This window comes from Ambystoma mexicanum, chromosome 9 (genome assembly GCF_040938575.1).
Source record: "Ambystoma mexicanum isolate Mex_15411 chromosome 9, UKY_AmexF1_1, whole genome shotgun sequence".
NCBI lineage: Eukaryota > Metazoa > Chordata > Amphibia > Caudata > Ambystomatidae > Ambystoma > Ambystoma mexicanum.
The window spans coordinates 1222176079-1222320257 of NC_090931.1; the positions used below are offsets into that span (position 1 = coordinate 1222176079).

Below are 144179 nucleotides of genomic sequence, written 5' to 3' on the forward strand. Positions count from 1 at the left end.
CCAAAGTCCTTTCCACATCTGCAGCAGTGTCAAACGGTAGGAATGCTTTCCCACAGTCACAGATTCCAAATATGGCCATGTGTTACCAAGGAAGAAAGAGCAACCACCTGGAGCTGTACCGCTGGGGAAGGCCCTTAAAGACAGAGGAAAGTTAGTTCCTGCAGGATTATTTTCTCCAACAGATGCGTAGAGTGGGAGAAACCACGTCATGCCATTTCAGGGTCATGCCCCAGGTTTTCAGTGGGGGTGAGCACTTGAGATGAAGAATCCCAGATCTCAGTCCAAAAAAGGCAGCATGGAGGATTCTGCCACTGGAGGTGGGGTTGAGATGCAGGCTGTTAGGAGGTCGAAATGATATTCCAGTGGCTGGCCAGATGTAACTGCAACCTTAGCCAGAGTCTAACCAAAGAACCCCCACATTCATGAGACCCAAGAACCTCTGGAATAAGAAAGTAGGCATCACCCAACTGGACAGCAAAATCTTACTGAAGGGAGGGGCGGAGGTATGGGGAGAGAAGCTTGATAAGTATTAGAGAGGACAAGCTGCAGTCAAGAAAAAGGCTCACTAGAGATTCATTTGTATTTTATTGTTTATATAGCGCTTTACTCCAAAGCGCTTTACAGTTTAACAACAAGAAAAACATCAAACATAGAAGCAATCAAATATACACGATTCAAACCAGAAAAACAGCATGTGGAACAATTTGCATTTGGGAAGGAAGAGGAGATGTATGGGAAGGAGAAAAGGGAAAGGGGAAAGGGAGTAGAGTAATAGGGACGGTGGAGATCACAGGGGAGACAGGGAAAGATAAAGGAACAGGAAGATGGAGTGGGGAGGAGAAAGAAGAGGAAGTCGGGGATGGGGGTGAAGGAGTAATTTTAAGGAGGAACGGAAGGAGGAATAGGTGGACTTGGAGCGGATAGTGAAAGGAAGGGAATTCCAATGTAGGGGGGCAAGGAGCTGGAAGGAGCGGAAACGAGAAGAGGCACAAGGAGGTAGGGGAACAGTAAAAATATCAGCAGAGCGTAGGGAGCGAGAGGGGGCATGTATCAGTTTTATGCTTAATACCCTCAACCTAGTGAGACCCTCAGCACTTTTGCAAGACTTCTGTACCTTTTTCTTTCTACCCTGAATAGGGGGAGCCTCCCCTGCCTCTCATGCATTCTTATTTGCTCTGACTTTTCTGTTCTGTATTTTACCTGCTCTATGTGGTCTGCTTTTCACCATATCAGACATCTGGGTTTAATTTTTGCAGTACACAGCACCCCATGTGCAGTGTTGCTGGGAACCCTTTGGGTTCTCCTTTGAGTTTTTTTTACTATCCTTAAAAACTACTGTTCACAAGGATAGTGTGTTACTTTGCATTCTCCCTAAAACTTACACGAGATTAGCACACCACCTTATGTTTAGTGCTAAGGGGATACATAGTATCCCCTTCTCTATGGTCCTGTGACTTTCTAATCAGTGAAAACTCTACAGACAATTGTTGGCACAGCAGACTATTCACATTCTCAATTATGCACAATAGGGTCACCTATGTTCCAAAATGGTGGCTCCCTTCTTTTTTCACCATTTCTCGTGTGGATGTTCTTTGTTAGCCCTTCTACCATTCTGGGAGGGAGAGGTCTGTGGGTGTTTTGCCTTTGGCGGGATCCCTTTGTTGTCCTTGCCTAGCCTCCAGTCTATCTGTGAAAGCAGGAAGCAGGGGAGGAGTTTTACACTCCCCTGTCCTTTTTCTGACAGAGTGCCTGAATGGAACCAGTTCCCACTGGGGGGCTGGCTGTCCTGATTGGACAGCCACTCGTCCACTTCTGTAAAATGCTGTGTCAGTTTGCAGAGGCATGAGTGGGAAATCAATGTGAGGTTCCTGAGGTAGAAGGCAAGTCGACCACTTGAACAGAATATCCAAAGCCGACCAGAGAGACCTGCAGACCCTACCAGTAACTGTGAAACAACCACTGTTGTCCCCGACTCCGCTTTATCGACAGGAGTTCCAAAGAGGACTCCTGCCCTTTGGCTGGTGGGACCAACTAGCCCAAGACAAATTGAGCCATCTTCTGAGGTACTGTGACTTTGCAGGGCAGCAAACAGCAAAATACCAGGAGACCTCCGCCCCACTTATAGTCGACCTAAGTGCAACCTCTTGACATGGACGAATCCCCCAAGAACTTTGGTGAGCTCCAAATTGGAACTCCAGAGCCACGATCCCACTCATCCAAGACCCCTCACCAGAGTGCAGGACCGAAGAAGCGAGGTAGATCGACCGGGCAATAACTACTTTGTTGGAGCTGATGGTGCCAAAACCGCAGACCAGCAAGAGAGACCGAAGAAATACAAGGTGAGGGTTCTTTCTCACGACTGCTGCAGTGACATCGAATTCAGAGTCCTTCCCTTTCATCACCAGATTGAGGAATCAGGATACCGGGTCTGTCACTGCTGCACAGGAGAATCCAGCTGCATGTGCTTCTTCTAACGTAAGGTACTGTGGGGCTAAAGGTAGAACTTAACTTAAGCTGAAGAGTTGCTCCAGTGTGACTGGAGTGTGTTACAAGGTGTTGGAGGCCCCATACCTCTGGCCCAGGTTTGTATCCTTTTAGGGAGTCCTTTGCAGGGTCCCTACACTGTTATCTTGCTAGGCATTTTGATTCTAGTGACTGGATGAACTTGGCCTTTCCTGCTGCTACATAAGACTTTGTTTTACTCCGACACTGCTTTCGAAATCAGCGTTCGAAGGCTTGAAAAGTGGTGTTAAAAAGTCTAATACAACATTGTGTGAATAATCATACTTTTCCTTCCTACAGACTTTGTCAAATATGATTACTGTTTATCTATAAATCTATGCAAGTGCGCAGTAGTACTGATAATACGGTAGAACTGTCAGCATCATTCCATGACGAATTGTAAACGTGAGCAACTACAAATTAAGCAGTCACCTTTAAAAAATATTGTGAATAATTTCTATGTATCTAAAAGTGTATTTAATTACCTGCCTTGTGTATTTATAATAAATCTATATTTTATATAACCTCAGCGTTTGAGTTTCTTTGCTGGGTTCAGTGTACTTACCTACTACTCACATCCTCCTCCTAAGAAACCCGACTGCTCTGCCAGGTCCTTTGGATAGCACAAACTTATAGTTATTTGGGGACCCGTATACCAAGGGACAGTTTATAGAGTGTTACTTCAAGTGGACCTTAGGAAAACTCCCCTAACACTAGCAAGTTCTCTTAAGATAAATATGGATCTCAGGTCTCCATCTTAAATGAACTTATAAAGCGCACATCCGCCCGAAGGCATGGTACATTCATGAAGCCGGGTCCTTACTAGATTCAATCCAGCAAAAAGAAAGTCTTCAAAGAACGACCAAAGGTTAAATGGTCAGCCGGTGCAGAAGATGTAATGGGAGCGAGTTCCACAACCTTGTGGCAACAACGGAGGCGGCACGTCCACCAACCCGACGAAAGCACCTGCGGAACTGAAATATCGCGAAGTGGGCGATTGGGTCCGTAGGGGCGACGTACTGCAAATACTCAGCCACTAGGTCATAAATAAAAGGCCCGGTGCACAATGCACATTGATTTAAACGGAATCCTCGAGGCAACAGGGAGCCAATGCAACTGTCGTAAGCAGATGAAATAGACATAGGCTAAGGAGTGAGCGCCACCAGTCTAGCTGCCGCATTTTGCAAAGCTTGGAGGCGATGAACTAAATAAGAGTGGCTCAGCCAAATACAAATAGTTACAATAGTCTAGCACACTAAGCACCAGTGCAGCAACCACTGCAGCATGAAACTGTGCAAGAAGAAAGCCCAGTACCCTTCACAGCACTTTAGTGCCTAGACTGGCATACAGCAGCCTCCTCGCCCTCCTAAGTACAAAGAGAAGGAGAGCTCAACTCCCAGATCCTTCATCATAGAAACCAGAATTGGAAACAAAGCAAGAGGCGGACAAAAATAAGGAGTCCAAAGAGAAGCAGCAGAAGGGGGGCCTACCAACGGGACCAGAGTCTTGCCCCTGTTCAATTTAAGCCAGTTGTAGTCCATCCAACAACCCACGTCCTCCTAGCACCTCTGTAGCTGAGATGCCAAATCTGATTGGGATAGATCAAGTCGCATAATAATCAGCATAGGAGTAGCATTGGAGGCTGTGGGAGTGGATGACCTTAACAAGAGGCTGGATGTACACATTGAGCAGCGTAGGGGACAAGGCTGAACTCTGGGGGAGCCCACAAGCCACAGAAACAGCAACAGAACAAAAAGGAGGAAGAGTTTGTGTACGATCACCCAGAAAAGCTTGAAACCAAGATAATACCGGTCCAGTCATCCCCGCCCCAGCAAGCAGGATGGAGTTGTTGACAGTGTGTTAAGCAGCCGATGGATCTAAGAATATCAGAGCTCCCAGACTAGCACGCTCTCTGTGCCCTGGGCAATGCGGAAACCGGATTGGAAAGGAGCAAAGAAACTGGAAGATTCAAGATAAGAACTAAAGAGGCAATAAACCAGCAATGTCATCATCATGCTTAAGACACAATTGTACAAAAAAAATATTAAAGAAAAACATCAAGCGGATAAAGAAAAAAAGCACATGAAGGGCACACAAGTGAAATTCATAAATTGAAACAAAAATATCGGAATTGGCTTTTCTTGCATAGAAAGACAATGCTAAATCAAGACGCAGAGCTAATGTTCTCTAACATCAGGGGGAAAAACACGGCAGGAATATGGGCAACAATCAATGTAATGTAAGCTCCGCAAGACTCTCTAATACCCATAACAGGGAGTACATGATGTGAGCATTACAAGAAAGGACGCAACACATTCTGCAGAGGACGAAATTGGGGGATTACAAAGAAGACTTATTAGACATTGACAGACACAATCGAAGGGATCATTAAGAAGTTGAATAATTCAAGAGTACTGGGCCCAGACGGGCTAACGAACGAAATGATGAAGAGCAATCCATCAGAATGGGCAAAATGTCTACATCAGATCTTCAAATACATCCTAAAAACAGAGAAAATACCAGCTTCTTGGAAGGAAGAGATTGTCGCCCCAATTTCCAAAAAAGGGCTTTGGACGAATCCAGAAAACTATCGGCCCATAGCCCTGTTAGATGTGGTGGGCAAGATCTTCGCCACCACACTAATAAAATCTCTAACAGCATGGAGGACACAGAGACCCTTGGAAATCTGGACTACCCCCCCACCCCACCCCCCATAAATATCTTCCTCATAAATCTGCTAAAAGTTAGAACTATAAGAGAAAAAGAATTGAATATTTTTGTCGCCTTTATCAATCTATCAATCAAAAGCGGTCGATACTGTAAGACGACCGGATTTTAAGCTAACAGACTGAAAATACCCGGAGATGGTGATAGAAAACATTAAAGATCTATACACAGACATCCTAATTAGAGGAAGGCTGGACAAAACGGGCCTGTTATCTGACATCATAGAAATTATCAGGCTGAAACAGGGATGCCCATTGTCACCAAAACTTTATCTCTTATTTCAGATGTTGAAACAGTACAGGAAATTAGAGCTTTCCGCCCCAAGATCGCAGGTATAACTGTGGGGAGGCTGCTGTATGCAGACGACATCGTCTTGATCTATCAGGCCCCCATAGGACTGAAGCACCAACTGGAAGCCCTACAAGAGTACGCAGACAAGAACAATTTTATCATCAATCCAGACAAATCACACATCTTGAGAATGTGCGTAATGAACAGACACAGGAAAAACAAGTTTGTGTAGGCTCTCAAAGGAACACTTGGGTGTCTGAACAGCAGCAGAAGTGAGGCACCTAGAATTGTGGTCTTGAGGAGAAAGGTAAAAAATATGTCAGGGCAAGCAAAGATCTTGTTAAGAAGATACTACCGATTTACTTTGATCCCATTAGTCACCTTTTATAGGACGAAGGTGGTTCTGATTCTGCGGTATGGGGCAGAAACACCATTCCTCCGTACAACCAAACAAAACTATTGCCAATCCTGGAAGGAATATTCTGGAGGTCAGTGCTCCAACTACCAAGATCACTCCTGGTACAGAGTATAAGGAAAGAACTAGCTTACACCTCTCTGAAAGCAATAGCAGAGTGGAAAGGGATTGACTTCTATCGCAAATGCCTCGAGGAAATATCAATGGGAGGGTTTCAAGCACTTAAAAAGGCAATTGATGAACACGCAGACTCAATCCTGACAGAATGGCTAATATTAGACCTGAATGAATCAGAAGTGTCACTAATGAATAATCCTAAAAAAAATAATTATTCAGGAGAGACTGGATAGAGATGCAAGAGGAAATTTACAAGTAGAAGGACCATGAAGATTTTTGGTTTGGCTCGCGGAAACTAAATATGCTACCAATGTACTTGAAACTATTTCCTAATTGGTTTCTTCGAGCCACCTACATGAAGTTTCGAATATATTGCCTATAAGAGATAAATGTAATAAGAGAGACCAAAATGGAGCCACAACCTTCAAACTGTGCAAACAGACTAACTCAAAGGAAACCCTGAAACATCTGCCACCGATGTACCTAGAACTGAGATGAGAAAGAGCACTGTTTCTGGGAGAAATTGTGAAAGAATATAACGGAGAGGTGGAAGATTGGTGGCAGATTTTTGTGGAAGGGCAGAAAATCCACATCAACCTAGCATTGATCAAACTATTGATGGCCACCATCAAGTAAATTGATGAAACATTGTTGGAAGTAACAGACCATATAAAATGGAACGGGTGACATAATAAAAATTCAGCAGAAGCTGTAGGCAGACCAATATATACTAGATCTCCATGTATTAATGCAATCATTATGTCATGACTGGCTGGGTTAGTAACAGGAAGAGTAACAAGATTAACATTGTGCCTTCAGAGCTGGCTGGGTTAGTTGTGCTGTCAGGACTGGCTGGGTTAGTAACAGGAAGAGTTTGTACATAGAATTAACATTGTGCTTGTCCAAGTTAAGATGGAGCGAAAGAAACTTAATTTGATTGGTTAAAGGAACAATGATATGTTTGGTTTGCCTGATTGGTGGAGAGGACAATGGGTTTGATTTTTGGGAGGTGAGCAAGATTCTAAACCGCCTTTCATCCAGAGAAATTCAGTGGCTGGTTGTACATTAGTTAAGCTCCTTAAGTAAGGCCTTTTCAGAGCTCAGAAAATCTACCAAAGAAGTAAGAATATCGTTTGCTGATCCAGTTTGAACAAGAAGTCATCAGGTGGGATTGTTCCTTTAAAGATTTTAAGATTGTCACAGTGAACTTTCATTTTCTTTAGAAGAAAACTTAGAGTTAAATTTCAAAGTCATTTGAGAAAAGAGACATTTACAGTTAAAGTTATTATAAGGAAGACAAGCTGAAGATAGTGCGTAGGAGTTTAAAGTTAATTAACTCTGTGTAATGTTCTTAAAGACTGTTTAATGTGTGCGCGAGCTCGCAAGTCGTTTACGTGTTTTTGAAAGCACGCGGGTATTCAGAGCGATAGAGCGCGTGCCCAAATGAATTGAGCGAGCGAATTTTAGCGCGTGTACATTTTTTACGTGAAAGACTTTCATGAGAAAGCGCGTGTTTTGCGATTGAGCGCGAGTCCAGTGGCTTGAACTATATGCACAACACAAGATATATTTACAAGATATTCCACACACATTAATAGCCTCTAAGTCTTTTACTGAGGTTTAAGAGGTAAAGAGTTGAGTTTATGTAGAATAATTTTAGAAAAGAGGTTTTTCTTATCATATAAGTAACCAGGTGTATTTGTTTACCACAGATACCAGAGCCTACCAGACGGTTGCAGGGCTGCAGTGTCTCCGTTGTTATTTTCTCCAAATTCCCCTTTCCCTTTCTTAGGGTTTTCAGCTCAGCTTATATTTAAGGGTTGAGAGGTGAACTCCTGGTGAGGGTCTGTGGGTCCAGCATCAGCTCCTATGGAATTCAGTCAAGCCGGACCCCGACACATTAAGAGTCGTTGCTTTTCATGTTTAATTGATTGTTTTTAATGAAATTTTAAGAATATTAGAAATTTCTTTGTAAAATGAAATGAAACAGCTAAAAGGTTTTCGATTTTGTAAACCAAGTAGAGCTGTATAAATAAAAAAAAAAGAGCCTCATTAACTTTATTATGAGGTAATAAGGACAATTGGAAATTGGCAGGAAAAGACTCAGTGAAGTTTTTTTTTTGTTAAGAGGGATCACGAGTATATGTTTCAAATGTGAATGGATAAGCCCCGACCTACGGGGCAATAGTAGGCATAATGCCCTTGCACACAGCAAATGGGACAGAATCCAAGGCAGAGGCAGATTTAAGCATAAGGGTTACCCTTATTATAGCTTCCAAAGAAAAAGAGGGGAATGAAGACCACACTAAGTGGGACACGGCGAGGCATGATTGGAGCATATCCATCGGGCCCCAAACCCAATGGCGCCATCGTATTAGCTGAGATGCCACTGCCATCAGTTACGTAAACACCCTTTGACTGCGCAGAGGCCAAAATGGAAGAACCTTTACTGATCCTACCCATATGCTATGAAGAACCGCAGAAAACATGAGTTATCAAAACTGGGTAAGGCAGGTTAAGTAGCCTGATTGTACACAACCAATGCTCTTACAAGCGAGTACTAGATAGGCACTGGCAAAATCTTAAAAACTCTAAAGTCCATGACAAACGGTCCCCTCTCGACTGTGTCCAATGAGATCCAAAGCAGTTTGGGGTTTACTTGTAGCCTTGTGTAGAAGGGATGTGACCTAGTTTGGGCTGAATGTCGCTTTTGAGGTTGGAACAAGCCCAATTCGCATATGGTTTTTACCCCTTCTACAACGACATGGCACACTGAAAAAAAGGTGGCCTGGAGCTTGGTCCAGCAGTGCCAGAGATAAGCGGGACCGGGGAACCAACCCCATATTGAACAGCATCATCTTGGTACCAAAATGAGTCTGCTGACTCCAGAGCTATCCTACCGGCTTTGCAGAATGGAGGAAAACAGGACCTTAAATGTATATACTGCTAAGTGGTCAGAGGTTTGCCACAATTCAAATTTTCTCCAATACCTTTCTGATGGTCAACAAAATCTGTTTACTTTTAAACTAGGTTTCGATATTTGACTGCATTTAGTGGTTCACATTTTAGACTGGTTGAGAAGATGTCTTCAGAAAAAGTCTGGAACTGAGCCCAAGTTGCCAAGATGATCGGTATACGTGGTTCCCCCCTCCCCAATCAAGAACCCGTCCAATTCAGGAGGGCACGCTTTAATCCCAGTTGAGTTAAGAACTTGTTAATTGAAAATAAAAATCATCAGAGGGCTAAAAGTTCCCTGCAAAAAAACCTGCCATAAAGAATGACACGTAAAAGGTTTGAAAGTATTGCAAATAAAGCAAAAGTAGAAGTTTTAATGGCTCCCATTCCACATACATGACAGCCTACACAATTGCATTTGGGTGTGCTCTATTTTTGACTTAAACATGACCAACACATTCATGATCTTAATTAACGTTGAGAAAGTATATGAATTGAACAGGCAGCCATGTTATAAGTGGAGGAGGTAACTGGTATGGTAATGCATCTTTTTAGACCACCATTTAATAACAGAATATTATTTGCCCATGGTCTACTCGTGGAAAACCATTGCATTTTCACTAACATACCCTATCAAAGCATAAAATACTCCTTTATGGATTCTAACCAAGTAAACTTTGTTGGTACATGTAGCTGTTGTGTAACATTAATTTACAAAATAACCACCCACTTCATGCTCGGAAATTTACATAAATTAAGGTCAGGACAGACTGCATTCACATGTTTAATACAATCCATAGCCAATCAACCAATTTCACCCAGAACCTCGTTCTTAATTAGAAATATATGTAGACTAGATTGTTAAAAGTTAAAACTCTATTCAGACTAAAAGGTATAATTGATCGGCTCTAGATACCACTAATCTAGTTTGGCTTAACAAGCAGTGAATCACAACCAAATATCAATGGATAAAGGAAAATGCTGATGCAAAATTAAATGGGCAAGAGACGAGTTCAACATTTTAAAACCATTCATAAAGCCCAAGTATAAATACATGTTGGCTTACTTTGTATTTTGTGCACTGCCATCAAACATCTAGAACTTTAGTATTTGATAATTGAGTGCTACACTGCGATAATGCCATCTCCAGCTCAAAACGAGCCTTTGGTCATAAGCACAAATTTGCAAACAATTGTACTTCAGAATGTAATAATGCCATGCCAAATACTTACCACTTAAGTATTAAATAGGACAGCCATCTTTAGCTTCACGTGCACAATGACAACAGGTTTGTGAAATTCAACTGATGAGAAATTCTGCATTGTGATCCAACATAACACTGAAATTAGGTTGCTGGATGGTGGCGGTGTGTTCAGTCATATGCCATGCTCTCCAAGCAGCCTGAAAGGGACATTCGCACATGGCTTCCTCATTGCTAAAGCCATGGACAGGTTTGGAAAATTGTCATGATGAAAGTTCCCATATCAGACATCGCCCACCACGCCCCTACCTCCCACCCCCGCCCATCCTTCCCCCCACCTACTGCTCAATGTGTTATACCACAGCAATCAATCCGATAACATAACATTTACCCATTGGCAGCTCAATCTGTTGGATCAGCAGCATGAAATGGACTAGACCAGTCCCTAAACTTCACCTGGTCAAACAGAAATCCTTACCGACTGTTCCAACTCAAAAATAGCTCAATAAGCTTGCAATCAACAGACACACATAGCCGAGTTTCTTATGTGAAGCTTTGCAAAGGGAACAGGTGACTAACATCCGTTAATGTGCAACAACCTACCTTATGGCCTTTGTGCACTGTAGTCTAAAACATTATGTAATGTTTTCAAACGCCAAGAACAGAAGGCTCACAGTAACTGGTATGGTATAAGTCTACAGTACCCGATCTTAAAATGAGCAAGAATCTAATTTGGTAACGGTACATTATATGCAACTGACAGGAATACAATCAAATAGATATATTGGAGTTAGACAAATATAATCATGTTTTAAAGGACAATTATGAGTATGCTTTTTGCACAGAAATCCTGCCCAATTTCCAAATTGAACCATGTTCTAACTACGGTCTGTCACATTTGTTTTTCACCCAAATATGTTGAAGCTGCTTCGAAGGTCTTTTTTGGCCTTCGCCAGTCTGTCTGCATGACACATGCAGGGCACCAAATTATATCAACACGTGTAAAACAGGGCCTGACACTCAAGTTGCCAAATCAATATCTGAATAAAATATATTTTTTTTTAAAACTATCCAGTGATTCAATTCGGTTTTACACAGCAATAGATTAAAAAGGTCTGAAAAGGTAATCTTCTAGGATTTGTGCAGTATAATGTAAATGGTCCACTTTTATTACAGCTCTAGCCCCTAGCATTGTCATTTCCCCTTCGTGTCAGTTTGAGGTTCGTGTTTAGATGCATGTAGCACTGCTACCATCAACTGAAGTAGGAGATTTAAACATAACTCTCCTAGATCCAAGCCCTCTTGTGGATGAGGCAAGGACAGCGACTTGACAAACATGGAGGCCACACCTGTTGGTCACTCACTGTCATGGGAGTTGCCCTTTTGGAGAGGAAAAAAAAAGCTGTGCATGCCAGAATTTCAGCCTAGTTTAGTTTAATTCACTAGATGGGGTTAATTTTAAGTAAACCGTATATTATCTAAATGTATGTTGTACAAGGGAAGCATCCAGACAAGGAGGCCAAGATTCGACAATCCAGATTAAAAAGGGATTTAAACAATGGCATAACATTGTTGGTCCATTTTAAACTAGTTTCATTGGCCTTTACAAGCACAGGTTGTATTTACATTATCGATTTCCCATCAACCAACCATTTAGCCAATGACCCAGACCCCGACACATTTTTGTTAAATACCCCCACCTTCCCAAGCTGTGCTCGTTAACACCACTTAGCAGATTCCTCTGGCAGCAGGGCACCATCACACCCTGGGTGGTGATGGAAATTGAAGAGGCACACTGCAGCCATTTTAAGGGAGTTTGTGACTTTAAGAGAATGCAACCAGCTCATTCATATAGATTGCTATCAGCACTCTGCAGTTAAAAACACAGGGTGCTAATGGCAATAATGCCTGAGCCAGTGGGTTGCTTCAGGCGGTAAAGGCACCAGGGCCCATTGTTAAGGCCAGAGTGCACCACTCGATTCAGCCCACTGCCCCAATTTGGCGCACTGGCTCAGCTATTATTGCTAGAGGGGAAAGTACCAAATTAGGTGTGCAATGCAGATTAGTTTGTACTTCAAAGTAACTCCTAGAATAGCTCAGACAAACTAAAGTGATGCAAAACGTATACAACAGCATCAGCCTTTTTTGCGATGGGTCAAGTGCTACGAAAAGCATTTTTTTCTCACGGCGACAAAGTTTTAGGGAAGAACACAGGCAACACAAATGCTTGTTGAGGTGGAATTCCCATGGAACCTTTGGCATGAAGGAGGGGTACCTCCGCAGCACCACCCTAGAGTTGAGAGAAGTCCGATACGGCTGTTTGCAGGATAGGGCCCAGATCTCACCCACCGTCAGGGCAGATGTGATAGGCACGAGCAAAGACGTTTTCCTTGACAGACACCTGAGAGAGCCTCGTCACTACCACATTGAGTTCCCCCGCCAGGGCAGGCACCGTCACTGGTGGGAACTTTCGAAGCAGTCCTTTGAGCAACTCCTTGATGAGACTGTGGGACCAAAGAGAAGACCGTCCTGGTGTAGCGAGAGATAGCCGCCAGCTGCACCGTAATAGGAGGCGTGCGCCAGCCCCGCTTTGGCCAAGGACAGTAGGTATGGAAGAATCTGCGTGGCATGACCTTACGAGGATTGATCTTCTGCACCTGGCACCCACTTAGAGAAACACTTTGACTTGTGTCCATAGCACTTAAAGAGTCGATGATGCCCTGTCAAGGACCTCGCTGCAGTCTGTTGGCAACTCGTACCCTCCGAACTCGAAGGCTGCAGGAGCAAAGCCTTCAGTTTCAGCAATCCTGGGTCGTGATGCAGGATTGCACCTCCTTCCTGGTGAGCACATCCCAGACCACTGGAGGCGACATCGACAGGCTGAGAACCAAATCTGCCTCGGTCACGAGGATCATCCTGCATCGGCACCGTATGAGTTGATTGTTGACTTGCAGAGGCAATGGAGGGAACGCGTATAGGAACAGAACTTCCCACGGGAAAGAGAAGGCGTCGCCTATGCTCCTCGGCTGGTGGAACCTGCTGGCGAATATGTGGCATTTGGAGTTTGTCATCTTTGCAAACAGATTGATCTGATCTGGGGGTCTTCCCCAATTGCAGAAGAGGCGGTCCACTTGATCCTGTCGAAGTTCCCACCTGTGCAGGAGCTCAGTTTCCCTGCTAAGGGAGTCAGCAATGGTGTTCTTAACTCCCGCCAGGTGAAAAGGGATGAGGAACATCTCTTGGGCGACAGCCCGGTGCCACAAAGCCTGCACCTCTGTAGAGAGTGCCGGGGATCTGGTGTCCCCCTGATGTTGAACATTGTGGTGTTGTCCGTGAAAACCCTCACCGCTTTGCTCTTTAGGGCCCAACACACTGCCCGCAGCTCCAGGATGTTGATGTGGGGATCACTCTCCTCCGGCAGCCACAGTTCTGGCACAGACATCTGGTGTTGGCTCCTCAGCCCTCCAGGCAACCGGCCATGGTGACCGTCTTATGGTATGGGGGGCAATGAAAACATGCGCCCCCGGTGACATTGGGGCATATGCCCCACCACCTTATCGCTCGATGGAACGCCTTGTCTAGAGCAATCTTGTCTGCAAAGCTTCCGGACACCTGGATCCAGCGAGCATCTTGCCCAGCAAGGCCGCTAACTTTCTCCGAGGGAGCCGCCAGGCAAGAGACTGTTCAGTCAGGCCCCCATGAACAGCGCGTTCTGCAATGGTATTAAGTAGGCCTTTGGATAGGTGATGGAGAAGCCTAGAACCATCAAGAGTGTCCAGCACCCATTGGTCGGTGAAGATCATCCACTCGGCCTCCAACCTGGGTGCATGGGTTGGGGCAAGAAATCTTGGCCGGTTCAATCCTGCTTCGGGGCCTACGTGCCGCCTTCGTAGCGACGTCAGTCACCTCCAACAAAAGTCTTGTAACGGCCTGGTCGTGGACCGTGAGGGTTGGCAGTACGAAAAGGACCCTCAGCCAAAACCTTTCGATGATCTGCCGGACTTCCTACCTGAGGCACGAAAGGAAGGCAGGTGTTGTTAAGAGTGTCTCCATGTCAGTCTTAATGGCCTGCAATGACTCGTCAACGGCCTTCCCAAAGAGGTTGCCATCCAGCACCCTCGCCTGGACCGCCTGACGAAGTTGGTAGCTTTCAGCCAGCCACGACAAATGCAGACAGCGCTCCCCATCTGCCAGAAATCCGTGTCCGCAACGTCCAGGGCCACACTGATGTCATGGTCCGATGTCACCCTCCCCCCACCTCCTGGAGGATGGAAAGTGCCTCAACCCACTTGTCGGGTAGAAATTCCAGCAGCGGGCCATCTTATATTCCCCAGTTACCCATCGATTGCAAGCGTGTTAGCCGCCTTGACTGTTGATGCCGCAGAGTAGTTAACCTTTCTTCCCATGGCATCCAACTTCTTCCCTTCGATATCTGGTGTAACAGAGGATGAAGGAGAACGGTTTGGCTGCCGCCATCAGAGTCCAGGAAAGGCTGCAAACGTAGGCAGTTGGGTGCAGACTCCAGCACCCAGTATTTTTTCTCCAGCCTATCCCTCTTGGTCGGGGCGCGGCAGGATTTTTCAAAGCCAGGCCCTCGTCCTATACATCGTCGAGGAGAGGCACTGCCAAAATGTACTTCCTCTTGGCATTGCGCCGTTGGTATAGGAAACCTTCCTTCTTGGTCTCTTCTGGCTTCAGTTGGAAAAGCTTGGACACTCTGGCAACCATGGCATGGAATGACCCCACCTGGCCATGTCGTCTGTGGCCAGTGGGGTCATCTGCATTCTTTATTGAATATCCGATACCAGGGTGTGCAGGGTCGAAAGGAAGTCCAGCGATACATCCCTTGGAAGGGTCGGAGCGGTAGGCCTACTGGGCACTGCGCCATCAGCATTTCCGCTGTCATCCCCTATGCCGTTTCCGCCATCGTTCCCCACGTCCTCCTGGACCGTGTGAACTGACACCTGGTCCTCCTCGTCCGAGGAAGACGTATCCGTGCCCTGGAGTACGCTTGAGGCCTCCTCAGGGGGCGGCTCTGGGACGGCATCCTCTTCTATGGTGTCTTCTCCACCGGCTTGGCCGAGACCTCCCACCTTGCGGGCAGGGTTCCTCTGGCCACCGCTGGGGCTACCTAGACCAGGCCAGCCCCTTTGGCCTTTGAGAGGTCGGCCGCCACTAACTCAATAGTCATCACTTGGGCCTTCTGGGGCAAGTCGGACACCTTCACCTGCGCCTTAGTCTTCTCTGGATTTTCCCGCAGCTTCGCCGATGGCTGGAGATGGTGAAAATGAGCGTGCCCTGCACGTCGCACCACACGCTTGAGCGGTGACCCAGATGGAAACGGACTTGCAGTGCTTGGCGTTGCCTTGGGACCCCCACAGATGGAGTGCCCTCAAAAGACTTCGGACCGGCCGTTCTTCAGTGAGACATGCACCCGCTTGCTGCATGTGGCAGAGCCCTTGGCACCGAGCTACGCCGCCAGCCTACTGCGACGATCCTTCACGGTTCGCTTGGAGAACCCGAGGCAGATTTCACAATCTGCTTCCCTGTGATCCGGATGGAGAAGGAAGAGGCACTGGAGGTGTTTGTCTTCTACGAACAGCCCACAGCTGGAGCAAAGCTTGAAAAGGGAGCTTGCCGCTCTTATCCCCCGACATGGTCTGGAGTGCAGAGTACGCCCAATGGCCTTCTGGAATCTATGAAACTTCGATTCTTGCTTTTGAGGGGCATTGAACTTCACTGACAAACGGATCCCTCGCTTGTCAGCCAAAGGAGTGAAATAGCACACAGGCTCTATTTGACAAAAATAAAACTTTTATTGGAAAAAGCGCAACAAAGTAGAATAGCTCTGAGCAAAACATAAGGACTACCAACACTTGAACATGCGGTAAAAATCTGAAGATGGCTGCCAAAGGAGCATCTTATGGAGAGGGCAGTCATTGGCCTGGGGCAGTATGACCCAGAGTTCAGGGATTGGTTTAGAGGAGAAATACAGTTTGTAAGTGAAAGTGAGACTTTTTTCTTTTACTGAGGATTCCCGGCTTGACAACGGGGAATATTCATGAGCATGTGAATCCATGCCAGAACCTATGCTGGAGAACAATGGTTATAAATGCAGTGCGTCAGGGATGGGCTTTTAGCAGTGGATATTTGCATACCGTTTTTTTCACTTGTGCACTTTTGCATTTTACTGCATCATTTCATTATACATCTACTCTGTCTGCCATGAGATTTTCACCTGTTTTTTGGCCTTCTTCCTGCCCTCTCTGGTCCGCAATTGCCATTTAAAGTATACCCTTCCACTGGGAAAGCTTCTGCATTTTCACGCAAAGTGGCAGTCTGTGTATGTTGTCGGACGTGGGGGGGCATAATGTCTGTTGCCAGGAAGAGTGTGTGGCCAGTGGCTATCCATGTGTGGATACTCGCTGCAAGTTTGAATGGTTCAGATCCTTACTATTTGTGGACCTGGGGGAGCTTCCAATCCAGCTCTTGGATAATAGGCAGACTCCTGCAGCCATTCGCCAGATCGTTTCAGTCAAGACCCATACGAAGTGCAGCTCGCTTCAGACTAGAGGACGACTGTTGCAGCTAACCAGCATATACTCCAGTTCAGTCCCTAGGAAACACTGCTTTTCTATCCTGATCTGAAGGGTGTCAGTTCTTAGAACACTGGACAGGTGGGAACAAGCAGTGTTAAATGGAGAGCTGCTTGCTTTAACTTTGCAGAACACTGAATCGCAGCCACTGGCATCATCCAATCACATAGTAAATTTACCTGAAAAGTAGATCTTTTGGAACGGACGACTTTAGGGCACTAGGCCCCAATCCACCTAAAGGGCAGCACACTTAAGTAACAAGGAACTATTCTACTGTTGCCCTTACATGTTTTTATTGTGTGTTCTGCACCTTGCTACTTACCTTTATGGCACTGGTTTTGAATCTAATGCTTTTCTCACAAGAGAACATTTATATTATAGTATTGTGACAATACTTACACCTTGGAGTTAATTGCTTATTGTTTATTATAAAAGCCCAATAAATTATTGCCTATTTGTGTACTTACCTGTCCAGCAAGTTATTTGGAGCGCTCTGTGCGTCTCATTGTAGCCCAGTCACACCCCCCCCTGAGTAAGCCATGCCGCTCTACCTAACTTGATTGAGTTTGGCTGGACTTCAGTGTCATTCCTGTCCACCATAACAGGGTGGCCTCCCAAAATCCAGACTTTCGTTATATTTTGAAAATGTATCTGCTAAGGTGTTTAATTTCCGTGTTAGTTTTGTTCACATTTCCTACTCATGATTTACATTTACAACCTACTGAACATCGGTGGTAAGCGCCTAGACAAACTAAGGCAAGCATGGTCTCCCCAAATGGAACATAGGCTATGAAGATCCAATTTAACCGTGGCATTTCATACCTAAGAAACTCTAAGCCACAACAGCATGGCTATTCCAAATCCTAAATGAGCACAAAAGAATGACAAGATAAGTAAATGAAACTTAAAAAGCATGACTTTTTATGATGCACTAATATGGAGATACAATTGATGTAAAAAATGCCCATATAAACATTCAGGCCGCAATTTGCACACGGCACTAGTGTCAGAATCTTGGCGATAAAGAAATGGTGTGCTGTGCATGTAGAGTATTAAGGGGGTCGAGTGGCCGTCTAGTAACTTGCAACTTGACATTTTTACCCATGTACACTGCAGGATTGCAATTATATTAATCGGAGAATCAAACTAGTTAGGGTAACTAACATTAGCCTGGTAGCGTATTGTTGGATGCTAAAGCTCGACCAATACAGCGGCATTACATAAAAGTGAAACACAAATTGGCTTGCAGTTACATTTAACCTCTTAAAACCCTTTGGTCAACTAAAAACGACAACGGCAAAACCAACCGCTTCTCTGATAGCCCTACCGGGCTCCCTCCTCCTGCACTAGCCTTTCTGCCCGGCACTCTCTTCCCCCGGGCTCTGTCCACCTGGGCACTCTTAATCTGCTGGCACCCCCCACCACCACCCCCATTACCTGCATGATACGAGTCACAAGGCCTAGTAGGACCGTTTCCTTTTTGTCATCCTTATCCCCCACCCTCGTCTTGCAAAACATTGTGTATAGGATCATTACAAAAACCCAATAAATAAATGTGGTGATCATAATCGAACTTCTAGGGTCAGCCCAATTGTTTAAGGTTTAGTGTGCAATTTCACATTTTATGCATGAACTGGGGTGAATTAACTCAACGTGGACAATTTGACTGCAGATTATTTTTTTAAGGTGAGCCAAGTGCCTATATATCTGGCGAGTCAGGTGAAGCCCAAGCTGAATTTCGCATGCAGCAGACATACTCCTGGGTTGAGTGAGTTGCGGTAAAGACTAAAGTTAAGAAATATAAAATATTGGACAAAGCACCCAGTTAGAAGCAAAGCAATTCCGTATTACCGTAATAGGACAAAATGACCACTTTCAAAATGAACAGGTTGCACTGCTGGGCCAAGTGACAAGGGTATAAACATATTTGTGTGGTGTACATTTGACCTTTATCCATGGCTTTAGAAATTATCAAGTGTTCTTGGTATTCAGCATCAACATAAGTTTTGTTTGTACTGAAACCAGAGCACTCTACAACTTAAAGCAAGGGAATGAAGGCCCAGTAGAAAAATACTATGAAAGCAAGCAACAATTTATTGAAATTTTTAAAAAGTTGCAAATAAACTTTAAAAACATCCTTTTTACATTAAATATAGGTCTACTCCATGGAATATTGCCATTTCACAAGGCAAACTTTTGTACAAGAGGAACTATTCAGTCAAAATGACTGAATGATTTATACAATTTCACAAATCAAAAAACAGACTTCGAGGGTTTGCTACCAACACAGGGTACAATCAAACTAAGTAATATAGAATTATAGATAATTCGCAATTTTTGGATAGCCAGGCAAGTAACAGACATTTGAAACAAAGTAAGCCACTTGTTTTCGATATCTGTATACAACCAATATTAAGACACCTTCAGACAGACATAAAATGTACACTAGTGGTTTAATAGTTTACTGATTTTTCTGAACTTGTGAAACACAAAACTGTAAACTCTTGATTTCATAACCTAGAATCACAAGTACAATGCACATATCATTGATAACTATTTTTATTGTTGGAATAAGGAAATGGTTATTTTGAAGACTGCATTCACCTAGAAAAAGTAATATGGCATTACACAGTACATTTTTTTGTTTTTCCATTTTTTTTAACCTTCAGAACTCAGACATTCTGAAATTGTAATGGAAACAGTGATCCCCGTTTACTATTAAAAATAACTTGGTGTTAACTTAAAAAAAACAACTTACTAATTAAACTAAGTTTTCTTTTTACAAATGTCAATTTAGATCACGTATTAATCTATATAACCATTATTGGTAGCTTCTAAGTTACTGCATCAAGCCAATACACATTTAAATGCACTTCACAGCAACAGATTATGTAAACTTATTTTTTATTCCTTTTTTTACTTCTGGAATGGGGACAAGGTAGTAGCCACTACAGATAGCCAATGCAAAGAATCCTACCACCTAGATTCGATGTGCTGTAAATAACCTTAAATGGCCCTGATGTAATCTGCAGTGGCGTCCCTTTCAATGGTTCCCAATAAGGCCTACACAGTCGAGATAAACATGACAAAACCACCATTGCTTAGGTTAGCGTTGGACTCAAATATAAAATAAAGTTACTTTGTATATGTATAGTTTGTTACTTACGAGCAGCTCCAAACCTGAGTATTTTATGGTATAGTTTAAACATACAAAAACGTATGTACATTTTTCTCCACTTTCTTGTAAACAGTTGTCAGTATATTCTGTTTTATCCCTTTATCAGTGAAACATGCAAATCATACATACAGTATAAATACACAAAAACAATCATTCATAGGCTAAGCAACAAAACGTTTGTGCTTGCACTACTCAAAATTATAAATAATCAATGCTTGAGCATCCTATACACCTAGAAGCAGCCGTGTAGTATTACGGTTTCAGCTGCAATGGCAGAAATACTGAGTTATTTCGCACCTTTCATGCTATTACAGTATTTTAATACTATCAAATGTGGAGATTAAGACTTATTTACTATAACCTCTCGAGAGTGAAGGATAAAGCAGCACTTACGTGTGAACAATGGCGCAGCTATTGCCATGACCATTGCTCCAAAAAGTATCCCATACTTACAATTCTTAAATTAAAAAGGAAAAATAACCCAACAACTGATCACATGTTCATTCCTTGGGCATTTAACAGCGAATCCAGCATGTCGAATGTGTCTTTGTAGTCCATATGCTGGCTGTTTGCACTGTACTCATGATTGCCATCAGGGCCGTTGGTCTCCACTGGCTTCTTGTCCAGTTTCACGAGGGTGCTGAGATGTCCGTAGCCCACCTGGTATGTGACAGGGGGAGGAGGGGGTAAGGGAAGGTTAAGAACAGAGTTGTGAGATGATATATACTGCTTAACAGAGGAAGAACTAGATGAACTACCTGTACTTTTGGAACTTTTGCTCATTTTGGAGTGGTGGTTGTGAGATGCGTCATTGCTATGCAACCTCTTTCTCGAACTGGAACTTGATGAAATGCCATCGTTAATCAGGCCAACAGGACTCCTTAAAACCGTTGAAGGTATTCCATCCATACCATATTTGCTGCTACTTCCACCGCCATGCGAATGGGAATGCTTGTGGCTGCTACTGTGGTGGCGGTTTGAAGAATGTTCCCTGTGCTTATCTTTCAGTTCTTTGCCAAAATGTGGACTAGAGTGTTTGCTTTTTCCACTTCCTTCATCAGACGAGCTATGCCTTTCAGAGGAAGAAACTTTTATTTTCATTTTTAATTCATCTTTACTACTGTTCTTTTCATTTGGTATAATTGGTATACGCAGTTTCAGCGACTCAGATTTATCTTTTTTGTCAGCTATATGCCTGTCAGTCTTTTCAGTATTTGGAAGAGGGATTTTCATTTTAATAGGTGAAGATGAAGACCCGCTACAGGCTGACTGAGCCAGGCTGTGTTTCCTGTGCTGCTGTTCCACATGACCAGTTACATGGTGTTCCCGGACATCATCAACCGTTTCTTGTTTTCGTTTTTCTCTATATTTGTCCAAGGACATTTTATGAGGAATGGCTGAAGGAGCAGTCAATTGTACGTGGTGTTTGCCATTTCCAGTCTTGTGTGGATGTTCCTGCTTCACAGAGTGCTCAGACCCCTTGTCAGGTCGAAGCTGTATACCAGGATGCAACTGCACAGACGGTACTTGTGAAAAGTTTATATTATATTGATTTCCAGATGATGTATTTTCGTGTTTCATAGAATAAATCTGATCTGTCCTCGTTTGTTCTTTATGTTGAGGCCACTCCTGATGGGAGGATACATTATAGGAGGTATTGGGCATTCCTGTAGCCAATAATGCCAAATGTTCAGGCGTTCGACTAGGCTGTACGGGAATACTTCCAGAGTTCAGGGATACCGGTGCAGGGAATGATGTAGATGCTTTCTGAAAACTTGAGTTCGCGGACACACCACCAACAGTATCGATCAAAATTGAATTCTGGGTCATGGATGGCCCAAGAAGCGAATTGTCAACCACTTGTCCGTCTCCTTTCGGCTTCTTTGCAGCCTGACTAGCCTAGAAATGCAAGAAAAATATTAAGACAGCATGTTCCAAATAATGCTATAAAAATAAGAACTAGGTTAAGTGGCGCCATTATAAAATACTAACTTTTTGAAATAATTTCAAATGCATGAGCTGTTCTACTCTACAAATATTAAAACCATGTTTATCCCATAACGAATTGTCAGTACAAATGTTAAACCGAATCTGCAGTACATGTTGTATAGGATGGCATATCACTATTCTGCCAAATGTGCATTTGTCGAACGGTTGTGGGGAACTGGACAATGTTGGCAGGCAAATACATTTTCAAGACATACTTTCTTTCCATCACTACTATGATCAGTTACACTAATATACTTTGGGAATCTTTACTCGATCGCTAGCGTTTGTTTTTTTTATACTAATTCTCTACTTTGCCTATCCATCTTTGCCTAAAATTGTTTATTTTTTTACTTTTCTGAAGTTTAGTTTATTATTTGATAATGCGCTCAAAACCCTGGGGTAGCTGGGCGCAGCGGTTACAAGAATATTTAAGCTTGGTTACATACAGTGAATGCATTACATGTTATTACAGTCTTAACAGTACAAGTATACGAGCTGAGTACATCAGATCACACTAGTCTAGTTTCAAGGTAGTCCAGCTTTCAAATTATTTACATGCAGAAATCCAGTGTCTAGTGCCGGGGAACAATTTGGTGTCTTTAGACCAGAGCCAAGTTTTCACTTTACATCTGAATCTAGAGTAGGGCTGGTCATCTCTTAGTGCAGAAGGGAGTGCGTTCCAGGTACAGGCAGCTCTAACCGGGAAACTAGCACCGCCCGATTTTGTGAGTCTGAATCTGTGGGTCTCGCAGAAGATGGTTAGAGGCTCTGGTGTGGTGGCTGGTAGATTTTCTGGTCAGTCTAGCCGAGATATATGGTGGCGCGGTATTGTTCAGTCCTTTGTAGGTGATAGAGAGCGTCTCGAGTATTCTGTCACAAATTTTTAGCCAGTGGTGGTCTTTCCCGATGTTAGATATATGCTCTCTTCGGGGTATGTCCAAGGCAGCTCTAAGAGCATTGTTCTGTAGTATTTGCATTTTGTTTATGATGATTTTATTGGCGCCTGCATATAGGGCGTTGCAATCTAATTTAGACATTATTAAGGCGTTGGCTAGCGTGATAGTTTTGGAAAGGTAGGGTCTACAGGCCCTGATCACTTTGCAGGTGTAGGCTGTGGATGAGGCCAGAGAGTTGACTTGTTTTTTGAGAGAAAGTGGGGAATCAAGTTAGAAACCTGGTTACCACCTTGATTATGTTGCCATCTATATTAAAGGCTGTGTAGCTAGGGCTGAGTTTTTTGAGGTTGGAGTCGGAGCCCAGGATCAGTATCTGTTTTGTCGTCATTCAGGCATAGGCCATGGGAGGCCATCCATGCCTGAATGAGAAGGTAAATCTTTTTCACTCGAGTGGAGTCTGTGACAAAGTTGCCAGATAGTGGTATGAGGATCTGCGTGCCGTCCTCGTAATTTGTATAAGTTACCCCCAATCTGTCAAGTTTGTCAAAGAGTGGATATTGTACATTGTGGGAGACACATGAACCTTGTGGAACGCCACAGGTGATATGTATTGGGTCCGCTGAAGCTAAGGGGAGAACACTCATCGCACGGTTGGCTAGGAAGGATTGTACCCAGGCTATAGTTTTCCTTGAGAAATGGGCGGCAGAAGCTAGATGCTTACATAACACTGCATGGTCAACGAGGTCGAAGGCCGCCGATAAATCGAGGAGGAAACATCACCCATGAACATTTCATCCATTAGGGTGCATTCAGGAGGACTAGCATTTGCCGTACTTGGCTAATCTTCACCCTATATCCGCATTTCACTTGGACAACAATTTTTTCTCAACTTGGCCATTCCTGGACTCCATGACCGACTACCATTATTGCAAATCATGTGTGTGTTTGGTCTAAAAAATTAAACCTGTTCCCTTACAAAAAAAATACTCCACACTTCATGGACATATATTGGACATATATTGGTTCAATCACACAGCCACATAAGAACACTATTTGTGCATCTTCTTAACTGCCTTCAAGTGAATAATCGCACCTCTTACAGACACCACTGAATTTACTCTGCATTTCTTTCAACTGTCGATCCAGAATACATGTTTGGCAGAATGAACATGCTCAATCCTCACATCTTTGTTTAAAACCGCACCGCACTTCTGCTGCACTCCCTGTTTGCATCATTTTACCTCTACTATCCTCCCTTCACTACAGACTACTACTGTGTGGATACCCCAGCGAGGGCACAATACTTCACTAAAGACAGACCGAAAATATTTTACCTAATGGAGAAGTGACCAAATTTATTTTACTGAAAATCGAAATGAACTTTATCCTTTTTTTTTTAATGCTGGGAGGGACCACCCATAGCGCCCCCTCCCCCTCCGTTACCACTCCCGATCCCTGACTTTTACACTTACCCCCATCTAGTATGCACTACACATCACTTTACCTACCATTGTTGGACAAATAAATTCGGTCACTTCTCACTGGGTAACAGTTCATTCAGTTAAATCTACGGTATCAGCTTTGCCCGTTACATAGGTGATTTGGCATGGACACAACTTTCATATATTGAAGTGAAAAACACTAAACAAACGACAGTCATTCAAATGTAAAACAATCAATGCTGGTACAGCGACATTGAAATGCAAGCATTCTGGGAACTAAACTGAGCCATATGCAGTTAAATGTTATAAATTAATGTTGACTTCATGGATATAACAAAGTACTTAATATTGTAACCTAGTGTTTAATGCAATTCACTGGGAGCGCAAGTGTTTCAAATAATTCATCCCTCAGCCACAAGTATAAAGTAAGAATTTTAAAAGCACTCATTTGGTTTTAAAAGCACACTCATTTGGTTTATTTGGTTTTAATACGATGCCGTAATCGCCAGCTTTATCTAGAACAGGATTGTAAAAAGATGCTAAATAGGCCATTTTACAAATGTGTAAAATAGGAAATGGTGGCCGTTTCGAAATATTTAATAATGCCCTTGACAACATTATTTTAACTCAATTGCAATAATAAAAACACTAACATTGACTTATTTACAAGTAGTAAATGTTGCAAGTCTTAACGGTTACATTACATGGTCTCTTTGGTTTACAGTGAGGTGGGATAGCTCAGGGGCAATGAGTTTGTCTTGCAAGCAAGACAACACAGGTTCTAATCCCGATCCTGCGCCTCGAAAATAATCTCTGGTATTAAGCGCATTATAAAAGAAATATAACGTCTCTTCCTTTTTATCTATTGTAATCCAGCCATCCCTTTTCTTCCTAGCGATTTATCCATCACACTCACTTTCCTTTAATCAATCTTTAAGCACTAGGTGCGCATGCAACTTAAAATATTTTTACAAATGGGAAATATCCAACAGCCAAGCTTATTTATGCAATAGTTCATAAGGCAGAGGGGGAATGCAGTTTGATTTATCATTTCCACTATTTAACGACCAAAGAAACCGAAACCTATTTTGGGGGGTTTTCCATATGTGTTTTAAGAGGAATTTACAAATCGTTTTTTCTGCTGCAGTACCTGTCCATTGTCGGTAGTTTCCCCGGCTTGCAGTTAGTAATGCATGGGCATCCTGTACAGCAAGCACCTGGTAATACGTTTGCAGTATGTTTAGGTCTTTAAGGTAACCTGTTTTGTGGCTTTTACAAAGCGTTTTTTCCTGCTGGTTCAACTTCTGGAGAGGACTGCCTTGGGGGTGTAGTCCTGAATTATTTCCGTTTCTTTTTCCTCTCTCCTCACATGTTGATAGCAACTGGCTGAGTGAGTTAGGGGTGCCTGTCCATAGTAGTTTCCCTGGCTTGCAGTTAGTAATCCATAGACCCCAGCCTGCTTTTCACTCCCTCCGATTGGCCTGTGTCCTTTGTCACATGACCAGCAACAACTCTTCACCAGCCCTCCCAGGGCAGCTCTCGAAGAAGCAGCTCCACTTCGTGTTTGCTCATGTTCGCCGGGGACACCCGACGCAGACAACCTACAGCGACGGAGAAGGTAAATGTGGAGTGGGTGAGGAATACAGCCATTACTCTACCACTGAAAACCCCCACCACTCTTGGTTATCTAGTCTAATTGCATAACGTAGCCATTTGGCACTCGGTCCAAGTGTGTGAAATCGCTATACTCTAGATGGAGCCTAAATTACGCACGTTGGCCATACTTCACACCCATGTAGGTATAGCTGTATATTCACCTGCTGCGTTGAGATATAACTGCGCTGCACCCCATATTTAGCCATTGTGTTCCGAACCAGCTATTTTGTGTTAAACGTTTCCATAACTAGCCATCGTAAGGGAATACGGGTGGGAAGCACAACCATTACTGTTCTCCAGAAACCCAGCCCAATGACTGGCTGGACCGAGTGGGGCTTGAGTCAGCCCTTTTTGGCCAAGGCGACTAAGTCCTTCTGCATCGGGATCCCTGATCTCACTGCGGGACGTAGTGCGAGGACTTCGGCGTGGACCCCCTCTGATGGTTGCTCGACCCAAGTACTCTGCCAGCCCTGCAAGAGTTCATGGAAAGCCTTGGCTGATGACGGTGTGTCGGGTCCTCCAACTCATCTGTGTTCACCTGAGGGTCCAGTACCGGTGGAGAGGTGCTAGGAGCCGAAGGCTGCGGTGTGGAGACCGGAGCCTGAAGCAGAGGCTGGTACGGAACCACCTGCACAATCGGTAGGGCCGAAGTGAGCATCAGAGGCTGAACAGGGGTGCCTGAACTGGGGCACCAGAGCCATTGGCGGAAGCACGTCCCTGAGGATGACCCCCATCCGAGGAGTTTTCATGAGCCCGAGGAACCTTTCAAATAATCTGTCCTCACTGACTGGGTAGCGGGCTGCCGCTGGAGCCGTTGCGTACCCTGCCAATATAGATGCAGCGGAAACCTGCTTTGCGCAAAGGACGGGTAGGCTGAAGGCCACATACCTGGTTCATAAGTCCCACCTTGACACACGTTCCTCCACCTGCTCCCTGTCGTGGTGCGGTTATCGGGCAGATGTCAGAAATTTCTGGCACGACTGCCATTTTGTTGAGCTTGAGGCCTGCCCCTGTTCCTCCGGACGAGGCATTTCACCCTCTGCCGGTAGAACTGCGTAAAAGGTGCCCCCCCTCGGACATGTTCCCGGCATTAGGGCGTGGCCCCTCGGGTAACAACGATGTAAGGAACAAGTAATTGTTCTCCAGCATGAGTCTGGCATCGATTCACATGCTCATGAATATTCCCTATCAGGCTGGGAATCCCTGGGAAAAGAAAAAATCAGTTTAACTTCTGAACTGTATCACTGGACTCTGGGTCATACTGCCCGCAGCCAATGAGTGCCCTCTACCTAAGCCCCTCCTGTGGCAGCCAGCTTCAGATTTGGTAGCATGTAAAGTGGCAGTAGGATCAAGAGACGAGCCGCAGAGGGGTAGGCGGGAGGGTTTGCATGCTAGACCCTTGCTAGAGAACAACAGTTACAGGTAAGTAACTGTTCCTTCTCCAGCATGGGGGGTCTGGCATGGATTCACATGCTCATGAATAAAGAATACACAGCAGTACACACATGCACAACCACGGGAGGTGGCAAAGCTCAACATTAAGCATCTCAACATGAAGCATCTCTTAGCTCCTCACCAGGCTCGCCTTCAAGCAAACAGGTTGCGCAGCACTGCTTGGCCGACTTGTGACAGTGTGCATCGACCTCCAGGTAGCAGCCCTGCAGATATCAAGCAGAGGCACGTCAGACGGGAACGCCGTCGTTGCAGCAATCTCTCTGATCGAGTGGGCTCGGACGGCCAGGCAATGGTCGGTTTGCCAACCAGTGACAATGGGTGATGCAGCCGAGAGCCACCTGGAATTGGAAGCCTTGGAGAGGACCTTTGCATGGTTCACAGGGCCGAAGTTCACAAAAAGTTGTGACGTCTTCCGGAAGCTCTTCGTCCGGTCCACAGAACTCCAAAGCTCTAGCCACATCCAGTGAGTGCAAAGTCCTCTCGGCCGGCGACGAAGGTGTTGGGAAGAATACAGGTAACAACAAGCGCTTAATTAGATGGAAGTCCGACGGCACCTTGGGCATGAAGGAGGGGTGCACCCATAGCACCACCCTCGTCTCGTAGAATGTCAAATAAGGTGGTTTACAAGAGAGGGTCCGGATCTTTCCCACTCGTGCGGAAGTGATGGGCACAAGAAAAGCTGTTTTCCACGGCAAAAGTTTCTGTGGTGCCGAATGCATTTGCTCAAACGGAGGACCCATGCACCTAGTCAGCACCACATTGACCTCCCAGGCCGGGGCCTTCACCGACGGAGCGAGCAAATTAGTCCTTTGACTCCTTGACCAATCGATGCAACCATAAGGATGATCGTCCAGGAGATCTGGTGTAGCGGGAGATAGCCGCCAGATGACCTTTGATGGAAGCATGGCCAGACCTGCCTTGGCCAAAGATAACAAATACGGAAGCACCTGCGGAGCAGTGACTCAGAGGGTCGATCTTCTGAGTACGGCACCAAACAGCAAACCTCTTCCACTTGTCCCATAGCATATGAGAGTAGACAAAGCTCTGACCGCCAAACACTAGTGCTGCAGGAGCCAGGCCTTCAGGTTCAGCGATCCTGGGTCGTGGTGCAGAATCGTGCCTCCTTCCCTCGCGAGAAGATCTGCGACTGCCGGGAGGACGCCGACATGTCCAGAAGGTCCGGGTACCATATATGCCTCGGCCACGCCGGTGCAACGAGGATCAGCCTGCACCATAGTCGAAGCAGCAACGGAAATGGAGGGAACGCATACAGTAACAGGCCGTCCCAGGGGGAAAGAGAATGCATTCCCCCCATGCTCCCCGGCAGAGGAAGCCTGCCGGCAAACCACGGCACTTGTTTGTCGCTGGCGCAAACAAATCTATCTGGAGATTACCCCATCTGCGGAACAGGTGATCCACTTGGTCCTGCCGAAGTTCCCACTTGCCGAAGTTCCCACTTGTGGCACGAGCGCAGCTCCCTGCTGAGAGTCGAGGAAGGTGTTCTTTACTCCTGCCATATGAAAAGGGATGAGGAACATCCCCTTGGCTAGGCCCTTTGCCATAGGATCTGCCCCTCTTTGGAGAGCGCCTGGGATCTGGTTCCTCCCCTGCATCCGGATGTAGATCATCACAGTGGTGTTATCCTTGAAGACCTGTACCACCTTGCCCTGTAGGGACGGGAGAAAAGACTTGAGGGTCCAAAACACTGCGCGTAGCTCCAACACGATGTGCAATGTCTTCTATGGTAGCCAGACGCCTCTTGCATGAACATTTCAGGTGTGCGATCCCCATCCTTCCAGGGAGGCGTCTGTCGTGACTGTCTCCTGATGAGGTGGGGTCTGGAAATCCACGCCTGCGGACAGATGTGTGCGCACTCCCCACCACCGTATCGCTCAATGGCAACTCTTGTCGAGTGATCTTGTCCTCGAAGCTTCCAGACACTTGTATCCAACGGGCGTCGAGGAACTCCTGCAGCGGACGTGACCATAACCTGCACAGCCGAACGAGGTGTATGCATGACGACATCATGCGGAGTAGCGACTTGATGGACCTTACCCATGCGACCTTCAGGGCCAACAGCCGTCATACCTTGCCCAAGATGGCTGCTATCCTCTTGTCCGACAGACGCCAGGCACGGCACTGTGTTGAGTCGGGATCCCAGAAATCGTGTCCTGCAATGTAATCAAGCAGGACTTTGCATAGTTCACCGAGAACCCCAGATCCGTCAGGAGTTGGACAGTCTTCGCTGTGTTTTCGACGGCGATGTCCTTTGGGCTTGCCCGAATGAGCAAGTCAAGCAGGTAAGGGTGCACGTGGATCCCTCTTAAGCGCAGCTGCGCCGCCACCAGCGCTAGGCACTTGGTGAACACTCTTGGCACTGACTTTAGTCCGAAGGGAAGGGCCTTGAACTGGTAGTGATGTCCTTGAACCACGAAGCGCAGATACTTGCGGTGGCCCTTGTTTATGGGGGATGTGAAAATAGGCATCTTCCAAGTCCAGCGACGACAGAAAATCCCCCTCGTCCAGCTGTCCTAGCACGTGCTGAAGAGTCACCATCTGAAACTTTTGAGACTTGATGTACTTGTTAAGGCGGTGGAGGTCCAGGATGGGCCTCCAACCGCCAGTCTTTTTGACAAGGAAGTTACAAGAGTACACTCCAGAGCCCCGGAGCCTCTTTGGGATGAGCTATTGCACCCATTCTTAGCATGGCCCGCTTCTCCAGCAGCAGCTGACGGATGTTATTTTCCTGACGGGCCACCAGTGGCCTACAGGGACACTTGGGTGTGTCCGTGGGCGAGAGCGTCCAGCACCCAACGGTCGGTGAGATGGTCTTCCACACGCTCATGAAGTTCACCAGCCGGCATCTCACTGGGGTGCACAGGTGGGGGCCGACGTCACGGCCGACAACGTCCTCCTCTGAAAGCCTTGGACGAATGGGGAGACTTGCCTCCCAAGGACCGAAAGGACAGCTGTTGCTGCTGAAGCATGCCCAGGGCACGTGCCTTGATGGCTTGCAGAGACTCCTACAGCCTTCCCAAATAGATTGTTCAAAACCCTCGTCGACACCCTATCGAAAATTGGTGGCCTTGAGCCAGCCATGATGTCGGCAAAGGCTGTGGGCCACCTGGCAGAACCCCACATCAGCGATGTCCATGGCCACCGTGATGGCGTGGTCCAACGCCACCTCACCTTCTTGCAGAATTTCCAACACCCCTGAAGTCATGTCGTCAGGGTGGAAGTCCAGGATGGGAGCGATTTTGAACCACAGTTCCCGGTTGTAACGCGCTACGATAGCAAGGGCATTGGCGGCCTTGATGGTCATCGCTGCAAAGTAGATGACACATCGTCATATGGCATCCAACTTCTTCCCCTCGCTGTCCGGTGGGGTGGACGTTGCTGTGGAAGAAGCGCCCGATCACTTCTTTTGGACCGCTGCTGAGACCACAGAGTCCGGCGACAGTTGGGGCTTCAAGCACTTGGGCACAGAGTCCGGAACCCTGTACTACTTCTCAAGGCGATCCCTCTTCACTGGGGTCGTAGAAGAGTTCTTCATGAGGGACAGGCCCTTGATCCAATATCATCCAAGAGTGGGAACGAAAGGATGATCTTTCTGTTCGCCTCGATGATACAAGAAGACCTCCTCCTCCTCAGGTTCGAGCTGGAAGAACTCCGAAAGTCTGGAGATCAACACGTGGAAAAAGCCCATCTTGTCTGGCTGGGAGGATCTGTGAGGCAGCGATGGTAGGTCCCCCCTTGCCAGGGGTGGCAAGGAGGCAGTGGGTGCCTCTTCCTCTTCTTGGCCGAGGGTTCCCCCCATCGCCAGAGGGTCGGCCGTCACAGGCACTGCGGGAGGGACTGCTGGCGCAATAGGCATCCTCATCGTTATCTTGGAGACCAGAGTATGCAGCGTAGGCAGAATATCCCCAGAGAGGTCTCTAGGCGGCAGCCGAGGTGGCATAGGAAGCTGGGGCGCAGGCAGAGGGCCCAGGCCCTCGTTGGCCTAAGGCTCTCCGTCGCCTCCCTCGATGGTATCCTGTTCGACACCCTTGCTGTAGGGGCCGATCCAGACGTTCTCCTCAAAAGGAAAGATCAGTGTCCTGGAGGACCTTCACGCCCCTCCTTCACGTCCAAACGGGACAGTCTTTGGGAGATGACCGGCATGTTCTTCTCCAGGGTCTTCTCTATGGGCCAAAAGGAAGAGGGACATTATTGCCCGATGGGGTGCGCCCTACAGATCTGCCTCTGGCCTTCGCGAGGGACACCACCACCACCTCGATGGATGTACCTGGCCTTCATGGTCAGGACTGGTCCCTTGTCCTGCTCTGCCTTCTCCTTAGGGCGAGGGTCCGAGCCTCGGTCCCCCTCGGCCTTCTCTGGGAGGTTGGCTCGGACTTCTTCATTGCCTCTGGGGCCATCTTGAGTTTGCCCGGATGGTACGACTTCCTCTTGGAGGACTATCCGGAGCGCTGACTGGTGACTTCCCGGGCCACCGAGACCGCTGCAACGGCACTCCCGGTTGACAGTGGACTTGCGGTGCTTAGCCCTTTGTTGGACTCCAGCGGAAGGGGAACCCTCAAAGCACGCTCAGCATTCCCGGATCTGGGGGAGGCATGCTCCTGGGAACCCCCCCCCCCCCAGTGCAGAGGCCTTGGCCTGTAGTCATTCCCTCAGCCGCCTACGCCGATCCTTCATCGTGCGAGTCGAGAGCTCACGGCAAAACACAATCATCCTCCTTCTGTGTCGGGTACAGGCAGTAAAGGCATTGGGAATCTTTATCGTCCATATAAACATTTTGCAGACAGTACAGAGCTTGAAAAGAGGGGGAATCATTCTCGTCTGCCATGATCCACGCGGCGTAGGCCTTGAAGAATCTTCTGGGGGCCTTGCCAAAAACTGTTCCAAAAAGCGAAAAACGCAGTAAAAGCTCGAGAGCGAAGCACAAGGACTCCAACACTTGAACGTGCTGTACAAATCTGAAGATGGCTGTCAGAGGGGCTTAGGTAGAGGGCAGTCATTGGCTGGGGGCAGCATGAACCAGAGCTCAGTGATTGGTTGTAAGGAGTAAGTTCAGAATGACTGATTATTTCTTCGAGGATTCCCAGCCTGACTAGGAATAGTCCTGAGAATGTGAATCCATGCCAGACCCGATGCTGGAGAAGGCCTGGATCTCACCTACCCTCCTGGCAGAGGTTATGGCCAGGAGAAAAGCAGTTTTTTCAAACAGAGGGGCATGATGCATAGGCTCAAAGCCACCCCCCCACCCCCGTGAGCCTCACCAGTACCACTTTTGAGTTCCTACACAGTGCGGGTGCCTTTACAGGCGGGAACAATTGAAACAGTCCATTGAGGAACTCCTTGACGAGACCGTGGGACCAAAGTGAAGACCGTCCTGGAGACCTGGTGTAGTGGGAGATCGCCGCCAGATACACCCAAGGCGTGCGCCAGCCCCGCTTTGGCCAAGAGGACAGCAAGTACAGAAGAATCTGTGGGGCTGTGACCCGCGGAGGGTTGATCTTTTGCAACCAGCACCACGTAGCAGAACGCTTCAACTTGTGCCCGTAGTCGACACTCTGGCCCTGGCAAGGACCCCCCCCCCCCTCCCTGCAGTTCACCAGCAACTCATAGCCTTCGAACTCTAAGGCTGCAGGAGCCAAGCTTCAGGTTCGGCGATCCTGGTTCGTAATGCAGGATTGCACCTCCTTCTCTGGTGAGCAGATCCACTACCACTGGCAGCTTGATTGGAGGTGACGTTGACAGGCTGAGGAGGTCCGGGTACCAAATCTGCCTCGGCCACGCCAGGGCGTCGAGGATCATCCTGCATTGGTACCGTTTGAGTTGATTGATGACTCGCAGCAGGCGAAACGCATAAGGGAACGGGCCTTCCCACGGGAAAACTCGTCCCCCATGCTCCGCAGTTGGTGGAACCTGCTGGCGAAATCCTGGCATTTGGAATTTGTCGCCGTTGAAAACAGATCGATCTGGGGTCTGCCCCATTTCACAAAGAGGCTGTCCACTTGATCCTGTCGAAGCTCACTCGTGGCAAAAGTGCAGCAGTGTTCTTGACCCCCGCCAGGTGGAAAGGAATTAGGAACATTTCCTGGGCGATGGCCCAATGCCACAAGTCATGCGCCTCTCTGCAGAGCGCTGGGGATCCAATTCCTACCTGCTTCCTGATGTAGAACATCGTGGTGGTATTTTCCGTGAAGACCCTCACCACCTTGCCCTTGAGGGACGGAAGGAACGACTTGAGGGCCCAGAACACTGCATGCAGCTCCAGGCCATAGATGTGGATATCCCTCTCCTCCGGCAGTCACAGGCCTCTGGCGTGGAGACGTCCGGTGTGGGCTCCTCAGCCTTCCAGGGAAGCGCCTGTGGTCACCGTCTCCTGTTAAAGGAGGGGAGGGGGGCCTCTGGAAATCTGTACCGCTGGAAATGTTGGAGCACACGCCCTACCATTGTATTGCTCGATGGAAATCCTCGGCGAGAATAATCTTGTCTGCAAAGCTTCTGTAAACCTGAATCCACCACGCATCCAGGAATTCCTGAAAGGGTGGCAGATAACGTAAATGAACGACGACGTCATGCAGAGTAGCGACTTGATGGGCCACACCATGGCGGTCTTCAGTGTCAACAGCCGTTGGACCTTGGCTAGCAGAGCTGCCATGCGCTTGTCCAAGGGAGCCACCAGGCAGGAGACTGTTGAGTCTGGCCCTCAGGAACAGTGTGCTCTGCGATAGTATCAAGCATGGCCGATAGTTGACGGGGGAAGCCCAGATCCGCCAGCAGCCTGACAGTCCTATCCATGTAATTGAAGGCCAGTTCCCTTGACCTGCCCCGGATGAGCCAGTCGTCGAGGTACAGGTACACGCGTATACTCTGTAGATGCAGATGGGCCGCCACTGGTGCCAGGCACTTTGTAAACACCCTGGGCGCCGACTTTACACCAAAGGGGAGGGCCTTGAATTGATAGTGCTTTCCCTGCACTATGAAGCGCAGGAATTTCCGATGTTTTCCCTGAATGGGGACATGGAAGTAAGCATTCCCAAGATTCAGCGACGCCAGGAAGTCTTCCTCCAGTTGGCCGAGCATGTGCTGCAACATGACCACCCTGAATTTCTGGGACGAGGTGATTGTTGTGGCGCTGCATGTCTAGAATGGGCCTCCACTCGCTGACTAAGTCTGCCAGCCGACCTCCCACCTGGGTGCAAGGGTGGGGGCCAGACTTCCTAGCAGGTTCAATCTGGCTTCGAGGCCTGCATGCTGCCTTCAGAGCGACGACTGCCACCTCCCACCAAAGCCTTGGAACTGAACCTATAGGCCTCCTGTGTCATGGATCGAGAGGGCTGGTGGTACGAAGAGGATCCCCAGCTGAAGCTCTACAAAGACTTGCCATATTTTACTCCTGAGGCTTAAAAGGAAGGACAATGTTGCTGAAGAATGCCCAGTGCACGGGCCGTCTTTCGGTATTAATGGCCTGCAACGATTCTTTGATGGCCTCCCCAAAGCGGTTGTCCCTGAAAGGCATGTCCAGCTCCATTGTCTGGTCCTCCTGACGGAAGTTGGTGGCTTTCAATCAGCCACGACGACGGAGGCAGACCCTGTTCACCATCTGCCAGAACCCTGTGTCCGCGCTGTCCAGGGACACAGTGATGGCATGGACCGATGTCACCTTGCCCTCCGAGGATCTCCAGCGACTCGACCCGCTTGTCATTGGGCAGAAACTCAAGCGGCCGGGCCATTTTATACCACAGCTCCCAGTCGTATCTGGCCAGGATTGCAAGCGTGTTAGCTGCCTTGTGTCGTTGCCACAGAGTATATCACTTTCCTACCCATGACATATATCTTCATCCCTTTGCAGTCTGGAGGAACGGAGACTGAAGATGAGGGGTTAGAAGACTCATTTCTTGCTGCCACCGAGTCCGGAGAAGGCTGAGAATGTAGGCACTGCACTTGGGTGCGGACGCCGACACCCAGTACTTTATCTCCAGCCTATCCCTCTTCAATGAGGCCGGATTTCTCATCAATGCCAGGACTTCGTCTCAAACGTCGTCCAGGAGGTCTTCCTCTTGGCCTCAAACCGTTGGTAAAGGAAACCCTCCTTCTTGGTCTCTACTGGCGTCAGCTGGAAGAGCTCAGACACTCTGGCTACCATAGCATGGAACAACCCCTTTGTCCGGGGGACAAGCCCTCGGCGGCGGAAAAACACTGCTGTCATTTGTGTGCGTGGTCTCCATGTCTGTCCCCCGTATCCCTAAAGGAGTGGGCGACTGGAGGGCATGTGCAGAGGTTGATGCGGTGTAGGGTACTGTCTCCTCTTCGTCAGGGGCTGCCACAGTGTCGTCGGACAGAGGCATCGGCATCCTCTCGAGTTTCTGACCATGGGTGTGGAGGGTCAAAAGGATGTCCAGCGATACGTCCCTCCAAGGTGTTGGAGGAGCAGGCTTGTTGGGCCCAGCACTATCATCAACAGCATTTCTGCCGTCGTCGTTCCACGTCCTCCGGGCCCGTAACTGACACTAGGTCCTCCTCATCCGAGGAAGAAATATCTGTGCCCTGGAACACGATTGAGGCCTCCCTCTCCCCCTTTTTTTGCAGCCTGAGGGGTCGATCTTGGGCTTAGGGATGGCATCTTCTCTAGAGTCTTCTCCACCCGCCATGGGGGCAGGGACACTCTAGGCACCGCCGGGGCCGCCTGGACGGGGTCAGTCCCTTTTGCCTTCGAGAGGGCGGCTGACACCAGCTCCATCATCAAGGATGACTTCGCCTGGGCCTTCAGGGGCAGGAGGGCCACAGATCCCTGCGCCTTGGTCCTCTCCGGCTTCTCCCGCAGCTTCCCTGGGTCAGCAGATTTCCTGTTCGAGGAGGAGCTGAAGCGATGACTGGAGATGGAGGAAGGCAGTGAAGATGAGCGTGCCCTAAACATCGCGGGACCCACTTGCGCGGCGACCCTGACGGAAATTGACTTGCAGTGCTTGACCGTTTCTTGGGCCTCCACAGATGGAATGCCCTCTAAAGACTTAGAAGCCCCCTTCTCGGACCCGCCGGTCCTGGGTGAGGCATGGCCCTGCTTGCCTCACAGGGTAGAGGCCTTGGCATTCAGCCACGCCGCTAACCTATTGTGACTATCCTTGATGGTGTGCAACCAAAAAAACCAAGGCAGATTTCACGATCCAAGACAGAGGCACTGGAGGTGTTGGTTTACTACAAACACGTTTCTCAAACCACAGCTGGTGCAGAGCTTGAAGAGGGAACCTCCCCCACTCCTCTGACACGGTCCAGCGTGCAGTGTAGGCCCAATGGCCTTCTGGAATATTAGATGATTTTTGCCCTTGAGGGGCATTGAAAGACGTCTACAAACGGATCACCAATTGCCGTAAACGTAGAAATGCTCACGAAGAAAAACACGACTCCCAACACTTGAACGTGCAGTCAAAATCTGAAGATGGCTGCCAGAGGAGGGGCTTGGGAGAGAGTAGTGAATGCTGGGAGCAGTATGACCGAGAGATCAGTGATTGGTTTAGAGGAAAAAGATTGTAAACGAAAATGAAACTTTCTTTTACTGAGGAAACCCGGCCTGACAACGGGGACTATTCATGAGCATGTGAATCCATGCCAGTGCATCAAACCTCTAGAATAGCTATGGTGAGCTCAGCAGGCAATGGAAGGTAATCTGAAACAGGGGTCTCTCCAATATGCAGACACTTGCAAATATTGATCTGCTCACTCTCGCTATTACACCAAACAGATTGCAGCTATATCACACAAAGTAAATCGGCCTAGCTGCCCACAATCCCAAACTGCAACGGCCTTGCTGCACACATTCTGACCTCACACAACCACTGCACCATGTCTAGCATTAGAAACAGCTACAGAACACAAACCCCCCTGGGTGCACACACACCGAGAGCACCCAAACACTATTTACTACTACTCTATCTCTCCATTGACCTGGACTACTGTCCCCAAGGGCGTTCAACCCTCATCACTTTGAGATCATACCAATGGTATATAAGGAGCTATACAAATGCACAATAACATGTCAGGTTTCATAGAAAATGTAGGTTTGTCAAGAACAAAAAAGTAGTAAATCCTCTTACCCTCCAATTGCGAATCCTCTTCAATCGACTCGGAGTTTTTTCCAAGATTTGTAGGAATTCATGTGTTAACTCTGCAAAGGTGAGGCAAAAAATAACTTTAAAACTAACATTGCATCAGCGGATTCTGCGATATAAACATCTGTTGAGCAAAATGACTTAACAGTGCAGTACTGGCAGTATAGAGGTAGGAGAGCCAGGTGAGGCTCGAGCCAGTTCAGGCTTTGTGGCTGACACAAACTACGAGTCAATGGTCCCTGGGGCCTGAGCAGTGACCTGCCTGCTCGCCACACCAGCTATCTGCACAATGAGTAAATGAAATAAACGGGGAAAAGAAAATTCTCTTGGTCTGGGGCAGGAGGCGTCTGTCGACGCCCTTGCCTCAAGCAGGGATTCTCTCAGGGGGCTGCAGCCAGGCTGTGTAGCCTCCCCCATGCTCACCTGTGGACACCAATGCAGGCAAGGCATTACTCCGAGGCCTCTATGAACCGCTCTGGGATTGGTCCCCATATCAAGGTGGCCTGGCAGGACCCTGCTTTTAGTACCTCATGGTTATTCGGCTAAGCAAGGGAAACATCTTCCAGGACACTTTCATATGTAGAGGAAACGCCCTCTTTCATATGTAGAGGAAAAGGGCACGTTCCTCCCCAGCTCATATCTTTATCTGAGGTTTCTGTCCCTCCAAACTAATCAGGCTTCCCTCTTCATATGAATTTACTCATTTCACAGGTTGGTGTATAATCTGAAACTGATTTTTTCTTTACCGAGGAGTCCTAGCCTGAATATTCATGAGCATGTGAATCCATGCTGGAAACAGTCACATGTAAGTAACTTGTTCCTTTCCCAGAGCAGTAAAGTGAAATTAACTTTACTTACCTTTGTAACTTTCTAGACCCAGCACACACCATCTTACAATAGGGTGCTGGAGGGGTTACTTGATAACTTGCGTGGCACCTTGGGAGAGACGTCAGCCACCTCCGAAAGCCTTTGAGCAACCCCTGTAGGCCTCCTGGGTCATGGAACAGGAGGGCTAGCAGTAAGAGGATGATCCCACAGATATTTCTCATCAGCGCCAGGCCCTCATCCCAAACGCCGCCCAGGAGAGGCACCGCCCGAATAGACTTCCTCTTGGCCTCAAGGCGTTGGTAAAGGAAACCTTCCTTCTTGGTCTCGTCTGGCGTCAGCTGGAAGATCTCACAATGCGCGGGGTACCATGGCGTGGAACGACCCCACTTCGTCCGGGGGAAATGCTGTTTTCCGTAGTCGCTGTTTGTGTCCACATTTCCTTTGGTGGGGGAGGGGGGTCTGAGGGGATGTGTAGTGGTTGATGAGGCAGCGCAGGGTGCTGTTTTCTCTTTATCAGTGGGCCGGTGGTTCGGGAACTCCGACACCAGCGTGTGTAGAGTTGAAAGGATGTCCATTGGTACGTCCCTGGGAGGTGTTGAGGGGGCGTAGGCTTGCTGGGCGTGTGCCTGCGTCGCTCTCGTTGGCATTTCTACCATTGGCGTTTCCGCCAACTCTCCCCCCGCCCATACTGTGGGACCGTGTGAACGGACACCAGGTCCTCTTCGTCTGATGAAGAAATACACGCAAGGCCGCCACCCCCCGCCTCGCCTCTCCTCTCCCCCAGACACCCCACCTTTTTGCATCCTGAGGGGTAGTCTCATGCTCTGGGATGGCACCTGGGCCTTCAGGGGCAGGTCGGACACCTTACCCTGCACCTTGGTCTTCTCCAGCTTCTCCCGTAGCTTCCCTGGGTTAACAGATTTCCTCTTCCAGGAGGAGCTGGAGAGATAACTGGAGATGGAGGCAGACAGTGAAGATGAGCGCGCCCTGAACATCGCGGGACCCACTTGCGCGGCGACCCCGACGGAAATTGACTTGTGGTGCTTGGCCTTTTCTTGGGCCTCCACAGATGGAGTGCCTTCTAACGACTGAAGCCCCCTTCTCGGACCTGCCGGTCCTGGGTGCGGCATGGCCCTGCTTGCCTCACAGGGTAAAGGCCTTGGCGTTGAGCCACGCCGCTAACCTATTGCGACTATCCTTGATGGTGTGCATCCAAAAACCAAGGCATATTTCACAATCCCCTTACCTGTGGTCCAGAAAAGAAACAGTAGAGGCACTGGGACTGTGTCATCCACAAACACGTTCCTCAATTCGCAGATGGGGGAAGAGCTTCAAGAGGGAACCTCCGTGCCCCCCGACATAGTCCGGCGCGTGCAGTGTAGGCCCGATGGCCTTCCGGAATCTTCGATGAAACTCTCGATGTTTCTTGCCCTTGAGGGGCATTGAAAGACTGACAAACTGATACCTGCTTGCTGGGCAAAGGAGTGAAACAGGCTCTATTTGACAAAAATAGGAACTTTTCATATTAAAAGTACGAAAACCTATAAAAGCTAGGAGCAAAACATGAGATCTCCCAACAATTGACGCGCGGTAAAAATCTGAAGATGGCTGCCAGAGGGGCTTAGGGAGAGGGCAGTATGACCCAGAGCTCAGTGATTAGTTTATAGGAGAAAGACAGTTTGTAAGTGAAAGTGAAACTTTTCTTTCACCGAGGATTCCCAGCCCGATGGGGAATATTCATGAGCATGTGAATCCATGCCATACCCCATGCTGGAGAAAGCGAACACAACAAAAAAAAGTATGTCTAACCAAAGCTCTATAAACATGGGCGATTGTACACTACAAATCCAAACAATAATCAAAAACACTAACCCACCAATGTAAGAGAAGACCAAGAACGTGCAAACTAAGATTGAAATATGGGTCGGAAGTTAAGGGGGTGACCGACATTGCACTGAAGGCGCTATGCGTCACCAAACAAAAAGTAGATGCCTATTGAGTTTGTCAGACTACAAAAACAAAGGAAACAATCCAAATCATGTCAAAGCACATGAGAGTGAGAAAAAGGTCCCACTCACTGCAGGGTAAGCATTTTAAAGAGATGGGGGTCTCTAAGGTTGAAGTGAATTAGCACAGAAATTAGACTTCTTCCCAACAGCCGAAGTCTGTGCCCGGTTTGGACCCAGGGGTCTTTGCAAGGTTGGCATGGCTACTAATTCGAAAACGTGAAGAGCATGTTCCTGAAGTGAACAGACTGCGCAGAGTAACAGCGGTCACAGCGTCTCAATATATAGGGTGGCGACTGCATGCCCGCAGCAGGGAGCATAGAGGCATCTGGGGGCGGAAAATCTTCCAACTACCAGCTGTGCTGTAGATGGGATTGTCAGGTGAGGAATACGTGGGAGGGTGGAATCAATTAGAAAGGATATCTACAGCTTGGAATTCTCCAATCTCTTCAGTGTCCATGTCGCACACCACCATGTCAATTTGCATTGAGAGCTAGATGAGCAGAGCCACAAAGAGGGTAGTTTCAGATATCTTTACTTCCCGGTTGGAAGTAATCTACTTAAGGCCACGGTGGTAACAGAGCAAGCTAGTTTTCTGCTCGTCTAAGGGCACAACTTAGGCTTGACCACTGAAATAGCCTCTTTCTAAATGTGCCTGCTTCTTCTCTCCGCCCTCTGCAACTCATCCAGAACAGGAATGCGAGACCTGTCCTTGGCCTGAAGCCAGGGATCGTATCTCTCCAGCAGTGAAATCTCTTCATTGGCTGCCAGTGGCTGTGAGGATTAAGTTGAAGATCTGCTACATTGTCCGCGAGGCCTTCCGGGGCCTGGGTCCTCAATACCTCCAGCTCTCTCTTCGTAAATACCTTCCTGCCTGTCAGTCGCTTCTCCAAGCAACGAGTTGGTGGTAGATATCTCTTCGGCTGGGACCTCCCTGGAACAGCCCCACTGCCGCTTGAAACTTGAGAAGCATTTTCGGTTCCGGAAGCACCTTCCTCTTTGCTTCCACCTTCTCTCTTCCTCTCCCTTGCTGATCTCTGGCTGCTTCTGTTCTGGGCATCTGGCTACTCCCTGATTTCGGGCCCAGATCCCTGTCCACCCAGCTGCAAACCTGCACTGCCCCCTTGTATTTGGGTCTGTATCTGCAACCCTACAGTCCCCTTACCTGCACTTATTTATACCTGCTGTTCGTGCTTAATTCATCCATTTACTGGTCGGACTACCGTTTTTGTGTTCAGCACTTTCCACTCCCCCCTACCCCTTGCATTTTCTCCCTTCTCTCCCCCGATGCACTTGCGCGTTCCCAATGTCACTGGGCCTAGTAAGATGGTTGTTTCTGTCCTCCCTTGCACCCATCCCTTGCCTCATCGCATCATATCATAACTGAGGTTTATGCTATCCTTTTATTAAGGATGCAAATGCCCCCACGGATTGCCCTTCAAGCACACTGCATCAAAGTTTTGTGCTTACACATATACTTGTATTTGTCGGGCACTCAGTTAAAAGAAATCTACAGTGCTGTGTCCAACCTGCGTGCAACTTTGTTGCCATGATCCATATCACAACGACTTTGCCTCGTTTATGCACCCTAAAGACATTTTTGCTAACGTTTCTGCTGTTCAAAAGTGCTGTTGAAAACAGGCATTGAGCATCTTTTGGTACATGCATTTTTACTACACCTGAAAATGGACCACAAAACGTGAAGCGGACATGAATAGATAACCAAGATCTCCACAGTATTTAACTCACTGTACCCTCTTAACAGCTAAGGCTTTTCAAGTACAAGGAGGAGAAGGTAACTTGGCTATATAAGCGCTTTCCTCAAAGATGGTGCCAGCCTGCTGTTTGCAATCCTGGCAGAGCAAACTTGTTAATCCAGCCAACTAAATGGAGCACTTATTCATTTTGATACCACCTACTACAGTATTTAGAAGCAGGAGGTATCAAATATATGCGTTATAACACCTGGTTTAGCATAGGTTTGTGTCACTCGAGCCTCAGCCATCCATATTGCTCATAAGAGTAGAATGCTGTAGCTTATTTTAGTTTTGAGCAAATGCCACAAAAGGCAGAAGGTTCGAGATATTTTTTTCATTTTAAGGGCGAACACAAACAAATTAGTTCAGCTGACACTGCGTGGCCTTTAAAACACTGAAATAGAACATTCTGAACCCGCCCCCCCCCCCCCCCACTGCCCAAACCCTCCCTTTAATCCTCCGCCGACCCCTTACCAGCCGAACTCATTCCCCCTCACTCACAGGCACATTGAGAACCGCACCCACTGAAAACATTTGCCTTACTCCTACGACTTAATTCGCTTTACTGCCCCATTCAGCCCCTGCAAGCACTTGTGTGCATGTCAAGGGGCCGACAGTGCAGGGCGGTCTTTCTAAATCGGTCTTTAATTTGAGAACATTTTAAGAGTTTTACTTAATACCCCAATTTGACATTGAATTACGTAAGGGCATTATTTAAAATTGTTTGTGTACAACCTTCTGGAAGAATGAACACTTTAAAACTAAAAACCATTTAAAAAAGCAACTTTCATAGTTCATGAATGCAAGCGTTTTGAGATGCCTGGCAAGACCAGGATGCTCATCTCAGGTTAAAGATCAAGTCAAAAGCTCAATAAGACATATAAAAGCATAACATGGCCTAAAATAGACGTAAACACTGATTTGTAAAGCGGGAAAGCTATTTGAACTAGTAGTACCCTAGATATCCATGCATCCCATAACTCTGCCTCAATCAACCTCTATTCACAACAAGTCAGAGAAGGCAGCACATTTAGCAGAAGAGAGACGCCTGGTTGTACTGCAATGAGTGGACTGGTATTTAAAAAAAAAAACCTCTTGCTACAGACCTACAGTTCAGCAATCATATTACAGCATTGGATGCACTGTCATTGTGTGCTTTGAACTGTTTAAAAAAAAGTAAGGTGGAGAAGAACAGACTGTCCCCCCATCACAAATAGATAGGTCCCCCTCTGCCACTATTTTGTTCACTAGCCATTACAAATTAAGCATGGATAGACTTAAGTTATCACCACTTACCATCAAGCAGCTCCAGAGTAACTGAAGGATCGACGTATTCCCACCAATGCTTCCCATCAGTTGATACAGGAATTTCCCAATTAGACCATTTGCAAGCCAAATGAATGCACACACAGGCTATCACGGTTGGCTTGTATTGCAGACAAAAGGTAGTGAGGTGCAGACTATTTCAAGAGTTGCCAGAGTCCAAACATGTAAAGAAAAAACAAAACAAAAAGCACATTCGGTCAAGATTAACAACTGGTTAGAAGCAAATGTTTATTGCAGACTTTATAAACACGTCAGTTAACATTTATTATTTCACCCCTGCACCCTTCCACCTGTGATTCTCAACTGATATTTTCACTATGTAAACTTCTGGGAATTTAGGATTTCCCCCCTCGCTCATCAAACCCCAAAATCCAAACTAACATGTTTTAAGCTAGGTCTAAACATGGACAGTTTATCTTGGTATCTTGTGATTCTTGGTACTTTTTTACAAATGCAGAGCACAATTAATTCTGTCTAGTAAGTACTAGGTTTCTCGTCACTGGTACTGGTATTTAGCATAGTGTAGGAGATCATTCTGCAAACTACACTAACAAACCAAGAGGTACGCATCACATCTGTTTGGCCCGCCATCAACCTCATTTCATAAATGAAACGGGAATTACGCAGAGTACAATCAATTCCTAAAAAGAACAGAAATTAGGCAAACTTTTCAAGATTCACACAAACTTGCATATAATTAACTATTAAGACAATATACTTAAATGTAACCAAAATCAGGCAGTATTCTGAAATATTTAGTAAAAGACAGCAGAAGTTTAAAGATAACTTTCTTAGCTCAAGATTCTGAGATTGTTCATTAAGCTTTCTAGGTTAACTAGAACAATTTGGCTGTCTATGTACCAAATGGACTTCAGATAACTATATTAAATTGATGCAAGATATTTAAAATTATTAATTCTGCTTAATTTTTTATACTATTTTACATCACTAAATTTGAGCTAGAAGTAAAATGCTTTTAACAGAAAAATGATTTTAATTGCAAAAAAGTTCAATTCTTTAAAGTACAAATTTGCCATAACTATAAGTGTTAACTAGAAATATCATTGTACTTACCAATGTGCTCGAAATTCTAGGTTAAGTTTATCGCTTTAGATGCTATTCAGGCTACCAATTTTAGATTTATGCACTCAGAATCGAGAAGATCAGAAAGCACCACTACACTTCTCAATGTGCATTTAACCCCTTTGTGCCCACATGGCCCTTGTACTATACACCGCACTGCACACAAGAAGGTGCCACCACATCAGATGGCCCAATCTCTTGGTGCAACAAGGGTAATATGACACATGAAGGGTGCCCTGCAGTACAGGAAGCTAGTGTGCTACAACAGTGCAACAAAGAGGGCAGGATAACCACCTGTTGGTAGCCATGAAATAGGAAGTCTGTGCCAAGTCCTTGCTTGCTGTAAAAAAAGATGAAACTAGATTACATATTGGCAAGCCGCTTCTAATGCTAAGAATTAACATTTAGTAGGCATACTACATCAAAGCATTTTGAATGTCAAACAAATAAGCAATAATGTCAACAAAACCATGGTCATTGAGAAAAGGTGAAACAGTCATAACACATTTGAAGGAACTCAAAATGTAAGAAATCCTAGTGAATTGAAAATGTACCATAGGAGACATCCCAAGGAAACTCAACCTATGCTCAATGGCCATGTGATAAAATGTTTATTGTATATTCTCGAAATAATCAATGTTGGAAAGCAAACAAAAATGAATACTTGCGGGAGGGGTGGGGGCTGCTGGGGGAAAGCAGGCAACAAAGAAAAAAAAAATCAAGAATATTCTGCACCAAGAAAAATCAGATTTATTCAAAGAGGCACTGGCTGAAAAAAAGGACTCCAGGCGAAATGTTGGCATCTTCAGTGATTGAAACAAAACAGCCAATTTCCTAAATGGCTAGCTTAATCGCACAAGTTGGTTTCAGCCAGCACCTTTTTCAGATCTACGCAAATGGAAAGCATTTTAAACTACAGATTTGCCAAACAACTGATTATACATTGAGATAGTTCTGTCCCGCAATGTCCTCTATTTGAACATATATCAAATATGGATGATCTAGCCATTACACTTTCCTTATCCTTTCAGCCAAGAATCATTTGTCCGGACAATCTCAAAATGGCCTACAAGCCATTAACATCCCCAACCAATGGAGGAATTTACCTTCCTTTCATCTCAGAATTATAGATTCTAGTTAATAATTTAAAAAGGGGGGTGCCAAACAAAAATAGCGTAGGATTGTACGACTATATGAAGGTAATAAGTTAAACTAACATTGCTGTAATTTACAACCAGCCCTAAGGTACAAACAGAATGCAGTTGTAAGTATCAAGTGACTAACAACCAGTTGGCCGGATAAAGATTTTCTCAATGGCGTTTTATGAAATTTACCATGTTTTAATGCATGAAATTCAAAGACTCGGCCAAATCTATCAAGTAAAATGATAAACCACAAATGTACAATAGAAAAACATTTTACCCAGGTCTTCAGATGAAGACCTGGACATTCTCATGCACGTTAAAAAGGCATACCTTTTGACCTGCATGGGGGTAGGAAGTCCTGACAATCAAGAGATTGGGCTGCAACTTGGTAGACTTGACTACGTGTGGGGTTCTGGGCCAACTGAAAGAGGACTACAGTTTACATTTAATACGCTGAATTGTCTGATAATTCCAAAGCCACAGCTGCCCTCTTAAAAGTCACTACCACAGTCTTGCAATGAATGACAGTTTCACAATTGTTTTTGTCATCAAAGCAAAGAAACTATTCATGCTTCGTGAAAGCCAAATTAAGCCACATCTATACACTGCAACTCCAGTCTGCTTTGAAATTCAGCGACAGCCTTGTGTCAGATATAATCTTCAGCCTCTTTGAGAAAGCAGACAGTCCACATCTGCCCACCTCAAACAACACTAGTGGAGGCTCTCCAATTAAGTACTTAAAGCTGTACCCCATCCAGTTAAGCGACAGAGTGTGGGGGGACAAGGACTGAAAGACAGACTTGATTCTTATTATGGAGCGAGGGACTTGCAAACATTTGCCATAAAATTACACTAGGTGAGTGAATTTGCAATTTATCTAAACAGGTCTAATCTTTTGTAAAGGCCCCCCCCCCCCACTTCCATGCAGTGTTGAGGATGGGTAAACTGCTTGGGGCATCAAAAGCTCACAAGTCCAAGCATGAGCTGTAAAATGCAGAAAATTAACACATTTGAAAAAAATGTGGGAAGGGATGGGTAAATTCTCCATATACTCTTACGGCCAAATACATACTCCCTCTGTATTTAGCTCTAAAGTGGGGTTTCTGTGTAACCAGTTGTTAGGAGGTGGTTACATTTACTTCATTGAGTTTACAATCACATCAATTCAGCTGCTGCCATGTAACCTAGTTACCAAGGAACCTTTGTTGTTATGATTAAGCAAAGGTTCCACATTCTAGCAGCAGAGAGAGGATTGAGAGCAGGAGGACAGCCACAGCTGGGGGCCTTTCTCTTGGATGAACTAAAGAAATAAAGCCTCTCTATAAAGAAAAGCATCAGCGTGAAGCGTGGTCATTTACATATTAACACCAGTCTTTTCTTTTACATAGGTCTGAGGATAGGATCTTCTCATGTCATGATTTTCATCATACACTCAAAGCCCAACTGTTAGGTAAGAATTGATGTAGTAACACTGAGACTACACAGCGCGTATCTGCTTGGTATTAGGTAACCCACTTTTTGGACTAGGCCTGTACTAAAGTTGGTAGTGTGACTGAGCAGCCAGTCTCATCTCAAGAGGGGCAAATGTGAGCTGTAGCAATGAAATTCGCAAATACAGGTAGCCAAGTAACACTACACTCAAGGTTTCAGTTATAAATAGTTATTCAACATCAATTTTTAAATAAGAGTTCTTCAAAAAGGGCAAGATATGTAACAATCAAATATTTAAAATACTTTTTCAGAGTCAGCACAAGTTAGTGGATACTCCTTGGATATGCTTTTTACACACTTCCACCACCCGGAGAAGACTTCATTCACAAGGACAGTAATGGCATTTATCACTACATATAGTTTGCAGATTTCCGAGGTTGCAGAAAGGAAAGGTTCAAGGAAGGAAAAAGCTTAAAAAACAGGTTCTCAGTATAGGTGCGGACAATTAATCTTCCAATGAGATCTAGACAAGCCTTTCCCAGCATTAACAGTCTTAAACAAGTTACCACATATGAGGGACAGAAATATCAAGTCAATGGAGAAGAAGAGTCTGCAGGGAGCCAGGACAGCCAAAGTCAATTGGAGCACAGGCTATGCACAAAGTTTGAGTTTTGTAGAAATCACTTGTAGGGTCACAAGCTGTTAAGCCTGATACAAGCACAGTTGGAATCAACTCTAACAAAAGAAGCTAATGCAAGTCTCAAATGAGAAGAGCACAGCTAAAGACACGGAGTGAAGTACCCCAAGTCTAAACAGTACCTCTGGTTTGAAGAAGCGTGGTCCAGCTGTATTCTGTCCTGTTGCAGATCCTGGGTTTCTGAGCCTCTGTCGTGGGGACAAGAGAGGATTACTGCAGCAGCAAATTGTAGGTTGTCGGCTACGGGCTCTTTTCATGTCAGCTGCACTTCGTGGTTTCAGCGTGCGCTAAACAGAAACACTGCAGATCTCGGATATCGGTTCGCCCCAAGTCCTGCACTCTGGTCGACCTGCTTCTAGAGGGTCCCTAGGAGACTCCTGGAGCTTCTGGCCGTATCGCAGACGCTGCACTCTACTACGGATTTCTCAACCCCTGGCACTCGGTTCTTGCAGCAGCGAAGAAGTACAGTCAATCATGGAAGATGGTCCAGTGGAGTTTGTCTCGGCGTGATTTGGTTCCACTAAATGAAGGGAAGAAGTCCTCCCTTCCTAAGCTTCTCTTGTCAATCAGAAAGAGGAGTTTCAGCACAGCAGTAGGGCTTCATCGGGCAATTCAAAGGTCCAGGAGGATACAGCAAGCTTCGTTCACTGTTTCTTCGTCGTCAGGCGTTTCTCCCAGTGGTCGACTCCGACTCTAGTCCCAAAACCTTTGCCTTTTAAGTAGGTTTCTCCCATTCATGCACAGTCTAGGCTGTCAGTCAAACAGCAGGGTGGCTGTCCAAGAAGGACAGCCAGACAGCCAATCAGGACTGGTTGCATTCATGCACTCCTAGAGACAAATGACAGGGGAGTTTCGGGAACCTCCCTCACATCCTGCCTTTTCAGACACACTGGAGCCAGAGGCGGGTTTCAGGACTGAAGCTCGCCAAAGGCAAAACGAACCAAGGGCTCAAACCTGGCTTGGCGCACAGAGTAAATCACAAGAAAGACCTCCCAAACCGAAAAGGGCGAAAAAAAGAAGACCGGGCCATTTTGGGAAAATGGTCACCCCATGGGTACTGCAGCTGAGGATTCAGCCTACAGTAGAAATGTACAAAGGTAGGAAGATTAAACCATTGCCACCAGCCATTCAAAGTAATGAGGGTAACAAAAAATGTTCCATGAGGATGTAGGATAAGGGGCTACTAGATAACCCCCCAGCACTCCACATTGAGTGTGCTGGACCCAAAGAGAAAAGCTGGACCCAAAGAGAAAAGCTAAGTAAAGTCAATTTCACTTTGCTTGGGAACAGTAGTTCACACAAGAAAAGGTATTCAACTTCATGAGAAATCTAAAGGATTTCTCAGTGACACTGCAATGAAGTTGCAGTGTGTCACCATACAAAAAGTAAATTCCTATGGAGTTTGTCAGATTCCAAAAACAAAGTGAACACACAATACAAATCAGGTCAAAACACACAAGAGTGATAAAAGGGTCCCACACACTCCAGGGTAAAAATTCAAAAGTCTTAAAGTCCAGCAAGAGAGCTGGGGGTCTCAAAGGTTGAAGAGAATTAGCACAGAAATGAGAATTCTCCCCAACACCAACCACCCTAGAGGTCAAAATACCCATTTGGGACTATGGTAGGTTTGGCAGCAGAAAATACTATACTTATCTCAAGGATCGGACGATTTAGTGCAAGAGAAACCCTTTCCCTGATCACCCAACAGGATTAACTACTGGACAGCAATATTGTTGTCAACCTACTCGTACAGCATGTAGTAACCAATTCTGATTAACCCTGTGTAAATGACTAACTGAAATAATCAGCTTCCCTGCAGCTTTATTAAAACACACATTTACAGCTGCTGCAATATAATGGCCATTTGGGGTTCTTTTTAGTGCATATCTGGGTCCAGTTATACAGGCCTTGAAACTGCCGGGTAGGAGCAGAGGGATTTGGCATGCGCTTTGCCTAGCGCTTAAATGGTTTCTCCCCCATGCTCTACAGATAAAGGTCATGCTAACAAGGCCTACAAAATAATCAACTCTGCCCCAAAATACATACAGCTGCATACAATTTAGAATGTGGAAAAATTTGCAAAATGCCAAATTTAGGCCCTAAAAGCCATTTCCTTTGATATAGTAAAATGCCTTTACAACAGTTGCTCTGTAATACAGCCCAGTCATCCCACAGGAATTCTGACCAATGGTTACTTCATGAACCCAGTGACTCCTCTTGTTTGGAGGACTCTTATAGTGAAGTCTGCTAATCTAATCCCCACTTATTTCTTAGCAGCCAATGCTGAGCTGGGGAGGTCTATTTTTGTATTTATTTATAAACAGGAGGAACAACATGCTTTTGCTCCCAAAAGAGCATACAATAGATAAGAAATCAGATTTGATAGGAAGCAGTGAGTTTCTTACAATTAGGTGAGTTTGGGACATTCTGACCAGGTTGCGGAGGGGAATAAATGGAACCGTCACCAGGGACAATACATAGAGCTGAGACTATGAGGAGGCTTGTAGAGTTGGATAGAGAAGGATACAGTGGTGCCTTACCGTATATAGATTTGTGAACCAGAAGAAGAAATTAAAATCTGGCCCTGTTTTGCATCGTCAGCCATCCAGCCTGATGAAAGTAGGAGAAATAGGTGTGAAGTGAGGAAGTTCGAAGAGTCCTGGTAGCGAAGTTCATGATCTTGTAGAGGGGACAGAAAGTCTAGTTCGGGAGACCAAAAGGATGCTGGCACAGTAGTCTATTAAGAGAAGGGTGGTTAAGAGATCCTTGGCAGTGTTGAAAGGAAGGAGGTGCCTGATTTTCCTAATATTTAGGAGGTTGAGGCAAGTTGCTATTCCAGTTGTGGAGATTAGAGAAGGTGTGAGATGGGTCAACAATGACGCTGAGGTTTCTAGGTGAATAGAGTAGGGGGAGAGTCAACTGGATAGTGAGATGAGAGGGAGCTGTTGGCAGGGACAAAGAGCACCTCTGTTTTGGTACAGTTTAACCGAGTACAAAGCCATCCAATACTTAATGGCAGAGACACATTTGGACATTTTGAGTGATATCAGAGTTCAGGAAAATGGTTTATGATTTGGGTGTCACCCACAAAGTCGGTACAAGAATGCAAAAGAGATTCGTGCCCCAAGAGCAGAGGTGTAGCGAGTAAAGATGAGCAGACCCAAGACAGAGCCTTGAGAGAGGTGTTGTTGCTACAGGAGACAGAATTGGTGAGGTGCAAGGTAGGATTCAATCCAGGCAAGGGTGTGATCGCAAATCCCAAGAAGAAAGTATTAAAAAAATGAGAGTGTTCAACAGTGTCAAAGGCAGCAGACAGGCCAAGGATAATTAGGATAGGAAGTGTTTAGCTGAGGCGACAAATTTGAAAGTCGGTCTTAATCTAAGTCTGGATCTTTAGACTAGACTTTCCCACTGCCTTTCAAGAATAGATGAATCATTGTGATGTCATCTAAGTTGTCTTATACCGTGCACCGTTACCACTGGCATAGTCTGCAGGCGCCCATGTGGCTCTGTAAGAATGAGGAAAGGGTGGATTAGTGTAGGATAGACGGAAGTTGTGTTCTTCTGTTGATAATTGGGGAACCAGAAGAAACTGAGTCAGTTTTCTAAGCGTTTTGATTGTGTGAACTGGCTTGTATCCAGAGGGTTGAGGCCCAGTGTCAAGGATTGTTTACCAATTTCAAAGGTTTACGTTGGATAGCTGTTTCACGTGTAAATTCACACGACTATCCTGTGTGCGAAGAAAAGTGGTCATGTTTGGTCACGGGATGCCTGCATCTCACAAATGGAGGCTGCAGTCACCTGGCATATGCAGAAGCATATCTGGTATAGTGTGGATTCCTCCAGTTTGTTTGAGCCCTTCCCCGGGTGTTCTTGGCAGGATAGCTGCCTGATAAAGTGACTACCGCTCTGAAGGAGCAGCCAAAACGGCCTACTCAGCACCATACTACTAAACCAGCAGTGTTCCTAGTCATACGGATAAAACGGCACAGCCCGAAATGTTTACCCCCTTCGCCTTATGGGGCAGCGGAGGCTAAGGTAGGCTATAGCTCCAGGAAGCGTGCAAGCAGTCAACAGGAGAATCCCCAACAGCAATAGTACAAAGACTCAAAAATAAAGTAATGTCCAAACAAGGTTCACGTAAAACACTTAAATAAAATGCAAGCAATTAACACTAGCAATACCTAACCCTCCCTTTGTTTCCCCTCCCTTGCCTCGTCGCGCCTTGAAACACTTAAGTATGTAGGCACGTTATAAATGTCATAGATCAGAGTACCTTCATTCTTTGCCTTGATTGCTTGATAGCGTAGAGCTGGGTTTCATCATGCTTTCCCGTGGTTGATGGGTGTTGACAGAGCAGAATCGTACCGATTCAGCTGTAAGTCTGAGTAATCAACCTCAAACAGGGCGCTCTGTGGATTACAGTGCTCAAGAAAATGAGTTGGTGGGCCACAACAAGCCACTGGTCGAGCGGCGTTAAAACAATGCTTCTGCTGGGTCAAATATCTGTAAGAATAGGTCAAGTTTTGTCGCGACGGTACCCTGAATGGCGAGTCGGATACTTCCACAGCGGCCAGCTGGCACTCTATTCGGGACATCAGCGCTCTTCACTGGTGCACAACTATGTTGAGATAGCCGAATAGGCAGGTAATCAGTTTGAAGTCCATAGAGTGCTGTTAAGGCAATTTTGTACCACCCTTTGAGGGCGCTACAACCACTAACTATAAAGGGGAGGCTAACATCTGAAACGTAATGGAAGGTAGTTAACATGGAGAGAGCCACGTGGCTCAAATCTCGTGGAGGTAGTGGGCAGAAAAGGTACATTAGTCCACACACATCTCTAGAAAGTAAACCTGACTGATTAACTGAGGACACAATATTCTATGACATCAATATTAGAACTTCGGGAATAATACAGAGTATTGAAAATCCCAGTAATGAAAACAGCAATGTCTCTAAGGGACTCTAACCCAAATGTCTATGCGTGGGCCCACTAACCGGGGCAGGCACGCAACATAAACAGGGGCGTGGGGGTGCAGAAGAGTTGAGAGTAAGGGGAGCACAAATCCTAAAAACAGAGCACACGTTGGGGCATGCAGTGCCCTAAAGAGACATACCAACCCTGGTATAACGTGGCGAGGCCACAGACCTGGTGGCCAGCTGGAAAACAGGGTTTGAATTGGCCAGGAGCTCCTGCTTGTAACCCAACAATCCTGATTAGCTTGCCAAAGGCTACTTCTGTCTCTTCAGGTCAACTAGTGCTATAGAAATGTAGCCATACGACATCAACTATCTGTTTGGGAATGCGTCTGAAGGGACACCAGGACACATCTAGAAATAGGGCACATTTAATGGACAGAAGGTTATATGTTTGCCTCGAATTTGTGAAAGTTAAGATTGGTGGCCAGCTATTCTGTTCCCCAGAGGTTGTACCTTCTTACTGGGTGAGGCCAGATACGCAGGAACTGCTTTTACTTGCTGCTCAACAAACCCTTATTTCAATCCCTGTAACACACGTAGAGTGGGTATGGAGAAAAAGGGAAACCAATTATTTGACCAGTGAGGAAAAGGAACGTTACTTACCTGTAACTTGTTCTCCAGAATGGGTCTGGCATGGATTCACATGCTCATGAATATTCCCTGTCAGGCTGGGAATCCTCGGTAAAGAAAAAAAATCAGTTTCAATTTCGTTTCTGAACTGTCTTTCTAATAAAAACCAATCACTGGTCTCTGGGTCATAAGCCCATCCTCTGGCAGCCATCTTCGGATTTGGTAGCACGTAAAGTGGCAGTAGGACCAAGTGAAGAGCCGCAGAGGGGTAGGAGGGAGGATTTGCATGTGAATCCATGCAGACCCATGCTGGAGAACAACAGTTACAGGTAAGTACCTTGTTCCTTCTCCAGCATGGGGTCTGGCATGGATTCACATGCTCATGAATACAAGAATACATAGCACTACACACATGCACAACCACGGGAGGTGGCAAGGCTCAACATTAAGCATTTCAACAACTTAACATTAAGCATCCTTACCTCCTCACCAGGCCCACCTTCAGGCGAACAGGTTACACAGCACTGCTTGGCCGACTCTGGACTCCTCCCTGGAATCCCGGTCGACGCAGTAGAATCTCATGAAGGTGTGCGTCAACCTCCATGTAGCAGCCCTGCAGATGTCCAGAAGGGGCACACCAGATAGGAACGCTGTGGTAGCAGCAATCGCCCTGGTCGAATGGGCTCTCAGACGGCCGGGCAACGGTCGATTTACCAACCGGTGACAGTGCATGATGCAGCCGGAGAGCCATCGGGAAATTGAAGCCTTTTGAGAGGGCCTTCCCTTGGGTCACAGGACCAAAGTTCACAAACAGCTATGATGTCTTACAAAAACTCTTCGTACAGTCCACATAGAACTTCAGCGCTCTAGCTACATCCAGCGAGTGCAAAGTCCTCTTGGTCGGCAACGAAGGCGATGGGAAGAAAACGGGCAACACCAAGAGCTTGTTGAGATGGAAGTCCGATGGCACCTTGGGCATGGAGGGGTGCGTCCTCAACACCACCCCCGTCTCGTGGAAAGTCAGGTATGGGCGCTTGCAAGAGAGGGCCTGGTTCTCACCCACTCATCGTGCGGACGTGATGGCCACAAGAAACCCTGTTTTCCACCGCAGGAACTTCAATGGTGCCGAATGCAGAGGGTCGAATGGCGGCCCCATGAGCCTGGTCAGCACCACGTTGAGCTCCCACGCCGGGGCCGGAGCCTTCACCGGCGGGAAGGATCGGAACAGTCCCTTCATGAACTCCTTCACCAGGTGATGTGACCACAGGGATAAGCGCACCGGAGTTCTGGTGTAGCGGGAGATAGCCGCCAGATGGATCTTGATGGAGGCATGGGCCAGCCCCCCCCCCCTTGGGCAAGTACGGCAGCACTTGAGGGGCCGTAATCCGCAGAGGGTTAACCTTCTCTGCCCGGAACCAGACAGAAAACCTCTTCCATTTGTGTCCATAGCACTTGAGAGTTGAGGACGCCCTGGGCTTTGAAAGCACCTCCTTGCAGTCCGCCGGGATATTGTACCTGCAAGTTCAGCAACCCCGGGTCGTGGTGGAGGTTGGCGCCTCCTCTGGAGAGGAGATCCGCGTCTGTCGGCAGTTTGACTGGGGGGGGACGCTGACATGTCCAGAAGGTCCGGGAACCAGATCTGTCTCGCCCACGCGACAAGGATCATCCTGCACTGGGACCGTCTGAGTTGGTTGATGAGTCGCAGCAGCAATGGCAACAGCGGGAAAAAAGAGGAACAGGCCGTCCCAGGGGAATGAGAAGGCATTGCCCATGCTCCCTGACAGGGGAAACCTGCTGGCGAAACTCCGGCACTTGGCGTTCGTCGCCATTGCGAATAAGTCGATCTGGGGATTGCCCCATCGGTGGAATAACAGATCCACTTGATCCAGTCGCAGTTCCCACTCATGGAACGAGCGTAGCTCCCTGCTGAGTGAGTCGGCGATGATGTTCTTTATTCCTGCCAGGTGGAAGGGTACCAGAAACATCCCTTGGGCGACGGCCCAGTGCCACAGATCCTGGGCCTCCTTGGATAGGGCTGGGGATCTGGTGCCTCCCTACTTCCGGATGTAGAACATTGTGGTAGAGTTGTCGGTGAAGATCCTCAACACCTTGCCCTTGAGGGACGGGAGGAACGACCTCAGGGCCCAGAACACTGCTCGGAGCTCCAGGACGTTGATGTGTAGTGACCTCTCCTCCGGGAGCCAAAGGCCTCTTGTGTGGAGATCTCTAGTGTGCGCTCCCCATCCCTCCAGGGAGGCATCCGTTGTCACCGTCTCCTGATGTGCCGGGGTCTGGAAGTCCATACCCGCCGCGAGATGCGCGCGGGTGCCCTACCACCGGATCGCTTGGTGGAAGGTCTCATTGAGCGAGATCCTGTCTTCGAAGCGGCCCAACGCTTGCATCCAACGGGCGTCGAGGAACTCTTGCAGTGGACGCATCCGCAGCCTACACAGGCGCACGAGGACATCATGCAGAGAAGGGACTTGATGGACCTCACCCTGGCCACGTCCATGGTCGACAGCCGTTGCACCTTGCCCAGGATGGCCTTTGTCCTTTCCTCCGACGGCAAGGCCAATCGTGCAACTGTGTCGAGCCTGGCTCCCAGGAACAGTGCGACTTGCGACGAAACCAAGTGGGATTTCGCAAAGTTGATGGAAAATCCCAGATGCGTGAGCAGCTGGACTGTCTTCGTTGTGTGCTTGACAGCGGGTTCTCTTGTGCTTGCTCGGATGAGCCAATCGTCCAGGTAGGGGTAGACGTGGATCCCCTGCAGGCGCATCCACTGGTGCTAGGCACTTGGTGAATACCCTGGGCGCCAACTTCAATCCAAAGGGGAGGGCCTTTAACTGGTAGTGCCATCCTTGGACTACGAATCTGAGAAACGTTTGGTGTCCTTTTAGAATGGGGATGTGGAAGTAGGCATCCTCCAAGTCCAGCGACGACAGGAAGTTGCCCTCCCCCGGCTGCCCCAGTACTGGAGAGTGACCACCCGGAACTTCTGGGACTTGATATACTTATTTAAACAATGAAGGTCCAGGATGGGTCGCCAGCCGCCAGTCTTCTTTCTTACGAGGAAGTATCATGAGTACACTCCAGAGCCCAGGAGCCTCTTTGGGACAAGCTTGATGGCTCCTTTCTTCAGCATCGCCCTTACTTCCAGCAGCAGTTGAGGGACGTGGTTTTCCTTCCTGGCCACGGGTGGAATGCGGGGGCACTTCTTTAGAAACTAGAGTGTGCCCGCGAGCCAGGGCATCCAGCACCCATCGGTCAGTGGAGATGGACTCCCACACGCTGACGAACTTCGCCAGCCGGCCTCCCACCGGGGTGCTCAGGTGAGGGCATGACGCTACGGCCGGGTCAATCCTGCTTGGTAGCGGTCTTGCCGCCTAGGCCTCCTTGACGACGAGATCCTCCTGTCTTGCCGTGTCCTCTGTAGGCCTCCTGCGACGAGGAGCGTGCCGCCTGGCGGTACGTCGAGGAGCCGCCGCCGAATCCTTTGGAGGCACCTTGCTTGCCTCCGGAGTTCCGAAAGGGCAGCCGCCGTCGCTGCAAAACTCCCAAGGCCCGCGCCGTCTCTGTGTCGGCCTTGATGGCCTGCAGTGACTCGTCCACGGTCTTGCCAAATAGGTTGTTCCCGTCGAAAGACATGTCCAAAACTCTGGTTTGCACGTTCTGGCGGAAATCGGTTGCCTTCAGCCAACCACGCCGGCAAAGGCAAACACTGTTGCCCATCTAGCAGAAACCGTTGTCAGCAATGTCCGTGGCCGTTATGGCGTGGTTAGACGCCACCTCGCCTTCCTGCAGAATCTCCAGGGCCTCAGCCCTCTTGTTGTCCGGGAGGAAGTCCAGCAGGGGAGCGATCTTAAACCACAGCTCCCGGTCATAGCGGGCCACAATCGCGAGGGCGTTGGTCTGCTTTAATCGTCGTCGCCGACGACATGACGACTCCATCGCCCCATGGTGTCCAGTTTCTTCCCTTCGCCGTCCGGCGGGGAGGTCGAAATTGAAGCCGTCGCCCCCGCCGCTTTCTTCTTGGCCGCCGCTGAGACGACCGAATCCGGGGTCGGCTGCGCCCTAAGGCACATGGGGGTGGAATCCGGGACCCAGTACTTCTCGTACTGGTCTCTCTTGGCAGGGGTCGTGGACGGGTTCTTCAGGAGCGCCAGCCCCTCGCCCCAGATGTCGTCCATTAATGGGACCGAGAGGACCATCTTCCTCTTGGCCTCATGCCGTTGATATAGGAAACCTTCCTTCTTCTGTTCTTCGGGGCAGAGCTGGAAGACCTCGGATGCCCTGGTGATCATGGCGTGGAAGGAGCCAATTTCGTCGGGCGGGGAGGCCTGAGGAGGTGGTGATGCAATGCCCATCCCGTCGTCACCACCGTCGTCATCCGTCCCCGTCGTGGCCGTCTCCGTTCCCGTGTCATCCCTCGGATCCGGGGAAGGAGATGAAGGGTGTGATAGCCGTGCCGGCTGAAAGGGCAGTGGGGGACGAGTTCTGCTCCGCTTGCTTGGAGGGCTTCCCGACGGTCCAGGCTCCGCTGGGTCGTCCGCTGGGGGTAAGGGCAACCTTGTCCTCATCTCTGTACACAAGGCCTGGATCGCCATCAAGATTGCCCTCGAGTTGTCCTGTGGCCCAGGTACCGGCTGCGACGAGCGCATCGGTTGGAGAGTGGAAACCTCCGCCTCCACGGGAACCTCGTCAGCACCACCGTCGATTTCTTCTAACGCCTCATCGGGATCCCTCCCGTGGGACTGGACCTTGTTCAGGATCTTCATGACTCCAGCCAGCTCCTCTTCAGAGGCTGTATCCATGTCCGTGATGGCCACTGCCCCCCCCCCCTTTTTTCCACCGGGGTTCTCACGGGGGTCTTATTGATGGGTTGAAAAGAGGATTCCCTCTGCGGTGGCAGGGAAACTCTGGGCCCCTGAGGTCGCCTCCACTGGGATAGCCTCCACAGGCTTCGCCAGGGCCACCACGACTCCCTCGATAGAGGCCTTAGCCGGGTGAATCAAGGCCATCACAACTTTGGACGTGCTTGAGGACTTCACCTTGAGGGGGTGGGGGGTCACTGCCTCACTCCCCCTCGGCTGTCTCCGTCGGGATCGACCGGGACTTCTCCCGAAGCTTACCCGGGTTCTCAGACTTCCTCTTCCGCGAGCCAGAGCGTTTGCTCGTGGTTGATGGCGTCAACGAAAGTGCGCCCTGCCTGGCAGCTGAGGAGCCCGATCGTTCGGCGCTCCTGGTGCCCGCTGACTCGCAGTGCTTTGCCTTTTGTTGGGCCCCGTCGCCAGATCACCCTCAAAAGTCTTAGAAGACCGCTCAGACCTCTTCGCACCTGAGAAGTTGGTGAGGCGGATCCGCCGATCCTTCAAGGTTCGCTCCGACATGTTCTTGCAAAACGCAGTGTCCTTCTCCATGCGCGTTTTGTCTTCTAGAAAGGCAGTAGAGGCGTCCTCCTTGAAGACATTCTGCAATCCACATCCAGGGCAGCTCCAGAACAGCTTGGATCTGGGCGTCGTGCTCCCTTTGTCCTAGGACATGTCCACGCGGGGGTAGGCCTCAAAGATCTTCTGGAATCCTCCAAGGAGCGGAACCCGACAAAAACTCCGCGTAGAAAATGCCGAAACGGGTCACCGTTGATTGGAAGTAGAAACGGTGGAGTTTGAGGCTCGATTGACCGAAAAAATGAGATTAAACTCTTTGAAAAAAAAAATGAAAAAAATAATAAATAATCGCAAAACGCAGTAAAAGCTTGGGAGCTATAGCACGAGGACTCCCAACACTTAAACATGCGGTAAAAATCTGAAGATGGCTGCCAGAGGAGGGGCTTAGGTAGAGGGCAGTATGACCCAGAGACCAGTGATTGGTTATTAGGGGAAAGACAGTTCAGAAACGAAACTGAAACTGATTTTTTTCTTTACCAAGGATTCCCAGCCTGACGGGGAATATTCATGAGCATGTGAATCCATGCCAGACCCCATGCTGGAGAACTATGCTAAAAATCCTAACGCCTAGAACAATACTCCACATTCATGGAACCCCTTTACCCCAAGGTGCAATATTAAGATAAATGCAAAAGCACACATTATCATACATCTAAGCCTTAGAGGGTAGGAAACAATTTTAAACCAAAGTCAAAGGCTTTCAAGATCAACATGTTTATACATTTAAAGGAAACATTTACAATTACCAAAGAAAGCCACAATGTGTAGAATCCAGTCCATTTACAGTGGTTTCTTTGTCAATGTACCATTCGCTTTAGTGCAGGTTAAGTCAGTTTAACTCCACAGGTATGGATTCCGCTATTAACCCCAGGGAAGGCCCCAAAGAAGTGTCTGAGGTCTAAAGATGGACGCAGATGCAAGAGCACCCCCCACCAATAGAAGTCAATAGGGAAATGTGATAAAGACCCGACCAGCAAAGAATCTCTACTGAGACCCGAGGGACACTAAAGGGTGACACAAATAATTACCCCCCCCAGGATCCAAAGGTAGCCACTCATCAGTGGTCGAGGACGAGGAAAGCTTCTCCAGCACGACCAACAAAAAAAACTAAGTAAAGGGCACTTTTCCAAGTGTGCAGTTTTCAAAATTCTGTTCCACGGGACTTGCACCCAAAGCCAGAGACTATTCCAGCAACCCAAGAAAAGAACATAAGCTCTTCTGAAAGCGCTGACCCTGAAGCCAGAAGTGGAAAACTGAGGGAGATCTGGGAACCTACAGCAGCCGGGTGGACAGAAGATTAAGGCTGCACAGAAGCAAATGATCTCAGGGCATGGACAACAGCTTGGGGCACCCCAAGACGTATTAGGCTAAATAATTGGCGGAGTGGTGCAGTCTCAGCGGTGACCCAGAACCAATCAAATGGGATTGGGCGCTTGATCAGAAAACCAATACACAAGAAAAATAAGGAAATGGTTGAGGGGACCTAAAATATGGTCCCTAGAATCCCTAAAGAACACAATTCTGACTAAACAAATGCTAAAAGCTGCATTGTGGGTTGTGTCACTAGAAGGGTTTAAGTGCGGTCCAAGCGGCTCAGAGTCCCAATTCCCTTAACACACTTGTTTGTGCCTACTCCAACGTCTCTTCAACCACCCTCCATAACTTCTGACTTTCAAAGGTACTCCAGTGCTCAGCAACTTGGTGTAAAAAAAAGTGGGCTTGTCAGTTCATTGCTGCCATTGAAGCACTTGTTCTAAAATTGGTTTTGGGAGAGGGTAGGAGGAGGGGTGGTGAAGAGTTACTATTCCCTGTGAAAACGTGTTACCAAGGCCTCCAGATAAGGGTCGTCCAAGGCCTTTTCACGCATTAAAAGACTGCAAATATCACTCTTTATTTTAAACAATAGTTGAGAGCATAAAGGTACGGTCACTTGAGACACACCAGTAAAACTTGATTTTTATCTGCCTGGATGAAATTGCATGCAATAGAGAAGCATTCCGAAAACAAGACATTTGCTCGCTGATCTGTATGCATTTAGACTTTCAGAATGTAACAGCACACAGCGTGATAATAAAAGCTTTCTTCTGCTGTGTTTTGTGTACACAGATGCATGGAGAGGAGCATTATGCATGCATATTTCCTAACATGTTATGGTCTTATCAGTAATAAGATGGAAAACTTAGTCACCACTGGAAAGTATCCTTTATAACAAATTATGCTTTAAGTGAATGCATGGTTGCATTACACCAAAGTATTTTTGAAGTTCCTGCATTGTGTGCATTTACATTCAAGATGAATATATGTAGTGTGTTCTTTTATATTAATGTGTAGGAGAAGATTTTCTACAAATTTAATGTATTGTTTGAAGCCAGATCTATTTGGGATCTAGCTTGTAGCTTGGAGGCACCGCCTTCTACCACTTAGCCGCAAAAACCTGGAACATCCCAAAAGAAATAAGAAACACTAAAGATCACCTAAAATTCAGAAGATGACTAAAAACCTGGCTCTTAGAACCTCCCACCACAACAAGACAGGCAACGTCAAGTCAAATACAACACAAGTGACACCTATTAAGACAGAAACCACCCCCCCCAGCCAATTCGAGCCAACTTCCTCATTTAACCATAATTGCTACCAAGTTCCACACTGTCAGAGTTCCTTGGCAATCACCACATTCAAACTGAGTTGTGGACTTTAGCAGGTACAATGGCCATATGAGTGGAAAAGGATGCCAGGTAAGGTTCAGGTTCACGTTTATGAAGGAAGTTGATGGAAAGGAAGGTCAGTTATGAATAGGAGAGTGTGAATACCGGACAAGCCCAGACCAGAACAGAGGCGCAGAAATGCCCCCACACCCCACCTAGGGCGATTATGCAAGCCCAGCGCCTCACTTCGAGACAGAAATGCCAACTAACCAATCCACTAACAATTTCCCCCTCCGCTTACACCCCTCAAACTCCAAACCAAACAACCACAAACCGACAGCACAATCAAACCACACAAACTTCACTACATTGCAACAACAAAACAAAAACACAGACTTGCACAGCAGTACACGAAGACTACCGGCCCAGCCAACGGACCCACCGGGCTGAGGCTGCCAACAGCACATCACTGCTCTCTTGCACTTGTCGAGCTTCCTCCCACTAACTCACCCTCCCTTTCCCCTCTTTCAGAGCCTCCAGAGCACCAGGCGACCACTCTGGTGGTGATAGGGTGTGGTACAAATGTCCTTAACATTAACATAACCTTTTTTTGCAAAAAAGAATAGGGAACAAGGGAGCAAACAAACATTGAAAATTGACAATGAATAAAAGAGGGGGGTGCCAGGAGGTGCCTGTTGGACGGCAGCAGGTAACCTGGGTATCGCCGATCAGGCTCTGGCCTGGCTGACCTTTCCTCTGATCGACCCTCCCAGGTCCAATTTGGGTCCTTCCCATCATTTTTCTTCTTGTCCACCTCTGGTGTTCCCCAAGGGTCTAACCATTTGCCCCGGCAACTCTTTCTGCTCAAACTTCCAATGCTATGCAGACAACACAACTCATTTTCAGGCTGCCCTCAGCCACCTGCTCTACTTCTCTCATCTCCGATTGCCTAACTGCCATTCAAGATTGGAGTGTTGTTAACTATCTTTGTCTGAATGCCAGCAAGACTGAGATCCTCCTCATAGGCACACCATCACCATCCTTTCCCCTCACTCTCTGGCCGGCCTGCCTTGGCCTTCCTCCTATCCACACCCGTGATGCTAAGAACCTCTGGGTCACCTTTGATTCCACATTTCCTTCTCCGCCCACATCGCAGATGTCTCAAAAAAGTCAAACTTCTTACTGCACCTCCTCAAATGTACTCTGCCTTTTCTCTCCGTTATGCAGAATTGCATGCAGTACCTTCTGGGACCACTACACACAATTAGGACTACAGGTGTTAGCCAAACCAACCTTTGGTATAAGTCTACCACACAGGTTTTGGCAGCGAGCTGAGCAGCCAGGCTTATCTGAAGAGTGAATGTGAGCAGTACAAGTACAATTACACTGATGACTTTCAATCACAGTAGTTCAAGTAGACACTTATAATCAAGGTTGCTTGGTAAAAACACTTATTAATTTACTACACAATCATTTAGAAAACCTTTCACTAGGAGGAGGCATTTTATTATATACAAATAAACTTCAATACAAAATAAGATTGACAGTTTGAGCTCCCCTGAAATAGGAGCATAATGACAGTTCAGTTACTTAGAAGTGATCAAAAGTAACAGGGCAAGTAAATTAGATGCCATATACTTGTTAACAGTACTAATAGTTTCAGTTCACCAGAAGAGTTAGATCCAAGTCAATAGGCCAGGCCAAAGTCAATGGGCTAGCGTTCTGAATAGGAAAGAGCAGTTCTGGTAACAAACGGTGAAGTCTTTGCAAAAGTTCTCAGAAGTAGTTTAGGCTAAAAAGAATCAAATGTCAGGTCACAAGCGGATTAGGCCTGCAAGTTAAGAACGTGTCACAAACTTTCACCACAAGACTGGAGTTCTCTCAATCGGGTTGGCACAGTACCTTAGTATAAAGAAACAAATGCAGCTGAAGTTGTTGGTTCCTGGAAGTTATTGCAGATCTCCCTGTTCCTGAGCCTCAGTCGTGGGGACAAGAAGGCGGACTCCTGCACTGTACAGGATCGTCAAAAAACCAAACAAGATGGAGTCACTTCAGTAGCTGTAGCTTCAAGCGCACAAGCTCGTATCCCTAACCAGCCTTGAGAAAGGGGTCAGGTGGCTTACGGGTTGATTGGTACCACCAACTCAAAGGGAGAAGTCGTCCTTGAAGGGGCTCATCTGTCAAGACGAACTTGGCAATTCGGACCTGCAGCAGGGCTTCTCCGCGCAAACCAATGGTCCAGGAGTTGCAGCAGCCATCCTCTTCCAGTTCTTCTGTTCCTTCGTTCCAGTGGTCAACTCTGCATTCCAGTCCAATACAGTTCTCTCCCTTTCATTCCAGCCTAGCTGTCACTCACCCAGCAGGGTGGCTGTCCTTGCCGGACAGTCAGCCAGCCAATCATGCCAGAGTGCATTTGGGTCTCCTAGGAGACTAAGCACAGGGAGTTTCTGGCACCTCCCTCACTTCCTGCCCACCCCAGACACTCAGACGGCAGAGGCGGTCGTCAGTCCTGAAGCCAGACAAAGGCATACGAACAAAGGGAGCAAACCTGGTTTGGCTCGCAGACAAACACTAGAAGGACCTTTCCAAAAAGAAATGGCGAGAAAAGAAGAGTAGGAGCGGTTTAAACAAAGGGGCTTAAGGCGCAATCTTGAAAAACATGGCTCCCGTGATTTTTAGCTATCGGTGTTCGGGGTCGGGAAAAATCATGGTAGTTCATTGTAAAACCACTGCCACCAGCCTTTTCAATAGGAATGGGTAGCATTTGACTGCTACATGAGTATTTAAACGGAGGGATACTATGTAACCCCTTCAGCACTCCATTGTAAGATGGGTGGGATGGGTCTATGAATTTGGAAAGACTAGTAAAGTCAATTTCACTTTACATTCTCTAGCAAACAGTTTATCACAGAGAAGGCATCTAAACCTTTGGGAAGATATCCCTGTCTCACTGCACTGAGGGTGCTGGTGCTGTGTAACACATGAAAAGATACCCATAAAACTCCATAATGAAACACGTATAAAACATACATCAAAATACATGAAAGAGTGGGGAAGAGAGGCTCACACTCTTTCCAGGTACAAAAAAAGTCCTCAAAAATCCAGTAAAGTTGCTGGGGGTCTCTAAGGTGAAGGGAATCAGCAAATTTGTGAGAATTCTCCCTAACACTCTCCTTCCCCATGAAGCTCACTGTCTCCCAAGCTCTGGTTCCCTCTAGGTTGGACTATTGCAACAGCCTCTTTCTAAATCTACCTTCCTCTACTCTCCACCCTTTGCAACTTATCCAGAACAGGACTGCGAGACTTGTCCTTGGCTTCAAGCCCTGGGATTGCATCTCTCCAGCTCCGCAATCGCTCCATTGGCTCCCTATGGATGCAAGGATTACATTCAAAACCCTCCGCATTGTCCACAAGGTTTTCTGGGGCCTGGGTCCAACATACCTTCAGCTATCCCTCTGCAAATACCTCGCCCCTCAAGCTCTTCGCTCCTCTACCTCCAACTCCCTCAGGGTCAGTCGTTTTTCAAAGAAACAAGCTGGGGGTAGATCTTCGGCTGGGGCCTCCCTCTGGAATAGCCTCCCTGCCACGCAAAAATTCGAGGAGAACCATCTCTGGTTCCGGAAGCACCTAGGACCTTCCTCTTTGCTTCTGCCTTCGCCACCCCTCTCCTCTGTTGATTTTTTTTCTCCTTCGGTACGGTGCACCTGGCCACCCTCTGTCCTCTGGGCCCAGGTACCTGCTCACCATGCCATCCTTGTGTAATGCCTCCGGGCCACCCCTTGCACTGGGGTCTGTATCTGTACCCATACAGCCCCCCCCTTTCTTTTCCTCCTGCACTATCAGACCTACTCAGTCTGCTGCCTTAACCCAGCACTTGCTGTCTGCACTCTCATTGTGTTGCCTTATTAGTTATCAATTCATTATGTATCCATTTCTCCTTGCTCTGCACTCTTTCTCCCCTTCCTTGAACTTTTCCCGCTCCCTTCGCACTTGTGCGTTCAATGTCAATGGGCCTAGTAAGATCAGAGTTTTGTGGTCCCCAGTTCCCTTTGCCTGGTCACGCTCTGAAACTATTGCGTATGAGCGCAAAATAAATAAAATACATCATAAGTGCATGGGCGGAGACGTTTCAGGTGAAAGAGGCAAATCATCACCCAAGAGGTAGGTACAGGTCGAAGGCAAACCCCCCCCCACCAAGCTGGTGTGGGCCCGGAGGGCAGTGCAAGGGGCGGTGGCAGTAAGCCAGGATCCTATTGGACTCTTGAGGGATTAGGGCACCAATTTCAGCAACAGGGGATGGTTAGCGCAGAAGGGGGAGAGGGAAGAAGGAAGAAAAGGTATGGAGTTGTTTGTGGAACTTGAGGTGGTCCAGTTCAAGACCGAGAGGGAGACTGTTCCATAGGAGGGAGACAGCTGAGGAGAGGGATCTGCCCCCTGCTCATTGCTTGTAGAAGCGTTTGACTAGCAGAGATTGAGCAAAAAAGTACAAAAAAAATAATATCGAAGGGATCTGGAAGAAGAGTATTTAGGAACAGAAAGCTGCAGGGAGTGTGGTGCCAGGGCCCAGACAGCCTTGTGAATGATGCAAAGGGTGAATAGGATCCTTGCAGCCAGTGGAGAGATTTTAGGCCTGGAGAGAGACAGTCCTTGGGCTTGAGTCCAAGGATAATTCTTGCAGCCCTAGTCTGGATTAGTTGCAGCGGTCGGAGTGAAGAAAGAGAGAAGATGAGGAGGAGGCTGTTACATACAGTAATCCAGCCTGGAGAGGACCAGAGCTCGAGACATTGAGCTTCTGGGGGAAGGTGAGGAAAGGGAGGATGCCTTTAAGGGGGTCAAGTTGAAAGTGGAGCTTCTTAGCAAGGTCCAAGATGTGAGGAGTAAAAGAGAAAGGCGTTGCAGATGACCCCATGGTTTCTGGCTTCAGTAGTAGAAGAGGGAGGCGAGCCCATAGAGGGCGGCCAGAGTGCAGCAGTGTCCCGATAGGTTGAATCTCGGTATTACTGGGATTGGGATTAAGACAGAGATCATTGGATGCACACTAAGACTGAATAGCAGACAGGCAGTCACGGATGATAAGAGGAGGAAGATGGGAGCTTGAATATGTGCGTCATCTGGAAATGAAGCGAGAAGGCAGAGCAGTTTTTAACACCAATTCTAAAAAGGGTTCATAGCCTCTTCCAATCTTAAAGACTACAATTCTGACATTCAAAACCGACACTCCAGCCAGTACAAGCGTTTTACAGAACAAAACTGAAATAGAAACTAAGAAAGACGTATCCCGTAGTGGTCATCCAGATAAATATATGTAGTGGTTCATGCAGACTTCCTTCAACTTCCAAGCACTGCAATTGTTATTGCCTCATTCAATAACGTACTGACTTGTGAAGAATGACCCAGTTCGTGAACGTATGCACCTATTCTCTGAAAGAAATAGTGACGCCAACAGCATTACTTTTGGGAACGAGGCACAACCAATTCACAGCCGAGTAAATTAACTTCATATACTTTTCCAAATAGCACAATGCACATTCAAGAGAAGCAAGAACTTTTTTAACGGTCCGCTCTCAGTGTTGCAGTTACCAACTAACTCTTTCACAAGTAAGCACTTGTGAAAGATTGTTATTCTTTTCAAGACATAATCCTTTACTTATCCAGTCCTTCCCTAGTCTATTGCATGACTTCACTCCGAGGCAGAAGAGGGTCCCCTTAGTGGTCTAAGAGCCAGCTGTAGGAAGACTGAACAAGTAAGTAGTTCACTTCCAAGTTAGTTAGGGTGCTGGGACTTCTGAGAAGACACCCTAGGAGGACTCCAGCAGTGAGGCTGGGTGAACTGGACGGCTCCCAATCACAGAAAACACCCCACATTTTTTACAGAAATAACAGGTGTAAGTAAATAACCCAGCCAACACAGTATCTCAACACAAAGAGTTGCAGCAGGAAGACTTTAGGATCTGCAGCCAAAAATCCAGCCGATGGATTCCTGTGTCAAGAAGACGGGAGGAAGTACTTTTGCAGCAGGGTTCACAGGAGAAAGCTACAGGCAACAGTTTCCTCACGGCTGGATGCAGTTCTGAGCCAGAAGACTGAATAACGCTGGTTGGAGTCTCGTTGTTTGCAAGGTCCAGCACTCTGATACGGGGACCTTGAATTGTGTCTCTGGAGTTCCAGCAGGATGCCACCAAAGTTTCAGCTCAATTCAGAACTGGGAAGACTGCAACGCACAATGGCCAAATGTCCCTGGGTATTGCAGCCCCGCAAGGTCGAATTATGAGGTAGGATGGCTCAAAATGCAGTCTTGTTGAGTCTAGTGGATCTCACCAGGCTCTGTGTTGGGGTTGTCAGTTTTGGGATCCCAATGTCGATTGGCAGGAATGGTTACAGCAGGCTCTGGTTACACAGCAGGCTCTCCGTCTTCCTCTTCAGTTCCAGTGGTCGACTTGTCAACAGCTTCCAGGTTCACAGTTTTTATCAGGAACTACCGCACAACTACAGCACAACATATGCATTCTCTCCCTGCATTCTACAACAAGGCGGGGGTCTGCCTGTCCAATCGGACATCCACCCCGCCCTCCGCCCCCGGAGTAGTTTCTTTTCAGGCAAGGTGGAAGACAAAGGGCTGCAGAGTTTTGGAATCCTCCTTCGCTTCCTACATTTCTAGACACTCTGGAGCCTGGTCAGGGAATCCACAGGATTCCTGCCGAAGACAAAACAGTCACTGAGGTAGTTCCCACCAAGAATGGCAGGGGAAGACCTCAGAAACCGCAAGCACACAAGAAATGGCTAAAAAGAAGGAGCACACCGTTTTAGAAAAATGGTAGCCCTTCTGTGCATCGCAGAGGCTAAATTAACAGCCTGCGAGTGATAAAGACCAAAACGTCATCATAAAAGTAGTTTAACTGCCACCAGCCATTCAGGAAAACTTAATTCTAACAAAATGTTACAGGTAAGGTGGGGGTGTGCAGGCTCACTATATAAAATGTAAAGGGGGATAGAAATCCCCCTTTGCTATTTGGGAACTGTAGTTCACCCAAGTACACGAAAGTGAAATTAACAGTGGAGCCCATAGGAGAAGCCCAGCCCTGTTGTAGGAAACTACAACTTCAACCACACAATAGAAGGTCACCCATAAAAAAGTAAAAGACTAGATGAGAGGGGCAAGGTACAATAGGGGCTTGTGTGGTGAAAATGTTTAAGTCCCCCAGGAGACACTAACCGGGTCAGATGAAGTGTCGTACTCAGTCCTCCTGTATGAAGAAAAGGGGGCTTTTCAGACGTGCCACTTAACTGGAGCAATTATGTTGCTGTGTGGAGTAGACAACCTTCTGCAATGAAAGCAGTGTGGGCCACAAAGAGAAACAATCGTAACAGAGGCGCGATTAACCACTTGGATATGTGGGGGAGGGGGGGTGGGACAACTGAAAATATGCTTCCTATTGCTCGGTTCGAGCTTCCAACAGGCCAGCATCTGTCTTTGATAGTATGTACTAGAATATCTTGCTTCCTGTTATCAAAGATAACTGGCTTCCTGTTCAGTCTGATGCCAGCTCAGGTTTTCTTCTACATAATTGGGCACTGCTTGGATATAACGCCAAAAATTGATTGATGCATTCAGGTGCCAATTACACAGAGGGAAAACTGAGCTGATATCCCCTTTGGAGATTTTCCCCCCCACACCTCCTCCCCTCCTGATCATTAGCAGGCACAACCAGGGGTGATCAGAAAGTTAACTTCAGTGGACCAGACAATACCCCAAAAGCAGAACCAAATGATCATTAGTAGGGTTCGAAATTAAAGGAAGCTGGAAGTTGAGCTCCCCCTAGTTGAGCCTGGTTAGCTTGAAACCAATAGCTACCAGGAGCCACTTTTGGCTCCTATGGCCAACTGGTGCCTTCCAAACATGTACATGTGACATTAACGTTGAGCATTTGCAAATGTTAAAGAAGTAGAACACATCCAATACACATTTAAACGATTCTTACAAAATGGACAGAGTTAAATGAGCATCTCTGGTAGCTCCTGCAGATGCCAACACCCAGCAGCTGGTTTTAGCTCCTGCTCATCAAATCTCAAATTCGAACCCTGCATTCGGAATCCTATACACAACAATAGTAATTAAACTGAGAATGCCTTATGGAGAGATTCTGTCCCAGTGCAAATGATAGTGGCCCTGTGGTTAGGCAGGGACTACTTCGCCCAGTAACTCAACCGAGGGCTGCCTTCAACCAAGTTTCTGAATTAGACATTGGCTCATGTCCCAATAGATAGAATGGGACTAGTGCTCTGTGAGGTCGAATATGGTGGGTGTACGATGCAAGTGAGATACCCCCAGACACATTCACAGGTTGGGAAAGCAGTAGCCAAGAGACTCGACAGTGTAGTTGTCAAAATGAAAGTATCAAAGTAGGGCTTCATCATTCAGTGATAGAAATAATCCTCCCCACCCAAACCAATCAAAGTGCTATTAGCATGCAAGAGCATTTGACTGCTCTCCTGCATTGCTTCAAACTCCATGGCCAAACTAATGTGACCCTCATCTGCTCAAGAACATACCCATGGCCCCAACTAAAATCCTACTTAACCACCATTAAATAGTTAACATCCCAATGCTTTGCTTCTAGAGATGACAAGTCTAGAAATTATATACACAGAGCATTTAGAGCAGACAAGCATTTCAATAATCAAACAGTCTATCAAATAAAAACTAACCATCACATTTTTTAACAATAAACTGACCTCTCACTAATTGGGTACATTTTACCACGTCCGTGTGAGGATGCTCAATGGTGATCTCAAAACCTGTAGGGAAAAAAGGTTATATCAGAGCACAATCATAAATTAACAGACCAAGCATGGGCTCTTCATGAGTTACATCATTATGCTAGAAAAGAGATTTAACAATTGTCGGACCCCCAGCAAGTCCTTGGTTCTGAATTCCAAACAAGAGACCTGGGGCTTATCAGGAAGCGTTTGCAAGGCTTTTTTCATTCATTGCTGTTGGCCCCTTCCAAGAGGCTTGTGGGCCAGTGAATTTTACATGGGGTGCCTTTGACTCAGGCCGTCTAAGTATGTGGCATGAGATTTGATGGAGCCTACTCTGTCCATTGCATTACTGAGTTTTTCTTAAAAGAACAGAATTTAGATCTCACAAACTGATTGCAAAAAATAAAACTAGGGCTGCTGTGCTTTCATCTTGTGCGAAACCCAGGCTATGCCTTGTGAACATCAAGGCATTTTGACGAGATTGGCATGAGCTGCAGTCAAGGATACAGGAAGATTGGACCTGTGCGCTTCGGTCCACGACAGGATTCCAAGGTAGTGTTCTGAAGTCAGGAGGTGGACGCTGCCATGAGCCGATGCAGGCACGGGCGGTGAAATTGAAGGCAGGCCAGCAGAGCTGGGTCAAATAGAGTTTAAAGTCCAGTGAAGTAAGTATAACTAGGGATCACCAAAGAATTGTTTTTGGAATTTCTTGCAAGGAACTCTTGATTTGCCCAGGTCAAACTGGCCTAGAAGAGAATTGCTTTTTTTCCACTGTACCCGAAAAAGGGAATAGTTTCTTACCTGTAACTCCATTTCTCCAGCATTGGTATCTTTCATGGATTCACATGCTTAGAATATTCCCCGTTGTCAGACCGGGACCCCTCGGTACACATATATAGCCTTTTTCAAAGGAAAAACTTTCGACACTTTTGTGTCCTTCTAGGACCCGCCTACGCATGCTCCGCAGGCCGTGCTAGTATAAGAGGCCCGCCCCCGCGGCTCCCCTTCAGATTTCGGCCCCTCCAAAGTAGGAAGGGTTACATTTATCACATACATTACATACGGGGAGGTTGGCGGGCGCATGTGAATCCATGAAAGATACCAATGCTGGAGAAATGGAGTTACAGGTAAGAAACTATTCCCTTCTCCAGCATTGAATCTTTCATGGATTCACATGCTTAGAATAGATTGTATAGCAGTAACGCTTGAGACGGTGGTGAGAATGTAATTTAACAATATATATCCTCACCCTACTACACAATGCATATCTCCCGTAGGGATAAGTTAAGTCATATAACAGTGCCCACATAAAGTATATCGCCCTTAAGAGGGTAGATAACCGAATCTCCACAGGGAAGAGCTTACCTTACTGAAACAAATGGCGCAGGACAGCTCTTCCCATCTGCACCTCGTCTGCATGCTGCCTGGCAAGGCAGTAGTGGCGGGTAAACGTGTGGGGCACTGACCATGCCGCCGCTTGGCATATGTCCGTCAGCGGAATCCCAGCCCATAACGCTGTTGAGGAGGACATCGACCTTGTAGAATGAGCTCTAGGATGTCCATGCAGTGGCCTTCCGGCCTTAGAGTGACAAAAAGCAATCGTCGACGAGACCCATCTAGCCAGTCCCTGTTTAGAGATTGCTTTTCCTCTCGTCGACGAACAGTTGCCGAGTAGCCCTGATGTCTTGTGTACGATGTAGGTACAATTTCAGGGCCCTCGTAACGTCCAGGCTATGAAGAGTTTTTTCTGCTGCCGATGATGGAGTGGTGAAGAAAGTAGGCAGAACCACGGATGAGTGTTTGTGGTATACTGTCGGAACCTTCGGGACGAACATAGGGTTAGTTGCCAGGACTACCTTGTCCTTAAAGAATCTTAGGTAGGGCGGGTCCACGACCAGCGCTTGTAGTTACGAGATACGTCTGGCTGATGTGATAGCTATCAGGAATGCCAACCTCCACGAAATTAATTTTATGTCGGACGTGGCCATAGGCTCGAAAGGCGGTTTCATCAAGCCTGCCAACACTGTGTTGAGGCTCCACGTCGGGGGAAAACGTTTCACCGGGGGAAAGGCTCGAAATAAACCCCGCATGAAGTGTTTTACCAGTCTGTCACTGAATAGAGGAGACGACTGCCTCTTTCTTGTGAACCTCGAGATGGCTGCCAGGTGTACCTTTATCGACGAGGGGGACAATCCCTTTTCTGCCAAGAGGAGCAGGTAAGGTAGAACTTGTTCCGGCGTCACCAACAATGGTTGTAGGCCCCGTTGTCCTCTACACCATTCACAGAATCTCCGCCACTTATAGGAGTAAGATTTGTTAGAAGGGGCTCTAGCCGCCTGTAGAATTTTTTGGCAATCCTCTGAAATGTCTAAGGCGCCGAACTCCAAGAAGTCAGGAGCCAGGACGTAAGGTTGAGACTGTCCGGGTCGTGATGCCACACTGTGCCTCTGTCCCGGGATAGAAGGTACGGGACTTTCGGAAACGCTATGGGATGTTCCAGCGATAGATGGAGGAGGCCTGAGAACCACGGTTGCCTCGGCCAGTATGGTGTCACTAGAATCACCCGGCAATTGTATCTGCGTATCCACTGTATTGTTTTCCGTATGAGGGGAAACGGGGGGAAAGCATAGAGGAACATGTCCGTCCATGGGAAGGAGAACGCCTCCCCCACCGATCCCTCTTGGGGCCATCTGCTTGCAAATTGCTCGCATTTCTTGTTGTCTTTGGTCGCGAAGGCGTCCAGAGGGGGGTGACCCCATTTCTCGAACACTTTCCTCAAGTGACCCGTGTCCACTTCCCACTCGTGTATCTGGGCCATGCTTCTGCTGAGGGAGTCGGCTTGGCCGTTCCTCACTCCTGGAAGGTGATGAGCCACGAGGGAAATTTTGTGTTTCGATGCCCAATGCCATGTTTTCTGGGCTTCTATGGAAAGAGTCCTCGATCGTGTCCCTCCTTGTTTCCTCAGATAAAACATGGCTGTTGTATTGTCGGTCAGTATTCGCACTCGCGAACTCTTGATGTGTGGTAGGAACGCCTTCAAAGCCCATCGTACCGCTCTGAGTTCCAGTACGTTTATGTGTAGGAGTGACTCCGTTGGAGACCAGCGACCTTGCGTTTGGAGAGCACCCATGTGCGCTCCCCATCCAGTTAAGAACGCATCCGTAACTATGGTGATCTGAAACTCCGGCTCCTGTAGGGGCACACCGTTGCTCAGATTGTGGGAACTCTGCCACCACTGGAGGGTCCGACGTAGCTTGTCGTCGTCGACGGTTATCCTGTCCGACCACGATCCCTGAGCCTGTGTCCATCGGTCCGCGAGGAATTCTTGGACTGGCCTCATGAATAGTCGACAGTTTCTCACCAGATGGATGCAGGATGCCATGGCCCCCAGGACCGAAACATACTTTCTCACTGAGATCCTGGTGTTTCGCCGTAGCTGGGCCGCTTGTTGAATGAGTCTTGAGGTCCTGTCGAGGGAAAGTTTCACCAGCTCTAACAGTCTCGCACTGTGCCCCCAAGAATACCAGCGTTCTCGATGGCCGCAGAGAGGATTTCTCGAAGTTTATGGCGAATCCTAGTCGTTGTAGAAGCGGCCTGGTGGCTTGCAGACTTGTGTTGGTCGACTCTGGGGAGGATCCCCTTACCAGCCAGTCGTCGAGGTATGGGTAAACATGGTGGCTTTGCTTCCTTTGCCAGGCAGCCACTGGAGCCAGGCATTTTGTGAACGTTCTGGGGGAGGTCTTGAGCCCGAAAGGAAGAACCGTGAATTGGTAGTGAGTTCGCCCTATTACAAAACGTAGGAATTTCCTGTGTTTCCGACACATTGGAATATGGAAATACGCGTCCTGTAAATCCAGGGACGCCAGGAAATCTCCCATTTGAACTGCGCGGATCACTTCCTGCAGAGTGAGCATCTTGAATTTTAGGCTCTTTAAGGACTTGTTGAGATCACGTAAGTCTAGAATGGGACGCCATTTGCCGTTCGGCTTTTTTACGACGAAGTATCTTGAGTAGACTCCTTGACCTCTCTGTGATGTTGGAACTAATTCTATCACGCCCTTCGCTAACATGAGTGTAACCTCTTGTTGCAGTACCTTCATATGGGACTGAGCGGTGAACGCAGGTGGAATTTGCGGAGGGTTGTGTTTGAATTGCAGAGTGTCCGTTTCTTGTTGTGTCTAACACCCATTGGTCCGTCGTTATCCTTTCCCATTAGTCGACATATGCTGAGACTCTTCCCCCCCAGAACGGTGCGTGGTATGTCACTGCTGATCTTTATTTTGCTCGTCTCTCGACGACGATGGGTATGATGGTCGTTTTCTGGAAGACTGGAAGTTTCGTCGACGGTTAGCCGATTGTGAGGCACGTCGGTATCCCTGGGAGGGGTAAGCCGATCTGGCAAAGGATCTGTCTCCAGAAGAGAATCTTGAATTACCTGAAGCCCCTCTAAAGGGACGAAAAGTCTTGTAATTTCTGCCACTCTGGAGGGCACCCAATGAACGTGCCGTGTCCGAATCTTCTTTCATCCCTTTTAGGGCCTCGTCCACCTTCTTGCCGAAAAGAAGGTCTCCCTCAAAGGGCATATCTAAGACCTTGTATTGCACCTCTGGCCTGAAGTAGGTACACTTAAGCCATGACTGTCGACGCAATACCACCCCATTGTTGACTTGCTTGAGGCAAATTATTGCGTGATTTGAGGCTTCCTCACCCTCTCGGACCAGTAGCATTGCCGCCTTCCTTTGTTCTTCTGGAAGATGATCAAGCAGCGGAGCTAATCTGTGCCACATCTCCCCATCGTATCTGGCCACAATTGCCAGAGAGTTTGCGGCCTTTACTGTGGTCGCTCCCACGGAGAGCGCTTTCTTGCCAAAGGCATCCTGGCTTCTCGCCTCGTTCTCAGGAGGAGTCGTGCACTTGTGCTGTGCCTTTGCCTTCCTCGCTGCTGCCGCCGACACCACCAAGTCCGGTGTTGGTTGGGAGGATAAACACTTGGGGGTAGACTCTGGAGCCTTAAACTTTTTTTCTAGGCGTCCTTTCACTGCTGGTTCTGAAAATGGGTGTCTCATTGTCTGCAACCCCTCTTTCCATACATGGTCCAGTATTGGTATCGAGAACACCGACCTTCTCTTGCCCATGTGGTCGAACAAAAAACAATCCTTTTTCTGTTCTTCTTGGGACAGACCAAATTCTTTGCATGCCTTCTCCATCATAGAATGGAATGACGCGATGTCGTTCGGAGGGGACGGGTGAACTGGGCTTCTGGGGTTTTCCAACTCCGCCTCTGACTCCCAGGTAGGATCCCTGGAGGGGGATAATGAGATATCCAACATGGCCCCCCCTGTCGGACTCCGAATCTGGCAGCTCACCTTCCTCCTGTGCCAGTGTTGAGATTGGCGTGCGTGGATGCGTCGGTTGACGGGACGGGCCCGGCTCGTCAACGAGTGACTGTGGCAGGCTTGCCTGGGGTAGTCGCTGGTCCAACGACTGCAACAAGGACTGAAGCGTGGACAGAATATCCAACGACAAAACCGATTGAGGATTGAGGAGAGGGGCAGATACCGGTGTAACGGAGGCCCTCGTCGACGACTTGTCAGCCGCTCGTAGCCCTAGGTCTGCTGTGCCAGCAACTCTCTCGTTCTCGTCCTCTGAGGACAGCAACATAGCCTGTTCTTGTAGCAAAGGCTCCGGGGGGGGGGGGGGGGGGGAGAGGCGGGGGGGTCGGGTCAAAGACTTCAGGCCTCCTGTAGGATCCCCGTCGACAAGGCCCTCGTCGACGGGACGGTGGATGCCCCCTGTGCAAGTGGTAGGGAGGCGGTCGATGACTGGACCGCCTTCGACGACGAAGACTTTGCAGGTGGTTTTGGCGGTCCCGCCTTCTCCACACTGTGCCCGCTTTTACTCGACTCGTGGTCGATCTGTGATGATCGCCAGAGGAGGATTTCCTTTCCTTCTCATGCTTTTTTGGTGAGGATGATTTCTTTGCCGAGAAGTCTCTAGTGGAGTGACTTCCAGACAACTTTTTTTCCGACGGTCTAGATTTCTTCGCCGGCGGTTCCGACGAGGCCGCTCGGCGCGATGTTTTCGCCGACTGTGTGGAGCCCACCTCCGAGGGGGGGGGGGGGGGGGGGGGTATGCCCCCGCTCCATCATTCAGCCATGCCACCAGGCGTCTGTTCCGGTCTTTGAGGGTTTTTTGAGAAAACCCCTTGCATATGTCGCAGGTATCCGCCGAATGGTGAGGGTGGAGGCAATATATGCAGTCCATATGTCCGTCCCCCTCATAAACCTTTTTTAAGCCGCACGTCGCGCATGGACGGAACAGCGCTTTACCTGACACAGAGGACATTACTCGAAATCCAATGACGCAACCTAGTACAAAACAGTAGGACAACACGAGGAGATCCCACTACTTTGGAGACGGTTGAAATCTGAAGAGGAGCCGCGGGGGTGGGCCTCTTATACTAGCACGGCCTGCGGAGCATGCCTAGGCGGGTCCTAGAAGGACGTAGATAGGACACAAAAGTGTCGAAAGTTTTTCCTTTGAAAAAGGCTATATATGTGTACCGAGGGGTCCCGGTCTGACGACGGGGAATATTCTAAGCATGTGAATCCATGAAAGATCCAATGCTGGAGAACATAGAAGCTTTCTTAATCTAAATTGGTTGTGAGGAATAATTATGTTTTCAAGAGATTTCTAATATCTGACTAACTTGACATTTGTCTAAAGGGTCGAGGGGTAGACAGTAGGTGGGACTGATTCCTAAAGGGTGACTGCTGTTATTATAACCACTGGCCTGCATGCCAAGGAGTGTCCCAATTCCACCCTCAATCTACTAATAGGTTACAGGGGAGAAGTGGTAAGGGGTGGTAGTCATGGTACATGCATCTTCTGAATCAGTTTCCTTTGGCTTCTAAAGGATATCAGTGTAAAATTGCATTTTAATTTTCTTTAATAACATGCATGGCTGAATCTAATGATTTGTTTTGACCTTAGCCGAGGACAGGGGGTGTGTGGGTGGGGGGTATAAACATGACTTGAGGTTGGATCTCCTATATTGGCCATGGGGATTTGAGGTTGTGCTGTACTACAAACAGTATTTGTTTTTCTTCCAATGTAAAGTGTTGTTCCTGTTAATTGCATATGTTAATTTGTTATTGTAATAATTTACTAACGCGCTTAATAGCGAGTGGTTTCTAAGAGCGGGATCGGGATTTGAACCGGTGCTGTGCTGCGTCGTCTTGCTTCCAAGACAAACATGTTTTCTTCTTCTGCTGAAGGAGTATAAACGTGGCCGATGCCCTTGGGCATATGTGCGCTGTATAAATACATTAAACATAACATAGCCATGGATCCCGGAATAAAAGTGTAGACAAACTTATTTCTTACAGGGAGAGAGGGATAGGATAGTGTGTGTTCTATCTATTGATGCGTGCAGAACCCAGAGAAACTGGCATCCGTGCGTGTTCGCCTTCTACGATTGCTTTGCTATACACTTGTTGTGGATAAGGATAACAGTGTTGTGAGTGGTTTGTGGTCTGCTGGTATTGGGGTTTTAGTATGATTTGAGAGGGTATTTCAAGTTTCAGGTGTGCTGTTCAACTAGCCTTCTGGGTAGGGAAAAAGGAAGGGAGTGGTTAGTTGGTTTTCGGGACATATCTGGCTGTTGAGTAGTTTGATTTTTGGTTCTTTATTGTCCTGTGATTTTGTTGGTCCTGGTGCATGCATTGTGGAGGTGCGCATCTAAACGACATCTACTGCACAATGTGTACAGACCGACGGGTATATACCAACTCATAGCATTACGTAATTATTATTAACGATGAACTTATGGACAAAATTTTTTTTATATCATACATAACCAATGAAAATCAGTGTATAAAAAGTTACCTTCATTTGTTAAAAAGTACATGAACTCAATCTCTAACAATTGATTAGACCATTAAACACACAACTATGAGCCATTCTGTACCTCATACAACCACATTCATAGTCCACTCGTACTGTGCAAGATACGCAAAGTAAACAATTTATAGAAAAACCAAAGGGTCTTACAACTCGACCCCACAGTGCAAAGTGCTATTTTCACATTCAATGCACTACTTCAGTACAATATAGGCACATATCAATTGTCTAGTTTTGACATGTACATTCTCTTTTGTAATCCGGTGGAACTTTGGGAAAAATAGTGTCTAAACGAAATCTAAACTACTAAAGCAGTACAAATCCTAGTGTGGCTAAAAGCAAAAGCGGTGTTACCCAATTCATTACAATTTTAGTAACCAAGTGCACAAAACACCACTTCTAGCAACAAGAATTTGACACCACCCGCGTGGGGATTGGGAATGGACATGTGCATTTATCAGCCCTTCTGGTATGGACAGAGGACCACGTTACACTGATAAAGCTCCAATATATCACAAAGTGACAGTACACCGATGCATTTTAAATATTAACTACACACATTCAGTAAATCCTTCTCGTAGGAACAAACTACTCTTTAAAATTATGGTGCAAGCTAAGCACAGCAAGCAAGGGAAAAACAATTGCGCTACAGTGAACAAGGTGACACTATGGGCATGCAGAGTAAGAATGACCAACACACAACAAGGAAGTAAGGCAGACAGTAATCAGCATTTATCCCAAAGCAATATTTAGGACATCATAGTCCATTCCCAACGCCAAGGTAGTGGAAGACAATTTCTGCACCCATCCCATCATCCACTTGGACAGAAGGGAATTGTGATCTGGGGCGGGGTGCAACCTCATGCCTTCCCACAATGCTGCATGTGGCACCTGCAGGTAAGGTCATACTAAGCTACCAATAAAAAGTCAGTGCGCACCGACTAGGTCTTAGTGATCAACTGTGCGCTTTGAAATGCCACTTGCTTAGCAAAAATATTATCAGGGTTATCTAAAGAGATTTTAGGGGTGACATGCTCTGCTCGTCGGACCTGGGTGTTTAGTACTCTGGAAGTGGCTCTGACTTAAAATAGTGAACCCAATGATCAATGTAATTTCAGAATGTGCAAAGTGATACTAGACTAGCCCCACGTGTAAACGTTTATACAGTGCTCGTTTTAAGTCTAAAAGCAACTTACCTAAAGATTGGAGCATTATTGTTTCAAGTATGACCAGTTCCTGTGCCTGCTGCAGATATCCCTAAAGAAAGAAAATTGTGTTTTTAAACAGCTCAAGTCGAAGAATCTACACCATCAACGCCACACTCACTTTTTTTACTGTGATATTGGTTTACAGAGTTAACACAATAACAAATATAATAAAACCACAAACGTTGAATTCAATAACGCAATAATATTCTTCATTTTGAAAATGTTTAAATCATAAGCACCACAACAAAGGTGGTCACTGAATCACCATCTAACTTTCACCATCCCCACATGGTGCAATAATGTAATAACAGCAATGCTTAAAATGTTTTCATCACTGCTAGACAGTCTTGGGAATAAATCATCCAAATTTGTTACTGCAACATTGTGAGAGTGTTTATACGAGCTTAAGAATTAATTTTGGGAACACGACGCGTGTGCGCTTGATCAGACTGAGCATATCCGCGTCGCGTTAGTCGGCTCTCTGGAGTTGCGGCCGTGACGGGGCTGGTGCATCGGCGGCCGCAGCTCCTCAGACCCGACGCAGAGGGCACTGCGACACAGAAGAGAGCGCGAGGGGACCGCATAGTTCGGGCGCTCTCTCTACCATTTCGGCATTCAAGTTTCTCGAGAACGGAGCGAGTGATACGAACGTTGGTGCAGACTGATTCTTGCGATCGAAAGATCCATTATTACCAGAACTTTACATTGTGCCTCAGCACGCATCGTTCTTTTAGAGTGTAGCGTCCCGTCAGGAACTCGACAGCGCCCCTGCAGGCCATCTCAGGTACCGCACGATAATACGGGCACAGTCACAGGTAAAACCTGTCAATTGGAAATATATAATTACAAACCAGGTGATCTATATATTACATAGATACAGATGTATTGAATCTCTTTAGAGAGAGGTTATAAAGCACAAAAACCCTGATATATATATATATATATATATATATATATATATATATATACACAGACACTTTTATTCCCCAGAGGCCGCGAACCATGAGCTCCTCCAGTGATGAGGGGAAGGCTAGTATTAGCCAAAAGAGGAGCCACTCGGAAATGACTGATGTCCGCCATAAAGCCCTGGGGGCTTCACTGGGACGTGGACCTCAGCAAATAGCGCGGACTGGCTCAGATTCTCGCAGGGCCCGGAGGAAATCAAGGGCCTTAAGGCACAGAAAAAGTCAAAAGGGGGCAGTAAAGCAGCCCACAGGGAGGAAGAAGCCCACACCCCCCGGGCACACCACCGAAGAAGGGTGGTAAAAGGAAGAGAAAAGGAAAAGCGGGGCCTAGCAGGGGACGAGAAGGGGCCTCAAACACCTCAGATGAGAGGAGGAATACTCTGAAGGAGGAAGTTTAGTTTATTCATTTGTATTGCGCACCAGACCCGAGGGTATGAGGGCGCATGAGCAGCAAGGTGATTCAAATCTATGTTCTATCTATATCCTCTTCAGAGGGTGAAGGCCACAAAGCGCCGAAGAAAAGGAAGAATGAAGAAACAGAGGATGGTGCAGAGGACGAGGATTTCGATCCAGAAGCACCGATTCATCCCAGATCATCTGAATGGGAACCGCCCAAAACAATAGCGGCATATTTAAAGAAACGCCTGAGAGCACCACTAGCCAAAGAAGCTAGGAGCAAGATGAGGGCAGAATGCCCCAGACCTCACCTCCCAGAGGGTGCTGCGGATACACCCACCATAGACGCGAAGATGATAACCTTCATGGGCAAATACACAAAAGATGTGAGGAAGGGTCTGGATAGATCCTGGTGATCATGCCAGGATAAGATGCTAGCTATGACGGGACCCCTCACAAAGATTCTCCAGATGGGAGAGGAAGCCAAAGTCAGAGGAGAGCCAATAGACCCGTCAATTCTAATCGGGTGGGCCCAGGGGGCGATATGCATGTTGGGGAACGCCAATCATGCTATTACCACGGAAAGGAGGAGATCTTTGTTGGTGAAGATCGACCCCAAATTAAGTGAACTGGCCTCCTCGGAATCTGCCTCATCGGCAAAAGGAAAACTGTTTAGGGACTCCTTTATCAAGGAGCTAACCAAATTTGTCAACTCCTACGCAGCCTTGGACAAGGCTCAAGCCTCGATCAAGAGTGTGTTCGGGAGGCAAATTTTTGGACGGGCTAGCAGAGGCAGGGGTCGTTCGGCTGGTCGGTTCCAATACAATCGATCCTATCAGGACAGAGCTCATTGGAGAGAACAGGAGGAGCGCAGACAGACAACTTTCTTTCCCTCGAGAGGTAGAGGAAGAGGGAGAAACTGGCGAGGGGGACGTCAGCAGAATAACCCAGGTGAGAATAACATCCCCACGTCTAAATACCCCAGTAGTAGGTGGGAGGACGGCTCAATTTTTAAGAAATTGGTTGAACATATCGGGGGATTCCTGGGTGATACAAACCGCTCAAGGCTTTTATATAGATTTTCTAGATACACCACATCCACATCAGGAGAAACCACCAAGAGGGATAGTAATGAACAGGGAAGACAAGGTCTTACTGGAAAGAGACTTGAGAGGGCTGGAAAGCAAAAGAGCTATACGACCCGCATCAGGTCAGACAGGAGGTTACATAAGCAATATGTTCCCAGTAAAAGGGAAACACAAGACAAGACCAATCATAAATCTGAGAGGCCTAAACGGATATGTGGTGTACAGACACTTCAAAATGGAAGGGATGCACCTGTTAAGAGATACCCTAATTCAGGGAGACTGGCTAGCCAGCCAGGATAGATCTGAAAGATGCATACCTGACTATTCCCATAGCAGAGGAACACTGCAGATTTCTGAGATTCATCTGGGGGGGGGGGAAGCGACATGAGTTTCGATACCTACCTTTTGGCCTGGCATCGGCACCATGGTGTTTCACCAAGATGATGAAACCAGTTGTATCACACCTCAGAGCTCAAGGGATAAGACTTATAATATATCTAGACGATATATGTCTGATGTGCCAAGAGAAGGAGACATTGATAGAACAAGTACAGATAACAATAGATTTGTTAGAAAGTCTGGGTTTTATAATAAATTGGGAGAAATCCAGTTTAGTACCAATGCAGACAATGGAATTCCTGGGTTTCATAGTGGATTCAATTCAGGGAACGCTCAGTCTACCCATTCACAAGGTGAACGATATCAAGAAACAGCTGAGACACACACTAGCGAAGGGAGAACTTTCGTTGAGGGACATTGCGAGATTAATGGGGCGCCTAGCAGCATCATTCCAAGCGATTTTCCCAGGACCTCTACATTACAGTGCACTCCAGAGGTTGAAGATCTATCACCTCAGGAAGGGCGCTTCATACGAATCAAAGGTGACTATTTCACAAGAAGTGAGGGAAGAGTTAGAATGGAGGCTCATTCATATGGATGCATGGAACGGGAGAGTGATATTTGGTTCATCCCCGGACCTGATAATCGAATCCGACGCCAGCAGATGGGGCTGGGGAGCCCGATGCGGAAACCTGTCGACAGGGGGGTAGGTGGTCGGATCAAGAGACAAGTCTCCACATCAACTGCCTGGAATTACTGGCAGGGTCCTTTGCAGTGAAATGCTGGACCCAGGAGTGGGTTCAATGTTGCGTTCTGCTAAAAATGGACAATGTCTCGGCATTCAGGTACATCAACAGACTGGGAGAGACAAGATCCAGGTTACTAGCAGAACTGGCAAAGGATTTCTGGGAACTCTGTCTGGAGAGAAGAGTCTCAGTGATGGCGGAATATCTGCCGGGCCAGCAGAACGAAGAGACACCAGCGATTGGAAGCTGGACGAGGTGGTGTTTCAAAAACTCGATGGGGTCCATGCCAGATCGACCTATTTTTTTTTTCAGCTGGAGACCCGACCCAGAAGCAGAGGCGACGGATGCATTCCTGCAATTGTGGGGTCAACAGAAGAACTATGCGTTTCCTCCGTTCTCCACGATAACACTAGCTCAGGTGAGACGACAGGGAGCATCCCTAATCCTAGTTACGCCGGACTGGAAAGGGTAGGTGTGGTTTCCCAGCCTGCTGGAATTGACTCATCAGAACCCAGTGGCTTTACCCAACACAGAAATCATTCGAGATCCCAGAGGCCTCAGTCATCCACTGGTGAGGTCAGGAGGACTCAATCTCTTAGCGTGGGCGATTTCAAGAGATCTTGGATTAGGCCAGGACTATCGGATGAAGCTGAAAACATTAGCGAATCATGGGCCCCAGGGACACACAAAGCTTATAGATCAGCATGGGATAGATGGAGTAGCTGGTGTTTGGAAAGGAATATCCATCCCGATGGAACGGATGTAGTACCTGTAGCAAATTTTTTAGCTCAGATGGCAGCTCAAGGAAAGGCGTACCAAACTATCAACACAGCCAGGTCTGCGATATCTGCAGGGCACCCTAGAGTTGAAGGCTTAGCGATTGGGGAACATCCATTAATCTGTAGACTTCTGAGAGGGGTAAAGATGCTCAGACCCCTAGCGAGAAATATAATCCGTTATTGGATGTAGAGAAGGTTTTGAGACTATTTTTTATCATGGCCAGATAATCAGGATTTGACACGTAAAGCAATTTCAGGCACGTTAGCCATGCTCTTATGTCTTTTAGCATATAGGAGATCTTCTGATGTTAGAGCACTGGAGATTAACAGGAAAAGTATATCTCCGAAAGGAGTGACTTTTCTCATAACAAGGAGGACCAAAACGGGGTTGAGATCTATTTCCTATGAGGCTTTTCCAAACCAACCAAAATGATGTCCAGTCAGATGCTTAACAGCATATGAAAATATGACGAGGGAAGTAAGGCTCCCGGGGGTGCCACAATTATTAATAGCAATTTGTAAACCATTTAAAGCGGTTAGACAGGCCACCATAGCCAGATGGCTTAGATGGGTGATGGTACAAGCGGGTATCGATATTGAGAGATATGGCGCTCATTCAACTAGAGGAGCGATGGCTACTAAAGCGTATAACATAGGAGCCAGAGTACAGGACATTATGAGATCTGCAGATTGGTCGAATTAATCGACTTTTAAAACTTTCTATTTTAAACCTATGGAAAGTGCGACATTGTTAGTGGTGAGTAAGCTTTGAACAAGCATAATCCGAGCCTCCGGTCTTGACATAGAATTCAGATTTTCAACACATTAGTTACAGAAAGTCAATTCTATTAACGACACGGAGGCAAAGGATTATCCCACCCGATCAATCGTAAAATGTAATGTATTGTAATTCATGTAAGGTTGACATTGATTATGTTTAATGAGACATACAGGATGTATATTATATGCAATTTTGTTGTTAATGCTTAATTGGGCATATTATAGACTGTATAGCTGATTTACGATTGTCCCACCCTTGTTTTCGGTCTATAGTCACCTCTCTAATTAGATTTTTCTATAGGGACGGCAACAGAGAACAAGTAATCTGCAATTTGATCTAGGATGCGAATGGAATGGACGGAATTTCAAAGTCGTACTGGACACAACCTCGCAAGGACAAAGAAAGAGGAGGAATGGAAAGAGGACAGGAGGTTTTATACATTGAGGACTTGTTTATTGGTTAGAGACTTATCACATGGTCAGTTCGAAAACCAATTGAAATGGACTACAAAAACTCAGAAAAACACGGTTATTGTAGTTTATTAGTTTTGTATTCATGTTAATTTTGTTTTCTTTGCTGCTGAACAGTAAAGTAGAAGAGAAAGCATAATCCTTCGCCTCCATGTCTTTAATAGAATTATGACTTTCTGTAACGAATGTGTTGAAAATCTGAATACAACCTGCATCTTAAAAATTGCATCTGCCAGTAGGCACTGGGAAAGATCCCCAAAGGTGTATCCACGAAAGACAGACACTTCGACAATTTCAATACCCTCACTTTCCCAATTGTCAACAAATTTTAATCAAAAAGCTTTTTTTTTTTAATGAGACCCGGATTCCGAATAAGCGCTGCAGCAGGTTGATTGCAGTTGTGTAGAATAAGTTGTGCTCAATTTGGAAAAGTCAACCTACAGTTGAGATTCAAAAACGACCAGCAAATCAGAAAATAAAAATCCAGCAAAGAGAACCCGACCAACCCAAACAGCATTTCATAGATGTCAGCCCTAGTTCAAATCTCAAGGCCGTTTTCCATATCGTGGCCTCTACCCCATCGTAATTAATTGCCCATGTGGTTTTACCCAAGTCCATGTCATAAAGTAACGCAGGCAAAACTCCATAAAAGTCGAAGAGACAAATTGTCATTATCCCCAACTCGCAAATATTTATTATTCATATACAAGTGTGCTTCCAAGGTGAAACCCAAATGGGTCATTCTGAACAGCATTTCCGATCTAATCGACGATGCATAACCTATATTTTTTCTGACATTCTGGGAAAACGGATGGTTGGCCTTCCCCACCCCCCGCATTAATCTGGAAGTAATTTTACATTGAACACTGAGCAATGTAGGCCAAATGGTAGTTTGTTCAACAGTAAGACATTGTATTGTCTGCATGCGTCAAGTATGGCATAGATAAGGTACCAATACGTGCTTGAGCTTCAGCTCGCAAGTACTCGCCTAAAAAGTAAAGGTTGAACAGGCAGAAAGCCAGGAAACGTCCATAGCAGAGGGCTTTAAGGGTAGGAAAACTATCTGTCAGGGTGCCCAACATGTTCAACACCACTCGCAAGGAGCTCCCCTCATGCAAATAAACCAGGATTGACAGCAGACTGCATGGAATCTGCCGTCTCTTCAATTTCGCCCATAGCAATGAGCGATTGACGGAATCAAACACCATGGAGAAGTCCACGACGGCCGTATTGTAAAGGGGGGCAACATCCCGTACAATTTAATTTACCACAAAGCCATTGGCCGCTGCAGAGAACACCCCCTGAAAATCCCATAGGGTACTTCTGTAAAGCTCCTACTGTGCACGCACAAGCCTCCAATTCTATGAGAACCAACCTAGCAAGGGCGATTGTTTAAAGGGTCACCCTTATCGAACAGGCCTTATGCCGAACAATGGAGAATACAATTAACAGGACAGCCTTCTTAAAGATGACATTAGACAGACCACAGGCCCAGGGGCTTTAGAGTTGGAAGATACCTTCAATCAAGCCTAAGGAAAAAAGAAAGCTCCCATGGCATATCTAGATATTCATGATGTATTGCTTGTAGCTGGCTCCCGGTAGATTGTCTTAAGATTATTTTCCCAGGCGCCTTCTGGAACCATTCTGAACTAGATCTTGTGGTTTTAAGGATTAATCAGACTACAGAGGTTTTTTTTGGGTCTTTCTCTGCAAGATAACTTTCCCCTTCCTTCTGTAGTTGTGTAAATCTATAACTCTTAATCCAGTTCTTCTGCTCTCTCTCCTTAAACGTTATTCCCTCAAGTCCTTCACGAGTTAGCCCTCATGTTAGGCAACATTGTATGCAGTATCCTTTGGGTGCACTACAACAACCCTGACCTCCTGGCAATAGGAACCCAACCTTTGGTACAAGTGTGTACTACACAGGTTGGTAGCGTGTTGAGCAGCCAGGCTTATCTCAAGAGGGGTCGATGTGAGCTGTAGGGGAGTTACACAGAGATTCACAGTGACAAGTATTCAAATAAACTTACACACAAGGTTTCTTGATTAAACAATTATTAATTTAACAGTCAGTTTGAGTAAGCCTTCTTCAGAAGGGGCAATATAATAATAACACAAATACACTCCAAAATACACACTTAGTTTCACTAAATCAGTAAATACCCTTTTGGGATGTCCTACAGAAACTTCCTACACCCTCAGGGGACTCAACTATGACACTGGACATTAATATATCACTGTTGCATTTAGGGCAATACTTGTCAAAGAAAAAGGTTATTAGAACAAATCAAGATCTCACAAATATTCTGAAGCAGGTAAGTACTTTTGGGAACCCCCCAAGGCAAAGTTATGTATCCCCTTCCTGGAAGGAAAACCAAACTCAGTCACAGTGAAGAAGTCTCATTCAGGTAGATCAAAGTCTTGCACAATGATTTAGAAATCTTTGCAGAAAAGAAGAAATCAAAGTATTGCCACAAGCTGATTAGGCTTGTGAGGTAAAGAAACTGATAGCAACTCTACACATGCAACCAAGCAAGTCTCCAACAAGGACAAGTGGCTACACAACAAGAGGTAAGTTCGCTTAGACTGTAGAGTATCTTTAGGTTGAAGAAAAAGTGCAGCAGATGACTTCTGTTCCTGGGCAGCTCTGCAGATCTCACTGTTCCTGGGCCTCAGTCGTGGGGACAAGAGAAGACTTCTGGGGACTCCTTCACTGCAATGTGACCGTCACCGCTCGCAACAGGGAAACTTCAAACAAACGGCTGTTCGACGTTTCAGCTCCTACCGCAATAGCAACACAGTGGTTCCTGGCTGTCGAGTTGGGCTTTCCTTGCGTCTAGGGTCCCGCACTCTGATGAGGGGGCTCAGGCTCGGTCAGTCCTGCTTCCTGGAGCTCTTGGCCAACGCACTCAAACTGGTGTTCCTCTACCTGGATATCCGGTTCCAGCAGCGACTGCAGTGGATACTCAACCAGCCTTGAGAGGATGTCTTGGTGGCCTGCTTTGGAGTTGATTGGTCCCACCAACTCAAAAGGGAGAAGTCGTCCTTGCAGGGGTTTCTCTGTCGATACGAATTTTGAGTTTCAGCTCAGCAGCAGGGCTTCACCGGGCAAACCAACGGTCCAGGAGCTGTAGCAGGCGTCTCTGCCATGTTCTTCTTTGGATTCCTTCGTCCAGTAGTCGACCCTGCCTTCCAAGCCAAAATGCCTCACCTTTTATGCAGGTTTCTCCCATTCATTCCAGCCTAGCTGTCACCCAGCAGGGTGGCTGTCCTTGCCGGACAGCCAGCCGGCCAATCACCTAGGAGTGCATTCCTGTCTCCTAGGAGACCAAGCATAGGGAGTTTCGGGCACCTCCCTCGCTTCCTGCCCGCACCAGACAGCCTGGAGCCAGAGGCGGGCTACATTTGCGAATCCTGCCAAAGACAAAACCTGGTTTGGCTCGCAGAGTAAATCTCAAGAAGGATTGTTCCACAAAGAAATGGCGAAAAAAAAGACTTGGGCCATTTTGACAAAACCATTCATTGAGCAAAGGGAAACATAAAATTGTTACATGAGAAGCTACACAAAGGGGATAAGTAACCACTCCAGCAATGTCAAAGTAAATTTCACTTTACTGCTCTTGGAAACAGTAGTTTATCCACATTAAATTATCCAATTTAAACATTGGGGAAATCTGAAAGACTTCCCTGTGCCACTGCACTGAAGGTGCTGTGTGACACAATGTTTGCCAGACTCCACAAGCAAAATAAATGTGTTCAGTGGGAAAAGGGGTCTCACTCATTCATGGTTAAAAATTCAAGTCCTCAAAATCCAGAAAAGTTGCTGGGGATCACTATGGTAGAGGAATTAGCAAATTTCTGAAAAGTTTCCCTAACACCCCGAATGATCCTTCTTAATTTCTTCTTTCTTTCTTAGACTGCAATATCAAAAGGTGAGTCCCACAGCCTCAGACAGGGGCCCCTTACAACAAAATCTAATTTATCAAAAAAAGATATGACAGTGGGCCGCCGTAATATGCTTTAGCTTTTCGTCCTGAGCCACATTAGTCAAGTAGTCACCCAGGCCCCTACTGAACTTCTCCACCTTAGATATTCTCTTGGCCATCCTATTGCTCCCTGAGTGGACCACTAAACCGGCAAATGTTTAGACAAGTCTGGACCCGAAACCCCACATCCCAAGAGTTGTAGTAATCTTATTATGATCACTGAACGATGCATCAACCACTCTTAATCCCATACATTCAAAAAGAGTATCAGAGAGGAGTTCTCCTCAAGTTTCAGAGAGGCTGTTCCAGAGGGAGGCCCCAGCAATAGACATGATACTCGAGTGTGGGAAACATGAGCTTTCCTGTTCAACTCTGCGGCTAGGTAATCTCACTATCAGCAATATTAACGCTTTTGTAGGAAGTGTTTGTTCAGACATTTGCCAGTGGCCACAATGAGGAGCTGTGTCTTGCTGTCATTAAGCATAGGTGGTTGTCATCAGCATTGCTGGTATAGCGGACACCCAGGTGGTCGAGAAGGGCAAGAAGTGGTCTTATATAGACATTGACTAGTGAGGGAGAGACGCAGGAGCCCTGTGGAACTCTGGTATTAATAGTATCGGGACAAGATAGAGCCACTCAAGACCCGAGGTCAGAGAAATTAGGTTATCCAATCTGATGCCCTTTGAGAACAGTCCACCATGCCCTTCAACCCGTCGACAAGGTCAAAGGTCGCTGAAAAGTCTAGAAGCAGCAATAGAGCCGGCTAGCCATTGTCCACAATACTAGCCAGAGTGGTTATTAAATGTAAAAAGAGCTGTCTCAGTCCTGTGGCGCATCCAAAAGCCAGACTGACATGCCCAGAATGTTATTTTGCTCCAAAAAGTCCTGAAACTGAAGATTTCCTACTTTAGGCAACTTTGTCCAGAATCTTCAGCAAAAAATAAATAAACAAGGGACATTTGTAATCATATCCCGTAAAAATGGCAGCTCTCTCAGACATGCCCAAGAAACCTCTAGTGTTCCAACATAGTACTTTAAGAGGCCTGGCCTCGCCAGACCCCATTAAAGTCCCCCAGTTTCCTAAAGGGGCGAGCTAGCGATTCTGGTAGCCATTGCCCATCATTAGCCATCGTGATGAGATCTCTATCCACCCGGCTGACAAACAAAAAAAAAACTCTTGCTCTGGGGGCCCATTGAACAGGTGATTTGCAGGAGCTCCCAAAAGCCGTGTCAACACCCCCTCCGGATCAGGCAGCACCCCTGGGCAGATCTGGCTGAGTTGCGTTAAAGCATTTCCCACCAGGGGAAGGACAACCCACATGCGAGGAAGACAACCCCCAGTGTTTTGCCTCCGGGGAGAGATGGGGACCCCACTGCAGCTCCTTGGGACCGCCTCTGGGCTTGGGAAGGGTCGACCGTTTTTCTTCCCACCCAGGTAAGCACACCCATGCATGCAGGGCCTGGTTTTCGTCATGACATCAATGTGAACGTGGAAAGGTGGGGCACGTGGTGTTCTGCAAGCGTTTCGGTCACTTTCCTATGAGACAACAGTATTTTGTGGAACATGTCCACTGTTGCCGTGCATTCTGGGTAAGAAATGCTAAGAGGATCCACTCAAGTGATGCCTCTTTGGAATCTCACAGTTGTCTTACTTTCAGAGATGCATGGGGTTCCCTGTTTTTATTGGCGGCTGTGGGTGGTTCACAAGGCCAAATACAGTATGGATTTTGGCATTCCCACACGTGAGGTACGGTTTTCAATGACACCTGTGGGAATGTGGCCAGGTAAAACATGTTCCCAGTCGCTTTCTGTGGTTTCCCAATGGCTAATACATCAAAATATTGTATTTTTCCAGCTTTACCTATTGGCAGTGCATTCTGCGTAAAAACATCTGTGATCAACAAAAGCAAGATGCATTCCCATAGGTTTCTTTTCAGCAACAGCATGGGGTTCCCACCTTTCCATGGTTGTTGTGATACCAGAGCCCTCAATGCATAAGCTTGCCGCAAGGCCAAATATGCTCTCCACGGAGCGTTTCTATGCTGGCAGTTTAGCCCTTTCCTCGGCCCATGCCAGTGGACCCACACATAAGGTACCATTTTTTTTTAAATCGGGACACAGGTGGCAACGCGAGAAGGTAGACCATGCACATTTGTTGAGCAGTTCCCCCACCAATTGCTGTTCAATCTAGGTAGGAAATGCTTGCACCAACAATGCACGATGGGTGTTTTCAAACAGGGCCCAATACACACAACAGAGCGTTTGCCATACCCGTGGTTAAGGCATTTCCTTTTAGGCCATGGACACTGCACCCACACAATGAGGTACCATTTTTATCGGAACACCTGGGGAATGTGGGATGGTAGGACAATAGTGCTCTCTTGACTGTGATATGGTTGTCATACATATCCTACTGCGCTTTGTTACACAACCCTTATTTTCCCAAATGTGCCCTACATTCAGTCGTTGCTTTAGACACTGCACGCTTTTGTGACCTGCACAAGTCACGTATCCTTCAAATGCTAAGCAGGTCACTTTAGGCCGTTCAGAATAAAAATACAGTATACCACGTCGCGGGTTTTAGCTCGTGGTATTGCTTGCTTTGTGAAACATTAAGAAAAACGGCTGATTGCCTAAAAAGAAGGGTCGGGGGAATATAGTGGTGCATCACTTTTCTGAATATTCATGGATGCCATACCACACAAGTGCCAACATGTCCTGCAAATGCATGTTTTTCAGTCATTTTTGCAATCTACAGGAAAAATAGCTCTTGCCTGATCTACGCAAATGACCCGAACCGCTCACAAAAATCAAGTTACACTTATGATAAATCATTTTGTTTACGATCAAAATTGCTTGAAAGATTGGAATACTGCGAATTCTCAGAACTGTAAACCTTTTGTTACTGGCTCTAACAAGAAATAAAAACAGGCTTCCTTATACATCTTTTTAATGGCATCTTTTGAAAAACCACAAAATTGACATTTGGTGGAGTTACGGCCGCCTACTAGCGGGAAGAAAATGCCAACATACAGAAGTGTCCAAAAAGTGCTCGGCACTGGTAGGAAAAAACCTCAGCAGTTAAGGTGTTAATTCAGCATTTTGAATGCCGCTTTCACATCTAGGCATGCCTAATATTTCTGTATCACGCCAGAGCTGTGCACTTGTGTCCGTATGCATGTGGCTGTCCCAGCAAAGGCAATCTCGTTGCTGTACTGTGCCCAGTGTTCACAACTCTGTACCCTTCAAAACCCACTAGCAACCTCCAACTCACCCAACCATGCCACAAAAGGCTAGAGAAAACACAAACCATAAACAGTCCAAAACCCTACATATCTTACCATCGCGCAACCCTCAGTAATCAACTCAAACACTATAGCATGTCAAACAGATGTTTAGCAACTGGAAACATGCCTCCCGACACACTGCACCCACGTTAAAAGCAGACACGTGCGGCTCCTGCTTCTACACACACCAACAACCAAGCACAACACCTTGTCTTTCCCCTGTTCTCCACTAACCAACCTGTCCCCACCTCCCCCCTTTCAGATCTACGAGAGCGCCTTGAAGCCATGCAAATGGCAGCGGTGCGCAGTACAAATCCAAGGTTACTAGCCAGCTATAAAAAGTCACTTGTCACCTCAGTCCTATACATACACAGCACACTTACTAGCCAAGAGCCAACTATCACTGCCAACAGCTAATACAAATGTAACACCCTGTAAAACATATTAACCCTACTGCAGTCTGCCGTTGAAGGGGACCTGCAGAAACAAAAAACCACGGAGACCCCCCCCCCCCCCAGAAACCCCTTAGAAGGGAAAGTTAACACCACCATCCCAGGGGCCAGAATTCACTTATCAGTTTTGGAAAACATGGCTCAGGAATGGCAAAAACGTCAGATGAGGTCAAGTTGCAGGATGGCATGGCTCCACAGAAGTGGAAGTGACCAATGGGTCCCAAATGAAAAGCAATGCAGAGGCGGTGTTCCACTAACTTCAGGTGGACGGGAAAGTCCCGACGCCCTTTCCCAAGAGACTATTTGAGGAAAATGGCCCTAAAATTGCTGCAGAAAGGCAGACCACTTAGCCCAGCCAGTGAGGAGACAACAAATGAATGACATCCAGCAGGCAAAACATAAAACCTGAACCAAGGAAGAGGACACAGGACCCAGTCAGCATGGCGAGACATGTTCCTTATACGCAGCAGCATATCTTCCTGGGGGGGAAATAGCAGCAAGTAGGTAAATCTCGCAACAATATCAGACTCTAGGAAGGGTCAGGATCTTCCCCATATATACCAGCTCACTCCTGGGGTGGCATAGGCCAGCTCTTTAAACACTCAAAAGCGAGAAGCGGTGTTCAAAGATACTGGTGACAAGCTAAACAGACTGGCCCTAAAAACCACCAAACACTCAAGGCCACCCTAACAGTAGGTGCATTGGCCCAGCTAGGTACCAGTCTAAACCGGTATAGATGGTGCAGAGCTGGGCCTCTCGTGAGCAGTGTCCATTTTAGGGGTTCCATGTAATAATGTCGCCATGCAAAAATATTGCCGAAAAATGGCCGTTTTTTTGTGGCGACATTATTGCATGGAACATGCGGGGGACACCCCCGCAACCCCCACACTTTTTTTTCTTTTTAAATATTTGTTTTTTGCCCCTGTCCCCATTTATATGGTCACCCATATAATATCGCCGCAACCTTTTCCCGCTGATATTATTTACGGCGACCATATCTATAGGGGGATAATATTACCCGATTTTAGGCCAGCCTTGAGTGAACGCACAAAAACAAAATAGGCTGGTGTAGAAGCACACAATCACATTTGCACCCCAATGACTTCCAAACCAGGGTGGGGGGGTGACTTAAATTACAGCTGCCACCATCCTACTACGCCAATTACCCATGGCCCAAAAAATGGTAGCGCACATGTTCAGGAGCCATACGTGCTTCTTCAGTACCATATTGTAAAAGGGTTGTAGTGGCAGGGAGATAAATGTTTAGGTGCCCCGTAAGTGGAGACTCCTGTAGATCACTGACACATAACCGCACGGTTGGCCAAAAGCACCCATTTGACACCAACTCTTGCCCTGAGATTCCGGAATACGGTCCTCTTTCATTACTTGGGTCTGGTTGTCTTAAGTGTTTTTCACTGCAGCCAGGTGGCTTAAAGTCTTTTCACAATCGTTCCTACAGTAATCTATAAAGGTCAAAAACAGATTGCTGTAAGAATGTTCCAAAGATTGCACCCTCTTTGAATGCTGAATTTCCTATAATTCGTATAGCGCGAGAGCACAAAACACCATTTGTGGCAGACAGCATCCCAGCAAATCAGATTGCGATTGCATCTTACGTAAAAAGATTTTTTTTTTAGCAAGAGTGATGGCGTCTTGGCTTGTGTCAATTATGCAGAGTGAATATGGGCCCAGGATATCTATTTTTAGACTGAATATGGCACTCAACTTACCCCGTGCTACAATTTTGCAAAATAGTTTGGCCGTTTTTTCCTATGCCAGCACAATCACAAATAGTGTAGTCGGATTTGCCCCATTGGATTCTAGTGCCTGTTCACCAATGCTGCTTTAAAAGTCTTGGAGCCGCCTTCCCAGAAACATACTAATGCTAGTCTCTGCCCGCTTCTTGCGTCGTCTGCTCCACAGGGTTTAAGGTGTGACAAGCTTGAGTCTATGGGTGTATAAAGTGACATTAAGGAGTGTGATTCTTTTGTGTTGCATCTTTGTCAGACAGTCCGAATAAATCTTCAATGGCAGTTTTGACTGGTAGAGTCGAAGAACTGCCACCTTCCTTATTGCATCCAGCAAAGCAGTGTCCTGTTCAGTCTTTCGCTGGTCCACCATTCCAAACGAAAGCAACACATTTTTTCACCCACCCATAGCTAGCAGAATGCAGAGGCTCTTGTTTGGATACGCACCTCTTAAGTTGTGCTTTACAGAAAACTCAGCATGAAGAGTACAAGGGCCAATATAGGTTTCAGTAATGAGCCTAGATTGTAAAAATCACAAACTTGTAGACTTTTCACCTGAAATGGTATATTCCACTCACATTTCAGATATAAGCCCCGCCCCCATACATTTTTAAACCCACCATGACTCATTTTGAAGGGGTCTCCAAGAGGTTGACTGCCCCTCTACCACCCAATTAGGATGTCTATATGCAAATTGCTCCGGTTCTTAACTCATTACTAATGCAGCAAGGCTGCCCAAGTTGTACACTAGTGGTAAATAAAAGGACTACCACCTTCTGTGCAAACTTACTGCATCACATTTTATTTATTAGGTATTTATAATGCCCCTATACAGCAAATGGTGGTTTGTGGCGCAAGACAAAAAAAAAAAAGGGGGGGGGGGGCGGTTGGGGACAGGAATGAAGAAAAATGACAGTCCCACCAACGCCCATAGGCGAGTGCTATGGGGAGGTCAGGTGGACAAGTGCCAGGGGAATGAAGAGTGCAGGGGAAGAAGGTCCACGTGCTAAGTGTGAGGAACGGGCAGGATGGGCTCAAAGGGATGCAGGCCCAGCCAGGCTAGTGAAGGAAGCCTGTTGGGGCAAGTGCAGGTTGTGGGGGGCCAGGGGAGACCAGGTGCCACGGTAGACTGGCCAAGGAGGGTCAGGTGCCCTGTATGAATCAGAGGCAACTAGGCAGCCAGTCAAAATGAGGCAGAGGGGGACATTATCAGGGGAACTTCTGGAGATCGTGCTCATGTCTGAAAAGGGCAGGGAGACACCTGCGTAAGAGCTCTCTACCCCCCTCCAATCTCTTTGAAAAAGTGTCTGATCTGCAGAGTTGGAGCTAGAAGACCGAAGGGCAAAAGCAGGGAGGTATTTATGGAAAGAATTGGATGTAGCAGGTTCCCAGGCCCCAGAAAGCCTTGTGGATGATGCAGGGGGTCTTGAACTTTAGCCTTGCAGCAACGCGGAGGCAAGAGCGATTTTAGGGCTGGAGAGATGCAGCCCATGGGTGTGAGGCCATGGATAAGTCTGGCAGTCCTATTCTGGATTAGTTGAAGGGGGCAAAGGGAGGATTTAGGCAGATTGAGGAAGATGCTATTACAGTAGTCTAGCCTTGAGAGGACCAGAGCTCTGGAAGCATCGAGTTTCTGGGCGATGGTAAGGAATGGGAGAATGGAGGTGGTCTCCGAGGAGGTGAAGCTCGAAGTGGGTCTTCTTGGCAAGGTCTGTGAGGAGAGCGGAGTCGAAGATGACACCAAGGGTTTTTGCTTCACAGTATGGGAGGGGGGGGCCATGGAGGGCAGCCAAAGAATAGGGAGCTGGGGTACCAATGAGAGGAATCTCAGTCATACTGGCATTAAGGCAGGGATCGTTAGCAGCACACCATGCCTGAAAAGCTGTCAGACATCTGGGATAAGAGAGGAAGGAGAGAAGACAGTGGAGGGAAGCTTGAGAGCGCTGCATGTCGTCTGCATAACACTGGAAGAGACGAGAGAAGCCGGAGATCAAATGGGCTAGAGGGGTATGGTAGATGTTGAAGAGCCCCGGCAAGAGAATAGAGCTGTGAAGGTAGAGTGTGATGGAGGCGCAAAACGGGCCCAGTTGAACCTGGGATGGATGCTCGGTGAGGAAGGAGGTCAACCAGTCCGGTGCCAGGTCCATGATGCCATGGGTATCACAGAGTCGGTTTAACAGGGTGGCATGATCGACTATCAAAGGAAGAAGAAAGGTCAAGAAGGATGAGAACTGGCTTCTCTAATACCAGACTGGTAGTCGTGGAGACAACCAACAGATTAAGTGTGGTGGGTCAGCTGGGAGATTACCAGCTTCTCCAAGAGTTTGCCCACAAAGAGGGTAAGCAAGATAGGGCAGGAGTGGTCAGCAGAAGAGTTAAGGAGAGGCGGGAAGGACTCTGGCAAAGGAGTGATTGCAGAAATCATCCAAGGGAAGCAATGTTGTCCTTGATAATTCTGGAGGAGCATTGAGGCCACCTTTTTTTGGAGGAGACACTTGTCTAGAGACCTTAGGTGATCTGGACGAGAAAGAGGTGGAGGGAAGAGCAGAGCTACGGGAGGCTTGAGAGCAGGCGATGGAGAAGGATGAGATCAAACTATACTTTAGAACACACATGGCCGCCCCATCCCAGGCCTTATAACAAAAGTAAATCAATCTCACATGGCAGAGCCAATGCAGCTACTGCCTACATTTTTTTTTACATTAAGAGTCAAACTTGCATAGGTTAATTATGAGGGGAACAAATTGAAAAATCAAGACGAAAATGTACACTGGCATAAAATGAACCCCCAGCCATTTATTCTTAAAAATAACAAAAGACAACACAAGAACTGAATGCATCACTCTTAATCAGGGAGGGTGAGGTCTCCCAAACAAAACAGTTTGCGAGAAAAGGAACAATGACTTGCATACGCGACGATCTTCAATTACCCAAATACCAATGGATAGGAGATGGCCATCAACCCAAATACTTCTTGTCCTATGTTCTGCATGGAAAACTAGCTACATGCGTGGAAGGGGGGGGGGGGCAGGGTTGAATCTAATAAACCAGAGGATACAGAATGTGCTACTTGCAAGCAAGTGCCAGCCACTAAGCCACCTAGTCTCTGCAACATCTGAAAACATTCAGCAGCCAAATTATAACAACATTAAGCCAAGCACAATAGCTAGAAGGCATGTCCTCACGTTCTAAAATTAGACATCTCTAAACCCACTAGAAAACTCCAACCAACAATACTCGAATGGCTGAAAGACAACACTATACAAAAAAAATGCAATTCAAGAAATCGGACTGAAACACTGGGGAGGGTGGCAAAGCGAAACTGCAAGTACTTTTACGATGTCCTACATCGACCCACCTCACTCTTGGTATCCAGCTGTGCCTCTACAGTATTGAGACAGGCATGAGTCACTTTGATGACATGTTCAAGTTTTCGAGGCTGCTCTTCCACTTTAGCAGCTAAGAATAACGCAGTGGGAGAAATAATCTGTAGGAGAAAAAAAATACTTTAAAAAGTACCAAAAACCATCTGGTAGAGGGACAGTAAACTAATTAGAAATACAAACATCTTATGGAGCATTATAACAATTAAATAGGATGTAGCACAAAGTTGAGTGTTTGTGTGATTTTAACTCCTCATTGGATTGCCATTACCCATGATTAAAATTAAAGAATGTCGTGGACTTTAAAAAAAAAAAATACTGACGGAGAAAACACCCTTTGCATAAATTATGCAGGCTCCAAGATCCCCCTAAAGTCACAAAGGTACAAAACTGAGTGTTTACAACATTTTTTTATTACTAGATTGTCAGTGTGAATTATTAACTTCAAGGTACAGGCCAGTTAAACTTCAAAGATTACGAAGCTGGGCAGCAGGTGTAAGTGGACCTAGGTCACCTGGTGCCTTCCCGTGTGCCGCCCTTTTCCCTACTTAAGGAGCCCTCCAGCCTCTTTTCCTTTGCAGCTGGGGAGCAGGTGGATCTAGGTCGCCTAAGCCCCGCCCACCTTCTTAGCCCTCCCTCTTCCTTCCTGCTCTCAACTCTTAGATCAAGGGCGTCTCTAGCCCGGGCGTCCAAAGAGAAGGGCAATTCCTGTTCGGACCAGGAGGATCCAGGGTCCGACCCCACTGCTACGACATCAGGTAAGCATGCACCAACATGCGTTTGTACCCTCTGTCCCCACAGGCCATTCCCACCCTCTCTGGTCCCCCCCACCCCCTCCTGCACACAGGAGTTTGTCCCGATACATTCACCATCACCGTCTTGTGGCCAATGTTGGATTTAACTTTTATGGACTTCATTGATTCACGGTGCGTCGCCCTTTCTCAACTCTCATGCTGGACTTCTTTGCATCTTGTACTCATGGTGGCCCTGAATCATGTTGTTCCCATCTTCATCTTGTATCCTGGCTTGCAACAAGATGTGTTACTACTGACCTTCTGCAATTGTATTCGCTCTCCTCACTAGCTTCTCTACTCTTTTTGACTGCTTACTCTCTGTTCTCTCCTCCCCTCCCCCTTTTCCAATCTGCTCCCCTTACTTTCTTCTATGCACTTACTCTATAAGAATTGTCCCTGGATCTAGTATGATAGCAACCTCGCCTGTCGCTCCCCCTTCCCCTCACTACTACCCCCCCCCCTCTCCAGCACCATCTGAAACGTTGTCAGGCCTAGTACGATAGTCGCTTTTTTTATTCCTCCCCTCCTGCACCCCTCTCCCTCACCTTTTGTTTTCCCCCTGCTCTACCATAAATGTTGTCAGGCCTAGTACGGTAGTCGCCTGTCTGTTTCCATTTCCTTCCCACTCTCCCCCTCCATTCATTATGTTTTAGCACTTGCACCATCTGAAATGCCGTCAGGCCGAGTATGATAGTTAATTTCACATCCTTACTGTTCATGGCCTGTAAGAATGTTGTATTTTCCCTTGTTCCCTCCCTTGCCTTGAAGCGCTTTAAAACAATGTGTATAGTGCGCTATATAAATGAACTATCATATCAAGAAGAAACGCAAGAATGGGACTGAAAAAGTATATTAAATATGTATCGAGATGCACTACACATACAATGTTAAGTATCGAAATGAAGATCAGAAACTGCTTTAAGTCCCGTGGGGCACCACTAACTATACTTCATCAGGCTCACCAAATGGTAGCGCCGTGGAGCATCCCTTGCTTGTTAGGTACAGTGCCCACAGTTCTCAAAATACCAAATATGGATTGTCTGTAGACGTTTACAAAAATAAATGTGTTCCCTATAGAAAACATAAGATCACCACAGTAGCAAGTAAAGCCCCACTTTGGTCCAACTGTAAAATTCTGAGCTGCAGCTAGAATCGTCCATTTGTCTCATGGATTTGAATTGTGGTATTTAGCTCCTGCCTGTGGCCTATAAGAGGCTTGTTAGCTTGACACCAATAGCTATATGTAACTCCCCAGGCCAACTGGTGGTGTACAAACATGGTCAGGGTCCTCTGTTAGATCTTCACCATGTGGTAGTCGCGACAGAGCCCATGTCTAACTCTCGTGGTTACGTTCACAGGTACTAGCATACACTTCTTTAACGACCAATGACAGATTGTCCACACAACATTTAAAAAACTATAATCTTTATGCACAAGAAGAGGCAAAGGAGAACACTCAAGTCAGTAACTTGGCAAAATAGTTTTTTTTAATCTAGGGTTCAAATAGGTGCAAGCTACTAGCCAGGCAAAAAAGCCATTCGCCAAAGCAATTATACACATGGTATATCATTATTTACTTGCCAGGGAGAGTCTCAAATATTAGCAATGGCCAGTAAAGTCCATTTTGAGACTGTTTTTTAGAGTCAAGGAGCCCTTGCTGAAAAAGAAACGGTAGCAATATGCAAGTAAAACGTTTTTCTTTCAATGCCGGCAAGTTCATCCAAGACCATGTGCAAATGTGGGCAGTCTTTGCAGGAAAAATGTACCTTTGTGTGAACGAGTCACCAGTGAAGAAGGGAACCCAAGACTTTTGGCAAGAGGAGCTGAAGTGTAAACAAGATAGATCAGCATCAGTCACAGAGTTCCACATTGTCCTCGTGCCCAAGATTCGGCACCTGACGCGGAGTTCATAAAAAGGAGATCCCGGGGAAGAATTATTATTTGCTTGAAGACTCGCACCAGAGGAGCATGCTATGGAGGAATTACCAGGAAGGTGAATTTGGTGGTGTGATGCACGTATCTAGGCAGCAGACGCTTCTGGGTGGGGGAGTTGTACCAGAGAAAGACCCAGAGGACTTACCTCATTTCCTGGGATGAAGATGTTCTGGTTGGTTCTGTGATGAGCCGTTTTGATGTCTTAGCAGCAAAGCTGCACTCGTTTCTGGTCGCGTGGCGCAGGCACGGTCAGGAGCGGTGATGGGCAGCGGAAAGGAACACAGCGGTCGATTCTTTCTGGCCGCACCGAAGCCATAGTCTTCAATTTGCTCATTTGTTAACACCAAAGGATGCCAGTGCAGGGCTTCAAGTCCTCCCTCATACAGCAGGCCTGTCAGAAATCAGGTTCAGAGATCCAACTGTTGACAAGGCGAGTGGGCTGGTGAGGGAGGGTCTTTTATACCCCTCGGAAGACGAGTGTGCGAACAAAGCAACCAGTCACAAACCAAGCATCACTCTTAAAGCGGGGTGGTAGTCCTTCAACACAGCAAGGGCTCTCACACAAAGGCGTCAATCCACACAGTGCCAGGCAAGCGTCCACATTTATCATTTACAATTGGTTTAGGCCCACTACATGCCCTAACTTATGGGGGAGGAGGGGCTAGCCAGTGGCCAAATAGGCCCAGCTCTTCCACTCACAACGGACATGGGCTAATCACGTAACTCCCCTCAGCTCTTCGGGGGCAAACATACACCTGCCAATTGCTGAGAGAGCGTCAAAGGACCCAGCAGGATAAAGGAAGAAACATTTTACACAGGTGTACACACCAGACTAGCCACACAACGAAGAGAGGGTAGGCTCTCAAAGAGACTATGTGGTACCTATGCCATAGGAGCAAGGAGTACTTGGCAGAGCAAATAAAGCAGGAGCTACACTGTCAGTCAGGCTGTGGATTAAGCTTGACTGGGAGAAAAGTCCAAAACCCAGAAAAAAAAGTAAGGAGGCTACCACAGAGGGGGCAATGTGGGTTTTCTACATATCGAATGGGATTCATTTGAATACGGTTCCCCTTGCAATTTCACACTCCATCAACGAGTGCCGGGTTTGAAATTGAGCAGAGCTGTGGGGCTATTTAGCTCCCGCTTGAGAGCCTAGTTAGCTTGCGACCAGGAGCCACTTTTGGTTTCTGAGGCCAACTAATGCCAAACAAACACACCTATGTGTATTTAACGCTGCATTTTTGACATTCTATAAATAACCATTAGAACACCCATATACAACATTTAAAGCATAAGGGGCCATAAACAACCGACAAAGTGATAGGTTTGCATCTTACGTACAAGTTAGATTTGCAGAATGCTATGCACTAGTTACTGGTCACTGGTTAATGCTGATTTTAGCTCTTGCTTATCAAATCTAAATTTCGGCCCCTAAACGTGTTATCTGTTTCAGTAAAAGCTTTCACAATTAACAGATAAAACATGCTAGCGTATACAGCATTATCAAAACTACATACAAGCAAAAGCAACATTCATATCTGCCGAAGCAGCTAATGAAGACATTTGTCGTCCCAATAAGAGCGGATAGCCAAAAAAAAAAATAAAAAAAAAAAAACACTGTTCACCATCTGGCTATGGACAAAATCTACAGTCTTGGACTCATAATCGTGGCACCAATCGAGTTTCTGCCATTTCATTCTGAGAGCTCAAATTGTGCCCTCGCAGATGGCGAGATATATTTGCACATCATGTCACACCCTTAGAGCCTATGCGGAGAACTGAGGCGGCAACATATTTACTACCCCTGTAGGTATCGAAATTAAGATTGGATAAGCAAGGACTAAAGAGCAGCTCATGGGTAAACAACAGTAACCAAACATGCTACAACAGCAGGATGAGGAGCTAGAACAATTTCGAACCCTGCACTGCCCCTTTAATCACAAGTATTCCACAGGTAAACGCAATTAAAAGCATTGACAGTAATTCAATAAGGATCATTCATGAAATTCCCAATAATGGGACAAGCGTTATGGTAATGCATCATGCTTGTAAATCGGGAGGCCTCCTCTCCCATCCCAATTGTTAAGGGAAATGTTCCACTAGGTCGCAAAAACCAAAGACATCTGCCGCAGCTGATTCTGATAGCATACATAGACAAGGAGCTGGGGAGACTTAAACTTCTCCAAATAGACAATGAGTATCTCCGTCCCATATAAAATTAACAGGACAATTTACAATTAAATAACTAAACCAACGAAAAACCATAAAGGTGACCCATCTTAACTACCAATGGAAGGATTTTAGGTTTTAAGTCTTCTGTGAATATGGGAACGCGGCATGAGAGAAATTAAAGGCAAAACCCATATGGGTGAGATCTTTACCTCCGAATTTATATCACAAAGCTTCCCGTTCCAAGTAACCGGTTTCCTCTTATTTGAAAACCTGATTTTGGATTTACCCATGCTAAATTTAAAGTAATTGGCAGCCACACACGCCCCACTGGAGTTTGATCAACTATAACGGTGGTATCAGCTTAGACAAGCCACCATTAACTTCCCCACATGACAATTCCCAGCAAAAAACAAACGTCATGTCTGCTTCATATAAATTGAACTTTGACTCCACCCTTTCCTTCTCCGCCCACATCTGAGGTCTCTAAAAAGTCAAATTTCCAACTGCACCTCCTCAGGGGTACTCTGCCTTTCCTCTCCTTCCCCCAGAAGCTCATGGTATCTCAAGCTCTGTTTCTCTCTAGCGTGGACTATTGTAACAGCCTCTTTCTAAATCTACCTGCCTCTACTCTCCGCCCTCTTCAACTAATCCAGAACAGGACTGCAAGACTTGTCCTTGGCCTCAAGCCCTGGGATCGTATCTCTCCAGATCTGAAATCTCTTCACTGGCTCCCAGTGGATGCAAGGATTAAATTCAAACCCTCTGCATTTTCCACAAGGCTTTCTGGGGCCTGGGTCCAAAATACCTTCAGCTATCCCTCCGCAAATACCTCCCCCCCTCGAGCTCTTCGCTCCTCTACCTCCAACTCACTGAGGGTAATTTGTTTTTCCAAGAAACGAGCTGGGGGTAGATCTCCGTCTTCGGCCTCTCCCTGGAACAGCCTCCCCGCCACTCTAAAACTGGAGGAGAACGATCTCCGGTTCCGGAAGCACCTCAAGACCTTCCTCTTTTCTTCTGCCTTCGCTCCCCCTCTTCCCCTGCTGATCTGTTCTCTCTTGGCACTGTGCACCTGGCCAACCTCTGTCTTTTGGGCCCAGGTACCTGCTCATCCTGTCACCCTACCGCACTGCCTCCGGGCCACCCCTTGCACTGAGGTCTGTATCTGTACCCATACAGCCCCCCCCTTGTTCTTCCTGCACTTATCGGACCTACTCTGTCTGCTGCCTTAAACCTAGCACTTGCAAATTGCTGGCTGCATTACCACCGTTTGTTGCCGTTATTATTTATTGTTAATTATGTTTCTCCTCTGCTTCGCACTTTCCACCTCCCCCATGCACTTGTGCATTCTCAATGTCACAGGGCCTAATAAGATTGCTGTTTTGTTCTCCCCTGTTCCCCTCCCTTGCCTCGTCGCGCCCTGAAACACTTGTGCACGGCGCGATAGAAATAAAATATCAACGGGACTAAAACAAACCCTGCCTTCAGCCCCCTATGCATCAGGAGTAAAATCATCTTTAAAAATAGTGCCAGCCCCATGTAACGCAACCGTTTGTGACAAAATTTTAAGTTTTAACAACCCTTTGCCGATATCCGATGTTTTTCTTGCTTCCAGCCTCTCTGCGTGCGCATTTAAAAAGCAGAAAAAATTAAGGGGGGAAACATTATCCCTGGGTTAACCACCGGCCGGTCCACTTATTGTACTGCCCCATTGGCCCAGTTAGAACATTTAGAAATAATCGTATGTAGCCTTTGCCAATTTACCAAAGAGTATTAATTTTGCTACTCAAGTCCAACAAAGCAATGGGCCTAAGGTGATTTTCTGTTGCCTCAATTAATAATAAATGGGAATGAGGAGGGATATATACCAAGTAGTATAAACACAATAATAGCGAATAGGGCAATTTAAAAAAAGCCCTCTTCTAGGACTACATATATAATCACGAATTGACAATGACCGGGGAAAAAAAGTCTACCATGGAATATGCAGATAATCTACAGCTCTAGCCATACCCATTAAAATTCCTGTGCCCTACGATTAGACAGTCTTACATGCAAAGTGCACATTAGGGTTCGAAATTGAGGGGAGCTGGGAGCCATTTAACTCCCGTCTGTAGTCTAGACAAGAGCTGCTTTTGGCTCCTTATGCCAACCGAAAATGAATAAACCCACCTATGTGAATTAAACTCTGCATTTGGGACATTCTATAAACATTTGAACACTTACAGCATAAGGGGGTCCCAAATAATGGACAAAGGGATAGGTTTGCATTTTATATGCATGTTAGATATGCAGAACTCTATTTACTAGCTCCCCTGTCTCCAGTGGTAGCTCCTAGTCACTGGTTAATTCTCAGGATGCACATACAGCGCCCAAGCCAGCAAAAAGTTGGAGGAAAACCTGTTAGAATGCAACATGGGAGGACCAGAGAAGTTTGCGCCACAGACAGCACATACATTGTCCTAGGTCTGATACATATTAGATCCTGAAATAAAGGAAGAGGAACAAAAGTATTAATGTTGTGGTTGCAGAAATCAGAGGTCTTATAGGACCAGTGAATTAGTTGCTTAACTGCATAACCTAAAGTAGCAGGATGTGCAGGAAGGATTGAAATGAGAGGAAGATGGAGTAAGCAGGGCAGTGTGGTAGAAGCAAGGTTGAGTTCTAATTTAGCAGAATTGTCGCCATTTTGATGTTAAAACCTAGCACAGGAACAGAAGAGAACACGGGCCTTAGTGTGGAGCTGTGGCTCTGGTACTTCGGCTCCTAAAACAAATCCTGTTTCCAGTTCCCAGGGAGAGAAGATGAGGTCAGAGGCACCCATGGTGCGCAGATAAGCACCAATTGTATCCAGCAGCGGAGTTGGTATAAGAGCAGGAAGAAAAGCGCCCTTTTGAACGACAAATTCGTGAGAATAGGGCACGAGGCTCTGATGTCAATGAGCCAGGCCACTGTTTACAACACTACTGCCCCCACCCTGGGGCGGAGACCACATATGAATCAGCTAGACATACTTGTGCAAGCAAATCCTTGAATTTCAGACTCTAGATCGGTGCCCTGGGCACGTCACCCCTGGGCGCCGGGGTTGGAAGGCGATTGGGGACAAAAGCATTGGTGTTGATGCCAATAAATATAGTACACAGTAGGGGGAGCACTTCATGTGCGCCATGGCATCTATGAAGAAAGCAGGGGCTAGCCTAGTTACTTTGATCGCGTCTGGAAGAGGAGGGGCGCACATCATGTGACGGTCCAGAATTCACAAACCTATTGATAAAATCCCACCAATCATATACGCGGTTCAACAGCGACGACCGTGGACCACATGAAATGGTGAAGCATAGACATGGCCAATCAGGTAAGAGGGGGGGTAGCATGCTCTAGCAGCGGTAGCGAACGAGGGTGGTGGGGTTATGATATACCCAGTATGCATAGTATTGTTAAATTCTGTTAATCTCCACTATATAAACGGTAACCCATTGAGATAAGACGGGTTCTGTGCCTGTTTGGTTCTACAGGACCATCTGAGAACTTTTGCATGTAATAAATCTTGTTGGCCATTGCAAAGAGGTGGAGTGAATTTTTTTTGTCTTTTGGATGGTTTGTTAGGCCCTGGTTTTTGAGCTGCCATCCTTTCAACGTTGGATACCAAGAGCTATTTTTAGTTTACGAAATCTTAATTTGATCCCTGCATATGAACCTTCCCGTCTGCCAGTCACGTATTCCAAAGTAGGTCTATCACCTAATAACAGAAGCTGAAGGCTGTGTATGGAAAAGAAGGTCTGGGAAATCATTAATCAACTGTTTGAGTGTTGCGGTTCTTATTGACCTCAGATCACATTTCTTGGAAAAGTATGTGCATCGCCCCTCTTACTAATACACAAGGCTTTTGGCTTTGCTGCTTGAGGGGTAACCAGATATCAATGATCATAGCCATAATCAAGTTCAGGGATGTTATTGAAATCGGTTTACTTTCTCTGTTTAGCAGAATTATTTTGGTCAAGGAATTTATAATATGTATTAATGAACGATGCAAGTGATGAACTTTTATTTATGTGTGAAAAGTTTACATTTTACTCGTTCACACAGTTCTGTATAAAATAAAAATACCAAGTAGGGTGGGCGATCAGAAGATTTGATTATGTTCCCATAAAATACAACACCCCCCACCACCACTTAATAAATCTTCTAAATGGTTAAGTTTGACAGCATGTCGGGTCATAGGGGCATAGAAAGGTGGAGATCCCATCAACTGCCTTGATGCCGCGCCTGAACAGTTATTCTCCTTGTTTCAAGATTTAGCACAAAAAAAGATTTAGCCATGGCTTAGCCACAACTGTCGCGCCTGAACAGTTATTCTCCTTGTTTCAAGATTTAGCACAAAAAAAAGATTTAGCCATGGCTTAGCCACAACTGTCTCAGTACATGACTATATTTAAGAAACAAAATGTAAAAACAGGTTGCTGTGAGCGAATGTGGGCACGTAAGTAGGAGGGGCACCCACGAAAGGACAAAGCGAATTTAGAGGCCCGATATAGGAGTGTACAAAATGACAGAGTCTGTCCTATTGCAGCCACAGCAAAACGTGGTGGGTGTTCGGTTCCCAAATATTGGATTCAAGTGTGAATTTAGGAAGATTATCCGAGACGACACATGTATGATAAATCAGAAGCTCATTCTATGAGGTAAAGGTGTTTCCGCCATCTGGCTTTTAGCTAATATGGGCCTATATTTTGTACGTATTACTTTATTTACGAAACACACCACATTGCATTTTTGTCACAAAAACACTCACAGAATGAAACACAGTTAGAGGGCGACATGGGGCATTGACAATGAGGTGAAAGAATGTGACTTGAAGACCAGATGGTGCAGACAAACCAGGGACGAGAAGACATAACATAGGAACGGGTGGAGGAAGTGCCAAATATGGATGGAAGTGTTAGCCAAGGGACCAAACCAGCACTTTTCCGACGTGGTGACGGGAAGGTGTTTGGATACTGTAGAGTGGGGCTCGATTAGGTTTTCAATTGCACAACAGTTGTGTTTACTGGTCAAAGCAGCTTCAAACCGCTGCTCAAGGGTAAAAAAAAAATCAAATGGGCATCTGTGAATCATTGGGGATACTCGGGTATCTGTTTAAGGAACCAAGATATAGACTGGATGTCGACTACGATATGTGGGCCTGACAAAAACTAAATATTGCTCGACAGTGTTTTAATGAGATTTTTCACCACAGACCGTAAAATGAAGCAATGAGAAACCTCATTGTTGCTTTAATTATGTTTGGACCAGCAAACATTTGGGGGGTGGGGTGCACCAGTTGAGTGGTAGAGCATATTGTTCCCTTGTATCCCTAAACGCACACTCATTAATTAAAACAAACTATTCTGTGAATAATTACTTAACAAACGCATCATGGAAGCGCATCGCAAGGCATGCGGCTGGGCCAGCTCTGCCAGACACAACGTTCAACTTCTACCAACGAAAGCAGTTCCGGTTTTGTCGTTCTCTACCAACATGGCGGCCAGGAATTTTCAATCACGACTGGATTTGGATTTTCATAGTGTAACGTAAAGAGATCGCAGAGAAAAGGTTAATACTCACGTTTCTGTGAAACTTCGTAAAGGAATGGTGCATGTAAAATCTGTGCATGTAAACGATGGCAGTGTTTATCGTCAGCTGCGATCTTAAGTACAGATTAAGGAAATAAAGATTTATAAGTATAGAAATAACCGGTTTTTTAAATTACCATCCCGTCGGCGAAATGATGACAATCCCATTTTTGAGACACCCGGTACAAAGCGTGTTAAGAAACTAACAAGACAATAGGTGCACAATCGACAGACAAAAGGGTAGGCTGATGGCACAACTAGTGCAGCAGACACCCGCCATCAATTGTCAACAAAAGCCCTGGAAATCACAAATCGCCCTACATAAACCATATTAATCCCAACAACTCAATAGACACGTCGCTGGACTAGATTCAAGTCAAGGCCCTACCGCCTTTAAAATACATAGCTCACGTCTGGGATGGCAAGAAAGCGAACTGCCAATATATCGCAGATGTGCCCGCCACGCATCACTGTCAGGAGGAGGCCTGCGACTAACTATGTTAACACACCGATCCCTCAATGGGGGTCGTCGGCCGAGACCTCGTCGGGGAGAACAGGACACGGAGGAATAGAACTGCTATTTGCTTCTAAAGTTGATCACAGAATCACCAATGTAAGTCAAGCATGACCTCACATTACTTTCCGAGACCTGCACCGACAGGCCCTAGGCCGCAAAGGATACACGTTGAGGCGCTGTCCCATATCTTGGATGAGGTTGGCCGCTTGTTGGCGGTACGACAGCTCCTTGTCGGCCTCCAACCCGCAGCGCCTAGACGGCGTACTGTCCAACTGTTCCCGTGTGAAGAACCATCTAGAAGCGGCATCCCGACACTCAGCCATCACACGATCCCAAGGTGCGCGCGGAACAGCAGAGACCAACTGCGCCGAAGCGTCGGGCGCACCCAGCGTCACAATCACCGGAAATGTGGCGCCTGACACCGGAAGATGTAACAAACGGCATTCTGGGATATGTGGTTCTCGCTCGATACAACAGTTTTCAAGTAAGCACAAGTAGTCAGTGGCACTGTATCTCAATATATAATCTTCTCCCCTCTTAAACAGGGAAAAACAACACTAGCTTAATTATTACAGCGATTGAAACTGAACATAGGTTGGTCGTGGTGTCTTTGATGGGCGCTTTACTTTGTGCGTACGTGCCAAAGACTACGCATGCGCACTTTACGACAAGCGCGTGCACGTAAGGTCTTTCGCAATGGGCGCTTTGCTTTATAGAATGAGCAGCCGTCCGCGCCTGCGCTGTTGAGAATTAGCAAATGGTCCGCCGCAGCTCAGCTTTAGAAAACTAGAAGCCAAATCTCCTATCTTTTTCCAGGACGTATAGTATTTATCCGCCATCTTGGAAGTGGCATGAATGCAAATTCTCGGCATATGCCAGTGCCCATTGGAAAGCATGCCAATGGATACGCATCGGTACACATTGTACTGTACACCATCACTAATTCTGGAAAGAAGAAATGAATACCATAAAGATCATGTGCCAATAGGTATCCCAGGGAAATTTCTGTGCCAGAAAATAAAACGCCATTGGAATTCTTGCTTCTAAGGCTACGTGCCAGCATTCAGGTGCACCAGGGAGGGAGATTTCAACAGATCAAACAGGAGAAATTAATGTTCTCATAAGATTTTCACAGTGGTTATGATTATTTTAGGTAGAAAAAAGTAAAAAAAACCAAATATTTTAAATTTAAGAATCGCGTCTTCCACCTAAATTGACATGCATATAATGCATTAATGCCAACATTCCGTGGCACCTGGGAGGGCGATTTTGTCCGAGAAATCTGGCAGCTGGATGGGGCGTGCAGGGCCTGCGGCGCGAGCGGCACACACAGATGCGACCAGATACAATGGAGGGTGAACAATAACTAACTTTAATGGTGCGCTGTGCGCACGCACATTGCCTGTGGTCATGTGACCAGGTTCACACTTCACTGCGTCCCAACATGGTAATGTTGCGTGATGCTACATCTCCCCTTAAAATAAATATCGTCCTACCCCATTTCTTCAATCCACCGTCAAGGTTTTCGGACAACGCAGCAGGGCCTGCTTTGTCGGGGCGACTTGACAACAACGTCCGGATGTTCCCCCGTGCTGCTGTGCTCTTCTCTTTCCAGTTCATTTTCGTCAGCCGAGTATCCTGACCCCTCTCGTGTTTCCTCTGTCTTTCACTTGGTGGGAACTGACCCCTATGTTGATTTCCATTTTCAATTAATCTATCCACGTACCGTGGTCTTTCTTGGTGGCCATATACCATTGTATTAGTGTCAAACCTGCTCTGCGCCCCGATTGTCTGGAATGGGTCATTATTCCTTTGATTTTGATTGTTATTCATGCCTGACATATTGGGTCAAAATCCTACCCTAGGGGTATCATCCAGGTATCCAGGACTAATGTAAGTCTCACTATTACTCGGATCAACTGATTGAAACATATGAGTTTGTGGTGGCGTCCTCTGTGGTGGTGTGCCCCTCCAATTAGGTTTCATGTTGTTCCTTGTCTGAGTTTGGGCTGATTCAAGTGGGATTTTTGCAGATTTTATCTCTATTACTGTTGATGTGGATTCTTTAGATTTCGATTTTGTCTCTCTATTCCTAGTCCCTTCCTCTCTCTGACAAAAGATTACCTCGTACAGTTTGGTCCCTTGTTCTACTATCCACTCTAATGATTTCTCTCTGTTAAATTTGCAAATTAGTTGTGATATAATATCTTTTTGGACACCATAAAAGTATGCAGTCTTAAATGCTACAGAATTAGGGTTAAAAGACACATCAAAACGGGAAAATGCTCTTTTTAATTTTTGGAGGAACTGACGAGGTGACATATCTGGCCTTGGTGTCATTGTATACCCTGCTTTTTTAGCCTCTTGCATCGACTGGTAAGCTGAGAAATGGTGTCTAACCTCTTTCTCAAAGTCTGCCCATGACAGGTTTTCCTGCTCATTGAGACCCCGAATGACACTAACAGCTGCAGAGTGTTAAATGAAAGTACTGTCTATACGGTTCCCTAGGTATCTGAAGGACTTTAAATATGTTGTGTACTGTCTCTAAATGGTCTTCCATACAACCATCTCCTCCCTTTTTGAATGGATTAATCAAAGTTTTGATTGGTTTCATGATTTTGATAGGGCTATTTGCCACATTCTGGGGTGCACTATTCTGTCGCTCATTTCTTTTCTCAGGTGGGCAGGAAATATGGTAACCACTGGTGAGCAAATCAAACCCCCCAAATGGGCTAGAATCAGGCCTAGCCACAGATATACCTTTTGGTACATTGTTCCCTTGGGCAGAGCTGGGACTAATCTCAACTCCATTAAATGTAGTGCCTTGATGCTTTTCTTGAGATTAAAAACTAAATATTTGCTGTTCCAAATCTTTGCATTGCCTATGAAGCCGTTCTACTTCCTGACATAAAGTAGAATTCTCATCACTCATTTTATTAATCATGGCCTGCAGTTCACTTATTTGCATTTGGTACTGGTCAAGCTCTCTGTCCTTCTTGTCATTCTCCTCTAACATTTTAACCATTTCTTGTTCTATAGCACAAAACTCCTTATCTTTCTCCATATCATTCTTTTGAAGCATTTGCATTTCCAAAATGGTATCATCCTTGTCTTGTCTTATTGCATCCATGACCCCTTTTAATTGCATCAATTCCTGTTCACTCTCCTCAAATTGCTTTTTCTTCTGAGTCAACTGATTATCCATCTCACTATATTTAGACTGCATTTCTGTGTTACATTGCTCTAATTCTGATTTTAGACCCTTTATTTGCTCAATTGTATCATCCGAACTGGCCTGCAACTTACTAATTAATTCAGAGTCAGTCCCCTGCATTGCTAAAGAACCCGGTATGGGAGAAATCAAAGCTTGGCGCATAATCGTATTATGCAATCTTTTTCCCTATTCCAGTCTTGAGCTCTAAAGAGTCTCAGCAGGCAAACTTGTGCAATACTCCCTTCTTCAAAAAGACCCTGCAATGATTCTTTCTGCACTTCTTCACATATTCGGTCCCTCCATAAAACTGCATTTTATGATGACCACACCCCGTGGGCAAAGAGTTTTGCCTCAAGGTAGTTCGCCAGCTCAGAAAAATGAGTTCCAATTTGGGACATGGTGACACTGTGCATAATGCTACACTATCACTTCACAGAATGAATTTCCTTTCTAAGTGCACAGAATGGCTGTGCCTCATACACTGCCATGCCCAGTAACTGCTTTAAAGTTCCCACAGGCAAACGCACCAAAATATGTTAGCGATATTGTCTGGAGGGGATACTCCTAATTTTGTGGTATTTTGTTATTGTGGTAAAATGGTGGTGGGGTTCCCTGTAGTAATTCACTGGTGTCTTCCCTATCTATAATGGTAATGCTCCCCTCAGAACATACACGAATGTCTGTATTCCATCCCGGGGCCTCATAAAGTAAAAGTTACCAGACTTATTACACTTGTATTTGGATAGTGTGACTGCTTTTCCCCAGCAACTTATCTACGAGGACGGGCTAATGCCTTGATAGCAGATCTCGCACAGTTTCTAACTACAGAGCCCACAATAGATCATTCTCATGAACACATTTACCATTACTATATAAATAAATAATAATTACGCACTTGCCTGTATGAGCAGATTAAATAATCTGACCCAAATGCCATAAAATGTATAAGAACACAAAGTGATTTTTGTAATGTGTCTTTATCGTTACAGATAATTTACCAAATATACACTGCAACAATTACACATGGAACACATTTGTCAGTGCAAACGTGGAGAAGCAAGAAGAAAAAAAAACAATAAAAAAACAATTTCAAAAGGCACAACTCAATAATAGAATTAACTGTAGTCAACCCCGACCGTGATTTACGGGACTTGGAAGAAGTTACGTTTACTAAAAAACGTGTAAATTCAGAACTGCATTCACCTTTGACATTGAAACATTACACATGAAATGAGATCCCCCCTGGCTAACTATGAAACTGCATCCTTTCAGGCATGCCCTCACTTATTGACTGGTATATTCACCTTGAACTCTTGCAAGATCCCTGCTCTGCTATCTGGGGAACTCCCCTCTGTTTTGCTTTGGCAGCCAAAAGGAGTGTCGCGACCTCTGCAACTCCGGCAGCCCACAGGAATGACACAACCTCTGTGCCAGGATAACCGCTTCCCCAGTCTATCGCCTGTCTCCTGGTCTCTCTCAGAAAGTTTCTGAAGCTCTGCTCTGCCAGTCTGACCCACACCCCTGTCTCCCTTACTTTTAACAGCTACTCCTGTCATTCAACAGGACCTGCACTTCTGCATTGAACATGCCCACACCATCCGAGCTGCCTTAGTACTTTTCCCTTCAACACAATAACTCTATGATATGATATGATATGATATGGTATTTATAAGGAGCCTATACACAAGTGTTTCAAGGCGCGACAAGAAAAGGGAGGGGGAACAAAGGGAAGACAGACAACGATCCTACTAGGCCAGGTGTCATTCAGATCGCGCAAGTGCATGGGAAGGGGGAAAGGGAAAAGTGCGAGGGGGAAGGGAGAGGGGGGAGGTGCAGTACAAGGGATAGTACAATAAATAAGATAAATAAAAACGGCCAGCAAGTGGCAAGTGTAGGGTAAGTGCAGAACATAAGTGCTGGTAGGGGGACTGCAAGGATACAGAAAACAGTCCCCAGGTGCAGGGGTTGCCAGGGAGGCAGTGCAGGTGGGCAACTGGCGGGCCTGGGCCCAAGATCAGAGGGAGGCCAGGTATCCAGTGCAGTATCTGTCCGGAAAATCAACAGGGGAGAGGGGAGTGAAAGCAGAAGCAAAGAGGAAGGTTTTGAGGTGCTTCCGGAACTGGAGATGGTTCTCCTCAAGTTTCAGGGAGGCAGGAAGGCTGTTCCAGAGAGAGGCCCCTGCCGAAGAGAGAGATTGACCACCAACCCGTTGCTTGGAGAAGCGACTGACCCTGAGGGAGTTGCAGCCGGATATGCAAACCTATCTGCAACAACTGCTTCCTGTGCATACAATGATGCTTTTCAACAGCGTATATTTCAGCCTCGCAGTTTGTGCCATGCTGAAAGAAATGAAACAGCCAGTACAATATATTTGCACGTTTTAACTCTATTGCAGAAAAGCACACACATTCAGTTCATCTCATCTGATTCCATTTTGCACTGATTTGTTAATGACAGGTTACCGGTTATGGGGAAGGGGTTGTTAATTTATTAGTTCATGTTAGCATTTATGTACATAGTGCAAAACAGACAGATGATCTGTTTACCCTGAAGTAGATCATTTTGAAATATGTGCCAGTGTCAGAATGTGTGCATTTCATTTACAATGTGCACCGGCCATTCATGATGTTTGTATTTTCTACATAAACCCCCTGCCACTATGTATTGCTTCCTCTGTATGTCATTGCCATCAGTGTCCCTACACACTGCACATTTTGGGGTACATTGGGTTCTCTCCCTAAGTTACCAGGGTAATCCAGACGTGGACCCCTTGCTCACTGTGCTCAGAAAGCCACAGCTCCATCTCACTGATGAGGCCCGACTAGCTGAAACATGCGTCTGAGGCTGCTGTTGGTACTCTTGTTCAGAGGAGATTTGCCTAGCATTTCAGTGCTGGACTACCTTCTTGTGGGACAAAGACTGATATGCCAAAGGAAATGTTGCCTCTGTGAAAAGCACAGTCAGCTAAAGCGTGGTTGAGACTCTCCCGGGGGCCATCCACCCAAGAACAGGTAAATGGGCCATATTTGTTCCGGTAGAAGGACTCCCAGGCCTCTTTATGCACATTTTTAGGTACTTTGGGTTCTTGTATCTCTGTACAAAGCTCCAGAGGCAGGAAAGAACGATTCACAAAATAGATCTCACTTTTGACTATTGATAAGTCATGATAGAAAGTCTCTGTAGTTAGTGATCATTGAATGGGCTCTATGGGTATCAGCCACTTAAAGGAATCCATGAACAAATCAGGTGAACGTAATGAAAATAAAGAGGAAGACAATATTTATCAATCATTGTGCATTCTTTCATAAATAGTGATAAACATTAAACAAACACTTAAATATTAATCACTGCTAAATAATTATTATACTGACATGAGAAACAACATTTCTAAGAAGGAACAGTCATTTAGAAATAACAATTCTAAGAAGGAACAGTCATATATCTTATTTAGTGCAAATGAAACACTAATGTGAATGTAGTTCTCACACTAAGTTACCAAGGTAATCCAGACTTGGACCCCTTGCTCACTGTGCTCCGAGAGGCACAGCTCCACCTAACTGATGAGGGCCGACTAGGCCGAAACACGTGTCTGGGGTTGCTGTTGGTACTCTTGTTCAGAGGAGATTTGCCTAGCATTTCGGTGCTGGACTACCTTCGGGTGGGACAAAGACTGATATGCCTATGGAAATTTCTCCTCTGTGAAAAGCACAGTGAGCTAAAGCGTGGTTGAGATTCTCCCAGGGGTCATCCACCCAAGAACAGGTCAATGGGGCGTGTTCATGCCGGTAGAGGGACTCCCAGACCTCTTTATGCACATTTCTGGGTACTTTGGGGTCACACCCTAATTTACCAGGGTAATCCAAATGTGGACACCTTGCTCACTGTGCTCAGAGAGGCACAGCTCCACCTTACTGATGAGGCCTGACTATGCCGAAACATGTGTCTGGGGTTGCTGTTGGTACTCTTGTTCAGAGGAGATTTGCCTAGCATTTTGTTGCTGGACTACCTTTGGGTGGGACAAAGACTGATACGCCTACGGAAATTTCTCCTCTGTGAAAAGCACAGTGAACTAAAGCATGGTTGAGACTCTCCTGGGGGCCATCCACCCAACAACAGGTCAATGGGCCGTGTTCGTGCCGGTAGAGAAACACCCAGATCTCTTTATGCAAATGTCTGGGTACTTTGGGTTCTCACCTTAAATTACCAGGGTAATCCAGATGTGGACCCCTTGCTCACTGTGCTCAGAGAGGCAAAGCTCCACCTCACTGATGAGGCCCGACTCGTCTGAAACACGTGTCTGGGGTTGCTGTTGGTACTCTTGTTCAGAGGAGATTTGCCTAGAATTTCAGTGCTGTACTACCTTTGGGTGGGACAAAGACTGATATGCCTATGGAAATTTCTCCTCTGTGAAAAGCACAGTGAGCTAAAGCGTGGCTGAGACTCTCCCGGGGGCCTTCCACCCAAGAACATGTTAATGGGCCATGTTCGAGCTGGCAGAGGGACTCCCAGACCTCTTTATGCACATTTTCGGGTACTTTGGGTGCTCACCCTAAGTTACCAGGATAATCCAGATGTGGACCCCTTGCTCACTGTGCTCAGAGAGGCGCAGCTCAGACTAGGCTGAAACACGTGTCTGGGGTTGCTGTTGGTACTCTTGTTCAGAGGAGATTTACCTAGTATTTCAGTGCTGGACTATCTTCAGGTGGGACAAAGAATGATATGCTTACGGACATTTCTCCTCTGTGAAAAGCACAGTGAGCTAAAGCATGGTTGAGACGCTCCCGGGGGCCATCCACCCAATAACAAGTCAATGGGCTGTGTTTGTGCTGGTAGAGGGACTCCCATACCTCTTTATGCAAGTTTTTGGGTACTTTGGGTTCTCACCCTAAGTTACCAGGGTAATCCAGACCTGGACCCCTTGCTCACTGTGCTAAGAGAGCAAAGCTCCACCTCACTGATGAGGCCCGACTAGGCCGAAACACATGTCTGGGGTTGCTGTTGGTACTGTTGTTCAGAGGAGATTTGCCTCGCATTTCGGTGCTGGACTACCTTCGGGTGCGACAAAGACTGATATGCCTATGGAAATTTCTTCTCTGTGAGAAGCACAGTGAGCTAAAGCGTGGTTGAGACTCTCCCTGGGGCCATCCACTGAAGAACTTGTGAATGGGCCGTGTTTGTGCCAGTAGAGGGACTCCCAGACATCTTTATGCTCCTTCCATTAGTGACAGCAGCTCCTTTTTACCTTGTTGCTGAATGTTGAATGGGATCCTTCTAAAATGTTGTGCGATGGGCTTTACCGTTGGGTCAATGAGTCATTTTATTTTTTGTCCTTTGAGTTTTCCAATTCCCATGAAAAGGCATGTAAAGTTTGCCGCCACTTTGGCCGCCCGAGGCATGTATTTTCCTGCCATTATTTGGTACAAGATGTGGATTAGGCCCATTTGGACCGCCGATTTGAAACTTAGCACACAACCGCTTTCTGGCTCTGTTGCCAAAACATGCACTGGTATGTGATCTTTCTTATCTTGTGGTGGCATGACGTTCTGAATGCGCCCAAGCATGGAAGGTTTTCCTTGGCCTCATATGCGTAGATGTCTACTGGTGCCTTTTGTAGTCTTGATTTGCACTTGCGTTTCAGGTATTCTGACTCTGGCATGGCATTAATTGTGGCTTGGGAGTCTGCTAGGAATTCAAATTCCTGATTTTGCAAAGGTAGTGTTGTAGTGGGGCTGTGTTCTGATGTGGTTGGATTCCCCAGAGCGTATGGGTATCCCTTTTTGCATCTGTCCATGCTGGATTGTGATTCCAATTCTCTGGTGGATGGCTTGAATGCGTATAGTCTGTGTATCCTTCTTCACCCTTTTCGTGGTCCCTCTGGGGACTGCAAGTGTTTCCCTCTGGTGTGGCATCTCTCCTTGTGGTATCTTCTTTCTGTTCCTTTTGTTCTTTCTTCCTTGTGGTACCTGGGTGGGGACCGATGCCTGTGCAGTCCTTGGTCCGTGGAGCTGACCCTCATTGCTTTTGGATTTCGGCACATGTCTCGATAGTGTTCTTCACCCCCGCAGGCAGAGCGTACCTGACCGATGGCTGGGCATGATCCATCATGGGGGAGGTCATGTCCACATCGGAAACACTGACGTTTTTCTTGCCTTGTGGTGTAAGAGGTTGTGACGTCATCTTATTTATTCTCTCCTCTTTGATGACTGGAGCCGTGATGTGTGTCTTGCTCAATGTGGATATCTGTAGGTCCAGAGCCGATGATGTTCTTGCCAACACAAGTATCTCTGCTAGTGCGTGCGGCACCTGCAGTTGTTTCTTTTTTAGCATATGTGACTCACACCCTGTAATTACTTGGTATTTTATAGCCTCTTCGTTGTTGTACAAGTGGAATTTGCAGTGCTTTACTCTTGCCCATAGTCGTGTGACGAATTGTCCATGCTCTCGCCTTGGAGCTGTGTGGTGGTATGGAATATATGCCTTTCATAGTCAACGTTTCGTTGCGTAGCAAAGTGTTCTTTCCGTATCTTCTTTAACTCATCATATTTGTACTCCACGTCTTCGGGCAATTCAAAAATGATATCTCATATCTCTGGGCCTGCAGTAACGGTGAGCATGCCGATGATATGTTTTTCCTCTTCTAAGCCCACTGCATCCCGGTAAGCGTCAAACTCCTTCATCCACCTGGTCCATCATGGACCAAGGCTGGTGGTATCTATTGTGTCAAACGGCATTATCGAGGGTACATGAACTGCATCTCTCCCTTTTTGATCCTGTGCGAGGGCTGGTGCAGCCGGATCCTGTGCCTGTTCTGACATAATTCCCTGCTGCAGCCTCTGGACTGTTCCAGCTTGCGTGTGCTGCATGGTCTGTTGTGGCCACCCTTTATTGTGCTAGCAGGTTCTTGCAGCCCTCATGTGCTTTCTTTTTATGTATCACTTGCTGCCCCTGGTGTTGTACCTCTCTTCTGTGCCTCTATGGCACACTAGAAGTGTCTGTGGGGCTCTCTAGGCCGTGGCTGGGGTGTTTCAATTGCACCGTCTACTCATCCTTGGGCCCAAGGGCCTTGCCAGTCGTGTTCTTCCTCCTGTTGCATTCTGCTCCTTCTTCGTGCTTATTTGCATGCAGTGGGTGCTCTGCTGCTGCAGAGCGGGTCGGGTACTTCCCTCGCCGGAAGTGTCATGTATCAGGAAGTCAGGGGGGGCCGCGCTGGACCTGTAGCGCGAGCAGCACACACAGATGCGTCCGGACACCATGGAGGGTGAACAATAACTAACTGTATTCGCGTGCGGTGCGCGCGCACATAGCCTGTGGTCAGGTGACCAGTTTCATGCATCGCTGCATCCCAACATGGTGGCGTTGCGCGATACTACACTCATAGGAATTAATTGGGGCTAGAATTATTTTAGGCAAGAGAATGTGAAAAATAGAAATATTTTTCACTGAAAAATCAGGAGTCTCCCACCTAAATCGGGAGAGTTGGCATGTATGATAATGCACTATTCATATATAACAGTACTGCCATATATAACTCAGTGGTGTTCAATATGAAACACTGTTGTAGCCCCAGAGTAGCCCAGTATGGTAAGCAGATGCACCATACGACATTATGGTGTGTGTGACACAACGTGAATATGAAGGCCCAATCTCAGTTTATCACAGTGCGCCAAATATGACACACGGTTGTGCAATATGACAGAAGCCGGTTTAGTGGAATGTAGTTAATCTCAGGATGGCGCAGTGCTGCCCAATGGTAAGAGTGCTACCACATTTTAGCTTGATAGATCCGTTCCGAGGCCTTTAAAGGGTATTATGGGCTCCGAAGATAGTTCAAGACCCAAGAACAGCAAGAGTGTTTAACAAAAATTACAGCCTCTAAGGCCCAGTATGGTTTGAGGGTAGGGTCTATAAAGCTATTATAACCCCTCACTATTTCATGAGAAAGAAAAAAGTCAAAAGGGCATAAATTGTGGGTGCAAGTAATACAGTTGTGTGCCCATATAACTGGTTAGTTAGCATTATTTACTTCCACAGGGGAATGCCCACTCTGCTTTTGATATTTGCATTAACAAGGGTATGCACAGGCTGTTGATAGAATATACATTTGCCTGACAGTCATGGAAAATTGGCTGCTGATACATAGGAATGGACCTTTTGCTAGTATATAGATGTGCCTAGGTGGTCACGTGGAATTGGCCACAGAGCAACATATAGCTAATTCTATGTTGCCAGTAGGATGGCATTGAATGTGGTTTGCTGAGCAGACTGCCTGCTATCCTGGCTCGTATAGCCCATTGATTGGCCAATCTGAAGACAGCTCGCCAAATTCCAGGCTTACAATGTGTAATATTAGAATTCTGCTAGAACATAAGGGCATGCCAATAATAGTAGATGCTTCTCCGTGTGACAAGGGATAGGCAATAAGATCATAGTTCTGACTAATCATTCTAGGATGCAACCTAATCTTACAGAGAACATCCCCAGCCCTAATGATATTGCAAGGTAATGGCATTAGAGTATAGCTAATGAGGGAAGTTGCTACTAGTACAATTATGACGTAGTTAATGACACTTCAAATAACATGTTTTTTAAAAATGTCTTTATTGTGCATATTTGGCTATTAAACAAGCCTTAAACACAGATTAAACATAAACACATTTAAATACATAGCTAGAATTACATCTTTCGTGTAAAAAAAAGAAAAGACAATCAAATCCACAAGTGTTTCAAAGATACTTGATCATTAGATCAATAAAATCAAGTGACAATTCTTAAAATGGGATGCCTAATGCTCAATGAGTTTCAGGAATTCTTTCCAGACATGAAAAGTCGATGAAATAATTGCTGATTCGGCTCTGAACAAGGTATTTGAGAATTGGTCAGAATCTACCAGTTTGAGGTTCGCACAAAATGTTATGTATCCTTTGCTATATTGATTTTGTAAAATCAAGCAGGATCTAAGTATATGTCTACTCGTTTCAATGCCCTCTCCACATAATCGGCACAAGTGAGCTTTGCGTGGAATTCCTTTCTAGGCCCCCACCTGTTCCATTGTTTTCAACAAGATAAGCCGCAACAATTAAATAAAGTGCTTCAGCGCTTTGAACAAAATGTTGTCAGGTAAAAAGATGGCGTGTCTGCTATATAGCTCTGTTTAGCATATTTGTTACATTTACTCATTTTCAATTGTTTTCCAATATTCGAGATCCTGTTCCAGATTTTCGATTTTTTTTTAATACAATAACTATGACAGGGTTTACTAGAGCTTCTTCTAGAGCTATTTCCAGTTGTCTCAAATAGGTAACAGAACATTCTTTGATATCTGCAAAAAACTTGTAATTTCCTGTAGAACAGCCGTTATTACCCAGCAAAATGGGTAAATCATTAGTGTTAAGTCCACTCAGCATCATTTTGAAACATAATAAAGTACGCTGAACTGCCCAGTGTGTAGACAAGGAAGTGAGACCATACTCCAGTCTCAGAGCTTCGACTGGAGTTGATGCTAGGAGATTTATTAAAGTTTGCAAGATTCTTCCTTCAATTTTGTCCAACCAGATAACGTGCATTTTAGGCAAGACTGCTAAACCATACATTAGACTTGGCACAATACTAATCTGTATATCTCAATCAGAGCCATGATATTATGACACCCATTATTTGCCACATAATGCTTAGCAATAGACAATTCTTTGCAGATGCTCGGAATAATCATAATCATAATCATATCTCTATAAAATTTGATATGAAATCCCAACTAGCAATAATAGCAAAACCACTGTTGCTAGTGTGTTTCCATTTAATTTCCAGACAAACAAGGTTTTTTTGGGACATAACCCCACAAACACATGACCTTAGTTTTCATGGTGTTAATGGTCATGTGGTTCACTTTTGCATAGAGATCCAGCGCATTAATTGACCTTTGCAGGCCTATCGGTGGTAAATCAAATAAAACAGTGTTGTTGGCATATGTAAGCCAGGTGGTAGGGACACCGTTTATTTTAGGCGAAAGCTATGTGTTTTGTTCAAAATATCATGGGAGGTCGGCTACATATAAGTGTGAAAGGATGGAGGCCAAAACACAGCCCCGTTTTAATCCTCGATTTGTCCTACAGGAGCTGGTTGCATCCCCCATCTGATTCAAGCGCACTGTCACAGTTGTGTTCGTATATACACTTTTAATGCAGTGTAACAATTGAGTGTATATCCCCCAGTTTTCAAGTTTTTTCCACAATAAGGGTCGAGATACACTATCGAACGCTTGACTATAATTTACATAACAACAATATAGATTTTTCTTGGCATCAGATTTTGTTTCTGCCATTAAATATTGAATAATTAGAATATTTCTCATGGTGCTATAGTTTTTCCGGAATCCCGTTTGAAAAGGTTTTAATATGGCTTCTCTGTTTACCCATTTTTTAACATTTCTCAATAAGATGGTAGCAAATATTGTTTTACTTGAGTCTAGCATTGCTAACAAGCAATAGATTGCTGGATTCAGTTTCAAATCCTTTTTACAAATGGGGATGAGAATAGATGTTTGCCATGTATTGGGCAGCGGGCCTGATACTTCCATTGCTCTAAAAACCTTGAAAAGAACATGGCACAAAAAAAGTGGGTTGCCCTTGTAGAGCACATTTCGAATACCGCCTGGTCCCAGGGCGCATGAAGATTTCAGATTTACAATAATGTTCCTTATATCGTCAGGGTTGTATTTTAAAAAATTAAGGAAACGCCCTGTTATCTGGGAAGATGTTGAGGGTGTGTCACTTCACATCATAATATATTTAGTTAATGTACGAATTCCATTCTGTAGAGGAGATGGGGTTTAACTCCATTGAAGTAGAGATAACCTTTCTCTCATTAAAATGGGGCCACAATTTTCGCTTATTCTGTGTTTTTAGTAAGCCTAGACTAGTTAGCCAATTAGCACTTTCCTGCGAATATTTATGTTGGCACAGCCAGTTTTTATAGCATGTTGTTAAATTGAGAGTTTTTGTTCATTTTTCATTTTCTGACAAGTGGGCGCAGCTACGTATATAGACGCTAGCGCTCCTATAGGCAATATTTTGTTTATGTATCAAATTGTCGAATGGTACTAAGTGTAATTTATTACAATTATCAAAAAGTTCGGAATGATCCAGAAAAGTGCAATATGTAATGTTCTGGATTAATTCTTCCATTTGCCAATCATTTAGATTCATATAAGTTACTAATTGGTTACAGTTGGCAAGTAAAACTCTGTTTATCTCAAGAACCTCCCACATCGTCCATCCTAGGCGGTTGCCTTGATTATTTACCCTATTTTTTGTTTGAGATATTTAGGCCTAGACACAGTAGCCGCACCCACCTGCCAGGACAATATATGCTGATCACTCACATTATTTTCCTGAATTGCAATCGAACTGCAAACTTTCACCATAGATGTGTTTGTAATGACGTAATCAATATGGGAATGACTAGGTCCATTAGACCAAGTAAAAGTAGCAGCATTGTTGGCCATTTCATAGAAAGCCAGACACTCTTATTCAAATGAGATCGGAAAGTGTCACCACCCGTACCCTCGGAAGCTTGTTGCGAAGTGGGTCAAGTGTACATTTTTTACATTCAAGTCTCTGGCAATCATAATACCACCTATCAGGTTTGATTTGTACCATTGCAAGAGCAATTCCCTAATTAGACTTTGGATTTCTCCAGTAAAAAGACCTGTGGGTGGATCATAAAGATTTATCACAAGAGTTTTTTCTGGAGAATGACCAGGAGTTTAAAAAACTCCCAAAGGACATAACAAGAGCTAATCAGGCCTCTATATGGTTCTAAGGAAAAGCCTGACCGAGATCCAATAGCCAGACGGCCATTCGCCCGACCTTCAATAGAGGGGCTTGCCAACTTATAAAGTATAGCATATCTGTCTATAAAGAAGGCCTTTGTTGTCCAAGTTTCTTGTAAGTAAAAAAGGTCCACACTTGTCACATGGGCAAAGCCCTCAGGATTCGATAAAAAAGAGCGGTAGCCACGTGTATTCCAAGATAGACATGATATCAAACTTTTCATTGATGACTGTCAGTTAGATAAATACTGCACAGTCTCAGATATCCAGTGAAAAGTGTCCTGTTCCTTTTCCATGGATAAATGAGAAGCCATGAGAGTGAGCCGTTCTGAATTGTTTGGAGCCATGATGTTCTCTTTACTAGTAGGAAAATTATCTGCAAATTGTACTGCCATTTTTGCTTTCCGACATATAGTTAAATAAAGGCCCAAGGCTTCCATTAGGTCAATGTTCACTCTAATTATGGCAACCAATAAGGGAGAAGAAAATTCAATTAAAGCCTAATTGGTTGTGCTACCTATTCTCAGCAGTTCAATCTTAGTGATATCCAATATGGTGATTATACTTAATTGGTCCACTTTACCAAAGAGCTTTAATAAGTAATAACGATTCAGAAATGGGCAATATTTTATGGGATTGTTGTCTTGCAACAGAACCCATCTTCCCATTGCTATCAAATCCTCACTCCCAACATATGCTCTTTTCGGTGGATTAGACAAAGGGCAGGAATTTCTTATGCTGTGGGTCTGCGGCAAATGATTTTCAGTTGCGCGGTTAAAAGCAGCCTGGGGTACAAGCAATTCAGTACTCTTTTGTCTAAAGTGTTCTTTATCTCTGATTATAGTATTTGGAAAGGTTTTAGTAATAGGGAGAGTGAGGGTTGCTTTTGTAGCTCTTTTGCGCCCTTGCATCCATTTATCTATGGGAACATTTAATGTAGTTCTCCTTAATGTGCCATCTGCTAATTGATTTGTAATTAAGGGTTGTTTCTTTAAATTACCATTTGATTTTCTTTTCCCTTCCAGTTTCCACTCCTGCACCCTAATTTCTACCCTGTGATTCTGTTTCAATGAGCTTACAGGCTAGTCGTCGATAGAAGATAATGGGCCTCATCACAAGTTTGGCGGTAACCCTTAAATGCAGCGGGGGAAATCCACAGCAAATTTGCCGATGTTTGGCGCTATTTCGGTAATAGCGCAAATTTTCCCCATTGGGCCCAATGGGGAATGAGGAATTCCCGAATGGGCCCAATGGGAAATGTGAACTAACCGTTCCGCCAAACCCGTGATCCGGCGCTAATAGCGCCGGGGGTTTGGCGGTAGGGCTAATAGCTCCGGCAGTAATAGCGGCGGCGTTACCGCCCAACTCGTGATGAGGCCCAATGTGTTGTTGGTAGGAATTAATATTTCCTCATAGTCCCAATCGGGATATCATGAAGTAAGCAGGGGCTCCAGAGGTCTAGCACTTGTAGTTGGCACTTGCGAATCATTGACCAAATTATTCTTAGCACAATTACATTTACGAGCTTGTGGCTTTGGTGGGGGGGCTGTGTGGGGGTTATGTCACACAGCTTTGTTGCGTCAACTTGTACACTACTTGGGTCAGAGTTCTCCAAAACCATGTCAACTATTTTAGCTAACATGGTTTTAAAATACACTTGTTCCTTGGTTAACGTTGCTATCATAGACTTCATTATCTCAAGTTTGTATATAATTAGGGTTATATTGTTGCCCAATCAAGACTCAGTTGGTTGAGGAGTTAGTTCAGAGTGTAAGGCATGATTCGATTCATTGTTACTTTCAAAGTCAGAGTAGTCAGATGTCTCCGATGAGGATGCTAGGGCTTCTAAATCCAGAGAGGCAGAAAGATTTGTACCTAAGATATTGTCATTTTCTTTAGTCAAAGGTAACTCACTTTTGCCACTGATAGAAGTCCTCTACAGACCAATACACATTTTGAAAAGCAAATTACTGTTATCGATAGTTGGAAAAACAGGAACGTTTTTATTACTCTTGCTAGCAGAAAAGTTCAGGTGTGCTGTTCAAGGGTGTAATCTTTAGAGGAGTTGCGTTGCCTTCAGGAAAGCTTGCCGTGTGTTGCTGAATATCACTGTTCGCTATCAACTTCTCTGTCAATTTCACAGTTTTAAGATTAATGGAGGTACTATTTTACTTTCTTCCCATGCAAGCCATTGTATTTCATATCCCAAATCGACGAAAACTATTTCACTTCATTAAGAGCAAATAAACAAGTGGCTGTGCTTTCCAATCCAGAAATAGTTCTGTTCACTTCATGCCCCCGCCACTGGATACCAGACACTCTCCAATACTCCACAACTGCAACGCGCATGCTGACGTTTTGTCGGCTGGACTTTGTGTCAGCGATTCCAGGCTGTGAGCAGAACTCAGAGAAGCAGGATTCTATGTCAAGACCAGAGGCTCGGATTATGCTTTCTCCAAACTTTACTGTTCAGCAGCAAAGAAAACACAAACATGAAAAAAGATACAAAAACTAAAAAAAACTACAATAACCATGAAGTTTTTGAGTTTTGTAGTCCATGTCCATAGGTCCTCCAACTGACCATGTGATTCCAGTAACCAATCAAAACCAAGTCGTCATATAAAACCTCTTGTCCTCTTTCTATTCCTCCTCTTTCTTTGCTGCTTGGCAGAGAGTTAAGTACTTTTCTTTATTACTTGTGAATGCATTGTGTGAGTGTATTGACGATATAATTTGTTTATTTTGTTGGTACACGCGCGTGCGTGCCTTTCAGGCGGAACATATCCGCTACAACGTAGGCGGCTCCCGAAGTTATGGCCGTGACGGGGCTGGTGCACTGGCGGCCGCAGCTTCACGGACCCGTCGAAGAGGGCACTGCGGCACGGAAAAAGGAGTGCGACGGGACCGTGTAGTTCCGGCGCTCTCTTCTTCCGTTCCGAGTTCTGAAGGATCAAGAGTGTTACGCGAGTTTTACGGTGTTATTAAACTGGAATCCTTTTTTTGCTGATTGCGATTCCAAAACAACACGCATCGTTCGAACAAACGTAGCGTCCTGTTTCAAGAGGCCAACAGCGCCCCTGCAGGCTACCAGAGATACCGCAGTTTATACGGGCACAGTCCCAGGTAAAACCTGTCATTTGATATATTTTATATCTTTCTATATATCCAGAACCAGGGAAGATATTACATTCTTGAAGATTTGGCTCTCTGTACTGAGAGAGTTGACTAATCCCTGGTATATATATATATATATATATATATATATATATATATATATATATATATATATATATATATATATATATATATATATTTATTTATTTATTTTTTACATACCATTAAGATTCTGACATTCCCCAGGGCCTGAGAATCATGAGTTCCTCCAGTGATGAGGGGAAGGCTAGTGTTAGCCAAAAGAGGAGCCACACAGCCATGACTGATGTCCTCCAGAAAGCCCTGGGGGCTTCACTGGGACATGATCCTCAGCAGAGAGCGCTGATGGAGGATTGGCTCCGATTCTCTCAGGGCCTGGAGGAGGTCAAGGGCCTTAAGGCTCGGATGAAATCCAAAGGGGGCAGTAAATCAGCCCGTAGGGCGGAGGAAGCCCACACCCCCCCGGGCATTCCACCAGGGAGGAAAGGTGGAAAAAGGATGAGAAAAGGTAAAGCGGTGCCTATCAGGGGACGAGAATCATCTAATACCTCAGATGAGGGTGAGAATGAGTGGGAGGAGGAGTATCCTGAAGAGGAGGAAGTCTTATCGATATCCTCATTAGGGGATGAAAGCCACGAGGCGTTAAAGAAAAGGAAGAATGAGGAGGCGGAAGAGGACGGTGCAGATGAGGATTTCGATCCGGAAGCACTGATCCATCCCAGATCATCAGAATGGGAACCACCCAAGAGAATTGCGGCATATTTAAAGAAATGCCTGAGGGCACCCCTAGCCAAAGAGGCTAGAAGCAAGATGAGGGCGGAATGCCCCAGACCACTCCTCCCTGAAGGTGCGGCCGATACACCTGTAATTGATGATAAAATGATAACCTTTATGAGTAACTTCACGAAAGATGTGAGGGAAGGCATTGATAGATCCTGGCGATCTTGTCAGGATAAGATGCTTGATATGACGGGATCCCTCACAAAGATCTTTCAAATGGGAGAAGAGGCAAAAGTGAAAGGGGAGCCGATAGGTCCGGCTATTCTTATAGGATGGGCCCAAAGGGAGATATGCATGTTGGGCAATGCTAATCATGCCATAACCACCGAAAGGAGGAGATCCTTGTTGGTTAAAATCGACCCAAAATTGAGTGAATTAGCCTCCTCGGAATCAGCCTCTTCAGCAAAGGGAAAGTTATTTGGAGATTCCTTTATCAAGGAACTCACCAAATTTGTGGATTCTTACGCAGCTTTGGATAAAGCGCAAGCCTCTCTTAAGAGAGTTTTCGGGAGGCAAATTTTTGGACGGGCCAGCAGGGGTAGGGGTCGCTCGGCTGGCCGGTTCCAATACAACCGATCCTTCCAAGAGAGAGCGAATTGGCGCGAACAAGAAGAGCGCAGACATACACCTTTCTTCCCATCGAGGAGTAGGGGAAGAGGCAGGATCTGGCGAGGGGAGCGTCAGCAGAATAACACAGGTGAGATTACCATACCTACTTCCTATGACCCCAGAGGTAGGGGGAGGACTGCGCAATTTTTGGAAAATTGGTTGAACATTTCAGGGGATCCCTGGGTACTTCAGATGGCTCAAGGTTTTTATATAGATTTTATAGAAACTCCACATCAGAAAGAACCGCCGAAATGTTTAGAAATGAGCAGAGAAGACAAGGTCTTACTGGAAAAAGAATTACAGGGTTTGGAAAACAAAAGAGCTATTCGACCCGCTACAGGTCAGGTAGGAGGTTACATAAGCAATATGTTCATAGTAAAAGGAAGACACAAGACGATACGATACCAATCATAAATCTGAGAGGTCTAAACAGTTATGTAGTGTACAGGCATTTCAAAATGGAAGGGATACATCTGTTGAGGGATACCCTCATTCAGGGAGATTGGTTAGCCAGAATAGATTTGAAAGACGCATATCTGACTATTCCCATAGCAGAGGAGCACTGCAGATTTATGAGGTTCAGATGGGAGAGAACAATTTGGGAATTTCGATGTCTGCCTTTTGGCCTGGCATCGGCACCTTGGTGTTTCACAAAAATGATGAAACCCGTAATATCTCATCTCAGAGCTCAGGGGATAAGACTGATAATTTATCTAGACAACATATGTCTGTTGTGTCAGGAGAAGGAAATGTTGATAGAGCAGATTCAGATAACAATAGAGGTGTTGGAGAGTTTGGGATGCCTGATAAATTGGGAGAAATCCAGTATAGTACCGGTTCAGTCAATAGAGTTTCTGGGTTTCATAGTGGACTCGATTCAGGGAAATTTCAGTTTACCCATTCACAAGGTGAATGATATCAAGAAACAGTTGAGACATACCCTAGCGAAGGGAGAGATATCGTTGAGGGACATCGCGATATTGGTGGGCCAGCTAGCGGCATCAATTCAAGCGATTTTTCCAGGACCTCTGCATTACAGGGCACTCCAGAGGTTGAAGATATCTCACCTCAGGAGGGGTGTTTCTTACAAATCAAAAGTGAATATTTCAAAGGAGGTGAGAGAGGAGTTAGAATGGATGCTCATTCATATGGATGCATGGAACGGGAGATCAATATTTGGTTCATCCCCGGACCTTATTATCGAATCCGAAGCCAGCAGATGGGGCTGGGGAGCCCGATGCGGGAACCTGTCCACAGGAGGCAGGTGATCGGACCAGGAGACCAGACTGCACATAAACTGCCTGGAGTTGTTGGCGGGGTCTTTTGCAGTGAGATGCTGAACCCAAGAGAAAGCACATTGTTGCGTTCTGTTAAAGATGGACAATGTCTCCGCAGTCAGGTACATCAACAGACTGGGGGGACGAGGTCCAGGTTATTGGCAGATCTGGCGAAGGATTTTTGGGAACTCTGTCTAGAGAGAAGAGTTTTGGTGACAGTGAAATATCTGCTGGACCAGATGAACGAAGTGGCTGATTGGAACTCGAGATACCTCAGAGATGCCAGCGATTGGAAGCTAGACGAGGTAGTGTTCCAGGAAATTATGACACAATGGGGTCCTTGTCAGGTCTATCTGTTTGCATCGAGGTTAAACAAACAGCTTCCTCGGTTCTTCAGCTGGAGACCGGACCCGGAAGCAGAGGCAACAGGTGCCTTCCTTCAATCCTGGGAACACCAGAAGAATTACGCATTTCCTCCTTTTTCAATGATAGCGAGGACGCTGGCACAGGTGAGACGTCAAAAAGCATCCATTATCATAATTACACCGGACTGGAAGGGGCAGGCGTGGTTTCCCAGTCTACTGGAACTGACATATCACAACCCAGTAGTTCTACCCGACACAGAATTTATTATTCGAGATCCCAGAGATCACAGTCATCCGCTAGTGAGGTCAGGGGGACTCAGACTAATAGCGTGGGCGATTTCAGGAGAGCTTGGGCTAGGACAGGACTATCAAATGAGGCTGAGAACATCATTAACAAATCCTGAGCCCTAGGGACTCACAAGGCTTATAGATCAGCTTGGGATAGATGGAATAGCTGGTGTGTGGAAAGGAATATTCATCCCGATAGAGCGGATGTAGTGCACGTGGTTAATTTTTTAGCTCAGATGGTAGCGCAGGGGAAGGCTTACAGGACTATCAACACAGCCAGGTCTGCGATATCTGCCGGGCTCCCTAGAGTAGAGGGCGCAGCGATTGGTGAACATCCTTTGATCTGTAGATTGTTAAAGGGAGTAAGGATGTTAAAACCCCCTAGTGTTAAGTATAATCAGTTGTGGAATGTAGATAAAGTCTTGAAACTATTTTTATCTTGGCCGGATAATCAAGAGTTGTCACGGAAAGCGATTTCAGGCAAATTGGCTATGCTCTTATGTCTTTTAGCATTCAAAAGATCCTCTGATGTTAGGGCTCTGGAGGTTAACAAGAAGAGTATAGGTCCGAACGGGGTGACTTTTCTTATAACAAAGAGGACCAAAACAGGATTGAGATCTATTTCCTATGAATCGTTCCCAACTCAACCAAAATGATGTCCGGTTAGATGCTTAGCGGCATATGAAGAGATGACGAGGGAGGTTAGACCCCCGGGAGAGTCACAACTGTTGATAGCAATTTGTAGACCTTATAGAGCGATTACACCAGCCACTATAGCTAGATGGCTTAGATGGGTGATGGTACAAGCGGGCATAGATATTGAGAAATATGGCGCCCACTCCTCTAGAGGAGCGATGGCTACTAAAGAATATAATATAGGAACCAGAGTAGAAGATATTATGAGGGCTGCAGATTGGTCGAATGAATTGACTTTTAAAACCTTTTATTTTAAGCCCATGGAAAGTGTGACATCGGTAGTGGTAAGTAAGCTTTGAACAAGCATAATCCGAGCCTCCGGTCTTGACATAGAATTCAGATTTTCAACACATTCGTTACTGAAAGTCATAATTCTATTAAAGACACGGAGGCGAAGGATTATCCCACCCTATCAATCGTATGAATGTAGAAAGTGATATATCATGTTTATGTGTTATGCATACTGCTTATGAGAAATATTTGTATGCTTTATTGAAGATATAATTTACTGTACCTATGTATGCGATTGTCCCACCCAATTTTTTATTCGGTCTATAGTCACCTTTCTAATTTATGTTTCTATAGGAGGGACGACGGACAACAAGCAATCCGGGATCTGAATTAGGATGCAGAGGGAAGTTCAACGAAGTACTGAACACAACCTCGCAGGATCAAAGAAAGAGGAGGAATAGAAAGAGGACAAGAGGTTTTATATGAGGACTTGGTTTTGATTGGTTACTGGAATCACATGGTCAGTTGGAGGACCTATGGACATGGACTACAAAACTCAAAAACTTCATGGTTATTGTAGTTTTTTATAGATTTTGTATCTTTTTTCATGTTTGTGTTTTCTTTGCTGCTGAACAGTAAAGTTTGGAGAAAGCATAATCCTTCGCCTCTGTGTCTTTAATAAAATTATGACTTTCAGTAACGAATGTGTTGAAAATCTGAATCCTGGCAGCACAGGTAACGGAGCACAGACAGCACTTCCAAAGCTAAAGGTGCAGAAAGAAAGACAAGTCTCTGCTCTGCAAGACAGCAGACACTCTCCCACACTCCACAACCACGACGTGTGCGCTGACGCGCTGTCCACTAGATTGTGTGTCAGCGATTCCAGGCTGTAAGCGGAGCTCAGACAAGCAGGATTCTATGTCAAGACCGGAGGCTCGGATTATGCTTTCTCCAAACTTTACTGAACAGTAAAGTTTGGAGAAAGCATAATCCTTCGCCTTCGTGTCTTTAATAGAATTATGACTTTCAGTAACAAATGTGTTGAAAATCTGAATTCTGGCAGCCCAGGTAATGGAGCACAGATAGCACTTCCAAAGCTACTGGTGCAGAAAGAAAGACAAGTCTCTGTTCGTTTAGGTGCTGGAAATAACAATATGATTGAAAGATTTCATTATTCAAAGTTGCCACAGCAGTACCAAATCCTATTACATTCAAATGGCACAGCACTAGATTATTCTCTTATGTCCAGTTGGTGCAGCAGAAGCAGGTTTCATTACATCAACCTAGCAGAGCAATGCCAGACACCATTATTGCCAGTCAGCAGTGCCAGGCCACATCCCATTATGCCTAGTTTACACGGAGGTCCAGACAGCAGTATGTCCATTTATTACAGGAGTGTCAGATTCTGTTAATACCAGAAATCGCAGTGCTGCCACATTTCTCTGGAAGTAGTTAGAAGCAGTTAGAACAGTGGACCAGATCCCTGTATGCCCCCTAGCACACTGCTGCAAGATCCTAGTATGTTAGACAGAAGGGAACCCTTAAATAGGAACCACTGTTCTGTTCTTGTTAAATGCATGCAAAAAGGTGTTCTTAAACAAATTCTAACCAAAATAGGAAATTGTATTAAAAAATAATTAATTACAACCATTCCACAATAAAGTTTATCAAAATTACTGGATTGGATTAGTCATGTAGTCGTCATTTATATAGCGCCATTTCCCCATTTGTATGGCCTCAATGCGCTTTGTGGTTGGAATGCCCTTGGGGACCGAAGTCCAGGTATGGGACAATTCTAGGAGTTTACTTTAAGATGTGTGTGTTCATTCTGCTGGGTTTAGGACTTAGGAGGGCTGGCTAGGCTCCAGTGAGCAACCCAGAGTTCAAGTACCTGGGCAGGTGCTGTCGGTGGTTAGGTCAGAGTGCTAGTGCAGGAGACTCCATGTGTGCACAGCTAGACCGAATTTGCCATAGTTTGTCGCTGTATACTAATGGCAGAGATGTTGAGGCACATCAGGGATTTCAGTGCGGATGGCTATGTGAGCAGCTAGACCGAATTTGACATAGCCGTGGCTGCATTCTATATTGCATGGATGGAGAGCCGTGCCTGCGGCATGTGTCCACAGGCGTGGTGCGCTTTATACATACCTTAAACTCAGACGGAATTTTTCTTTGATGTTGCTTTCCTAGGTCTCACAAGCCATTAGGCTGGTTGTTCGAGTACATCTTCTGGTGGGGTTAGCATACTACCATTGGGAAGGACCTGGCTAGTGGCATTCCTTGAGTGCAATAGGCAAATAAATAAATTAAATAGACATTGCCACCTATGGCATAAGACCAATGGTACCGTTTCCCATCCCCAAAAGAAAGAATCGCCTAAGTGCATCATGTTTTTTGCCCCCCACGGGTCGTCTTAGTGCATTGCTATTTCTACCCCCCAAAACCCATCATTTCCTCTCTACCTCCAGTGAAACCTATGAGTTGAGCATTCTGAGTCCTTGGGTAAGCCCCTTGATAATTAGGTAGGGCGGTCCAACTGAGTGTGTGACATGACCCATGCCAATTCAAACTGGGCGCACTCCAGTTGCCACCTCTAGTGGTCCGTCTAATCGAGCATTCTGTCCAGACACTTTTAAGTGGCAACGTTCAAGGTCAGAGTTTCATATCTGTGTGCACTCCCTCTCATCGTAGGTCCCTGCATACTGTTCTGTGCCCCCTTCTGCATTTCCCTTCCTTCCTCTTGCATCTTAGCCTTCCCCTCTTCGATCTATTGTGTACTATTCTGACACTGTCTCGTGCTTCACTGTTTTTCTGGAATTACTTTGCATTGCCTGCATTCTTCTTCTAGATTCCTGTTGTAGCGGGGTGATCATCCAACGCACTTTATAGGGAGACAGGTGTAGGCGGGCACACACAATATACAACTTAACTCTTTACTTATATCTTGACCCGCCTCTTAACTGTCTCCAAACCCCACGCTCCTGGGTTCGAGATCACCCTGGTGTACCTTGATAGGCAGAAGTTATGGGTAGAATAACCCTAAGGAGGAAACACAAGGTTAGAGTAACTGGAGCACACAAGGAGAGGCGGACAAAAGGAATGCTGGTGTACAGTTTTTGTTAGTTATTTTAAGCTTTCTTATATACTTTCCCAGTACACCAGCAGGGTTTTGTGAGTTTTTACAAAAAGGGGCAAAACACTAGACAATGGGCCTCATTACGACCCAGGCGCTAAGTGGTTAACAGCGCCGTAAAAGGCTGCGGTGCCGCTAACCGCTTAGCGCCTTACTACGAGGTCCCTTTGCAGGACCCGACCTGAACGGCTGGTCTGGACCAGCCATTAAAGTAGGGACCCGCAAAGGGACCTCGCAGGCAATTACGGTACCGCAATTTGCGGTACCGTAATTGCCGCCTTCCCCATTCCCATTGAGCCCTATGGGGCAAAAATGGGAATGGGGAAGGGCCATGGTGAAATGGGGAAATACCGCCCCGCCAACCTTGGAATGGGGCGGTATTTCCCCATGGCGGACTAGTTACAACACCGGCACCAACCATGGTGCTAATAGCGCCATGGTTTAGCGCCGGTTTTGTAATGAGGGCCAATATATAGAAATTAAAGCAGCTGTGTTACAAAAAAATATGAAAAACAAAAGTATAAAGAGAGTTCTTTAAAAATATACAATGTCTTAAAAATATATACAAAGTCCATACCGTGCACTGTATTAAAAAATGATTAAAAAAGACCTTACTTGTAAAACAACTTGGCCAGGTCTGTCTCAAGGTCATTGCTGCTCGCGTGATCTTCCTTCCTTCTTCCTGCACTCTTTGATGGTGACTCTCTGGGCAGTGGGTTGCAGGCAGCAGCAACAGTGTTTGGGGCCCCAAAGGCTTTAGGTCTGTATGTATGCTGGGCTGCATTTATCAGGTGCAGCCCAGCATTCAGAGGCAGCGTGGGGGGCCCCACACTACCCACTCCACCTGGGGCATATCTGCCAGGTGTGGCCCAGGGAGTTCTGGTGGCCAACTGTAAGGGGGGTGGTCCTTATTCTTAATTTAAGGGCTAAAACACATGCAAGGCACTCCCCTGCTATGGGGAGCGCCAGTAATTAAATATGCCCCGGAATGAGGTCCACCTGGGGACAGCACTGATTATAGGCACTCCCCTGCTAATCAGGGGAGTGCCAACATAAAGGTGTGAGCTGGGTGTTCACCAGCGCTCTGCTCGCGTCAGTGGCTGTTTTATTTTCTTTTTAGAGCAAAGGGACTCTTGCATGCTCACGTGCGAGGGTCCCTTACTCTAACCTTTTTCATTCTTCTGGTTCCCCGGCGCGGCTTACGTCGGGGACCCGATTATCTTTTTTTTCCGGGAAATCCAGCACATCTTTACATGCCAGGTTATCCCTTCTTGTAATTTATTTTGGGATCCACAGCATGGCGTCATGTACCGGGGAATCCCTTCTTGTATCCCCTGATCAGGGATTACATTTTCACCCCCCATTGAACTATCCTCAGCCCTGAGGATAGCTTTGGCCTGGTCAACAAACCTGTCAAGCCATGATTTATGACATCCAGTACCTTGAATCTCAGGCACCTCCCACAGTATCCCTGAGCTCCTAGGAACCTGCTCTAGAGAAGGAGGGATGGAAGACTGAGAGGAATGGACTGGAACCTCACACTGGACCCCAGGTGTACCATACGTTAATTGCATAACCGTCTGCTCTCCCTGGTGGTACGACAGAGAACAGCCTGGACCTCAGGTAGATTTCCCCCTGGACTTGGTGAAGTGCTCGGCACCAAGTCGAGGACCCTATCTTCCAGTGGAGGAATTGTTAGAACTGATATAATATTGTTTCGTCCTCATTGTATATGTTGGCCTATGCCCAGTCGCTTTGCGAGGAAATTCGTATTACAAGGTCGTGACCTCAAGTGAATCAAGCCTCCATTTTAGGTTAGAGCCGCCATTTTAGTTTATTGTACAAAGTCACCCTGTAGTCTAAAATGGCCGTCTCGTGTGCTCTTTTTCTTGCCTTAAACCTCTTCAACCTCTGTAGGAGAGTTAATGTCCAACCTGCCTTCAGGCTACATGTTAGGGTCATGTAGACCTTGTCCTTTGTTGACCTCGGGATCAGGGGATTACTTGAATCAGCATTGTTAACCTACAAGTATACAAGAACAATAACGCTATCCAAATATGACATGTGAAACATTTGTTTGATCTTTATTAAAGCAATGTGTAAAGAGTGTAACGTTAAACTAGAGAATAATAATGTTTGTTAGTGAATGTATTAAAAAGTAAACCGCATGCACGAGATATGTAAATTAGGAACGAACATGGCGCGACGCTAGCCCAGTACATGATTAACTTGCAGGAAGCTGGACATCATTATAATAAACTGTATAAATACGCTGATGTCCAGCTAGCAAATCCTGCTCACTGCTCACATTGAACCCTGCTGGTGGTCTCTGTGATGTATTGACAGCCAAATAGCTATTTGTGTACTTTGTTTTATAACTGTTCAGTTTTGTAATAAAGATTCTGGGAATCTTTACAAGCCTGTGTCGGTGTATTTTCCTCTTGCATGGTGTAAAAGCGTTAATATTGTATTTTCTGATTCCACAGATGGCGCCCGAATAGGGACCCTCAAGATCGACTTCGTCTCGTTGAAGGTTGGCTCGGCTATCGGACCGGGATCGGACGGTGCCAACAGAAACGGCCACTCTGGACGAGAAGCGAATTCCTCGACAAAACTGCACAATCCGATCCCTGAACGGTGAGCTGTAGCCCGAGACGACGTCTTGACGAGGGTCCATATATCGAGGTGGGTAAATTTGCCGAAAATCACCAGACACGTGGGTCCTTAGCATTGTCCTTAGTAACCCGATCGGGCCTCCCAGTCCTTTGGTCAGGTGAATCGTGACCCGATTCTTAATTTAACCCTGACAATTTGAATTTGGCGCATTGTACTCGCGAGCACAATTACTTGACCAGGTAACACCAGAACTTTGATATGACTGGGAAATTGTCTGCCTGCTTTAGGGCATTATTCTGCAGCGACAGACAATCTTTGGAAGATAGCCGTCCCGCACCGCAGGAGGGGTCGCCGGCATGTTCTATGTACTGTAAGAAAGGCTTTGGTAGTATAGCATTTAATGACATTTGGCACAGACAGACCAGACATAATTCTAATCTTGGGTGGCCAACCAATGGTAGTTTTGAAATCCCTCGTATAGAATATCTAGAGTCTGTATTAGTAAAGAAAAAGGCTAGACTTGCAGCATTTGACGCATTGCATAGTCGGAAAACAGAAGCTTTGCAGCAACAAAAGAGTAGAGAGAAACATATGCGTAGACATATGACAAGTGTCGAAAAGGCACGGTTATATGACCAAAATAAACAATTGGAGTCAGTTAGGAACACAGACAGTGCGTTCCAATTAGGCATTCCGAAAATCTACCCTTCAAAAGATTTTCATACATCAGATGAATTGATTAATAAACTTTTGCATGAACAAAGGCCCGGTGCCTCCGCGCCACCTTCGTACGTCCCTCCTCCTGGCGCTTTGCCTCTTCCCGTTGTTATTCCCTCTCCTATAGTTCCTCCGGTCCCCCCTGTTGTTTTCCCTGTTGTTCTTCCAGCCGTTGCTCCTTTGCCTGCCCCCTTGCCTCCGCCTCTTGATATTCAGAATGTGCCTCCTCTTCCTCTTCCAAGTGATTCTGCATCGCTTGTAGTAGACCAGGGAGCGAGACCAAGGGTTGTGACTCATAATACTGTGTCCCCAGAAAAAAAGAATGAATTGATCGCTTGGGCTAAACATTGTATGGAGAAGGGTGAACAAGCTGATGTTTTTTCCCACACTCAAAAATTTAAAAGGTATTCCTGAGAAAAATGTTTTTATTGAAGGATTAGGGACTCATTTGAGTATAATGTGGAATAGATTAAACGATGTAGATTTCCCACAAGGGTTACGGGATTTGAACGCCTTAGCGTTGTCCAGAGATACTGCGGAGAAGGTATATGAGCATGTTGAGAGGATTTTTGAGTATAGGAAGGAGTTGGAAGGGTTACAGAATGAGGAAGCAGATGGTGGTAGTTTAGGTATTATGTACTTACAGAAACGGTTTTCTCCTCGCCGTGAATTAAAAGGTGAGGAAGCGCGAATTTGTACATAGGATGCGATAAGATGGATTTCGGATATGCCGATAACTCCAGATGAAGTATATGACACATATAGTCAGTATATGTTAGAAATGCAAAAGAAAGTGATACAGGTTATGGTAGAATACCTGCAGAATGAGTGTGTAAAAAGAAAGATTTGTTGTCCCGCAGAATTGTTGAGTGTTTATAAGAGAGCCTTTTCGATTGATACTTCTTCGACTGCCTTAGCGCTTCATTTGGCTCTGTTGCTTAGTAAGCGTTCGGAGCTGCCTACTTCTCAGTTGCCTATGAGAGAGGTCCCTCCGACATTTGTCCCAAAAGTTGAGATTGCGGCCGATGCTGCGCGAGGAATACTCGCGGGGGAAATTCCTGCACATTACGTATCACAGTTTGTTCACGTCCCGTTTTCAAGCCAGGAAGTGAACATCATAAAGCAATCTATTCCCGATGTAAGAAAGAATCCGACCGGGTTCTATAAAGAAATAGAGTCGGTCTTACAGTCGTCGGTATTCACCTTAAGTGATATTGATTTATTATTTCCCGTACTCCTGCCAATTGATTTGTGGAAACAGATTAGGACTGTAGATGATGTACCTGGGTTAGGAGATACATGGGATAACATGGTTAGGCTTGACAGAGAAAGACCAGCTGGCGAGTGACCGCCTCAAGTGATATTAACTTTGCCTGATAGGATTATTGTAAAATTGAAAACCATAGTTCCTGAAAAAAGAATCATTTGGGACAAGCTTACGGCCTGTGTCCAAGGAAAGTCTGAGGGTGCTATCGATTTCTTCAATCGGTTTGAACAGGTATTTTCAGATTTCAGTGGACAAGACTTAGGCACAGAGTCAGGGAAAAGGCTGTTTGTCGGCAAATTTGTACGTGGATTGTTGCCCGACATCCAGTTACAGATGATGTCTTCCGAAAGCGCTTGGCAGGCGAAGTCTCAATCAGAAGTACTGCACATGGCTCAGTACTATGAAAATCGTGTGAATAATGAAAAGGAAAAACTTGAGAAAAAAAACAGTGACCTAAAAACAAAAGTCCTATTACAACAGATTGTTAGAAACCCTAGAGGGGGTAATCAATTTAGAGGTCAGTACTTTCCAGAGGGAAGTACGCCCCTGGCTCTGGTAACCATTAACCAGTGTGCCTATTGTCGACAGGAAGGCCGCTGGCGCGCACAATGTCCGACCTTGCAGCAGAGGTCATTTGGGAACATGGGTAGACGATCCAGAGGTCGCCCAGGTGCAGGGGGCCCTGGTAGAGGTCAGTTTGCACCAGAATCACAGCAACCTCCTTCACAAGATAAGCAAGTTTCGAATGTGGATAATAGAAACATTTTTGATCACCCTTCTGCCGCGTACCTCTCTGAAGAGCTTCCTCTCGATAATATTCTGTTTCGCTAGGATTGCCCGAAGCAGGATTTGGAACCGACGCCTATTCCCGTTCATCAGAAAGGCCCCTACGTTGAGATGGCGGTGGGAAATAGGAAGCATCTATTTTTTGTAGATACGGGAGCACAGAAATGTTCCATTGATCATTCACGGGTTCCAAATATTCCCCTGTCAGGGCAGGCCAACGTTTCTGTAGGGTTTTCAGGCACACCTGTAGTTTGTCCGGTCTCTTTGCCGGTACCGATAACACTGGGTCCATTCATGGAACAGTGTCCATTTCTACTTACCACAAACTGTGGGGAGAATTTGCTGGGGTTAAACTTGCTGAAGGCATTGCATGCAGTAATACATTGTTCTCCGGACGGAGTTCGGTTAACAATTTCACCTCAGCAACCACTCGCCTCTCAGTTTTTGACTCGACCTTTACCGCCAGAATTCAGTAACGTTCCAGAAAGCTTATGGGCAAATTGAACCTGTTAAAATTATTCTGAAACATGGAGTAAAATTGCCTCGCATCCCGCAATATAAGATCTCAGTTGAAGGCAAGCAGGCTTTGAAATGTATAGTTTCTGATTTTGTACATCATGGAGTAATTGAGGAAATTACGGGTAGCCTATGTAACAGCCCCATTTTGCCAGCATACAAAAAAGGTGATAATGCGATTCCCTTTCGCTTTATAATTGATTTACGTGCTATTAACAAAATTGTGGCTCCTCAATTTCCTATTGTACCTGATGTTACAATGATACTAACCATGATTCCGGCTTCTGCCCCTCATTTTAGCGTTGTTGATCTTAAAAACGTGTTTTTCAGTATTCCTATACACAAGGATAGCAGGTATTCGTTCGCGTTTACCCTAGGTGGACGCTCGTTCACATTCACTCGTGCACCACAAGGGTACACTGAGAGTCCAAGTATTTATAGTAGGGCATTGAAAGAGCAGCTCAATACTCTCGAGTTGCCTCCTACTTGCATGTTACTACAGTATGTAGATGATCTCCTCTTGGCTGCTGATTCTGAGAGTGCCTGTAAAGAAGGCACCGTGTTGTTGCTTTGTCATCTAGCGAAACATGGCCACAAAGTTTCACTCAAAAATGTCCAATATTGTTGTCAGGAGGTCACCTATTTAGGCTATCTCCTGTCAAAGGAGGGAAGACGGTTGACACCTGAATGAATAAAGACTATTTCTGGCATGACTTTCCCAAATACGCAGAAGGAAGTTAGAGCCCTGATAGGTATGGCTTCTTAATGTAGATTGTGGATCCCTAACTTTTCGTTAACGATTAAACCAATGCTGGCTTTGACAAAGAAGGGCATTTCTTTGCCATTGCCATGGACTTTGGAACACCAGAGCATTTGATTTGCTCAAATCCGCACTGTGTTCAGCGCCGGTTTTAGGAACTCTGAATTATGACAAGGCCTCTGTGTTGAATGTGCATGAACGTGATGGATGTGCTTTGGCTGTGTTAACGCAGGAACATGGAGGGAAGAATAGACCATGCAGCTATTTCTCATCCGCCCTTGATCCTGTTGCATGCGCTTTGCCGAGATGTTTGAGAGCTGTTGCTGCTGCTATTGCGTCTGTAAAACAGAGTGAGGGAATGGTCCTGGGTCATGCATTAACCCTAATGGTAACTCACTCTGTAGATATTTTATTGAATAGAACTCAAACGCAACACCTCACTTCCGCACGATTGACAAGATATGAACTAATCTTGTTTGCCCCCCACATTCAAATTCAGAGGTGTTGTGTATTAAATCCGGCTGAACTTTTACCTGTCCCGCAAGATACTGTTGATGGTGACGAAACGTCACACGATTGCCTTTATGTGACAGAACAAGAGACTAAAGGCAGAATCGATTTGAAAGACACGCCTTTGAATAGCCCACAAGGAGAGCTATTTTGTGATGGCTCTTGTTTTAAACTTCCGAACGGTACATCCACGGATGCTTATGCCATCACTACTTTAAGCACGATTGTGGAAACCAAAAGAATTATGCATAATTCTGCACAGGCCGCAGAAATTATAGCGTTAACTCGAGCTTGTGAACTTTCTGAAGGGCTTACAGTAAATATATATACCGATAGTCAGTATGCTTTTGGGGTGGTTCACAACTTCGGTAGACTTTGGAAAGAACGAGGGTTCTTGACCTTGCACGGCACGAAAATTCAGCATGGCACTTTAATAGTGTGATTACTTTCAGCACTCGCACTCCCTGTTCAGCTAGCTATCATAAAATGTGCAGCACATCAAAAGATTACAGATGATGTAGGAAATATATATCTGATATCTGACTATTCCCATAGCAGAAGAGCACTGCAGATTTCTGAGGTTCAGATGGGAGAGAACAATTTGGGAATTTCGATGTCTGCCTTTTGGCCTGGCATCGGCACCTTGGTGTTTCACAAAAATGATGAAACCCGTAATATCTCATCTCAGAGCTCAGGGGATAAGACTGATAATTTATCTAGACAACATATGTCTGTTGTGTCAGGAGAAGGAAATGTTGATAGAGCAGATTCAGATAACAATAGAGGTGTTGGAGAGTTTGGGATGCCTGATAAATTGGGAGAAATCCAGTATAGTACCGGTTCAGTCAATAGAGTTTCTGGGTTTCATAGTGGACTCGATTCAGGGAAATTTCAGTTTACCCATTCACAAGGTGAATGATATCAAGAAACAGTTGAGACATACCCTAGCGAAGGGAGAGATATCGTTGAGGGACATCGCGATATTGGTGGGCCAGCTAGCGGCATCAATTCAAGCGATTTTTCCAGGACCTCTGCATTACAGGGCACTCCAGAGGTTGAAGATATCTCACCTCAGGAGGGGTGTTTCTTACAAATCAAAAGTGAATATTTCAAAGGAGGTGAGAGAGGAGTTAGAATGGATGCTCATTCATATGGATGCATGGAACGGGAGATCAATATTTGGTTCATCCCGGACCTTATTATCGAATCCGAAGCCAGCAGATGGGGTTGGGGAGCCCGATGCGGGAACCTGTCCACAGGAGGCAGGTGATCGGACCAGGAGACCAGACTGCACATAAACTGCCTGGAGTTGTTGGCGGGGTCTTTTGCAGTGAGATGCTGAACCCAAGAGAAAGCACATTGTTGCGTTCTGTTAAAGATGGACAATGTCTCCGCAGTCAGGTACATCAACAGACTGGGGGGACGAGGTCCAGGTTATTGGCAGATCTGGCGAAGGATTTTTGGGAACTCTGTCTAGAGAGAAGAGTTTTGGTGACAGTGAAATATCTGCTGGGCCAGATGAACGAAGTGGCTGATTGGAACTCGAGATACCTCAGAGATGCCAGCGATTGGAAGCTAGACGAGGTAGTGTTCCAGGAAATTATGACACAATGGGGTCCTTGTCAGGTCTATCTGTTTGCATCGAGGTTAAACAAACAGCTTCCTCGGTTCTTCAGCTGGAGACCGGACCCGGAAGCAGAGGCAACAGGTGCCTTCCTTCAATCCTGGGAACACCAGAAGAATTACGCATTTCCTCCTTTTTCAATGATAGCGAGGACGCTGGCACAGGTGAGACGTCAAAAAGCATCCATTATCATAATTACACCGGACTGGAAGGGGCAGGCGTGGTTTCCCAGTCTACTGGAACTGACATATCACAACCCAGTAGTTCTACCCGACACAGAATTTATTATTCGAGATCCCAGAGATCACAGTCATCCGCTAGTGAGGTCAGGGGGACTCAGACTAATAGCGTGGGCGATTTCAGGAGAGCTTGGGCTAGGACAGGACTATCAAATGAGGCTGAGAACATCATTAACAAATCCTGAGCCCTAGGGACTCACAAGGCTTATAGATCAGCTTGGGATAGATGGAATAGCTGGTGTGTGGAAAGGAATATTCATCCCGATAGAGCGGATGTAGTGCACGTGGTTAATTTTTTAGCTCAGATGGTAGCGCAGGGGAAGGCTTACAGGACTATCAACACAGCCAGGTCTGCGATATCTGCCGGGCTCCCTAGAGTAGAGGGCGCAGCGATTGGTGAACATCCTTTGATCTGTAGATTGTTAAAGGGAGTAAGGATGTTAAAACCCCCTAGTGTTAAGTATAATCAGTTGTGGAATGTAGATAAAGTCTTGAAACTATTTTTATCTTGGCCGGATAATCAAGAGTTGTCACGGAAAGCGATTTCAGGCAAATTGGCTATGCTCTTATGTCTTTTAGCATTCAAAAGATCCTCTGATGTTAGGGCTCTGGAGGTTAACAAGAAGAGTATAGGTCCGAACGGGGTGACTTTTCTTATAACAAAGAGGACCAAAACAGGATTGAGATCTATTTCCTATGAATCGTTCCCAACTCAACCAAAATGATGTCCGGTTAGATGCTTAGCGGCATATGAAGAGATGACGAGGGAGGTTAGACCCCCGGGAGAGTCACAACTGTTGATAGCAA

The 144179-nt window shown here is 46.1% G+C and overlaps 1 protein-coding gene across 4 annotated transcripts; it reads right to left on the reverse strand.

Moving 5' to 3' along the window:
* Positions 1 to 19238: 19238 nt before the first annotated feature.
* CCNT2 (cyclin T2) lies at positions 19239 to 109176 on the reverse strand. Of its 4 annotated transcripts, XM_069616564.1 has the most exons (10): positions 108930 to 109159; positions 108240 to 108321; positions 97713 to 97841; positions 79306 to 79366; positions 70181 to 70243; positions 44827 to 44872; positions 43420 to 43583; positions 37518 to 37588; positions 20741 to 21881; positions 19239 to 20642 (listed from the first exon to the last, which is right to left on the reverse strand). In XM_069616564.1, exons 1-10 carry the CDS (start codon positions 109085 to 109087, stop codon positions 20575 to 20577), a joined length of 1983 nt encoding a protein of 660 aa, XP_069472665.1. In that variant the 5' UTR covers positions 109088 to 109159; the 3' UTR covers positions 19239 to 20574. The 4 variants fall into 4 exon arrangements, with proteins under 4 accessions (XP_069472665.1, XP_069472664.1, XP_069472667.1 ...); XM_069616563.1 differs by having other exon boundaries at positions 19239 to 21881; positions 108930 to 109176; XM_069616566.1 differs by lacking the exon at positions 108930 to 109159 and adding an exon at positions 100612 to 100857 and having other exon boundaries at positions 19239 to 21881.
* Positions 109177 to 144179: the final 35003 nt, after the last annotated feature.

Coding starts and splice junctions, on each gene's coding strand:
- CCNT2 (XM_069616563.1), bottom strand. CDS start 109,087: ATGGCTGAGTGTCGGGATGCCGCTTCTAGATGGTTCTTCACACGGGAA. Junction 43,584..44,826: donor TATTTCATGGCTACCAACAG/GTGGTTATCCTG, acceptor CTCTTGAAATAG/TCTGCACCTCACTACCTTTT. Junction 21,882..37,517: donor AGAGGATTCGCAATTGGAGG/GTAAGAGGATTT, acceptor TTGCATTTCTAG/GCTAGTCAGGCTGCAAAGAA.